Below are 119808 nucleotides of genomic sequence, written 5' to 3'. Positions count from 1 at the left end.
AAAAATTTCTTTTAAAATTAGTTTAACGTAATTTAATATTATCGATTTGGCATAGCCCCACATTACGGTACCTACAGATTCCGCCTATTTTCAATCAAGGTCGTGATACAAAATCAATATATTGTTACGGAATTAGATTTAGCTAATCTCCGTGTAGACGTTGTTTTATTTCCCAATACGATTTGTACCAAATAACACAGGGTTCGTTTTACTTTTCTTTTTTTTTACTTTTCTACAATTCTGTATTTACTTTATTACTCTTCTTCACAACCGACTTTAATTACTAACCACACAGCTTTCCTTCTCTATTAAGCACACAGCATTCCTTTACTTATTTAATGTACTGTTCAGTTTAACGTCTAAAACACAACTCACGCAATTTGAGAATTCCATTTGAAATTCGAATAATTTCGTTTGTAATTTGTAAATAGAAGTTTTTCATGTGGAATTTCAAAGGAAAAAAATCAAATTACAAATGGAAAAATTCGCATTGTGACATTGTAACCATTGATGTCCAAAATAAATGAGAGAGAATTGTTGGGAGAGTAATGTCCCTTTGTTAAACAACGGCTGACATGGCTCTCATTTGGATTTGTTATTCTCTGTTGTTACGACAACGTGCAGGCGTGTACATCAATGTTTGTAACCCCTTCTCCTCTCCCTTATTTACTCGCCGGTCTGTTTTTATATGCATACATGTGTGTATTTGCCAATTGGTTAGCATTTCGCCTGAACATTGTAGAACCTCCCAGATTAAGGGGACTAGAACAGTCTATATAGTAGCGGGTACGTATAAATACGAGAAACGAGCGGCTGGGAGTTTAGTTGTTTATTAAACCGCGAGCTTTAAACCATAAGTGGAAGAAAAGAAGTAAAGTGTAAACTAACTGAACTGAAGTCTTGTGTGAATAACTAAAGTAAAGTCAATAAAGCATTGTAGAATCGTGATCTAAAGCGATGGCTCGTTTTTTCGGTACAAATCGTATCGGGGAATAAAACAACGTCTACAAGGGATGTAGTTCATTTCAAAAAATTTGTCAATTTTGGAAAATTTATAGGTTTCAGCCGCATCCGGTCGAATTGCTTGTACGAGGGGAACTAGAAAACTTTCTGGCCTAGGCAACAAGCGCACTCAGGACAGTTTGACACACGACCCTGTGTTGGGTTGTTTACAGGGACCTGAAAAAATCACTTTAAATATATTGACGGACGTTGTGCTAGAAAAAATAAAGCCGTGCGTGAACGGATAATGCAAGACCGCCATGTTATATACCGTGAGATCGAGGCACCCTTGGGCATTCCTTCCACCAACTAACATTTGATATTCCATGAACACCTGGCCGCAAAATTGAATTTTCTCGCAGATCCAGCAAAATTGGTCAATCGCTCAAAAAAGGCTCTTGTGGATTGGTGCAAAGAAATTGTGAATAAATACAATCGCGGTGCTTCAAACAACATTTATAAGATCGTCACAGACGACGAATATTGGATTTATGCTTAGGAGTCCGAAACAAAACAAGAATCGACCGTTTGGGTCTTCGAAATCGAGCCAAATCCAACGAAAGTTGTTCATGGAAGAATACCTTCGAAACAAATGGTCGCGTGTTTCCTCGGCAAAACTGAGCGTGTGGCGACTATGTGGCTTGAGAAATGTAGGACGGTTAATTCTGAGTGTTACATTGCAATTTGTTTGCCTGAAATCTCCTGAGAAATTAAAAAAAAACGAACAAGAGAAGACGGATCATTTCGCATAATGACAATACGAGCTCTCACTCATCGATTCAAACCAGCGCCTAATTTAACGGACAAAAAGTGGAATTGATGGGTCATCTGCCTCACAACTCTGACTAGGAACCCACATCAAAAAAAGGCGTGGTCAACGATTTTCGTCGCCAGAAGATGTTGTAAAAGTGTTCAAAAACCATGTCTTAAAGGTGTCTCAATCAAGGCACTGTAAACAACCCAAAACATGGTCGTATGTCAAACTGTCCTGAGTACGCTTAGGCTAAAAATTGTCAAACTTCCCAAAAAATTTCTAATGACTGCGTGTTGCCTAGGCCAGAATGTTTCCTAATGCCCCTCATAATTAGGTATATCGATATCTGCAACACAGTAAATCATATTGAAAACTATATTTAATTTGACTCCCTCGCAACGGTTCTGGCTGACATCTATAACCATGAGAAAGGTATTTTCCTTTTTTGAATATTCTTAACAAATAGTGACTCCTCTCTTACTTGTTTTCGGTTGTAAGGGAAAGAATGGAATAAAATATTATCTTTTTCCAAATTGCATATAAAATAATACTGGACTTTTATTCCACTTTCTGTTGAGCCATAAAAAATTCACATGAATTGAAAGAGAAATTTATTAGGACAGTGTGGTGGTTTGCTTTCATTACGCTTTCGATCTCAAGATACAGTATTTAGTAAGGATATTATATCGCCATATCTAAAATTTGGTAATAAGAAATATTATTTTGTTTTTAGGACCACCGATATAGATAAAACAAATAAGAATGGTGATAAGTTCGGCCTGGCCAAACTTGTTATACCCTCCACCACGAGTTGTATTGAAGTAAAATGGAACAATTAGTTTCCTTTCGAAAGACAAAATATCAAATTTAAGCAATTTCGGTAAAACAATGTGACTAACCTTCAAACACACAAAAATTCGGGAGGTACTGTTCTATGGGGGCTATATAAAGGCGTGGACCTATACTGAGAAATTTTAGGGGGGAAAGTTGAATACACCCAAAGGAGACTCAGTCATTTCAAATTTTCAAAATCGCGAAAATTGTGAGGTACCGTTGTATAAAAGGCGTGAGCCTATACCGACAAAATTGAATACCCCTAACGAAGACAATAACCAAATTTCATCCATTTCATGGTTTTTAAAGCCACAACCTTCAATGGGGACTATAAGAAGACGTGGACATACAGCTGTGTTCAAAATAATAGGAGTGCTCTTTCACACCAAGGGAATGGTCGAATAAACATGGTTAAACTTACCCATTTTGGTTTATTTTGAATTTGTTTAACATTGTTGACATCCCAACAGTTAATTCATCAGCAGAAATGTGGTAATCTGTTTTAAATTATTTGCTGTTTACACAAACATTATAAATCGCCTTCAAATTTGTTGTTCAAAAAAATAGGAGTGCAGAAGAAAAAGGACAATAAAAATAATTTTAGTTGACTTTAAGATCAAAAGTGTCTATATTTTAGTTGACAGTAGTGAATCCAATAGATTTTATGAGATTTGATAGCTGTTGGAAAACAAAAGTTCTTTTGGAGGTAGCATAAAAACAGGTGATTTTCCTTGCAGCGATTTTTTCCATAAATTGAGAACTTATTGGGTAACTCAATGGATTTTGTAGACAGAACTTTAGTGATTAGAGTTTTTTGATGCTCTGACTGTTATCTCGAACAATATATAATGATCGGTATCCCAGAAATTTGTGTATTTTGATCCTTGAGCCAACTTAAAGCCGGTTTCCGTTACCTCTTTACGTAAGGATCGGTTAAAAAAAGCGCATCTATAAGGCATTAATTTCTCAGTCAAGTGATGTTTTGAGGCCCTTAGCATCTTAACTGCACGCAGAATTCATTATATGGTTCATGTTTGAATAATTGGATGACTGGCACATATGAGACATTTTTCAAAACGCTTTGTTGAGAAGGAAACTTTAAAGACACACTTTTGAAGTTGGTCTAAGATTATTTTTATTAGGTTTTGCATCGTATAATAAACAGTTTTCTAATGAAAATAACCTAAATGAAGTATTCTTGAGTGAAAAACGTAAGTTTATATTGAAAAATATATTACGGCGTATACCAACCTTAGTGCAGTCCCAGCCTGCCTATCACTATATGGTTCAAAATACATTTCAACCGTTCACGTTTTAAACATTTTTTGAATAGAAGCGAAACTGATTGCATATACAAGGTTAGCATCCTAAGGACTTTTAAATATTATTTGGTTAGGGGAATAAATTCCTTATAGATACGATTTTTTGGACGATCCTGGCCTTAAGGGCTAATGTAAACAGTCCTTAAACTTGGCTCAAGGATCAAAATACACAAATTTATGGGATATCAATCATTATATATTGTTAGAGATAACATAAATAGCATCAAACAAATCTAATCGTTAAAGCTTTTGTCTACAAAATCCATTGAGTTGCCCAATAAGTGCTCAATTTATGGAAACAATTTCTGCAAGGACAACCGCCTGTTTCTTGGCTACCTCCAAAGAACTTTTGTTTTCAAACAGCAGTCAAATCTCATAAAATCTATTGGATTTACTACTGTTAACTAAAATATTGACGATTTTGATCCTAAACTCAACTAAAGCTATTTTTATCGTCCTTTTTCTTCCACACTCCTATTTTTTGAACAAAAACTTTAAACACGATTTATAATGTTGGTGTAAACAGTAATTAATTTAAAACAGATTGCCGCATTTCTGCTGATGAATTAACTGTTGGGATGTCAACAATGTTAAACAAATTCAAAATAAATCAAAATGGGTAAGTTTAATCATATTTTTTGACAATTTTCTTTTTTTGTATGGGCGCTCCTATTATTTTGAACGCAACTGTATACTGGACAAGTTCCAGGTGGAAAGTTGTATACCCTAACGAAGACTAAATACCATATTTCAGCCATTTCGAGGGGGGGATATTGAGGGCACAACCTTCAAAAAAAGTTAAAAATTGTTGCCGGGGATGTACTTGAAGGTTGGGTCGACATAGTCCATTTTGGAAGTGGATCTTATTTTGGGAGTCATTCCTTTCGATAGATATTGTGGACACGAAATACATAATATCTCTTAAACAGAACCACACAGATCCTAAACTTCACTTAAACAAAAATGTTGAACTTTTGTGGGGGAGGAGAAGACCGATATCGACCATTTCTGAAGTTTGAACGGTACCGGTACCGGAAGGTGCGCTCCAATAGTGTCCATCTTCAAACTTAAACGTAGTTTGGACAAAATATTACGAAGGCCAAATTTTGGAGCGAATCGGCTGATCCGTTCGAGAGTTTTCGTACGCATTGTGCATTAGGGGTTTTTAGAGCTTCCGGGCTATTTTCACAGGAAGTATAGACTTACCCCTGAAAAAACTTGCACCGCCGTAATGGCGGCAGCGAATACAAGTTGTTACAAGAAAGATAAAATCGATTCGAAAGCAGGCCTTGAACTGCATTTTTCCGAAATTTGGTGGGGGAGGTACCTGAAAAATTTAACATATATAGTCCATATTCGAACCTGATCTATGTCTCCCAGAAATCTTACGATGTGCAAAGTATGGTCCAAATCCGTGCACAAATTTTCCAAACATTTTCGAACTTTTGTGGGGGAGGTACCTGCTCATCTTCGGGCTTAAATATTACGAAGGCCAAATTTTAGACCGAATCGGCAGATCCTCTCGAGAGTTATCGTGCGCTCCAACCACTACACATGCTGCCATAGGGGATTTTTACTACTTTCAGGCTATTTTCTCACGAAGTATGGACTTGCCCCTGATAAAACTTGTACCGTCGTAATGAGGACAGCAAATTCAAGTTGCTACAACAAAAATCACAGCAATTCGAGAGCAGGACCTACGCTGAACTTTTCCGAAATTTTTTTTGTGGGAGGTCCCCGAAGCAGTGGACTGATAGAGACCATATTGAAACATCATCTATGTCTGGTAGAAATTTCACGATGTGCAAAGTATGGAACAAATCGGTTACTCTGTTTAAGAGTTATCGTGTGCACAAATTTTCCGAACATTTTCGAACTTTTGTGAGGGAGGTACTTGAAGGAGTGGACCTACATCTTCGAACTTAAACTAAGCTTTGACAATATTACGAAGTGCAAAATTTGGTTCGAATCGGTTAATCCTTTCGAGAGTTATTGTGCGCCTCATCGAAATAACGGTTTTAGACCCCAAGTGTGTTTGAACGAAATTCGTTTCAGACAATATGGAGTTGATTTAGCAATGTCCGTCCGTCTGTCTGGCTGGTGCGCGCGAGACCTCTCGAACATATCACCCGATTCGTACCAAAGGGTATCGTAATATTTTGTCAAAACTTGGTTTAAGTTCGAAGAAGGGCCATATCAGTCCACTCCTTCCGGTACCTCCTACACAAAATTCGGATAAAGTGAATTTTAAGTGCACCCCTCGGATCGTTTTGAAATTTTTTTCAGTAGGTTGTCCTTGCGGCTCCCTTTACGACGTTAAAATTTTTTTCGGGGCAAGTCCATTCTTCCTGAGAAAACAGCCGGAAAGGTGTAAACACCCCCTATGGCATTTGCTCCAAAATTTGACCTTAGTAATATTTTGTTCAAACTTAGTTTCAGTTCGAAGATGGGCAATACCGGTTCACAACTTCCGGTACTTCACCCAATATTTAAAAATGTCACTGAAATGGTACATACCATTGAAGGGGCAACCAATTTGGTCCAAACTTTGGATCTCCTAATAGTTTGTCCAAATTTAATTTAACTTCTAAAATGGCCCATATAGGTCCTCTTCTTAGGGTACGTCTTCAACAAAAGTTGAACATTTTTGTCTAAGTGTAGTTTAGGGTCTGTTCGAAGATCCTTTAGAAATGTATACCGATGCTGTTCGTTATGGTCCTGCTTAAAGCGATAATATCTTTTCCGTGGACAAGTCCATGCTTCCTGGCATACTGGTCCGAATGTTATACGATGACCCACTGAAATGACTAGTGGGCGCGATATCTATCGAAAAGATATGACTCCCAAAATAAGATCCACTTCCATAATATACTATGTCGGTCCATTCTTTTAAGTACCTCTTCCGCAACTCTTTTGAACTTCAATCGTAATCCATATTTTTGTGGGCAAGTTCAAATGTCCAAAAAGAGCCACAAAATTCTGAAAAGACTCTAAATACATTCGATCTCTCCGTAGATGAAAGTTTCAATTCACATAGGCTAAGGGTATATCTCTGTCGGCAAAACCGACTGATTATTTTTTACTTGTTCCCTATACTCTCCAGATAACAAAATATCGCCCAAAAAATATTCCTCACCAATAAAATAACGGTCACTGTATACTTGCCCATACGTCGACGATATTTTACCGTGTGCATGTGGTGACGGCCAAATAGAAAAACAGAAAAAAATCAACAACAGAAGAGCGCCGTTTTACTTTTTGTTTGAAAAATATTATAAACAAAAATCTTATGTTTTATGAAAAGCCTTTTCAATTGAGAAAAACTAGTGAACGGAAAAACAACGTGTGTGCCTTACATTTTGGCCCATACAAGCGTGTATTTTAAATTGCCGTGCCGCTCGTGAGTGTGTCGCCGCACCGTACCTTACCCACCCAGCTCAGCAATAGTGTGGAAATACATTCTGTGTAGATTTGGCGTTCTTTGGCCATACCACTAAAACGAATAGAGAACAACCAAAAACAAAATAAAAAACGTCGAAAACAAAAACAAATTCGAATCGTGTCCGTGAAAACGAAAAAAGAAATGAGTCAAACGAATTCAATACCGCGACCATCTTTTTGGAAAGTACCCGCCGACAATAAGAATGACATGCATCGTTATAGAGTGTCGGGCCCACAACAGTATACAAGTCAATATCAGCAACAACAAAGTTATCCACTGGCAAATTCGGTCACGGCCACGGGTATGAGTTCTGCGCCGGGTACATATAGCGGTATAAGGGGTACAAGTGCATATGCCGGTGCATCAGCTGTTGTAACTACTCCCACAGCAACAACAACCACACGGGGTCTATTGAAAAAACATAGAAATCCTGAGAAATCTAAGAAACGTGTACGTTTCAGAGATACTGTGGACCAATACAATTATCTACCAATGCCACTCGATTACAAATCGTCAATCAACAGCAGCAGTAACAGCAGCATCAACGATTACCAATCGAGTGCAAATGGTTATCATTCAACAACAAATTTGAATTATTATCCAACGGATTCATTAAATGTAAGTTTGGAATGAAAACTCTTGTTTCTCTTTTAGCAGCCATTCAGTAGAGATATATGCCAGAGTATTTGGCGAGAGACAAATGCTCTGTATCATTTACCCGGCAAAAATGGATTTACAGTTTCCGTTGTAACAGTTTCGCAAACAGTTTACTTCTAAAGACCACCAACAACAACAACAACATGCTTATCGTGTAAACAAATCAAAATTTTGGTTTATATAGGCGCAATATAAACATGTCATAGGATTGGCGGTTTTATAAAATACAAACAAACGAACGAACAAAATTCAAATAATAATCAAAATAATTTTGACGACATTCAAGAAAAATGAATGAGACGTCAGATGTGAATAAAACAACAACAGCAGCAACAACAACAATATTAATATCATGTATTAAGTATAAAGAGAAAATAACGACGACACAACAACAACATCCCGAACATAGAATTCTTATTAGAATCAATGCTATATGTATGTTTTCTTCATACATATTTATACATACATATATGCATGTACATTAGACCGACCCAAAAAATATTATTTTTTTTTGATTCGATCTCCTACTCTCTAATTTTTTTCCATTTGATCCAGAAACCTTATATATAAAATTTTACGGCGATCGGCCAAAGTTAACCCGTGCCACCCGGGCGATCTTTGTTTCTATTATAATTTGTATGGGGAAAATGGTGCATTTTCCTGAAAATTCTCTAAAATCCACATTTATGGTCCAATCGATGAAAATTTTTACCAGTTCATTGTTGTGGCAAAAAAACAAATCCTGCAAAAAATTGTGAAATCCGATTTTAGGTATTTTGGACCCTTTCACAATTTTTTGTAGGATTCGTTTTTAGCCACAACAATGAAACAGTAAAAAATTTTTGGATTGGACCATAAATACGACATTTACAAAGATCGGCCGGGCCGGTGTGGCACGGGTTAACCTTAACCGATCGCCATAAAATTTCATATATATGGTTTTTGGGTCAAATGAAGGTAGGAGTACCAAAAAAAAATTTTTTTTTTGGGTCAGTCTAATGTACATATATGAATGTGTGTAGGAGTGTGTGCGAATATTGAACACATCCATATGTCTGTAGATATCAGAGGAAACGACATGTTGATGTTGTTTTCTTGATCCATATTAGTTGTTTATTCTAAATAGATACATATCTGTATATCAGGGTGGTGTGAAGATTTTAAACAAATATTAAAACCACTACATTTAAGTGTGTAAGTGTGATAAAATTATTTTTTCTAAGATGACAGATTATAAACAAGTAAGAACGTCGTTAAGTCCATATTTGCATTAGGCAATTTTCTTTGCGCCAATTGTCAGTTTGTTGGAGAGAGAGGGTGTTGAGAGGCAAAGGGTTACCATATGCCTCACCTGCAAACTGACGATTGCCGCAAGGAAAAATACCCAATGTAAATATGGACTGAGTTCGGCCAGGCTGGATTTGTTATACCCTCCACCACTAGTCGTATTGAAGTAAAATGGAACAATGGAACTACCAAATTTCAGCAAGTTCGGTAAAATAATGTGACTAACCTTCAAAATACCGAAATTCGGGAGGTACGGTTCCATGGGGGCTGTATCAAAACGTAGATCTATACCTAAAAATTTTTGGCGGAAAGTTTTTGACTCAAAGGAGACTAAATACCAAATTTCCGATATTTCGGTAAAACCTTCAAAATACCGAAAATCAAGACGACCGAGGACCTATACTGATAATTTTCTTCTGGAATATTTTATAACCCCAAGGAAGACTAAATAACGAATTACAGTCTTTCGGTGGGATATTGACGTCACAAGCTTCAGAATTACGAAAATCGGGAGGTACCGTTCTATGGGGGCTATATAGAGGCGTGGACCTACACCGACGAATTTTTGGGACAAAGTTTTATACCACCAACGAAGACGAGGTACCAAATTTCAGCCATTTCGGTGGGATAATGAGGCTAAACCCTTCAAAATAACCAAAATCGGGTCGTACCGTTCTATGGGGGCTATATGAAGGCGTCGACTTATACCGACAAGTTTCATTTGGAACGTTTAATACCCCAAATGATGACCAAATATCAAATTTAAGTCATTTCGGTGGAATATTGAGGTCACTACCTTCAACATACCGGAAATAGGGAGGTACAGTTCTATACTAAGGCGTGGACCTATGCCGACAAATTTCATATGGAACGTTTAATACCACAATTGAAGACCAAATACAAACTTTCTTCAAAATACCGGAAATAGGGAAGTACGGTTCTATGGGGGCTATACTAAGGCATGAACCTGTACGGACCCTTAACGAAGGTAAAATACCAAATTTCAGCCATTTCTGGGGAATATTTAGGCCACAACCCTCCTGTAGGAGCTATATGAAGGCGTGGGCCTATAGCGACAAATTTCCTATGGAACGTTTAATACCCCAAATGAAGACCAAATACCAAATTTCAGTCATTTCTGTGGAATATTGAGGCCACAACCTTCAAAATACCGAAAATCGGGAGGTACCGTTCTATGGGGGCAATATGAAGGCATGGACCTACATATACCGACAAATTTCTGGTGGAAAGTTTTATACTCCCAACGAAGGCTAATTTAAGCCATTTCGTTGTTATAATGAGGCTAAAACCTTAAAAATACCGGAAATCGGGTGGTACCGTTCTATGGGGGCTATATCAAAACGTATACCGATATAGTTCATTTGCCATAACAAACATCCTAGGAGTAGTAGAAACTTTTATACCAAATTACATAGCTCTATCTAAAAAATTGCGAGCTGTATCTTGATTTCAACAGACTTACGGACATGGTTATATCGAATTTTACCCTGATCAAGAATATATACATATATGCTTAATAAGATCTCCGATGAATATTTCTGTGTGTTACAAACGGAATGACAAATTTAACTCTTTGTGGCCGGAGGTTGTCTGTGGGCAATTTTGCATGTTTAAGTATGCGTATGTCCCACGTCCCTACTAACCCATTATTTTGCAACCACTAGAATAACTAGTAATTCTATGGCCACTAGAAGTTAAAAAATAAGTTAAAAACATATGTTCTATTTTTAGAATATTTTGAGGCGCAATTTATTTTCAATTTCAACACACTTCATATTTTTATTATACTTTATTCCGCTGTCTGCTGGATTTAATCATGCGAACTTCTGATTTGTAGTCGAACACACTATACACTAGTCCAGGTGTACGAACATAAAGAATTGTTTAAACACTTACATGTGCTTCATCTGCACCACCGACTGTTCTTTGCTTTGTTTAACAAAAAGTACCCGGCCGGCGGCGAGCGTTGAACACACAACCCTCTGATTTGTAGTCGGACACACACGCTCTGTGCCACCGTACTCATAACTTAGTAAGGATTAACATAAGTTCTTATATTTGTTTACATTACTTTGTAATGGGTTACATAATGATTAACTGATCCGAATTTTTGCTGGGTAGTGAGGCTTTGGTTTTGGAAATCCACCAACCAAAGCTGTGAATTGTGTCTTATTTTGGGAGTCATTCCTCTCGATAGGACCATTATATCAGGAAACATAGACTTGTCCACGAAAAACATTATAATGCTGTAAACAGGACTACTAGGAGTTCCTTCGGAAAAATGTCTAAAGGATTCTTGCACAGACCGCACTTTAATAAAAAATGATGATCATTTGTGTGAGTGGTACCCTAAGCAATGACCGATAGGGCTTACTTTTGAACATAAACTAAGTTTGGACAAAATATGTCGAGATCCAAAGGTTGGACCAAATCGATTGCTCTGTTTACGACATATTGCGCTTTCCATTTTAGCGAATATTTTCGAACTTTTTAGGGCGAGGTGCCGGAAGGAGTGGACCTATAAGTATCATCTTCGAATTTCATATAATTTTCGAAGAAATATTACGATATGCAAAGTGTGGACCAACGCTGTATTCGGTTCGGGAGTTGTCGTGCGAACCAGCTACTACACTTGCTGGCCGTAGGGGTTTTTTACTGTTTTCGGGTCATTTGCTCAAGAAGTATGGACTTGCTACTGAAAAAACTTGTACCATCATAACGGGGGCCTTGAGTGCAACATATTGCAAGAAAAATCAAAGTGATTCGAGAGGAAGTCCTGATCTGCACTTTTCCGAAATTTGGTGTGGGTGGTATCTGAAAGAGTTGACATATATAGTCCATATTCTAACCTGATCTATGTATCCTAGAAATAATACGATGTCTAAAGTGTGGACCAAATTGTTTAATGCCTTCGAGAGTAATCGTGCGCACCATTTTAGCGAAAAGTTTTGAACTTGTGTGGGGGAGGTACCCAAAGGTTTGTTTGGGTAAAATATTACGATTGTCAAATTTTGGATCGAATCGGTTTATCCGTTCTAGAGTTACCGCACGCTCCATCCACAACATATGGTGTCATAGCGGGTTTTTACAGCTTTCAGGCTGTTTTCTCAGGAAGTACGGACTTGCCCCTAATAAGTGAATACCAGTTGCTACAACAAAAATCAAGGCGGTTCTTTTCTTTGAGTTACCGACAAATGTCGGTAAAATTTAAATCCTTTTAATTTCGGTAATTCACGATATTATTCGGTAATTTAACGATCAATAAAAAGTAGTCAACAGTGTTGTCAACTTTTATTTGAACTTTTCGTTCATAATTTTGCGTTTTAATGTTACCGATTTTTGTCGGTAATTCAAAAAATGAGTTAGAGAATCGCACTACAGGTCTTAAACTGAACTTTTCCGAAATTTTGTGTGGGCGTACCCGAACAAAGGGACCGATTGAGTCAATATTGGATAAATAATAAATCGGTTACTCTTTTCAAGAAATTTTGAAATTTTGTAGGGAAGGTACCGGAAGGAGTTGGCCGTTATAACTTATATTCGAACATTAACTAAATTTGGATAAAATATTACGAAAGCCAAATTTTGGACCGAATCGGTTGATCCGTTCGAGAGTTATCGTGTGCTCCAACCAGCCAGACAGACAGACGGACATGGCGATGAGGCACATTTTGCCCGTATGAAAGTGTATATACCCTCGTTAGCCTAAAGGCTGAGGGTATAAAAGTGAAAACTTGTCTTGGACCATTGCGATATCTCCGTTGTTTGACCACCTATGCCAACCACATTTGCATTGTTGTAAAGGTGAAGTTTTCCAATTTCATTCCCAGAGTTTGCTTTTGGAAAACTGTTAATAGACTTGATTTTTTCTTCAAATAAGTTTTTTTTGCCCATTCCGATCCCTGAATATGATCCGACCATCAAAAAAAATCAATAGGCTTCTGTCCCTTCAGGATCTCCATCAACCCCCAAAATTTCTTTAGTGTCCGATCAAAATTGCGATCTGTTTTATATGGACATACGGACGGACACATAGATCGACTTAACTCGTCGAAATTTTCATTATATCCTACACCACTATGTGGGGAGGGTATTATAAGTTGGTTTTGACCAAAAAGTTTGTAACGCATCGAAATAATGGTCGTAGACCCATACATATATATGCCAAAATAACCCAGCAAACACAATGTCGGACGTCCGACAAGTCTGCTAAAAGTCGGAAGTTTTTTCCGACGCGTCTGACCGACTTCGGTCCGAACTCTGTCCGATTAGTCTGACGAATTTTTTTCCGTCTCTTTCTCTCTCTCTCTGAAGGGATTTTTTTATATTTGATTTTGTGGTGCTTTGGCCATATTCATTGTAAATAAGCAGAGAGAAAAGAATTGTACATGTTGCGCTCGCACATGTTGGGCAAATTGTGTGTAATTCTTGATGTGGCCACGTTGATTATTAGTGCTCGGGTTTTAATTTCTGTGACGGAGAACAAATTTGGTTTATTTTTGTTATGCGTGTTGATGCATGATAGTGTGATCATTAATAGTGAACTGTTGTATACACATTTGTTTATTTTTAAAGTTAATTCGGTCAAATTCGGTTCGAAAGTCATCCAAAACTTCCGACTTTCATAAGATTTTTCTTCCGAGTTCGGACCAATATCTGTCCGAACGTCGGTTAATAAACCATAAATTCATACGATAGTTCATCAGAATTTGGATTGAATTCGGTTTGAAAGTCTGCAGAAACTTTCGGTCAGAGAACTCGTCAACACTCCATATGACTTTTGGTCAGAGTTCGGACCGAACTCGGATGTTTCTTCCGACTTTGGTTTGCTGGGTGAATGTCTCGACGAGCTGGGTCGATCTGGCTATGTGTGTCCGACCACACGTCTGTCCATCTAAACCTTGTAATCACGCTACATGTCGCAATTTTATTCCGATCGAAGATATCGCAATAGTCGGTAATGCATCCCTTTTTCCATTTTTTGTGCAATCACACTACAGGTCGGTTGGCTCCCTTGTTTTGGTATATATAAGTATGGGTCTACCTATACCTCCCTACGCACTCTAGCTCTCGAATGTTGTAACCGATTTAATTATCTTTGTACAGTCTCATTAGCTGTTCAAAACATAATTTTAGTTCGAAGATGGACCATAATGGTGCACGTTTTGATCTAGCTCCCAAATAACGGTATGATCTGATTTGACCTATTTTGAATTTGACTAAATTTTCCATTCGTATTAGCTGTAATTCGAGAACCACAAAGCTTTTTATATATAAAATATATTGATTTTGTATCACGAGTTTGCTGCAAAACACGTAGAATTTGTAGGTACTGTAATGTGGGCTATACCAAACATTTTTAGTTAGCTAACTTCTGATTCATAGAGAGCTCCAAATATTAAATTACATAAAACTAAGTTTGGAAGAAATTTTGAAAAAGTTTGAGACGTATGAGACCTGTGAAAACTTGACAAAATGATCCGAGAGGAGCTATTAAACTTCCGCTATCGTGCGCACCAGCCAGACAGACGGAGGGCCAGGGTTAATTCGAATCCAAATTGTCTGAAACAAATTTCATCCAAACATACATGGGCTAATTTTTGGTCGTTTTAAAGTCGTTTCGTCCTAAAGGCTGAGGATATAAACACTTTTGATATATGATGTCAAACTTTTGGTATAGGCGCCTTGCCGATACCAACTTTTAAATATTGTTTGCTCTAAATTACATTTTAATCCTTAAGATATTGAAATAAAAGACCAAAAATTTCAAAATTTGTGGAGAATAATTTGGTTTCTCGTCCAATGCAATCACACAAAATTCTTGACTGACTTCATAAACGTAGCACACAACACCGAGGACTTTGGACGGTTATGAAGGTTCTATCTTCGATTGTGATATGATCAGGTTTCAACAAGAAGGCGGAGATGGTGTCCAGATATTGATTAAATTTAACACTTATTTCCTCTGCATTAAGGCTGGATACCATAATGGTGCAGTCAACGGCATAGCAAACCATATTACGTCTGGGTTGGAGCAGGAAGCTTCGATATGTATAAAGAAAATGCTTCCTCGCCAAACGCCTATTTTTAGTTTACGTCATTTTGGTTTGCGTCCTCTAAACTCCACATATGACGGCCTTTCATCGAGATAATTACCATGCCAGTGCTTGGTAATGTTGGGGAATGTCGGAATGGCTCTTACTACACCACTTACCACTGCACCACGGTGACTCCCGTGGTAGTATTCCTCAGAATACTCTCACCCCTTCTGGTACACGAGGGGCGGCTCTTAACTAAAAGTGTTGTCAATATTATTCGTAAAGCCATTCCGATTGGTCTGGTGAGCATATGCGAGTTACAAAACGATCTGTAGTGCAAATCTCTAACTCATTTTTTGAGTTACCCACAAAATGTTTTTATCTGTTGGCGGTCTTGTGGCCTTACGCAATACGAGATCCTCAAATATGGTGTTGTAAAGCAAGCTTCTGTCTTTCCAGTGAAACAAATGTTTCCTTTAGTCGGGGTTTTCAAGTGAAGACTGAATTTCCTGACTGTAGGAAAAAAGATATTTTCCTTTCCAATTTTGGCATCAAAATCCTAGAATAATTTCACTGTGCGACAACCAAAAAAATGACAAGGAAAACTGATTAGATTATTAAAGTAGAGCTAAAAATATGAGATACGTGTATCGGCATTTTTAAAGTTTACATCGGAAAGTAACCAAAGTAGGCGGGGCAATTTCCGCCCATTTCTAGTATTATCGAAATATTGGAGTTAAGATATCTTTGAATGCTGCATTTTAGGTATGAAATGTCTTTGGCAACTTAACTGAAGAAGATATGGGGAATATTTTTATTAAAAAATTTAACCCTAATGCGGTTCATCAAAAGGGTCTTTTTGGTCCTTTTTTAGAAAATCTTTCAAAATCTCCTTTAAAATGTAATCATATCAAATTCAAATATTCTACAAAATTATTCGCCAAAAAATTTTACAATAGGTCTTAGAACAAACCAAATCTGTTAATCTTATCAAATCGACAGGAATCTCTGAAAATGAAAAACACGTTTTATCTGAGTTTGTTCAAAACTGTCCCACAAAACAAAAATATCCGAGTTGATACATGAAAGTAATATGACATTTGGTTCTAGGTGAAAAGTGTCAAAAAAAAAAAAAAAATTTAATTATGAGTTTCCGAATAAATCATATATCTAGGTATACTATTTTCTTAAGAAAATTATATTACAAATTTGTATATTTTAAGATGAAATTATTTGTTTTAATTTTGGACTCTTACTTTTACATAATTCCATGCTGAACCAAATCTAACACTATCCTTTACTTTTTGGGGATATTGATAAAAAAAGAAATGTTCCAAATTAAATTTCACTATGAGTCTCTAAATAAAAAAAATCTGTAACCATAACATACATCATTTTTAGCAGCCCTTATTTTTGACATAGGGTTTAGGGCCATATTTTACAATTTTTTATCCAGATTGTCGTTGTGATTGGACACTACAAATATTTTTTTGGAGATTTTGGTTATGAATTCATATAGAAGATGTTGTGCCCTCTACTTAAACAATTTTTGTTTTTTCAGCAAAATCGATATTGATATTTTCATGATATGTAATGTAAGCAGACATTTCATTTTTTGGTGACCTATAGTGAAATTTGACGAAAAATATGTTCATCTTTGACGTCATCTCTCTAAATTTATGTTTTGTGGGACAGTTTTGAACAAACTCAGATAAAGTCCGAATTTAACTCAAAAACGTGTTTCTAATTTTTAGAGATTCATGTCGATTAGATAAGATTAACTGAATTGGTTTGTTCTATGACCTATAGTAAAATTTTATGACGAACAATTTTGTAGAACATTTGAATTTGATATTGGGTTGATAGATAGGGTTACATTTTTTAATAAAAATATTCCCCATATCCTCCTCAGTAAAGTTGCCAAAGACACTTCATACCTGAAATGCAAGCATTCCAAAATATCTTAACTCGAATATTTCGATAAAACTAGAAATGGGCGGAGCTTGCCCACCTACTTTGGGGCTACTATCATCATCTAATCGGGTTTTCCCATGATTTTGAAAAAAATTGAATTTTGTTGCACAGTGTTTTAATGTCATGGGTATATCATATGTTTTTTCTAAGCGCTCGTAAAATATATCTTTGGATACCAAATGTATTTCATATAAATAAACCACCCCAATATATATACACAACAAAACTAGCAAAACTGAAATATTTCTACCAACTTTGAATATTATTGACTTGGACATATTAGGTTAAATTTGCGCCGCCGATGATATGACATTAGTCATATAAACGCAAACATAAAAATTACAATCATAATCCAATGATAAACCGCACATTCAGAATTGAGTTAATTTTGAACTCAATTTAGCTACGATAATGTTTGAATATGATATAATTTGTTTGAGTTAAACAAATGTGAAAATAAACAATTTCCATTACTGTTGAGATAATTATTTTTTTTTTATAAACAACAAATTTAAATGTATTTTATTATTTTTATATGTATTTCTACACACATACACATCAACTCATACATATGTGCATTCAAAGACCCATATGTACGTTACATTTCATGTAGGAAGCCTATGTATGTCTGCAGTAGTAAGGAGGGATGGTTACACTTTGTGCATGTTTTTTTTTTTTGGCATTTTGGCATCAGGATCACAATGCCACATAACTAAATTATGGTTTAATTAATAATTAAAAAATAAGAATAATTTAAAAAATAATAATAATTTAATATGCCATGATACACTAATGGAATTTACATAAATACCGTTCGCTATAACCCGTATTTGAATGTTATTAACATTGATAAAACAATAGTTAAACAAACATTTTCTAAAAAAAATGTTTTTTAAATTTTTTTTAAATCAAACTGACAACTGGCCGTTAAATATGTTATTAGGTGTGTCTTTTTACGTGATAATTTGTAATAATTATTACTAATGTTGCAAATTTTGACAGTTGTATAAAGGAAAAGTTGCTGAAAAAAATGTTTCACCAACATTTAGTAAGTAAAAATACACCCCTATTAAAACATTTGCTCAAATATGTGTAACAATAAAAAAAAAACGCTTTGTATCTAATAAATGAAACGAAAAGTTTTGTTATTATTAATTTATTAGCTTGAGAGCTTTGTGCTAGCCATTGCAGCTGCTGCTGCCGCCGTCGCATGCAATATACAAATTTAATCATCATCATTACATCTTCAACCAATTATTATGGTGGGTGTTTAAATAAAACAACAATTATCTATCTATTAAAAAAAACAATATATGTATATTTAAAGAAATTTGGATATTTACTAATTATCTTATTTTTAATCACTTTAGCTAATCCGAAATATAAATATAACCAAAGATTCTAAATTTTTAAAGCAGCCACAAAATCTAAAAACCAAAAAAATCAAGTTAACCTCAACTAACTAAAATGTACAGGCAACCGAAACCACCAGAGTGACACCAGATCATCCATCATTGGGAATGACTGCAGACATCGAGGGAAATCTATTGTAAATGGTGAGTTTGAATGTTAGTAGTTGTGATTAATGTTGTTGTTGATGTAGAATATACGTTCTTATGCATATATAGTACTCACATATTTAAGGAATTTAAAATAGTAATGATAACAATTTACAGTGATGTTAGGGTTATTGATCTCGGATATTAGATGAAAATTTGGATAAGCCGTCACTAATAGACGTACAGAAATAATGCCCCATGAAATAATACCCTGAATTGAAAAAGGAAATTGGCTTCAAGCGGGTATATGGAAACAACAACAAAAATATTGGTGCCTATTTTCGTCTTTTTGGGACCATTTTTCCGTCAGCGATTGGGGTCGATTTGGCCTCACAAGAAAAATAAAACTAAAATTAGATAATTAAAATGGGGGGCAAATAACATTGGGTTGTATCGGATTTTTCCTTTAGGGCCTTTTTGACACGCTTTGGGCCCGAATGCCATTCTGTATAAAAAAAAGAAAAAAATTAGGTTGCATTTGCAGTAATTATTGTTAAGTCCTTATCTACATTAGGCAATTTTCCTTGCGGCAATTGTCAGTTTGTATGAGAGGGAGAGGTGAGGCATATGGTAACCCTTTGCCTCCCAACACCTACTCTTGCCACCAAACTGACAATTGCGGCAAGAAAAATTGACTAATGTAACTATGGACTAAGGAATAAATAAAAATAAAAAGAAAAATATTTCAAACAAGTAAAAAAGTATCAGTCGGCTTTGCCGACAGAGATATCCTCTCAGCCTATATGAATTGAAACGTTCATCTATGGATAGATCGAATGTATTTAGGGCATTTTCTGAATTTTGTGGCTCTTTGTGCACATTTGAACTTGCCTAAAAAATTTTGAATTAGGATTATAGTCCAAAACTGTTGCGCTGGAGGCACTTAAAGGAATGGACCAAAATAGTCCATTATGGAAGTGGATCTTATTTTGGGAATCATATATTTTCGATAGTGAGCCATCGTATTACTTTTGGACCAGTATACTTGTCCACGGAAACCATAATATCGCTGTAAACAGGACCACAACGAACAGCATTGGTATACATTTCCAAAGGATCTTTGAACATATCCTTATCTGCCTTTAGACGCAAACGTTGAACTGTTGTGGGGGAGGCACCCTAAGGAGAGAACCGATATAAGCCATTTTAGAAGTTAAACTAAATTTGTGCAAAATGCCCCGTTCAGATATCGGGCATATCATTTTATTATCATTTCTAAATATTGGGGGGGGGGGGGGGGGTGTGTACTAGAAGTTGTGCCCATCTTCGAACTGAAACTAAGTTTGGACATATATGACGAAAACCAAATTTTAGACCAAATCGGTTGATCAGTTCGAGAGTTATCGTGCTCTCCAGCCACTACGTATGGTGTCATGTCTTGTTTTCTCAAGAAGTATGGACTTGCCCCTGAAAAAACTTTTACCGTTGTAACTGAGGCAGCGAATGCATGTGGCTTCAACAAAAATTAAAGTGATTCGAGAGCAGGTCTTAAAGTGAACTTATTCGAAATTTTGTGTGGGAGGTACCCGAAGGAGTGGACAAATATAGTCAATATTCGAACCTGATCTATATCTGATAGATATATTAAGATGTGTACAGTATATACCAAATCAGTCACTCTCTTCAAGAGTTATGGTGCGCACATTTTTTCCGAACATTTTTGAACTTTTGTGGGGGAGGTACCTGAAGGAGTGAACCGATATGGCTTATCTTCGAACTTAAACTAAGTTTGGACAAAATATTATGAAGGCCAAATTTAGGATCGAATCGGCGGATCCGTTCGAGAATTATCTTGCGCTCAAACCACCTCACACGGTGTCATAGGGGGTTTTTTGCAACTTTCAGGCTATTTTCTCAGGAAGTATGGACTTGCCCCCGATGAAACTTGTACCGCCGTATGGGGGGCCGTGAATACAAGTTTTTACAACAAAACATCAAGCCGATTCGAGAGCAGGTCCTAAACTGAACTTTTCCGAAATTTTGTGTGGGAGATACCCGAAGGCGTGAACCGATTGAGTCCATATTGGAACCTCATCTAAGTTTTGTAGAAATTTCACTATGTGCAAGGTATGGACCAAATCGGTTACTCCCTTCAAGAGTTATTATGCGCACAAATTTTCCGAACATTTACGAACTTTTGTGGGGGAGGTACCGGAAGAAGTGGACCGATATAACCCATCTTCGAACTTAAACTAAGTTTGGACAAAATAAAGCCAAATTTTGGATCAAATATTTCGAGAGTTATCGTGCGCACCAGCCAGCCAGACAGACAGACGGACGGACGTTGCTAAATCGACTCCAAATTGTCTGAAACACATTTCGTCCAAACATACTTGTCTAAAACCATTATTTCGATGAGGCACATTTTGCCCGTATGAAAGTGTATATGTACGAGTATACCCTCGTTAGCATAAAAGGTGAGGGTATACAAAGTAAAAAGTATCAGTTGGCTTTGCCAACGGAGATATTCCCTCAGCCCGTGTGAATTAAAACTTTCATCTATTGACAATATTGAATGGATTACCGGCTACACAACCAAAATCCTTTTCTCCAATAATTATGTATTAGGGGTTTTCAGATATTGTGCCCCCTTTTGGGCGTATGAACTTTCCGACAAAAATATTAATTTGGATTAAAGCTCAAACGTGTTGCCATGTTCACCTGTCAGAATGTACCGACATAGTCCATATTGGAAGTAGATCTTATTTTGGGAGTATTTTCCTTTCGGAAGATATCGCGCACTCCAGTCATTTCAGTGGGTCACCTTATAACTTAGAGCATTTGAACCACCACCTCAGAAACATGAACTTGCCAACGAAAAACATAATATTGCTGTAAACATAGGGTCTCTGAACAGACCCTAAACTGCACTTAAATAAAATGTTTAACTTTTGTGGGGGAGGTACCCTAAGGAGAAGACCGATATGGACAATTTTTTTTCTATTACTCCTCTTGGAAGCATAAGGCTTCTACAAGATGTTTCCACTTCTTTCTATCATTACAATATGTTTTTAATTCATCAAAGGATATATTAAGTTTCTTTATGTCTGTGAGGATTGTTCGTCGCCATCTTGTAATCGGCCTGCCTCGCCTTCTACTGCCTTGGGGGTTCCATTCAAGCGCTTCTCTGCATATACTTTGTGGCGGTTTGCGTAGAGTGTGTCCGATCGAAGTTAAACTAAACTAAAATATCAGGAGATACAAACTTTTGGCCACATTTTTTACTTTTGGGGGGAGGAACCGGAAGGTGTGGACCGCTATTGCCCATCTTCGAACTTAAACTAATATTACGAAAGCCAAATCGGAGAAGTCTCCCTTGTCCCATCTGGGATGTTTGTGGAACAATTATAAATCGGATTATCCGTTCGACAGTTATCGTGCGCTCCAGTCACAACACATGCTTCCATAGGACCGATTTCTCAGGAAGAATGGACTTGCCTCTTAAAAAACTTGTACCTTCGGTAAGGGGACAGTGAATAGTTTTTGTTGCAAAAAGAATCAAAACGATTCGCGAGCAGGTCTTAAACTTCACTTTTTCGAAATTTGAGTACCCGAAGTAATCGACAGATAGAGTCCATATTGGAACCTCATCTATGTATGGTAGAAATATTACGATGGGCAAAGTAGCGATCAAATCGGTTAAGCGAAAAGTTTTGAACTTTTGTTTGAAGGTACCCAAAGGAGTGGACCGATATGACCCATCTTCGAACTTAAACTAAGTTCTGGCAAACTATTACGAAAGCCAAATTTTGAACCGAATCGGTTGATACGTTCGAGAGTTATCGTGCCCTCCAACCATTGCACTCAGTGCCGTATGGTTTTTTTTAACTTTTGGAATATTTTCTCAGGAAATATGGACTTGCCCCTCATAATACAAGTTGTTAAAACAAAAATCAAAGCGATTGCAGGGCAGATCCTAAATTGAATTTTTCCGAAATTTTGTGTGGGATGTACCCGAAGGAGTGGACCGATTGGGCCAATATTGAAACCTCATCTATGTCTGGTAGAAGTTTCACGCTATGCAGAGTATGGATCAAATCGGCCACTCTCTTCGAGAATTATCGTGGGGGAGGTACCCGAGGAAGTGAAGCGATGTGGCCTATCTTCGAAATTAAAGTAAGTTTGGACAAAATATTGCGCCAAATTTTCGACCAAATCGGGCAATCCGTTCGAGAGTTATCGTGCGCTCCAGCCAGACAGACAGACTGACGGACATTGCTAAATCGACTCCAAATTGTTTGAAACGGATTTCGTCCAAACGTATTTGGGGAATAAAACCATAATTTCGATAAAGCACATTTTGCCCGTGGGTGACGTAGGGGATGGAAGATACCAAGGAACGGTCCTGACCGGTTTTAACATGGCAAAGCCCAGGATTTATCTTGGTCCCTCTTTCATCCCAAGTGGACACTGACCTCCCCGTGGTGTCACCTGGGGAACTGCCTTTAACACCCGTTAAAGGTAGTGAGCTAACATGTGCCGCGCGTTCACCCATAAGAACGTTAAAAACTTGGGTTTGGGCGTCGGGTTAGTAACCCTCCCCTAGAAAAAACAGCCTACTATGAAAAAACGAAAGAAAAGAAAAACAAACCCCTCTAAAGTTGACGAACCCCGCAAACGTTTTAAGGACCATGATCTGCGAATCTGCACCTGGAATGTTCGCACTCTTTATAGAGAAGGTGCAGTCTTCGCATTGGCAGACGTACTTGAAAAGTACAAGACCGATATTACTGCCATACAGGAAATACGATGGATTGGGAAAGGCGTCACAACAACACCTAAAGGTGACGCACTGTATTATAGCTGCCATGACGTAAAGCATGAGTTTGGTTGTGGATTCGTAGTTAGTCGGAGACTAAAACATCTTGTATCCAGCTTCACTCCAGTGAATGAAAGACTTGCTGCAATTCGAATAAAAGCTAAATTCTTCAACATCAGCTTTATTTGCGCTCATGCTCCCACTGAAGAAAAGGATGAACAGACCAAAGATATATTTTACGAGCGCTTAGAAGAAACATATGACCGTTGCCCTGCCCATGACATTAAAATCATTCTAGGCGATTTTAATGCCAAAATTGGAAAGGAGAATATCTTTGGCCCAACAGTCGGGAAATTCAGTCTCCACAGTGAAACATCTGACAATGGTATGAGACTGATAGACTTTGCAGCTGCAAAAAACATGGTAGTTAGCAGTACCAGATTTAATCATCTCGATATTCATAAGGGCACCTGGCTGTCTCCAGATCAGAAAACAAGAAACCAAATTGATCATGTTGTGATAGATGGAAGACATTCATCGAGCGTGTTGGATGTACGATCGTTCCGAGGCGCAAACATTGATTCGGACCACTACCTTGTTGCAGCAAAGGTACGCACCCGCTTAAACGTAGCAAACAAAGTACGAACAGACACAACACGAAAGTTAGACATCGGTAAGCTGCAATCACAACAGATAGCCACAGCATATTCCACTCAACTAGCCCAATTGCTTAATCAAAGCCCTCCTCATCCCGATAACATATCAGCGCAATGGCAAAGCATTGCCCACTCCATGCAAACAGCCGCAAAATCCATACTTGGATACCAGAGACCTCCACCAAGGAATCCATGGTATGATGAGGAGTGTCGTGCTGCCACCGAAGAGAAAAATGCGGCATATAAGGCTACTTTACAATCCGTAGCAACGCGTAGCGCACGAGAGAGATACAGGGAGAAAAGGAGAGAGGAGAAACGCCTTTTCCGCAGGAAAAAGAGAGAGATGGAAAAGCGGGAGTGTGAAAAAATCGAGATGTACAGGAGCCAGAATGAAGTCCGAAAATTCTACCAAAGAGTCAAGCATCAAACTGACGGCTTTGGTACAGGCACATCCTCCTGTAGAGACCAGCAAGGTAATTTGGTAACTGATACAGATAGTGTACTCAGGATATGGAAAGAACATTTTTCAAATCTGTTGGTATCCAATAGCAGCGAAGACGACGAAGATACCACAGTCCCAATCCCAGAAGATGGTATTGAATGTATACCGCCCAGCCAAGATGAGGTAAAGACAGCAATAAATCGGCTGAAGAATAATAAGGCAGCAGGGGCCGATGGCTTACCAGCCGAGCTGTTCAAAACCGGAGGCGACACGCTGATAAGGTGTATTCATCAGCTAGTTAGCACCATCTGGCAGGAAGAACGAGTACCCGACGATTGGAACCTGAGTATCCTGTGCCCCGTCCACAAGAAGGGAGATAAGACTGTATGCTCTAACTATAGGGGCATAAGTCTACTCCCTATTGCCTACAAGATCGTGTCAGGGATATTGTGCGAACGACTAAAGCCAATGGTCAACGAGATTATTGGACCATACCAATGCGGCTTTAGACCTGGCAAGTCCACCATTGACCAGATATTTACCCTGCGGCAAATCCTGGAGAAGACCCAAGAGATGCAGATCGACACCTACCACCTTTTTGTCGATTATAAAGCAGCCTTCGACAGTCCGCTGCGCTCAAAGGTATTCCAAGCCATGTCTGAATTTGGTATTCCCGCAAAGCTCATCCGGCTTTGTAAAATGACTTTAACTGACACGAGGTCCTCAGTTAAAATAGGAAAGAACCTCTCCGAAGAGTTTGGTACCAAAAGAGGTTTCAGACAAGGAGACAGCCTTTCGTGTGACCTCTTCAACATCCTGCTAGAAAAGGTTATACGAGAGGCAAACGTCAAAAGAAGTGGCACAATCTACACCAATAGTCACATGTTACTTGCTTATGCTGATGATATAGACATCATGGGTCGATCAGTAAAAGAAGTAACTGATACCTTTATAAAAGTCGAAGGAGAATCTGCTAAAGTGGGTCTGGCGGTAAACGGTGAGAAGACCAAGTTGATGGTGTCGACGCGCAATGCGTCCATTGAGCTCGGACCGACTGTGGAAGTTGGTTCCTATAATATTGAGGTAGTAAAAGACTTCGTCTACCTCGGCACCTCCGTCAACACAACAAACGACATCAGTTGTGAAATAAAAAGAAGAATTGTATTGGCCAACAGATGCTACTTTGGATTAAGTAAGCAGTTTAAAAACAAAGCCACATCTCGTCAAACAAAAATAACGCTCTACAAAACACTGATACTACCCGTGCTGATGTATGGCTCCGAAGCCTGGGTACTTGCGCAAGCAGACATGGCAGTGCTTGGTGTGTTTGAGAGAAAAATTCTTCGAAAGATCTACGGACCAATCTGCGTTGACGGTGAATATCGACGTCGCATGAACCACGAGCTGTATCTGCTATACAACGACATCAATATTGTTAAACGTATCGAGATGCAGCGATTGCGTTGGCTAGGCCATGTCAAAAGAATGAGCGATGATGAACCCACTAAAAAGGCGTATGAATACATGCCACATGGCGGTGCACGCAGAATTGGCAGGCCAAGGAATAGATGGCGCAAACAAGTGGATGTTGAGATGAAAAGGCGCGGTATTCCAGAGAGCAAAGCAACAAATAGAGAGGAATGGAGATCTCTTCTTAGTTCGGCCTATAGAACAAATGTTCTGTAATGGGCCAGCTAAGTAAGTAAGTAAGTAAGTACATTTTGCCCGTATGCAAGTGTATACCCTCGTTAGCATAAATGCTGAGGGTATAAACAATAATAATGGGCTGGCTGCATACCGAACTGTTCAAGACCGGTGGTGAAATGCTGATAAGGAGTGTGCATTAGACTTGACTTCTTGACCTTTTTTCTTAAAAATGATTTATCGACACAATTTACTCGTGATCTTTTATTTCAACAATATTTATAACATATTTCTGGAAATAAGGAGCTTCAGGTCTTCTGAGTTATTTGAAAATGTTTATATTATAAACAACGTTTTTTGATAATTCCCACTATCCATCCCTGGAAATGTCAAAGACATATGAACTATCATTAAAAATTTCGAAAAAATCTTTCAAATCACATCAGTCAGTGTAAAACAAAAGGAGCAACAACGACCATAAAAATGAAACACTTGTGCCACATTATTAATTTATTAACTCATTTATCATAAATCAAAAAAATAATGGGCATTTCAATATACGTCAACGGATCAGCTGTTGTGTGAATGAGGGGCGAAAATGTGTGTGTGTGTGTGTGGCTGTGTTTTCTGGAGAATTTTCCTATGTAAAATTACCGATTATTGTCGGAATAAAATAAAACTCACAGCTCATTTCTTTTTATTTCTGCAGCCATCATTGATGTCTTTCACTTTGCACTTCAAATATTTCCCATTTGAGTTTTTTTCTTTCCTTTTGGTCAAGAAGAAAATTGCTTGGAATTTCGTATAGCTGCTGCTCATCTCAATTGCCAAAAATAGAGATTGAGATTTGGAAAGTGATTGGGATTTTAGATTTAGGGGAATGGGAATTTAAATATGTCAACATGATAATTAATAACAACATTGAGTCAGCGAGTGATGAATGAAATATTGGGAGTTTAAAATGATGTGCAGCACAATGGTTCAGAATCGTTTTTTTTTTCCTGGTCAAAACTCAGTAACTTTTGAACGGATAGAGATCTGATAGAGAGTGGAGCTATACATCCCATCTTCGAACTTAAACTCATTTTGGACAACATATGAAGAAAGCCAAATTTTGGACCTAGTAGGTTGATCCGTTCGAAAGTTATATAAATTGGAAAAAAAAATTCAACAAATTTTTGGAAATTTTTTAATTTTTTTTCAACAATTTATACGGGAAAATGTGCCTCATCGAAATAATGGTTTAAGACCAAAAGTTTGTTTGGAAGAAATCCGTTTCGGACAATTTGGAGTTGATTTATCAATGTCTGGCTGGGTGGACCGCGCGATAAAGGGCTGAGTACATAAGCTGCCTCGCCTGCTTACCTTGCTTGCGTCCGATAATAGAATAAAAGAGAAAAGGGCAACATAGTTCGAAATTGGCTCGGCCTTCTTTATTCGTTTATTATTGTTATGTCAGAAATGAAGCAAGAAATTAAGCAGGAAAGCAAGGCAATCAGGCGAGGCAGCTTATGTACCCAGGCATTTAGAGCTCCTCTCGAATCCTCTTGATATTTGTTGTCACAACTTGTATTCCCTGCCTCCATTACGACGGTGCAAGTTATTTCAGGGGCAAGTCCAGGCAAGTACTTCTTGAGAAAATGGCCTGAAAGCTGTAAAAGCCCGCTATAGCACCATGTGTTGTGGATTGAACACGCGGTAACTCTTGAACGGATAAACCGATTCAATCCAAAATTTGGCAATCGTTTCGTATTGTTGAATTTCAATCTCGTATGATAAATTATTATTATCGTTTTTAAAGTTTATAATTCATAGAATTTTCAAATACCAAAGTTCGCAATTTCTTCATCGACATCCCTACATCTTCTTTGTCCATGTTTTGCAAATAAATTTCCCTGCTGCTGTTTTTAATGGAACAATCGACAAATTGTCGTGTCCAGAAGAAGCAGCAAATGATGATGAAAATAAATTGCTACATCATGTTATCTTAAAATAAAAATAACTAAAACAACAACAACAGCAGAATAGTATACTTATTCAATAAAAAAAACGTTGTCGCCTATCTTTGATTTTAACATTCTAAAAATAAACAATTTAATTTTAAATTCAATAGAAATGTTGAAATTATTTTTTTATCACTCCCAAGCAATAACAATAAAAACAAGCCAAACATCAATCAGTATCTAAAAAAAGTCGGCAACAACAATCGCGATAATCATCACAATGATGTTGATGATGGTGAACAGATTCCCAATTCTTTTGCCAAAAAATAGTGAAAGTCCATTAATAACGTTGCAAAAAATTATTTGGTTAGTAACTTGGCTAATCGCTATCCCCTATCACAACAATTCTTTCCGCTACTAATTTGCATTACATTTCCTTCCCCTCACCTCACCCTTGTGTATCAAAGGCAGGCATTGTTAATTTTAAAATGCGGAAAGATTTGACAATGAACCAGATATAAACTGCCGTTATCTAGTGACTGCAACAGCAGCATACCTTTCGCATTCTATTTTTCGCAGCAGGTAAAGCTTGTAAATATAGAGGGTGGATGGTGGTTGTTGCTATGATTCTTCGCAATGTCTAACATCAGATGCCTTGAGATATTTTTGTAATTCGTCACATTTTTTGTGAAATAGTTCATCGGATCGGCTGATGGTTGTCGTTGGTGGTGATTGATACATTGTTTGGTTTGTAATGATTTTTTTTTTGCTTTGTTTTTTACAGTAATATCCACTCAACATGTTGTTGTTGTAAGTATTGGATTTACAAGGGATTTGGTGCGTATATATGACTCGCACTTTCACTACATCATAGGCAACAAAAACAAAAACCACACACGCACAAAAGAAGAAGAACATAAGCCAGATATTCGAAAATAATGAACATAAAAAATGAAATAATTACATATTGAATCGAAGACAATGAGAGACGAAAAATGCCAGAGGCGTATGCGAAGGTGTTTTTATTAGTACAGCTCGAAAGTCTCTCATTATATTATATTATGTCTTTGTGCATTATTTTGTAACATGCAAAAGGAAACGAAATAGACCCATAGTTCCTTTTAGGGATATACATAGAATCACTTTCTGAGTCGATTTACGCATGTACGCCTGTCCGTCTGTCCATGTATTTTTGTAAACAAAGTACAGGTCGCATTTATTGTCCGATTCGCATGAAAATTGGGGAAGATAGTTTTTTTGGTCAAAGGACGAACGCTATTTATTTTGGTAAAAATCGGTTCAGATATGTATATAGCCCCCATATATATTTTCGCCCGATTTAAAGCATTTGGTGCACGATTTCAATGAAATTTGGAATGTGCGACAGAATTTAGTCTAGAAATAAATGTGCCAAATTATATAGAAATCGGTTCAGATTTGGATATAGCTCCCATATACACATATTCTCGGAAGATTTTATGTATTTGATGCACGAAACGCGCTATATACATATGTCCGATTTCAATAAAATTTGGAATGTTTGCCGGTATTTGGTCTAGAAATCGGTTCAGATTTGGATATAGCTCTCATATATATTTTAGACAGATTTGAGGTATTTGATGCACGAAACACGCTATATATGCCCAATTTTGATGAAATTTGGACAATGGGTCGGAATTTTGTCTACAAATAAATGTAAAAAATTATATCGAAATCTGTTCTGATTTGAATTTAGCAACCATATATTCTACATATTCACAGTGGTGTAGGGTGTTATATAGTCGGCCCCGCCCGACTTTGATCCTTTCCTTACTGGTTTTTAAAATGTTAATGTGGTTCTCATAATAGTCCAAATTTACAAAGTTCAAAGATAGACGATATCGGTCCACTTCTTCCAGTACCTATCAAAAGTTAAAAATTTTTGCCCACTATGACTTGTTCCCCGTAATATTTCTTCCAGAATATGGGCCCCCTGGGTCCACTTTCAAACTTTTTGTAAAAGTGCAGATTATAGACATGGGTCGGATCGTTTTGATTTAATACCGTCCACCATGATATGGACTGTATTATTAAAAGTGTCATTCCATTTGTAACTCATCGAAATATATGTCGGAGACCCAATAAAGTATATATGGGGATTTCTGAGTGAAATCGGACACTTTTTCAAAATAAGGTTTTGATTTCCTTTATTTTTTGCTGTGCTGATGCTGCTCATCAGCAGCCGAGGAAAGTCGGAAGATATTATTCGGAAGAATATCATGGTCGCGGCAGAAGAATCGCACCAGAAATGGAGGTGGTGGACTAGCTTTCCTGTTGCACCAGTCTGTTCAATACAGACCTATCTCGCTTAAGCCATGCTCTAATGACCCGTACACGGTAACATGTATGGTATAATTGCTTAACGTATATATCCCGAAGATTATTAATAGCTGTACACCAGGTTATAGACCCAATATTAGTCCGTTTTTTAGACCCTCAGCATTTATGCTAACGAGGGTATATACACTTTAACACGGGCAAAATGTGCCTAATCGAAATAATGGTTTTAGACCCCAAGTATGTTTGGACGAAATGTGTTTCAGACAATTTGGAGCTGATTTAGCCATGTCCGTCCGTCTGTCTGTCTGGCTGGCTGGTGCGCACGATAACTCTCGAACGGATCAACCGATCATATTTTGTCCAAACTTAGTTTAACTTCAAAAATGTACCTCTCCTTAAGATACCTCCCCCACAAATTCTCAACATTTGTGTCCAAGTGCAGTTTAGGGTCTTTTCGGAGGTTCTTTGGAAATTTCTACCGATGATGTTCTTTGTGCTCCCGTGGACAAGTCCATGCTTCCTGGCATACTGGTCCAACAGGTGTACCATAACGCACTGAATGACTAGTGGGCGCGATATCTATCTAAAAGATATGTCGGTCCATTCCATCCTCCGCAAAACTTTTGAACTTTAATCCTAATCCACAAAATTCGGAAAAGACCCTAAATACATTCGATCTGTCCGTGGATGAAAGTTCCAATTCACATAGGATGAGGGTACATCTCTGTCGGCAAAGCCGACTGACACTTTTTTACTTGTTGGAATATCATACCTGACTGGTCTTGGTGACTTCAATGCACATCACGAATTGCGGCATTTGGTTCATGGGAATGATCTGAGCGGTATAGTGCTGGCTGAGCAGGTTGTTAGCTCTACATTTTGCACGGTCAATGAGGACGTATCTAACAGAAATAGCGGAGAATGATAAATTGCGTCAACTAGCTCCCTACAATCGTCCCCATCAGCAGATCGCCCGATTTCATCACCTCATACGCCACACATTCATCAATCATGGGAAATTTTCAGAGAACTGCCCAACCCTTCCTTCTGAGTAAGTACTGCTGAAACAGCTGAATGAGTAGGGAGTTGAGTATCTCACCAAAATTCATAACCTGTGTCTTGCCATCTACCAGGCAAGGCAAGGATGCTAGCAAAGGTGAATATTACATGCCGATTTCGCTTTTACCCTCACCGTATTAAAAGCTTGTGAGACTTGCCGTTCACCACCATGGGTTCTGTAAGCAATACATCTCTCCAACAGCGCTGCACACCATCATCACACTTACTTTTCGAGGACTCAACAAGAACAAGCCGTGCGACAGGACAGTGCTGGTGGCGCTCGACTCATAAATAGGCTTTGATAATGTCAAGTACTTTACGCTGTTTGAGAACATTGGGCAGACAACTCTCCGGCCATTTAGCGTCTGATAATTAACCATACGTGTGGACTCCAGTTGTATGTGAAATTCAGGAACAACAAGTCGATGTCCCTTCGTTTTTATACCCTCAGCATTTATGCTAATGCTAATTTATGCCTCATCGAAATAATGGTTTTAGACCGCAAGTATGTTTGGACCAAATCCGTTTTAGACAATGTGGATTCGATTTAGCAATGTGGAATCGCCTGTCTGTCTAGCTGGAGCGCACGACAACTCTCGAACGGTTTAACCGATTTAGTCCAAAATTTGACTTTCCCTCACAAAAGTTGATTTTTTTTCGTAAAAATTATGGTTATGGATTTGGTTCATACTAGGGTATCCAAAACCGAAACCGGTTAATCGGTTTTGAGTTACAAAACCGAAACCGGTTTTCGTCAAAAATGTCATTTTCGGTTAACCGATAAAACCGGTTATTTGTGTCGGTTAACCGGTTTTAGAAAAATAGTAATATTTTTAATATTTAATTAAAATTGTATTCTTGAACGTAAACTAAACTTAACAACACAAGGTGCGGGCAAAGTTGTGAATGTCAGATACCTTTAAATTTGAAAAATATTTTCTGTAAAATGTATAGTTGAGTTTAATTGAACAATCTATGAACAACTGCGTATACGTAATATCACACGGTAGTTTGAATTAGTACACTAAACTAAAGGCCTGGGTACATAAGCTACCTCGCCTGCTTGCCATGCTTGCTTCTTATAAAAGAATAAAAATGAAAAGGGCAACCCAATTCGAAATTTGCTCGGCCTTCTTTATTCTTTTATTTTTATTATGTCAGAAATGAAGCAGGAAAGCAAGGCAATCAGGAGAGGTAGCTTATGTACCCATGCCTTAAGAGAACTTGTCAAATTTAAGGTTGTAAAGGGTAAAGCTGAAAACACATCCAACGTTTGAGTAAAGTTTTGTGTCATTTCTGGTAGAAGAATAACGACAAATTGACACTTGGCAGAACTTTGTCTTTTATTCATCTACCAGAAATGACACAAAACTTTACTCAAACTTTGGATGTGTTTACAGCATAACCATAACAAAATGCATGTTTGATTCCGGCACGATAATTTGAGGTTCTCAACGCAAGAGGCAGAATCCGTAATAAAATGTAAACTTAATTCTTTTGGTACACAATTTTATATATGTAAGGTTTTTTTACTATTCTTTAAGCACAATTTCAGTTTTAATTTTCCTGCCCCCATTCGAGGTTGAATGTCATATAACAGGGATATGTTGAGATAATTATATAAGAACGAAGTCCGTATACTTTATTTACTCTTGCCGCACATTTTTAATCAAATATTTATCAATTATGAGGCATTTTGTACTTATGTTACAAAACCGGTTTAAACCGGTTAACCGGTTTTGAAAACTTTTGAAAACCGAAAACCGGTTTTTGAAAATATAGAAAATTTCGGTTAACCGAAAATCGTTTTGCTTCGAAACCCCGGTTTTTTGGACACCCTAGTTTATACTTTGCACATCGTAATATTTCTACCAGACATAGATCAAGTAAGAATATGGACTATATCGGTCCACTCTTTCGGGTACCTCCCATACAAAATTTCGGAAAACTTCAGTTTAAGACCACCTCTCGAATTCTTTTGATTTTTGTTAAAAAATTTGTATTCGCTGCCCCCATTACGACGGTGCAAGTTTTTTTTAGGGGTAGGGGGAAAATGACCCGAAAGCTGTAAAAACCCGCTATGTCACCATGTTTTGTGGATGGGGCCTTATGGGACCATGGGCCTTATCGGACCACTCCTTTGTGTACCTAACCCACAAAACTTCAAAACTTTTCACTAAAATGGTGCGCACGATAACTCTCGGGGGCAGTAACCGATATGGTCCACACTTTTCGTAATATTTCTACGAGACGTAGTTCACGTTAGAATATGAACTGTAAATATCAACTCCTTCGGATACCTCCCACACAAATTTTCGGAAAAGTGCAGAATCTTTTGAATTTTCTTGCAACATGTTGCACTCAAGACGATGATACATGTTTTTTTTTTAATGGCAAGTCTTTAATTCTTGAGAAAATGATCCGAAAGCTATAAAACCCCCTACGGCCAGCATAAATAGTGTCTGGTGTGTACGACAACTCCCGAACCGAATACTACGTTGTTCCACACTTTGAATATCGTAATATTTCTTTGAATATTATATGAAATTCGAAGATGGTGCTTATAGGTGCTTAAAACTTTTAAAAGGCCAGAAACTTTTCTTTTCTCCATGTACATATTTTTGACTTTATAATGACAATCCTGCGTATTTAACAAAACAGATCAAATTACGAACCTAGTTTGTATTTTTTCTGCTATTTTGAACATTTATCAAAGTTCCCCAAGACGACAATACGCCCCTGCGGTATACTATAGTGCTAGTTAGCTTCAGCTTTGGCATGATCGTACAATAACAATACACTGGGAGCAACCAGTCAGCAGCATAGCCAACAATACAACGGCACAGAAAAAAAGGAACAAATAAATTGATACATCTGTATGTAAAATAATAAAACAAAAAAACAGCAACAATAATAAAAGCTACAACCAGATCATTAAAAACGATGCCGCAAATTCGGCATCTGCGGCAACCGCAGCAGCAGCTGATGTTGAATGAAGAAGATGAGACACAATTTGCAAAAATGAAAGAAAAAAAAAATAGCAAAGCGAAGTAAAAAACGCAAAAAATACTTGTTTATTCGGATTTGTGTTTTTAAAATTAGTACTTGGGCAGCTTTCAATACGATCAAGACGTTTTTCTCTTAAAACACCAAAAATCAAATTGTAGCAAACGTTTAAATTACAACAATATTTGCAAAACTGCAAAACTCTAGTCGATACAACTGCTAGAAAAAATATCCTCAATAACATCGTTTACTGGGAACGAAGAAAATTAAAATCAAAAAAGAAGAAGAAAAAACAGACTTAAAACAAGAACAGAAAGTTTTTGTAACGGAAAATTTCGAATTTTCGAAGTCACAATTAAACTTTTGTTCGTGAAGTGTTTTGTGTGGAATACCTAACCGAGAAGAGTAAACCAAAGAGGAAGGAGGAAGAAGAATAATGAGCCCTAAGCTACATGAATTTGCAGTAGTACTCAAACGTGATGGTCAAAATACTCCCTGGGGTATACGTCTAGTCGGTGGCAATGATCTGGATACACCATTGATTATAACACGGGTAAATTCAAAACACAACAAATTAAGAAGCAACAAAAATAAAATAAATATTCTTCTCAAGTGACACAGTGACAATGACATTTATGAGTTGTTTAGTGTGTTTGTTAAAAAATTTACGATTTTTGTGAATTTGAAACTCTTATTATGCAATGTGATATATCGCTCATACGCCAAGTGGTACCCACAACCAAAATTATCGAGAGATGTAAAATAAAAGTGCCAAAAAAACAAAATCAGAATGAAAGAAAGATATTTGATTTATCGATTGCCATCGTTATCGTGTGTTCATCGTTTTCTTTTAAGGACGTTTATTGCATTGTGTTTTATGTCCCACACCATTATCACCACCACCGAAAGTCAGCCACACTTCGCCTGGGCATCAATCTATCAAAATTGTTGTAATGTCGTACAGTTCATTTATTTGCCAAGTTTATTTACACCACCACCACAAAAAATAAAATCAAAATAAAAAATAGAAAAAGAAAATATTTTACAATACACAGATGTTGAGACGCTAATCGCCCAAATGATGCCAATTTGTGAATGAAAACAAACACCAAGTAGCTGAGAGAAAAAAAACTAACCTAATCTTGCCACAAAGCATCACTGGCCGCCAAAAAGTAAATACGTTACAATTGCATCGATCCCCTACATAAGGACAAAGATTGATAAAAAATCAATTTTCTAAGCCAGTATCCGCTTATCTTGAAAATAAAAGACGAACTTTTGTGAATTACATATGTATAACTTGGACTATGACATCTTACCTCCCAATTTTTGAAAGTAGATTGTCGATAATTGTCTTTCAGCTATGTGCGCAATAGCAGCACGTGTGTCTCATAGTATTTATCTTCAATATGGAGCAGACTTTTAAACTGATCACGAAAATGGATGGTGTTTTAAGACATTTCTTGAAGGATGTAGAACAAGTTCGTAAGAAATATGCTGAAATTGCGCTAATGCAAATTAATTTTGCACATAATCGTGACTTGTTTGTTGTTACATGGACATTGCTAGGATTTTAAGAATAACAACACCTATTATATTGTCAAAATTTTAATGTAACACATGTTTACAAAATGCAAAAAATGGAAAAGTTTGGAGTTATCAAAATGTATATAACAAGGAAATAATGAATTTAGCTGGTTTAGAGTCTTAAAAAACGCTATACAAGACTTCTATAGAAGTAGTACTTCCCCGATTTAAGTAAAAACAGTTTAATTACATCCTAGCATTATTTTGCTGATAAAAGCCCCATATTGCGGGGTGCTTTTTCTGTGGAGATACGTGGACAATTGGTTTTGTATCAACAAAAATGTATTCGGAAAGTGTCCAAGCACATGTACATTTCCCATCATATTAATCGTATTATCGCGAAAAGTTTAAACTTTGATTAATTTCAGCATAAAGACTATGAAGCGACATTTCCTGTGTATTTCAGCCATGTAAAACTTCTCTACAAGTGGTGTCTTAAGACACGCCGTTCGGGCTCGGCAATAAGCAGTAGGTCCCTTATCATTGAGCTAATATGAATCGGGGTGCACTCATTGATATGAGAGAAGTCTTCCTTGTCCCGTATGGGATGTTTGTGGAACAATTATATGGATGCGAAGCATTGTCTCAGTTATTGTTTACACTTTTGAAATACACTATTTAACAATCAATGATCCAAAATAAGCGGCTGAGGAAGGTTTGTACAACTTTTACCTAAATGCTTGTCACAATTATATTTATAAATCGGGGTGCACTCATTGATATGAGAGAAGTTTCCTTTGTCCCGCCTGGGATGTTTGTGGAACAATTATATAATTATATAATATTTCGAGTCCTTTATGAAGAAGTTTGGTTACTAAAAATGTTTGGTATATGGTTGGTGTCATGCTTAAGGGTTCCATACGCCATTTTTGACATTTGGAGATAAAGGTACCTTACAAGGTTTTGAAACATGCTCTTTTAGATTTTTAGTCGGTTTTTCTCTATCTCTTATAGATTCTGAGATATTGAGATGCCAATATGTTCCATCCAACTTGCGACACCGACAAATTTGTCATTTTGTTTCATATCCTCCATATCCATAAAGCCTGGCGTATGGAACAAAACAACTTTGAACTTTTTAGTTCCATATCCATGTCGTTTGGCGTATGGAACAAAAAGAGACAAAAAACGAATTATTACGCACCAAAAATGGTGGCATTTGGAACAAAAATTGCCCATTTTTTTCAACTTGCGAATAACGTGGCGTGTGGAACAAATTGTTATAAAGGACTTGGTTTAAAAACTGAATAGTTTTTAAATCTAAACATTTTTAAATATTGTACTGTTATATGAACTACATTTATTTTCCCTTAATTTTAACGCCTCCTCCTAACACAAAATATATAAGATAAACTAAACAAAAAAATGTTTGCAAAACTTTTAGACTGTATAGACTCAAACATTAACTTGAGTTTTTCTCGAAACAGGCAAATGGCGTATGGAACATACAGATTTTAAAGCAAACTCGTGATACAAAATCAATATATTTTATATACGGCATACTTATTGTGTTTGGTTTGTTTTTTGTTCTTTTTTTTGGTATGTGGCTGAGGGTATATCTCTGTCAGCATAGCTGACTGATACTTGTTTTGATTAAAAAAAGTCTCATATCTCATCTTTAAAATAGGATTTTCACCTTAGTAACTCATCCAAACTCGTTAATAAGTAATTTTAGGATAAATTTGTACCCAGTATAGAGTGGTAATTGCAGTGTTTGGTTCGGAATGATGTCTGGGGTTACTAAAAATATCATTTTTGTTTAAAGAGCCAAATAAATCTGCATATTCGTGGTGCATTAATGGAAAATACGACCAAAAGCACATTATTATGGATTATAATAATAATTCGGTCCTTTAAAGGACTTGCGTTGGGGGTAAAACATGAAATCAACTGAATACACTATTAACTATATAAATACAAACTATTTTGGTATAAAAGTGTGTTGTAATTAACGTTAAGTTGATTTTACTACTAATGTCCCTAATTAGCTGATATGTCTAATATGGTCAATCGATAGTGCTTATAAAAAAAACAAGTAAGAACAGACTATAGTCGGACGGGGCCGACCATGTGATACCCTATACCACTATCCCTGTGCACTAGCTTTCCGGGCTAGCTGTTATAAGATGTGCATTAGAAATTTTACCAATTTTCACACAAAAGTTTTGATCAATTTAACCCGCTAAATATTATCCGATCATACCGTTGACTTGCACGCTACTTCTTCATCTCAAACCAAAACTACGTTTAAAATTTCGCGCCGATCGGACTATTATTGCGACCTACAGAGCGGCTACAAAATCGAGCAAAAATTTTGTTTTTGGTCCATTTCATCCCTTTAACATTTCACGATCATCGCCAAAAACTAATCAGTTCTATTCTGGTCCAAACCCGACCTCCATACTAAATTTCGTGACAATCGGTCCATAATTGCGGCCTCTAGCTTGATTACAATTTTTAATGGACGGACAGACGGACGGACGGACGGACGGACACACATCGCTAAATCGCTTTATCTCGTCGAGATATGAAGTTTGGTATACCACATGAGGGGTCTACGACGAATATTTCGCGGCGTTACATGAATTTTTGGGAAAACAAACTTATTATACCCTTTTCCACATTGTGGTATAGGGTATAAATACTATGAAATGAAAAAAGTCCGAAAAATTATTTCCTGTTGCACGAATGAATGACCTATTAATAAATAAAATATTTTTTATTCCATTTAAATAATGAAAAAGGTTACGCACAAACCTCTTTCAATTGATATGAAGAGCCCAGCGCTAAAACGGCCTAACCCACATGCCCAAAAAAATTAAACTGACTAAAAGATATTTTGAGAAATAATTAACTCGAAAAACTACATTTATTGACTCAAATTTTATAAAATATCGAAAATTTTCATAATGTGTATACATTTCGCACCATACCTCCAAAACCGCTAAGTCTTCAGAACATGCCATTGTTGTAAAAAGCCTCTATCACTTTGTTTTCAATATATTTTTCAACGACGATTTAATAAATATATCAATAATGTAGTGAAATCTTAAATGCGAAAATCAACTTTGTGTGAACTATGTTTGAAATAAGTGTTGTAAAAGATATGATGCAAAATAACGCTGAAACAAAATGAAGTAAGCATTTTAGAGTTTCAGAGTGTCCTAAAGAATTGCTGAGAACTTTATTTTGAAGATGTTTGCAAAAGGTTACATGGTTCAACTCCCAATTGTTTAGCTGATACTGACCAGAATTTCAGTAATTATGTAAAATTGTCTATATTTTATCGATTTTGATGCCTTGGATGGAGTTTTTCTTATGTAGTCTGTTCAAAAGATAAATTCTATTAGTTTAGGGCTACAATATTTCCAAAGACAGCAAGGCCAAATACCTAATCATTTTCGAGATAAAGGTCCGATAAATGCAAAAACTGTAGTTTTAGCCCGTTTTTAGCTTGCCAAGTACTTATTCAACCGAGTAGCTTTCTTGTAGGTAGCCTTGTAGATTCCTGACTGGTACGGGGTTGTGATTTCAATGACCCAGCTGAAATCTTGTTTATTGGGTTATGCTTCTTTTGTTCATTGTTATGACATTGTCAACATCTCAAGGCTCACCTGTACTCCTACTTTCCGAACAATCAGAAATCGTAAGCGTGGGCACTGTCGTTTCCATTGCACACTTACATGGGAAGGTGTGACAAAAATATTTCTAGATAATGTATCGAAGTGAAATTGTTATCAATGGGTCCTAGTGGCTCAAAAACACTCTAACAAAAATATTGTAATCCTAGGTCCAAGTTTTCGCGTGGTTCCCATGTAACGAATCATTCTGAATTTTAGTATTTTACTGTTACCAACACATTGTTCAATCCAATTTGCTGTAATCCGGTACCAGGACATCACTAAACCTCACCGCGAAAATTTGTCAGTATTGGTCTATGATTTGGTATACTCCAATATGATTTATATCTCGATTTATTTCGGCAGATGTTAACCAAATATTCAAAACCAATGGGTTTTAATAATGATTTCAGAGTTCAGAAAACCACCCTTTATAAGGTGTGGTATAGCTCCACTTTTGACCACATCCTCCATATGGGGTTACCATCCATTTTTCGGTACTTTATACGATTTAATCACCTTTTTCTGCAGAATTATCTGTAATAACGTATTTTTGGTTCTCAGTGTGGGGAACATTTCCACGTTTTGGCGTGTTGTAACATTAGGGTGTACATACCCCAAAACCTTTTACATTTCTTTCACAAGTTTTCAGTGCGGGTCCAAGTTACCATGATAATAGAAATCACTAATAGAACAAAAACATTATATTGAACATAAATGTAAGAAAGGATAATAAAATTATTTAAAAATATTCTAGCATAAATTCAGCACATAAAAACCGAGCTAAACTTTTGACCATTACTGCTTAAACGGCAAGTGTTCGCAAAAAGTCTAAACAGTTTTGAAATCTACAGACCCATGGTTTTATTTTGATACTAGTGGCGATTCTTGCAAATGACTAACTAAAACTTTAAGAAAATCCATACATATTTGACCAATATTATAACTAACATATTTAGTAACCCTTGCAAATTTGAGGAATTGTTATAAGTAGAAAACGAAGCTAAGGAGATTTAATAAATCATTCCATTTAAGTTAGGGCGTGAATAATAGTCCTTTGTTTCAAAAACTCGCTTATAATATAAAAAATTTTTCTCATTTTTAAATATTTTTTCTTCTTCAAAATTAGTCATGTTTGTAAGCCTTTTTCTCCTTAAGAACCGCGAAAATGGCAAAAATAAGTTGAGTTGAGTTTGATGATGTCAAATAGTTCCTTTAATGAATCAACGTTTCCCTTTTTCTGCACCGTTCAAACTTGGACCATTCCTCTCTATTTATTGCTTTATTTTTCCAATTCGGAATATCGTATTTTTCGATCTCGTCTCTCTTATACTTGTTTACTCCATCGAAGCCTTGGTCATCGGGTTTTGCGTATACCGCCATACAGGGCGTATTTATATCCCATTATAGCATTGCTCGTTCTCCTTGTATATCCGACAGATTGGCCTCAGATCACTCGAAGAATTTTTCTCTCAACCACTGCTTTATCTGCTTCCACAAGTACACGAGCTTCCGAATCGTACATAAGGACTGGTAGTATCAGTGTTTTGTACAGTGATATTTTTGTTTGATGAGATCTGCATTTGTTTTTAAACTACTTAGACGAAAGTGGAATCTGTTGGCCAATACTATTCTTCTTATTTCACAACTGATGTTGTTTGTTGTGTTTATGGTAGACAAAGTATTTTACAACATATGTACTACATTATTCTACAGTCGGTCCGAGTTCTGTGGACGCATTGCGCATCGATACAATCATACAATCATCGTATCGCCGTTTACTGCCAGACCCACTTTAGCACATTCTCTCACGACTCCTTTAAAGGAATCAGTTACTTCTTTCACTGATCGACACATAATGTCAATGTCTTTAGCCTAAAGCCGCATTGGTATGGCCCAATTACTTCATTGACCATAGGCTTTAGTCATTTATACAATATCCCAGACATCTTAGGAAACATGCGTACGCCCCTATAGTTAGACTATTCTTTTGGAAGGTGCAAAGGTTTCAATTGTTGGATACGGCTTCTTCCTGCTCGAATTTCTCACATTCTCGCCTTTTCATTCCTCTATTTCTCCTCTCTCCTCTGGTTTCTTGTTTTTTGGTCTGGTGTCAACTAGATGCCCTTATGAATGTCAATATGTTTAATGATTAGTCTATTACTAGGCGTTTACACACAGCCAGTATTGGCAAGACAATAGCAAAGTTACAAACCTTTTTTTTAAACAATTTATAAATGTATTTGTGAAAAAGGTTTGTATTTTTGCTATTGTCTTGCCAATACTGGCATTTGTAAACGCAGGGTTAGACTCATTCCATTGACAGAAGTTTCACTGTAAATACTCAATTTCCCGACTGTTGAGCCAATCATATTCTCCCTTCCAATTTTCGTAAAGTACAGTTTGTCAAGTAATTGTTTTCACACTAGGAAAACGAACACTAGTTGTGATAAAATTGCTGGGTTTTTTGCAAAATTTAGTTGGTAGCCTTATTTAAGACCGGATTTAATGTATAAATAACAAGTAAAAAAGTATCAGTCGGCTTTGCCGACAGAAATATACCCTCAGCCTATGTGAATTGAAACTTTCATCTACGGACAGATCGAATATCGGCTACAAAACCAAAATCCTTTTCCCCAACAATTAATATTAAGGAGGGTTTCAGAATGGTTTGACATTATTTTTGGACATTAGATCTTGCCGAAAGAAATGTGGATTAGGATTAAAACTCAAAAGTCTTGCGGGGAAGGTACTTGAACAGATCCTAAACTGCACTTAAACAAAAATGTTGAACTTTTGTAGGGAAGGTAACTTAAGGAGATTTAATATGGAGCATTTTTGGAAGTTAAACTAAATATGGACAAAATATTAGAAGATCCAAAGTTTGGTCCAAATTGGTAACCCCGTTCAAGAAAGTGTATCGTGCATACCGTTTTAGTGACATTTTTTAAATTTTGGCGGGAAGTACTGGAAGTTGTGGACCGGAATTGCCCATCTTCGAACTGAAACTGAGTTTGGATAAAATATGTCGAAGGCCAAATTTCCGACCAAATCGGTTGACCAGTTCGGGTGCTATAGTGCGCTCCAGCAACTACACCTGAGGTTTTTACAACTTTCGAGCTATTTTCTCAGGAAGTATTTACTTGTGATAAACATACAATATAATAGCGTGTTAATATTGGAGTTTTTTTCCTTGATAAATATTTGTTTGACGGAATTTTTGAATTAACAATTTGTTTAAAAATAATTCTCTTAAAGCGGTGTCTTTTAGAAACGCCGTTCGGAATCAGCTAAAAACCAGTGCATACGGCGATATTTGTGGGGAAAATACATACATAAACATTCTAAATTGTACATGATCCATATTATATAGAAATGTTGGATAAGCCAACAAAAGTTTGTCAAATTTGACCTTTACCATGATTACGAAAAATGCTATAAAGGGATGAACCACCTATTTTCATAAATCGTACGTCAAATTCATCATGATGGATATGTTTATCATGATAATAATCACTAGTTTACACTAACCGATTTACTGGGAGAGATATATTTATATGGTATCAAATAGTCGACACGGACGACTCTGAACTTTTTTACTTGTTGAATTTCTTTTCTTGGTTTGGCACATATTCGGCTATTTTTTGTTTTGTATATTTTTTTCTCATTTTCGTTTTCTTTTTTTGTAATTTGTAATTGTTGCAAATTGCGATTTTCACAATACAATAACAAAAAAATTGAAAAAAAGAAAAACAATAACAAACGCCAAAAACGAAAAACAAAGATGAAAAATAAATCAAACAAATGATGTATTGTTTCTTCTTGTTCTTTTTTTCGTTTTTTATATTCTTGCCTCGAATGCCGTGGCTCAAGTTGCCAGTCGACGTGGCACAAGTTGCCATGTAAACAATTTTTACAGGTACTCACTCGGATGCTACTTACAAACTTATACAAACAAATAGTAAATATTTTTTTATATTGCGGCCATTGTTTTCAGTGCAATAATATTTGCATTGCTTCCTAGTATAGATTTTCAGAGGGTCCAAGGTTTTTTTGTAAATGTTTGTTGCCTTTGTGTTTGGGCACTTTAAACAAAAAAAAAAAAACAATGTCAGATCAAATTTTTCAAATTCAATTTCGTTGTGAAGAAGAAGAAACAAAAACAAACCAAACATCCTTGAGAGAATGTCAAAGCTAATGCTAATTACGCCAATTCAATCAGGCATGAGGCAATGTAATTGAAAAAATATGCATAATTGAGTTGATGTGTTAAGTGATGCACATTGATGTTATGGAAATTTGTTATTTGTGGAATGATTGATATAATTTGAATGGCATAATCTTTTGATTTGATACTGAGTTCATAAAAAGATAAAATGTGTAGAAATATGAATATACGTATGAATTTTTATATGTACTACATTAGAAATTTAAAAAAGTCTAATAATAAACAATCACTGTTCCATTTAACTGGACTACAGGCTATTCAACACATCAGATTTACCCCAATTTCCCTCGTTTCACTGTTGATTTCCCCATGTCAGCAGTTACACCCACAAAAATATTTGCTGTCAGAAATGTTAGTGTCAATAATGTTCATTAATGTGTTCATTACTATATTGAAAAATCCATAGTTTTGAAGAATGTCTATCACTTTTCCACCTTACTGTATAAAACAACGAGGGCTCGCAAAATATACAATAAAATGAAAATTAATAATTTGTTTCACAATTTATTCCCATTAAATTTGCATTAGACGTGATTTGGTATTTTGTAGATGAAAACAAAAGCAAATGAAAACAGCCAAGGCCATGGCGGCGGCAAGACATCATGAATCAAAGTATAATTGCTCAAAAATTCCCATATACTTTGTCTCTTTGTCAAATAAATTTTAAATGCAACAAAAGTTATGTTATATTTAAGATGAATTATTGTTCTCGACCGCAATGTTGGAAAATTTTTCTATAATGGTTTTTAAATTGATTAGGTAGACGGACCACTTCTCAATGATGTACATTCATTATTTCAAACCTTCGTACTTAGGTAACAGGGACGTGGCACCGTGGTGCAATTCTCTCAACAGATTGCTTGACATTATGTCTAATACCCTAAACAGACGGCAGTGTTAATTTACATTAACTGCCTTAATTTAAATTAATTCGTGGATTATCCACATTCTTAATTCACAAAATCAAAGGGAATTTAAACTGAATTTGGATATTTCAATATGGCAATGCTGTAAAAGAGAGCCATAACATGTAAGAGAGAGAGCATATTTATGCTCTGAGAGACAATTTACATAGAAAACAACAACAAAACAGTTGTTTACCAGCAATCAGCTGTTTCGTAAATGCAGAAACTGTCGTCTGTAACGGTAAAATTAAATGCCGTTCTTAATGCAAATTAACGCTGCCGTCTGTCTAGGGTATAAGGCAAGACAAAATCGCAGTTTTATATCACCAGCCTTTAGGCTGATACGATCAAAAATATGCCCCATCGAAATAATGGATTTGGACCGTAAGTTTTTTGGACGAAATTAATTTCAGACCATTCGGAGTCGATTTGGCCCACCTTGTAATATTTTGTCCAAACATAGATCAAGTTCGATGATGCACCAAATCGTCAGTCCACTCCTTAGAGTACCTCCCATGGTGCAAGAAAGTAGGTGATACAATAATACCAGCTGATGTCTTCATTTGCTATCAAAGGATATTTTTAATCAAAAATATATAACAAATATTTCACTTCTATCAGGAATTTATTTGTACAAAATCTTTATCTAAGCTTAGCGAAGAATGTTTTACCGTTTTCTTCTACATTTTGTGGATATTTCGCGCAAAATTTTTTGACAGCCAATGAAGGCTACGGCCTGAATTCGCCTTTTGGATCACATTTTTAAATTCGCCTTGGTACCTCCGTTACAAAAGTTCAAATAACTCTCGGTGCCGATTTGTTCCAATATTTTTATTTTATCTATCTTCCATACATACTCGTAGATACATATATCACATTCAAATAGGGACTGTATTAGTCCACCGTTCGGACGACTCCCACACAAAATTAAAAAAATAACTTTCGCAAAAGTTCAGTTTAAGGACATATCTCTGACAGTTTTGCATTTTTTGCAACAGTTCCGATAAGGGACTACAATTTCGGGTACCACCCTCACAAAACATCGAGATTTTCGCTTAAGTTTAAAGGCTGTTTGTTCGTAATCTCTTTGAAAGTTTTACCGAAGGTATTCCTTGTGTGGGTGGCACCGTACTGCAAAGGTAAAGGTCCGTAGTTCGATTCCCAAGTCACACATAATCTCATTTTCCACGGTGGCAAAATACCCCTCAATGTAATGTTGACGACATTTCCAGAGTATTTCAGCCATGAAAAACTTATCTGCAAGTGGTGTCTTTAGACAAGCCGTTTGGACTCGGCAATAAAAAGTAGGTCCCATATCATTGAGCCAATATGAATCGGGGTGCACTCATTGATATGAGAGAAGTCATCCTCGCCTCTTCTAGGAACAATTATATTATTACTCCCTGTTGTCCTATGATATACTTTTTTCAGGCGCCAGTCCAAGCTTACTAGGGTGGTTTTAAAAAATCGATGTCGGAATTTTTATTGTTAAAGTTTGAGCACAATCGGAATATGTTAACATGTGCCACTGGGGCCTCAATGTTTTCATGGACCCTATGTATAGCTAAAATTAAAATCCGAGCCGATTTTTCACAATTTTTTGTGGGATTAGTTTTATAGCCACAACACAGAACTGGTAAATCTTCTTCATCGATTGGACAATAAATCCGTTCTGTAGACCGATTTCGTAAAAGTTCGCCTTTGGTCCCATACAATTTATTCTGGAAACTTCGAGGCTCCAGTGACATATCTTAGGAGGGTGCCGCCTAAAAAACATCGATTTTCCCCTTTGAGTTATAACTAGCCTAATGATTACTTGCGGTGGACAACTAAAATAATTGTCAGGCCAGTGACTGGAGCTGGCTGTGACTGACATTGGTGCAACTTTTGCACATCGCATACATATGGGACACTTCTTTCCGTTATGTGTCTCACCAAAATAAAAAAAATACTTTATGTACATTTTAAGGGCTGTTCGAGGATTGTTTTGAAAGTTTTATCGAAAATAATACTTGTGATTCTGATTACAACGATATAGAAGATCCTTCGAAAAGGGCGTCTATTTACAGACAACTGTTTGGAGAAGGATTCCAAGTATAGATAATACCTTGTAGAGGGAATTAACTAAAGAATACCTATCGAAGAGAACTTTTATCTATAAAAAACATTTGAAGGAGGCTTCTATCTATAGAAGACACCTTTAATAGATCTTCTGCCTATAGAAGACCCCTTCAAGAGGGTTTCTATTTACAGATAGATGGCCTTTACAAGAGGACCTCTATTCCTGAAAAGGTCCTTGAATAGTATTCATATGTATAAAATACCCCTTTAAGAGTCTTTCGATCTATAGAAGGCGCCTCGTCGAAGAGGTCTTCTATTTGTTGATGACCCTCTGAAGAGGTCTTCTATTTATGGAAGACCCCTATAAAACGGCTTCTTTCTATAGATTACCCCTTTAAAAGGATTTTATCTATAGAAGACCTTTTGAGGAGGGCTTCTATCTGTAGATGGCCCCTATAAGAGGTTTTCTCTCTATATATGACCCTTTGAAGAGGGCCTCTATTTATAGAAGGGGTCTCCAATTTTAGAAAGACCCCTTTAAAATTGCTTCTTTCTACAGGAGACCCTTTTAAGGGGATTTTATCTAAAGAAGACCTCTTGAAGTGGTTTCAATCTGTAGATGACCCACTGAAGAGGTCTTCTATCTACATATGACCCTTAAAGAGGACTTCCATCTAAAGCTGTCTCCTATTAGGGGTCTTCGATCTATAAATGACCCTTTAAAGGTGGTTTATATTTATAGATGACCTCATGAAGAAGGTACATATCTACAGATAACCCCTTGAAGAGTGCTTCTTTGTAAAGTATATCCCTTGAAGTGTGATTTTACCCCTTTAAAGATGACCCATTGAGACAGAATCCCGATCTATAGGAGACACTTTTAAGGGGGGCTTCATTCGATTGAAGGCTAATGAAATGGACTTCCATCTAATATATAGACCCCTTTCTGAGAGCCTATATCTACAGAAGACCTCTTTAAGGGGCCTTCCACCTATAGAAAACCCCTTGAAGTAGGTTTCTATCTACAGAAGAACACATTAAGGTATTTTATTTATAGCAAGCCCCTTGAGTAGTGCTCCTTCTATTAATAGAAAAGCCCTCAAAGAGGGTTTCTATCGTACATGACCTCTCGACGAAAGCTTTTATCTGTATATGACCCCTGAAGAGGTCTTCTATCTGTAGAATACTCATTCTATATATAGAAGACCCCATTAACATGGCTTCTCTCTATAGAAGACCCCTTTAAATGACCTTTATCTATAGAAGACCTCTTTAATCTGAGGAAGACCACTTTAAAATGGATTCTATCTATAGAAGACCCCTTTAAAGGGATTTTATCTTTAGAATACCCCTTTAAAAGGGCTTCTATCTGTATATGACCCACTGAAGACGTCATCTACCTACATACGATCCTTGAAGAGGACTTCCATCTAAAGCTGACTACTAGTAGAGATCTTCGATCTATAAATGACCCTTTAAAGGAGGCTTATATTTCTAGATAACCTCATGAAGAAAGTATATATCTGAAGATGACCCCTTGAAGAGGTCTTCTTTGTAAAGTATACCCCTTGAAGTGTGATTTTGTCCATAGATGACCCTTTGCGATAGAATCCCGACCTGAAGGAGATACTTTAAAGTGGGTTTCTTTCAATAGAAGGATATTGAAGTGGACTTCCATTTATGTAGACGCCTTTGAGAGGGCTTGTATCTACAGAAGACCGCTTTAAGAGGCCTTCTACCTATAGAAAACTCCTTGAAGTGGGCTTCTTCCTACAGAAGAACGCATTAAGGTGTTCTATTTATATGTATAGTGTTCCTTATATCTATAGAAGACCCCTCAAAGAGGGTTTCTATCTGTAGATGATCCCGTGAAGAGGTATTCTATCTATAGAATATCATTGAAAAAGATTTCTAAACATAGAAGGCCTCTTGGTGAGGCATTTTATCTTTAGAAGATCCTTTTAAAAGGGCTTCTACCTGTAGAAGATCCCTCTAAAAGAGATTCTATCTATAGATGACCCATTGAAGAGATCTTCTATCTATACAAAAGACCCTTGAAGAGGACTTCCATTTAAAGCTGTCCCCTAGAAATGGCTTCGATATATAAATAAACCTTTAAAGGGGGCTTCTATTTATAGATGGCCTCATGAAGTAGGTATATATTGGCCTGTTCCCGTACTTTATAAAGTGGTAAAAGTCGTAAAAGTTGTAAAAGTCGTAAGCGATTTTAATATAAATTTTGTCTACGGGAACGCAAAATGTGTAAAAGTTTTAAATATTGTAAAAACTTTTTAGTTCTGGAACAGAGCTTATGTCTACAAATGACCCCTTGAAGAGGGCTTCCATTAGAAGTATACCCCTTGAAGTGTGATTTTATCTATATTTGAACTATTGAGATAGAAACTCGATCTATAGGGTATTCTTTCTATAGGAAGCTATTAAAGTGAGCTTCCATGGTCAAGATGGTTTTTACCCCTTGATGTGGGTTTCTATCTACAGAAGAACACATTAAGGTCTTCTATTTATAAAAGGCCCCTTATATAGTGTTCCTTCTATCTATAGATGACTCCTCGAAGAAAGCTTCTATGTGTAGATGATCCCTTGAAGAGGCCTTCTATCTATAGAATATCCATTGAAGAAGACTTCTAAATAAAGAAGACCTCTCGAAAATGCCCATTTAAAAGGGCTTCCTTCTACCACTTTAAAAGGGCTTCTATCTATAGAAGGGCTGCTCTCTGTAGATGAACCATTGAAGAGGTCTTATATCTATATACGACCTTTGAAGAGGGCTTCCATTTAAAGCTGACCCCTAGAAGAGAACTTCGAACTATAAATAACCCTTTCGTGGAGGCTTCTATTTATAGATGACCCCATAAAGAAGATGTATATCTACAGGCAACCCCATAAAGAGGGCTTCTTTGTAAAGAATACCCTTTCGACTGTGCGTCTATCTACAGATTACCCTTTAAAGAGGGATTATATTTATAGAAGACATCTTTATAGGGATGTCTTCCTATAGAAGGCTCTTTTAAGAGGTGTTTTGCCTGCAGAAGACCCTTAAAGAGAACTTCTGTCAAAAGAACACCTGTTTAAGAAGGCGTTTATGTGTAAAGAGCTTTTATCGATAGAAATTGTCTTAAATGGTGAAAATGTTTATAGAATCCATTTAAGAGGGCTTCCATCTATGGAGAGTCCTTTCTATGTTTAAAGAAATCCCTTAAAGAGGGCTCCTTTCTACCTTCTACACATAGAAATAAGTCCTATAGAAAGTAATCCTCTTCAAGGGGTCATCTAAAGGAGAATTTTATAGAGAGAATTCATCTTCGAAGATGATCCGTTAAAGAGGGATTCTTTATAGATAATAAATACCCCTTTAAAGAGTGATCCATCTATAGAAGAGCCAATGAAAGATGGTGCTATATAAAGAACATTCTTTTAAGACGTCTAGTATATACAGAAGACCCATTAAAGAGGACTTCGGTTTTTATCTGTAGCAGGCCCTTAAAGAGAGCTTATATCGATTGAAGGTGCCTTGAATGGTGAATATTTTTATAGAGTCCACATAAAAGGGCTTCCATCTGTGCAGATTCTTTCCTAGAGGGATGGTTCTTTCAAAAGAATACCCCTTGAAACGTGGTTCTATCTATAGAGATCCCTTCTATAGATAAAAACAAGTCTTCTTCAAGAGGGTCAAATAAAAATGTAAGGTAGAATACACTTTAAAGGGGAATTTTATAGATTGAACAATTTTTTATAGATAATAAAGAAACATTTAAAAAGTGTTCCATCTATAGAAAATCCAATAAGGGATATGTTGAATATACATTTCAGAAGTCTATTATAAACAGAAGCTCCCTTCAAGGAATCTTTGGAAGGGACTAATATTCATAGAAGACCCTTTGAAAATATAATTTTCTATAAAAAATGTATTGAAGAGGACTTCAGTTTCTACATTTCGTTTTGGAATATTTCACTGTAGAGTATGAATTTTCATTCAATGTACCATACGATTTTCGATTACAATTCATCTTTTAAATTGCCTAGAACTACTCTAATAGCAATGTCAAAACAACGGTTATCATCTAAAGCGATCGTAAAATATCTTTGGTTGGCTCCTTTGAATGCTTGGTCAGGGAATTAACCCATATATGAATATATGAGCATATATCTTAAGGCTCTTATCCACAGAGCTAAGACCTTGGATCCGCACAAACTTTTACCCTAAAACTCATATCTAGTTTCATGATAATTTGAGTATTCTTCGTGCATTCGACATTTATCAATAATGGTGCTTAAAAATTGAGTGCTGTTGAGGTATTTTCCACAATTCAAATATTAGAAACATTTTAATGATAATGTTCCGCGGTTCATTTCGTTTTCAATATTATTAAAAATTGTGAAACATACATATGTGATTTCTCTATACCTCCTTTTGTCAACAAATGCTGAATGAAACACTCAAATATTAAATGTCTCAACACTGTACACACATAGTTGTTAGCTGTAAAAATAAATATTGATTGACCGAATTAATACAAGGTTAATGCGAAATATCGAATGTGAATTCGAAGATAAACTACACATGAATACGTCAATCTATGCGTAACCTTAGAAATAATAACAGCTGCATTGACAAATTGCAAACAAATAATTCATTTTTATGTTGTTGTTTTTTTTCTTCTGCTCTTAAAGGTTCAAGTGGGCAGCCCTGCTTTTGGTGAAGTACTGCGAGGGGATATCATTTCAAAAATTGGAGAATATGATGCCAGAGATGTTAGTCATGCCGATGCTCAGATGTTATTCCGTACAGCTGGTAATGAAATAAGTCTTGTTGTGCACAGGTGAGGAAAATGTCAAAATTTAGAAAAATACATTAATAAATTTTGTTTTGCTATACTTTAGGGACAGTAAAATTGCCTATACTCAAGGTTTAAGTGCTGAAAATTCTAGACCAAATTCCTCATTACTCTCAACTAGTCCAGATCCAAATCAACCTCATAGGTAAGTATACAAATATTTGATTATCATATCTCAATTTACGTTTTTGTTTGTTTATTTCCTAGAGCTCCATCACCCTTTCTACCCGGACCAGGCCAATATGATCACGCACTACAGGAACCCCTTAATACGCTGCCCCAAACAGTATTCCCCAAATTGAATCCATCTGGTGGCTATGTACCACCATCCAGCACTTTTCAACCAATGCCCACACGGGACCATCAACAGGAAGTGGCTGAAGAACAGGCAGCCATTGTGAATCAAGTGAGTTTGTAAATGCTTACTACCACCATCCACCACCACCATCCATTTACTCGCTATTTATCACCTGTTGCTAAATTTTTTGCGCTTGGCTTTGCTTTAACCTAGACACAAAATGCCTCAAATTATTTTTTATTTAATTAACAAAATGGCTGTTTGTTGTAGTTCCCTGTAGTAGTTTAGATACAATAAAAATAATGCAATTGGTATTAAAAAAAACTTATGGACAATTTAAATTTATATCTCAAAAGTTTGATGGATCATTAACGGAAAATCATTTTTCAACTCATAATTTAGTTTATTTTTCACTACATAATTCCAAGTAGCAAAACAAATATTTTTACGGCCTAAAAGTATGCTTTAAATTTTGAGCATATTATATGTAGGAAACTTTGATATTTTTGCAATTTGATTTATAACACAAAACACGTGAATAAAAAGTATGTACTTACAAAAATTCAAAGGAATTTTTCGCAAATCGGTGATAAATTGAACATTCTTATTTTCTTCAGAAGTCCGATTTAATGTGATTTGATTTATTTAGAGTTATCAATTTAACAAAAATGGAAGAATGTAATCGATGAGTTTGATGAGTGGTCAAAATTAGTGATTTAGTGGTCAAAATTAGTGTTGAAGAAGAATAGCGAACCTCCTTACGTTGACGTCCTTTATAAATGTTTTAAAGACTATGGGCCATTATTACATGTGTTCTTTTACTATCTGATGGATTTGGAAACGCAAAAATAACCAATTTGGAGGCATTAAAAATATAATTTTTACATTGAAAGTTAATTCCAAGAAGCTCCTCCTTGAAATTCAATCATCACTATTAACTTTAAGTTAACCGGAACGCTATAAATCTGTTCGGTAAATCCAAACTATTACAAAATAATACTTATAATAATGGGGGTATGATCATTACAGGAGAGGCCCAGTTTATACACTGGCGGATATAATTAGGAAATACTATATAATGCGTTTTCGGGAAATCCAATATAATGGGGAAGGGGAGGCATTACTGCAACACCTAAAGGTGGCGCCATGAAACTAGACATGCGTGAGACTATGGGTTTGTGGTTTGTCAAAGGATATAACGATCCCCCCCTCCCCCCTTGAATTGAAACTACACCATTTTCAACTGTAATTCAGAAAATAGCAGTTGTAATTCAGAAATTCCAGTTGAAATTCAGATATCTTATTTGTAATACAGAATTTCCATTTGAAATTCTGATATTTTATTTGTAATTCAGATATTCCATTTGAAGTTCAGATATTTTATTTGTAATTCAGATATTCCATTTCATATTCAGAAATTACATTTGTTATTCAGAATATTTCATTTGAAATTCAGAACCCTTCAATTATTTTTTCAGAAAATAATCAATTTATGAAATGTAATTTAAATATGATGTGGTTTATTTACATCAACAGAGAGACATGTTAGCGTTATAAAGTAATTTTGAATTTCAATTGAAATTTTCTGAATTTGAATTGAAATATTCTAAATTTCAATTGAAATATCTGAATTTCAAATGGAATTTCTTAATTTCAAATGGAAATTCTGAAATTCAAATTATATATTCTGAATTTCAAATAGAACTTCTGAATTACAAATGGAATTTCTGAATTACAAATAAAATATCTGTAGTGGGATTCTGTAACTCATTTTTGCTGTTACCGACAAAAATCGGTAAAATTAAATCGCAAAATTATCACTAAAAAACATAAAGAAAAGTTGGCATCACTGTTTGTGTCGGTAGAGGCTAGCGACTACTTTTTATTCATCGTTACTTACCGAAAATTTTCGTTAATTATCGAAATTATAAGCATTTTAATTTTACCGACAATTATCGATAACAGCAAAAATGTGTTACAGAATCCCACTACTGAATTTCAAATGGAATTTCTGAATTACAACTGTTATTTTCTGAATTACAGTTGAAAATGTTGTAGTAAAAAAAAAACAAAGCTGTATTGATCATTAGATTAAAATTTTCGATTTTAATATCAAAATTGGAATGTAGGCAGATTTGAATTTAAAACTCGACTACGGAATGAGGCTGCATGTCTGCAAAAAATGAGCTTCTATATATGGAATATTCATTGAACGGTCTTATATCCCCGTTAAAGGGGCTTTTATCCATACAACACCTAAGTACGAATAGAAGATCCCTTCTATCTATTAAATAGCCTTTGAAGGGAAGAAGAAAGAAGGCGTCAAATGACTCCTTAAACAGGGCTTCCACTAATAGAAGAATCCTTGAAGAAAAATTATATCTATAGAAACCTCTTTGAAGAGGTATTTTATCCATAAAAGACGAAGAATGCGTCGATGTATAGACTAACCCTTAAAGGGATATGGCCACTTATTGAGCACGAAAAAAAAACATTTTTTCATTAATTTTTGCAAGATATCTACAAAACTTTTGTAGAAGAGTTTTTTTTTGCACAACGTTCCGACAAATGGCCGCCTACGAAGCAATGTTTTTACTAAAGCAGTATGCGGTGACCACTGTAGCTCGAAAATGAATAAACCGATCAGCATATGTTTTTGTGGGATCATTAAGAACCCAATAATCTTGCCTTTAAGCGAAGCGGAATTAAAATGTATTGATTTAAAAAAATGTGAACTGTCAAAATAGAAATTTTGATTTAAACTAAACAGTGGATAGGGTTTTCGCCATAAATCCGTCAATAAAAATTTAGAAAAGTCTCTCGCTTAAGGACAAGCTTTCTACGTTAATAATAATTCCACAAAAGCATATGATTCGTTTTCGAGCTACAGTGGGCTCCGCTTTTGGAAAATGTCATTTCGAGAAAACCGCGTATAAAACTTCGATATTACATACAAATCACACTGTATTTTTCCTTTCTAACTAAATGTTCTTCTTCTTCTTCTTTATTTGCCAACCCGTATTCGGGTGTTGGCGATCATACAATTGTTTTACATTGTTAACAATTTAATTATATTTTTTATTCCATTATAGATAGGTTTCGATTCTTGGCAGCATTCAGGAGGTTTCTTTCGTCTTGCAGTCCCGTCCATTCTTGAATATTTCTTATCCATGATGTTTCTTTTCTGCCTCTTGGTCTTCTTCCATCTATTGTGGTTTGGATAATGGCTTGGAGGAGCTTATATTTTTCATTGCGCATTATATGGCCCAGATAAGATGTTTTTCGGCTTTTTACATCGCGTGTTATTTGTCGTTCCACATTCATCCGTCGTAGTACTTCTTCATTTGAAACGTGGTCAGTCCAGCGAATTTTTAGAATACGACGATAAATCCACATTTCAAAAGAATTTAGTCGTTTTTCGTCGGCTAATTTTATCGTCCAAGTTTCTGCAGAGTATAATAATACTGACCATATGTAGCATCTGACAAAACGTATTTTCGTTGAAAGGCTTATGTCATGGCTGGTTAGCGTTTTCTTATATTTGGAAAATGAATTTCTTGCCATTTCGATTCGGCACTTAATTTCATTTGACATATCCCATCGGTCATTTATCTGGACTCCTAGATATTTATATGTTCTTACACGTTCTATTTCTATGTTATTAATTATCATAGGTACATTATTTTCCACCTGTTTTCTGCTGACAATCATATATTTAGTTTTTCTTATGTTTATTGATAATCCATATTTTTCACTGGTCTCCATGAGTGCATCTATTAGTCTTTGTAGCCCTGCTAAGCTGCTTGCCAGTAATGTGGTGTCATCAGCGTAACGAATGTTATTGATGAGGATGTTATTTATGCTAATGCCAATGTTTTTGGAAGCTATTGATTCTTGAAAAATTTTTTCAGAATATATATTAAAGAGAAGAGGTGACAAAATACATCCTTGCCGTACACCTTTCGAAATTGGGATATTGTCAGATAATTCACCATCCACTTTAATATTTGATACTTGTTTCCAGTATAGATTTTGAATACATCTTTTATCACATTCTTCTAGTCCAATATCGGTTAAAATATCCATCAACTTATCGTGTTTTACGGTATCAAACGCCTTCTCGTAGTCCACAAAACAAAGAAAGACGTCCTTTTGAATTTCGCGGCATTTTTGTACTAGAACGTGAACTCCAAGCAATGCTTCTCGGGTACCCATGCCTTCTCGGAATCCAAATTGTGTGTTACCCATATGCATCTCGCATAATGGGTATATTCGTCTGTGTATTATTTTTAAAAAGATTTTTAGAGCATGGCTCATAAGGCTAATTAGTCTAAAATCACCGCACAAATTCGCATTGTTTTTTTTAGGTATGGTTACAAATGTCGATTCCAGCCAGTCTTGAGGGTAATGTCCTGTGGCGTAAATTTGATTGAATAATCTCAATATTAGTTGTATATTTCTTCCTTCTATTAGTTTCAGTACTTCGGTGGGTATTTCATCAGGACCCGATGCTTTTTTATCTTTCATGGTTGTTATTGTTGCCCTTAATTCTTCCTCTGTAATGGGTCTTATCGCTAAACCGCTTTGATATTCTGTATTTTGTAATTGTGTTCGACTTTCGTCGGTAAATAGAGTTTTTATATATTTTTCCCAAAGTTTTTTCTTTTCAGAAACTTCGTAATGTGCTATATTGTTTTCATCAAAGAGAAATGTGGAAGATCTTCTGGAATATATCCCGGATGCCTCTTTCAATTTTTTATGGAGATTGAAATCGTCGTGGAGAATTTGTAATCTTTCAATTTCCTGGCATTGTTTTCTTATTTGTGCATTTTTTGCAGCCCGTGTTGCGATTTTAATTTCCTGATTGATTTCCCAGTATTTTTCGTAGTTTATGTTTTTGTATTTGCTTCTTTCTTTGCGTAGAGCTCTTATTTCATCTGTCACCCATGATTTTTCTCTATTAGACGTTGTGGTGCCTAACATATTATTAGTTATGTTGTTGATAGATTCTTTAACATCATCCCATATATTTTCGCTATCTTCAGCGATGTTATTCAGTTCGGCATTTAATCGGGATTTTACCGAATGTCTCGTCAATTCATCATCAAGTCTATCAAAATTTAACTTCTTCTGCGTTTTTTTCTTGCGTGTTATTGCCAGTTTTATGCGTATTTTGCAAACTAGAAGAATGTGGTCCGAGGGAACGTCAGCGCCGGGATATGTGGAACATTTGTTCACACAGGAAGCATATCTTTTATTTATTAAAATGTAATCTATTTGGTTTCTGACAATATTCTCACTGTTATCTTGTGGCGACTTCCATGTATACAAACGCCTCGGATGGAGGCAAAACAACGTATTAGTAACTTTGTATTTATACTCTTGGCAGAATTGAATTAATCTCTCGCCTCTTTCATTTCGTTTACCTAAACCAAATTTTCCTGTTACATCAGTTGTTTCTTCCTTCCCAACTTTTGCATTAAAATCTCCCTGGATTATTGTAATTTCGTGTTGTTTCGTCATTGTCAGTAATTTTTCCACATCATTATAAAATTGTTCTATTTCCTCATTGCTACCATCACATGTAGGTGCATAAACTTGTATTACATTTATGTTAATCGGTTTTGCGGACAATTTAATCATCATTACTCTATCAGATACTGGGAAGAATCCTGTGACGCTGGGTGCAATATTGTTTTTGACTAGGATAGCAACACCTTTTCTGTGGATTCCGTCAACATTGCCTGAGTGATAAACCTTTGTGTTTTCAGCGAAGAACTCTGAGCTTTCAGTCCACCATGTCTCACTTATACCCAATATATCTATTTGTAGCCGTTTCATCTCGCTTATGGTATTATCAAGTTTTCCAAGCTCATAAATGTTAACGCTCTTTAAAATGAATAAAAAATCGAAAAAATTGTTTTTTTTTCGAATTTGTAAAATTTGCATGGCCACTTGCAAAAGGTGGTCATATGAATCTAGGGATTCAATCAATAAAGTACCCCTTTAAGAAGGCTTCTATCTACAACAAGCACTTAGAGCGGGTTTCTATATTGATATAGAAAATCTATCCCTTGAAGATGGTTTGTATATATTATATTGTAATATACGCATATATAATTATATACGTATTTAAAGTATTTTCTCTCTATAGAATATCTATTGCATAGTGCTTCAATTTATAGTAGAGACATTAAAGGAGGCAATGGTCAACTGACCTTTTCCCTCTTACATAGATAACCACATGAAGATGGCTTTTATATATATACAAGACACGCTTTTTTTCTAAAGAATACTTCCTAAAACGGACATTAACCCATAGAAGATGACCTTAAGAAGAGCTAACTGGAAGGTGTTAACAACCATAGCTGGCCCTTCGCAGGAGTCTTCCAACTAAAGAATACCACAACGGTGCGCCTGAACTAACTTACACCTGGGAATTTTTTGCGGATTCTTAAGCAGCAATGTTCATAGATGAGAAAAATAAAAAAATCGCTGGAGCGCTTACAATTTTTATTTAAAAAATCGCTGTCAAAATTCACATTTTTAGTTTTTTTTTTTTAGGTTTTCAGGATTTTGCCTGGAAACGACTAAATGGGACTAAAGAAAATGTGGTAGCAGTGAATTTGCGGTTTCCAAGAAAAATCGTGAAAACCTAAATAAAACATAAAAATGTGAACTTTTAAATTCATTTAAAAAGCCCACCGGCTTTTTTCTCATCTATGAACATTGTAGTTTCAGAATCCGCAAAAACTTCCCATGTGTAAGCAGCCTTCATATAAACTTAGAGGTCGATCATCGATAACAATTATCGTTGAGTGGCGTTTCCAGTTGTCAAAATTGATCCACGTATGGCAACTCTCAACTGAAGTTGCGAATCTCATTTGACGAAGCGGCTGTTTTTTAGCAACCACAAATTTTCAGTTGCAGTGAACATTTTTGAAGAAACAAGAAGTAAAATAGAAGGAAAAATAAACATTTTGTTAACAATTATTGATTCTTTGCATCATTACTTAATTTTGTGTATCAATAGGGTGAAAATAACGACAAAGCAACAGTTCGAAATATTAATTGATAAACTGAGTGAAAATCCAAACTTAGCCCGAGGAGTTCGGGAGTTTTGGTGAAACCAAAGCGACAGCGGATGAAGCGTGGAGGTCCATTTCGGACAGTTTAAACAGCCATGAACTTCCAACACGAACACCTGAAGAGTGGCAGAGCCTGGATTCACTTTAAAGCAAAGTTGAAAAAGAAATTGCCTCAAAATAAAATAAACTTCAATGACGCTGGTGGTGGTCCATCACAATAAGTGAATTTATCGCCTTTGGAGCGGACAGCAGCAAATCTTTTGCAAATGAATTTGGAGACAAATACAGTAGGTTCAGTTTAAGTACAAATGACGAACATCCTCCATCTATATAGCCAACTACACCAGGGAATTTCGTTTTTGAATAAATATGGTTTTTATTTTGCCTTTTTTCCTCCTCTGTCAACTTCGAAACACACAATTTGTCCTCTATCAAGTGGACAATTTCCTTCAATACTCTCGACAATGTAGATTGAGCCATGCAATTGTTGAAATCATTGCCATGGGACTTTTGGAAACTTCCGTCCTCAAAGAATCGCAACGCTGCGCACACTTTTAAAAGTGGGGGTATTGCTGTTGATCTGTAACTTACTTTGACGTCATCCTTTAACGTTTCCACAACGTAAACTACGGCATCCTTTTGCAATCGAAAAAAACGCCTTAATCCTGAAATAATTTACTGATTATACAGATCTTTCCACATGATCATCAGCTTACAGTGCAGATGGAAATTCCAATGGATTCGACTTGTCCCTCAAATTTCTTCTAATAGATGCAATGTCCTGTACATTTTCTTCATCATCAAAAAATAATTCTACCGAACTTATCATTGTTTGGGACAGCAAATAAAACTTGACGATCTGAAGATTCAATGGGCAGGTTATATTCCAATCTTAGGTTGTTTTCCAAATTTGCTCGAAAACTCAGCCAAAATATTGTCCAGAATATACAAAAGAGTTATCTAAAGCGCAATTATTTTTAAAATGTTTTTTTTTTTTGTGAATAGAGGTCAGAAGTTTGAAAAAACACTGATCGATAACATGTTTATCGACCACCCAGTTGAGTTGACATTAATGGTACAACATTTCGTCTCAGTCGCGCAGACAACTGACAACGCAACTCAAGTTTAGTGGCAATACAAGATAGACCCATTAGTTTAGGCGCACCGTGAAAAGATGTGTCTGACTATAAAAGACCCACTAAAAGGGTGTTCTACCTATAGAAGACCATTAGTAATGGGTTACTATCTATAAACAACGAACATTATCAAATTTTGTTGACTTGCTGCCAATAAATTGAATATCGATTTTCATCAATCCAGAACACTACCATATAACAAAATGTCACAAACAGCTTGGCGTATGTAAGATGCAATTAAAACAGGTACATTTCTCCGCTCATTTGAACAAATAATCCAAATGTTCGTGTAGATTACGTATCTATGCGAAAAGACTCAATATTTTTATTTAGGTATGTAGCAAAAAACCCACGCCAAATAAACCGCTGTAGGTACAACGACTAATACTTTAGGTAATACCCTAAGATATGTCCATAGAAATATGTCTCATTAAAATAACTACTCCCCGATATACGGTATTTTGAAGGTTTTAGCTACATTTTCAGACCGATTTAGCTATAATTTGACATTTAGGGTTCTTAAGTATCAATAAACTTATATAACAAAATTTGTGGACATAGGACCACGTTTTGGTATAGGCCCCATAAAACCCTCGATTTACGGTATTTGGACGTTTTTAGCTACATTTTCAGACCGATGTAGCTATAATTTGACATTTAAAGTTCTTAAATGTCAATAAACTTATATGACAAAACTTGTGGACATAGGTCCACGTTTTGGTATAGCCCCCATATAACGGTACCCCCCGATTTACGGTATTTTGACGTTTTTAGCTACATTTTCATTTTCAATAAACTTATAAAACAAAAGTTGTGGACATAGGTTCACGTTTTGGTATAGCCCCCATAGAACGGTACACCCCGATTTACGGTATTTCGACGTTTTTATCTACATTTTCAGACCGATTTAGCTATAAATTGACATTTAGGGTTCTTAAGTGTCAATAAACGTATATAACTAGTGGACATAGGTCCATGTTTTGGAATAGCCCCCATACAACGTTACCGCCCGATTTCAGGTATTTTGACGTTTTAAGTCACATTTCTAGACCGAATTAGTTATAATATTACCGATTTTCGGTATTTTGAGGATTCTAGCTAAAATTTTTAACCGAATTAGGAGTTATTTGACATTAAAGGCTCAAAAACTGTCAACATAGGCCCATGTTTTATTATAACACCTATATAACGGTACCTTCCAATTTCTAGCCCACCAAAAATTGTCAACATACATAGTTAGATATAGGCACCATAAAAAAGGGTCTCCCGAATGAAGAATTTTATGTACATTATCTGACATTTTAACGTACCCACTTAAAGTTGGGAACAGGAATGAAAACTAATTATTCCATTTTAGTTCAGAATATTTTATGGTGGAGGGTATGAAAAGTTCGGCCCGGCCGAACTTAATGCTTTTTTACTTGTTTCTATTTAAGTATTAACAAGTAAGAACGCCGTTTAGTTCGGCCGGCCCTTCACCACGGGTTGTATTGAAATAAAACGGAACAATTAGTTTCCTTTCGTTTATGAAGAAGACTAAATACCAAATTTCAGCAATTTCGGTAAACATTGTTTTAACATTCAAAATACCGAAATTCGGAAGGTATCGTATCTAAAACAAAACGTCAATCTATACCGACAAATTTCTGGTGAAAAGTTTCTAGATTCAAAGAAGACTAAGTACCAAATTTCCGATGTTTCGGTAAAATAATGTGACTAAAATCTAAAAAATCGTTGGGATATTGACGTCACAACCTTCAGAATTACGAAAATCGGGAGGTACCGTTCTATGGGGGCTATATGAAGGCATGGGCCTGAACCTACATATTTCAGGTGGAAAGTTTTGTACCCCTAACGAAGACAAAATACCAAATTTCAGCCATTTCGGTGGAGTATTAATACTCCAATCTTCAAAATACCGGAAATCGAGAGGTACCGTTCTATGGGGGCAATATGAAGGCGTGGACCTACAACAAATTTTAGGTAGAACGTTTTATATCCTCAACGAAGACTAATTACCAAATTTCAACCATTTAATGAATCTAAAACCTTCAAAATACCGAATATCGGGACGTACCGTTCTATGAAGGCTATATAAAGGCGTGAACCTATACCAACAAATTTCAGGTTCAGAAAGTTCTACACACCCAACAATAACTAATTACCAAATTTCAGTCATTTTGGTGGTATAATGAAGCTAAAACCTTAAAAATACAGGAAATCAGGAGGTACCGTTCTGTGGGGGCTATATCAAAACGTAGACCGATATATCCCATTTTCAATACCAACCACCCTGCAAGTAATAACAACTTCTGTACCAACTATTGACTCTCTATCTTTAAAATTGCGAGCTGTATCTTGATTAAATCGACATAGAATTTTATGCTGATCAATAATATAGGGTCTCCGACGAATATTTCGATGTGTTACAAACGGAATGGCAAATTTATTTATACCCTCCATATGGTGGAGGGTATAAAAATTGAAAAAATGTTCCTGTTGCATAGATGAATGATCTTTTGTCTATTATTGACTATAATAACTATTATTCCATTTAAATATTGAAAAAGGTCCCGCACAAACCACTTTTAATTTATATGGTATATGAAAAAATATTATATGTAATATAAAATGTCAAAGCTTATTTTCAGTTATATATCTGTTTTTAGTGGCTTCAAAAGTTTGTCCAAAAAGCTCATATAGAAACATTTTGAAATGGCTTTGTGCGTGAGCTTTTTTACCAAATCACCTTATAATTAAAATTTTATTTAAAATGTAATCTTAGGTAAAAACTCATCAAAATATGATACAGGGATATGAAATTATAAAAATGTCATAACCCTAGTGTGCATACCATTGCATTCGAATAATAAAGTTCAATATTTTACGGTTAATTTCAGTGTCCACTAATTGATTTTGTCGCGTTTTCGTGTTCGTTTTGTGCATTTACCCCGTTTCTGTTCAGAAAAAATATAATATTTTTCCTAACAAAAGCAGGGTAAATGCACAAAACGACCACGAAAACGCGACAAAATCGATTAGTTGCCAATGAGAGCCGTACATAAAATTTTCTGAGCGACATTTTTTGCATAACATTTCGAAGCAGAAAAACGTCATCTTGTGGTACTTTTATAGCGGCTCTTAAAATAATCCTACTATTTGACTGCGAAAATAATCCACATTCGATTTGACTGAAGACATGTCATCTCAAAAATAAGCTAAAGTAAACAAAGATATATCGCTAATTCCTGATGGCTTACAAGGTCTCTAGCAAAAACTTCATCACGCCATAACGCGGAAATTCGACTGACAGCGGATCTGTCCTTCGGGGTTCTTAATACACTCACCAAGGCCTTTCTTCCCCAAGAGAAATTTTCCGTGCCCCATACTTTCACCTCCATTTTGTTGCACAGTGCAATAAAAGGGGAAAGAAGAAAATTTGCAAAAAATCAAAAATTCTGTACTTTTGAAAAATGTTTCTATTTTAGATAACACTTCACTTCAATACATCAAATTCATGACACACAATCTCTACTTTTTTCTCTTAATAAACAAATAATATAATGTATGTTAGAGTATCCAAGATTCTACTAATTTTTACTACGATAACAATTTTCCTTTTTTTCCTCCGAAAAATAGTAAAAATTAGTAGATTCTTGCCGTTCTAGAACAGACCAATAATTTTTAAATTTCAAACTTTTTAACAGAAATATAACAATGACGTTTCTTCCATACACCACTATGAGAAAGAAATTGCTGCAGTTTTTATTAGCACCGCTTATTATGTGTCCTTTAATGTTAGTCGACCTAGGTACAGAGATGCCTACATAACTGTCTGTCCTTATAGGCAAATAATAATGGTTACATATTTCTAACAAACAATAAACGTTGTTGTATCTTTGGAGTGTTATGACAAAAAAAGTGCTTACAAATGCATATGACAAAGAAATGTTGTTGTAATTATAAGTTTCTAACAATCTCTTAATAATTTTAATAAATGTTGTATCCAAGTACTCTCAGTAAAAAAAATCTTTTTTTTTTTAATTTTCATTTTTTCCTGTGGCCATTTTGACACACAAATTTTAAGAAAATTATCTACTATGCAGTGCGAGATTGGTAGTTGAATTAATTCAATATAATACCGGAATAGATATCATAAACACACAGAGAAAAAGTATTGTTGAAGCAAGCATATCCTGAGGGAATATAAAAATATACACTGTTACAACCATCAGGGATCGCTACAGCCACATACGCTCCATAGGTCTGTAGCGATTTTTACCTTAAAACAGTTGACATTTCTGCTTAAACAGTGGTTTTTGTACATCAAAAATCACAATAACAAGCGGGAAAACCACTATCTTGGCAACCATATACTTTGTTTCAAATACCATAATTAAACAAAATATATAAGTGCACCAAAAATATAATTATTTACACATTTACAATACCCTATTTTGTTCTCAGAATATGCTTGCTTCAACAATATTCCTTCTCTGCATCAATGTTGCAATCTCTTCTATTCCTCTCACACAACGACTACATATAAATACACATAGATATTGTCGCAATGTTGAAGAATCTTAAAATAAACATTTGTTAAAAATACGTTGCCTTACATCGTTATGATACGCATTTATTTCGTTGTTCAACTGCATGACCTTGAACCACAATTTACAACGTGATTTATATAGAATTACAACAACAATTTATAAATGATAAGCATTTCTCATTTAGTAGTGGTCGTCTTAAACGTCCTATGAACAGATCTCTTATTTTAAAAAGAAAAATCACTTCGTATGTCACAAAAGAAGTTTTTGAAGTATGTGGATGTGTAGCGTAGGAAGATGTTAGATTTTACCAGACTATGAAATGAGACTGAGGCTTTGTGCCAGGAAAAAAATTGCTTCTGAATATTAACCGATTGAAATTTTATATATTGAAGGGGCATTTATATATGGAATACTCTTAGAACTGACTTATAATTATATAAGACCCGTTTAAAGGGCCTTTTACCTAGCAGAAACCTTAAAAGTGTCGGTAAAAGACCGCTTGAAAAGTCCCCTAAAGACCCCCTGAAAGTGCATTCTATCCATAGAGTACCTTCATCTCGCAAAGAGTTTCTATCTATAAAATATCCCTTGAAGGAACCTATCAAATCTCCGTCGATTTTGAAGTTTTGGAAGTTTTCAGCGTTTATTTTTTATCTGCACTTTAGCAGAAGGTCTATATCGGGAAACATCTTCGGGTTTCCTTTGAAATTTTCATCGAAGATAGGTACTCCTTGCGATTTTGATTACAACAACATAATTGTTGTTTCCATGTTGTTGGCCATAAAGGCCCTAATGCCAAAAAACAATCTTAGACTAACCAGCTAAAATGTTGAATCAAAGATTTTTTTAAACTTACAGCACTTTTTCACTTTAATCCATTTTAAACCCATTTATCGGATCGTGTGGCTGAGGGTATATCTCTGTTGAGTATACTTTGTAAACCCTCTGCCTTTATAAAGATACGATGAAACCCAATACGAACGATTAGAACCCAAGTATGTTTGGACGTAATCCGTTTCAGACAATTTGGAGTCGATTTAGCAATGTCCGTCCAGATCAACCGATTTGGCCCAAAATTTGGTTCTCGTAATATTTTGTCAATACTTAGATCGAATATGGACGAAAGTTCGAATATGGTCTTATGTACATACTCCACTCCTCTGAGTACCTCCCACACAAATTTTCAAAATGTTTGGCACAAGTCCAGTTTAGGGGCAATTGTCGGATCGACATTAATTTTTTTTGCAGAAGGTTGTGCTCGCGGTCCGTTTTACGATGGTCCATTTTTTTTCTGGCTGATGCGTACGGGCATCCGATTGATCCAATTTTTGTACAGCCACATATGTATACCCTCAGCCTTTAGGCTAAAAGCTTTATATGGGAGTTTCTGAATGAAAACGGACACTTTTTCAAGATGAGGTTTTTGATATCCCTTACTTTTTGCTGTGGTGATGCTGTTCATCCGCAGAACAATTTAGTATATTTTCAGAATTTTTTTTAATAACGGTTCCAGATATATCCCGCGTTGAAAATGTCAAACTCTGTAAAACCTATGTGCAAAGAAATTAAAAATAAAAAAATTTTGCAGAGTGGGCTTGGATGGAATTTTCGCGATTTAAAATTTAAAATCAATTTTTATCAATGATTGTACTCTTCAATTTTCTTGAAATTTTTTGTATTAAACAACGATTAATTACAAAAATTTTAAGACCTATTTGATAGTGGGATTCGAATGACTACTATTTTTTCTTAATTTTTTAAAATTTGTCAATACAATTTTTATATTTTTTATTAGATAGCTGATAAAACAACAAAAAATACAAAAAAAATTTTTCTATTTGGACCAATATTTCAGAAGTTATGAGTATTTCTTTGCACATAGTTTTTACAGAATTTTAAATTTTACATATTTGTGTTTATTTCAGCTTTAGTCCATATTTTGTTGTAATTCAATTGTTTGAATAACAACAAAATATTTTAAAGTGGATATGAAATTGATTAGTTGCGGGCGAAGGGTAGGGAATACTATAGTTTCAGTTGTCACCAAACAACTTCATCAGTTCCCTTTTTTCGCCGACTCTGTATCGATAAACAGGTCAATAAAGCCATCAAAGCAAATTTCTCATTTTATTTAATTTGCTAGATGGCTTTATTGACCTGTTTATCGATACAGAGTCGGTGAAAAAAGGGAACTGATGAAGTTGTTTGGTGACAACTGAAACTATAGTATTCCCTACCCTTCGCCCGCAACTAATCAATTTCATATCCACTTTAAAATATTTTGTTGTTATTCAAACAATTGAATTACAACAAAATATGGACTAAAGCTGAAATAAACACAAAGATGTAAAATTCTGCAGTCCAACAATAAAAAACGCCAACAACAGAATTTTAAATTTTTAAGTATATAAGGAATATGTATATACAAAAAATAAGGGAAATCAAAAACCTCATCTTGAAAAATTGTCCGATTTCACTCAGAAATGCCCATATTGATATGACCAAAAATGTGCCTCATCAAAAAAATTGTTTTACACTACAAGTATGTTTGCACTTCGTAATATCGGTCCACTCCTTCGGGTACCTCCCCCACAAAAGTTCAAAAATGTTCGGAAAAATTGTGCGCATGATAACTCTTGAAGGGAGTAACCGATTTGCTCCATAATTTGAACATCGTGGAATTTCTACCATACATAGATGGGGTTCCACTCTTTCGGGTACGTCCCACACACAATTTCGGAAAAGTTCAGTTTAAGACCTGGTTCTTTTAGCAACAACTTCTGTTCGCAGTCACCATTATAAAGGTACACTTTTTCATGGGTAAGTTCGTACTTCCTGAGAAAAAAAAGCCCGAAATCTGTAAAACCCCTATGGCTCATGTGTAGCGGTTGTTGTCGCGATAACTCTCAAACGGATCAGCCGATTGGATTCAAAATTTTAACTTCGTAATATTTTGTCCAAATTAGTTTTATTTCGAAGATGAGCGATATCGGTCCACTCCTTCAGGTACCTCCCATACAAAAGTTGAAAAATGTTCGCTAAAGTGGTGCGCATGATAACTCTTGAAGCTGGTAAGCAATTTCGTCCATACTGTGCTTATCGTAATATTTCTACAAGATAAAGATAAAAGATAAAGAAAATGGACTATATATGTCAAGTCCATCGTATACCTCCCACACAACATTTCGGAAATGTACAGTTTTTTCAGGGAAAATCCATACTTTCTGAGAAAATGACCCGAAATCTGAAAAAAAAGACCCCTAAGCATTATGTGTAGTAGCTGGAGTGCACGATAACAAATTTTTCAAAGATGGGCTATCGGCCCACACCTTCCGGTACCTTCCCCACAAAAGTTCAGTTTAGAATCGAATTTATAAATTATACCGATTCCACTCCTTGTTTTTCGTGAGTAAATCTATGCTTCCTGGCATAGTGATCCAGAACCTTTATCCGGAAACCAACTGAAATAACTGGTGGGCTAGATATCGCGCCCACCAGTTATTTCAATTATTTCAGTCAAAAAGAATGACTCCCAAAATAAGATCCACTTCTACAATGGACTATGTCGATCCATTCCTTCAAGTACCTCCTCTGCAACATTTTCGAGCTTCAATCCAAATATATTTTTGTCGGCAAATTAATATGTTAAAAATGGCTACAAAATCTGTAAACCTCCTAATATATATGACTCATTTACTCAAAGAGTGACACATCTCAAAAAGTCCGGTATTGAGAAAAACGCGTTTTAAGTTGACGATTGAAAATTGACTTTCCAACTTAAAAAGTTTATTACACAAAAAATATCATAACTACTTGGACCCTGACTTACAAGCAGCTAACCAAATATCAGTGCTAAATTTCTGTGCAAGATCAAGCATGATTTGAAGTGTTTTAGATTATGAAAAAAAAAAAACTTTTTTGTTGAATTATGCCAAACTCATAGTAAATGAAATTGCTAACTCAGAAAACGAATTTTTTAACTAATATTAAATTAAAAAACAAAAAAAGTCGCCGGAGGGATTTTCAAATAAATGTTTTCACGGTTTTACTTGAAACCGCAAGCCGTAGCGTAATGGGACTAAAGACAATTTTGTAACAGTGACAATTTGCTACAAGATTCACCTTAATGGACTTACCATTTTTATACCCTCAGCATTTATGCTAACGAGTGTATATACACTTTCATACGGGCAAAATGTTCCTCATCGAAATAATGGTTTTAGACCCAAAGTATGTTTGGACGAAATGTGTTTCAGACAATTTGGAGCTGATTTAGCCATGTCCGTCCGTCTGTTTATCTGTCTGGCTGGCTGGTGCGCACGATAACTCTCGAACGGAGCTACCGATTCGGTTCAAAATTTGGCTTTCGTAATATTTTGCCCAAACTTAGTTTAAGTTCGAAGATGGGTTATATCGGTCCACTCCTTCCGGTACCTCCCCCACAAAAGTTCGAAAATGTTCGGAAAATTTGTGCGCACGATAACTCTTGAAGGAAGTAACCGATTTGACCCATACTTTGCACATCGTGAAATTTCTACTAAACTTAGTTAAATTTGGCTTTCGTAATATTAATTAATTAAATTTTAAATATACAAATTTTTAAATTCCAGTTATTATAAAATTCTTCGAATTGTCTTAGAAAATAATGAAGTCATATTCAATAGAAACTTATTGCAATATGTAACAAATCAAATTTCAAACGTTCAATACCTTTTTGAATTTGTTCATAGAAAAATGTACAGAAATAGATTCAAATATATAATTGCATTGTTCTGAATTGTTGTGCAAATAAAAATAAATATTTATAATACACAAGGAGAAGAAAAAATATATACGAATAACAGGTAAATACCAATGGTCATCGAAAAATATAGAACGTTTTGTTTTGAAAAAATCAATGAACTTTTTGATTGAAAACGATGACAACGCTTGATGGCCCACACTGGGCAATTACAATAAAATTAATGGTCAAGGACACACGCGGCCATTTTTTCAAAGATTTTATATTTTCCCTCTTTAAATTTGAAGACAAATACAGTCGGATTCGGTTATAATGAACATTGTCGCAACAGACGGAAGCATTTCTATGAATATATAGTTGGTGTTTATTACCCAGTTTTACTGTGTTACTTTCTTTTCTTTCTAGTCATTCAAGTTAATTTCAAAATGAAAATAAACAATACATCTAAAGCTACATACATATACATACATATATACGCATCTGCAAAAAATAAATACAAATATTTTTTGTTCTTAGATATTAGAAAAAAATATAGATTTTGTTTGTGATAATTTAGACATATGACGCACAACACCAGACCCAGAACCCAGAATAGATTTTCTTTTTTTCGTAAATATGTGTACATACATACATATTTAAATATATAGTTTTGTGACGGCAAATTAAAGGCGTGTGGCCACGTTATGGCGACATGATGAAAGTCAAGTGACAATAGGTGTGTACGATAACTTCGCAAGTAAAAAGTACTTGCAAGTAGTCAGCAAGTTCTCAGTAACCTCTCTCCACCATTTTTACTCTCTCGAAGCAAAAAATTTGCAGATTGTTATCGAACAGCAATTTGTAAAAACTTGCAAGAAGTCAGCTGATTTGATAAACAAGAAGAACTTGGCGGAAAAAGATTAAATAAAATAAATAATAAAATAGTCACCACAAGCTACAAAATAAGTTATTTTACTTACATTATCGTTTTCCAAAATTTATTTAATATTTGTCCCCTTTTTTATATCTATTTATTTTAATAGCCAAACGTTTGTTTATGTTTTTGCCAAGACGTCCGCCACAAAACATTCGAATTTAAATCAGCTGACCAAACTTGCAAGTTCTTACAAAAAAAATTTCCCTTGCAAAAACTTGTAAACAAAAGTCTCCAAAACTCTCCAATATTCTCTCACAATTGTCTCCAAATTCTCTCTCTTTTACTTTGCAAGTTTGTTATCGAACAGCATTTTGTAAAAGTTTTTGCAAATTTGCACAAACTTTTGGGTTATCGTACAGACCTAATACCGCCCATACATTCAATGTAAGGCAAACAAACATTGGATATCGCATAGAGAAAAAAAACAAAAACTAATTCACACCAATTTCCTTCCCTTAAGGCACATTTCCTTTATTTTGTCATCAAAGTTCTTTGATCGTTGAAAGTATTTCAATGCTAATATTTTCCGCTTCTTGATTTTTATTGCCTTCTAAACACAAATGGTGATGAAAATCCGGTTAGAATTTTCAATGTAAAATTGGGGTATTCATCATTTTAAAAATTTCAAGGTTGTTTATTTTTTTTCGTTTTTGTTCATTTTTGTGATGAGTGTCATTTCACCTCAACTGTAAGTGGCGTAAATGAGTGAGAGTGGTCTTCTCAAATCAGATATGAATAATTTTACATAAATATATATGTATGTAAAAATGTACGACCGACCATGGTTTAATACAAAATAATTTTGAGTATTTTTAGAACGCTGAAAATATCTATAGTTTTTATATAAAATATATTGTGGATTGTTAATAAAATATTAGGCTGCCTCTTATTTCTTACAAAAAATTATCAGTACCTGAATATATTTTTGAAAGCAACATTTATAAAATGAACCTACCTATATATTTAAATTTTAAATTAAATTTTAAACTCAAAATTCTAAAGAATGACTCTGTCTATCGTCAACTAAACTTATTTTTAGAAAATTGCATGACTTGAGAAAAATGTTTCTTTAAACAATGTATCGAAGATACCATCCATTTACATACAACATATTTCATGGATGCGACATAATTGTGCGATATATCTTTTTTCTTAAAAACTACTTATTTCAACATACCATGTTTTGTTGCCAATATGAAAATTATTGGAGAATAATTAGAGCCATTTTTCAGACAAGTACCTATGGGTTATGAGTTTGGCCCTTTTCTCAAAAATGATTCCCTGTAGCAGGAATGAATTAACTTTTGCCTATTAATGACTAAAGTAACGTTTATTTTATTTAGGTATTAAAAAGGTCACGAAAAACCCACTTGGAAAAAAATGTTTAAAAAATGAAAAAAGAGAAAGAAAAATAACTATTACGATAGGATTTTAATATAAAACGGTTCAGATGTAGATATAGCTTCCATATATATGTTTTAAACAAACACAAAAAATATTGATTTTATCCTAATGATTTTTTTCCTGAGGCAACGTTCGTTCAAACCGTTTTAGTCAAGATATATTCCCATATACATACATATACAGTGGCGGCCAGCTAATTACCCTGTAGGGACTGACGCTGATTTAAAGTTAATTTAAAACTAGCTTTTTTGTAAACATACATATGTGACTTTTTATCGATTATTTTCTCTTATGCCAACTGCCTACTTTTACAAGGGGATGAGCGCCTAAGTAGTCAGTATTGTCCCACGCTAGATTCCTTTTCGGCTGATTATAAACTAAATATTTTTTGCCTATTTGTAGTCAGTTCAAGTAATAATGTGAAAAAAAAAACAATTTTTCTTTTGTGTGTGTTTTTTAACTTTGCCTTTTCATATTCTTTCTCTCCCTCTTTTTATCTCTCTCTGTTATGTTTTGTTAGAGAGAAGAAGAGGCAAATTTGTATATTACCTTTGTGTTCCTTTTTTATACCAGAACAATATGAATAATATGTAGGAATATGTTCAGTCCATCAACACTGTCTTCTATTATTGGATGCTGCATTTATACGAAAAATATTAAGAAAAAGCAAATTTGAATTATTAATACATTTTTTGTTTTCAGAGTGGTTGATCTCTAGATTACTTTTCAACCAATTTAAAGTTAGTTGAAAAGTAGTGCAGAAATGGTCAATTTCGAAAATTTTTTGTGTTCAAAGTGGTTGATCTCTAGATGACTTCTCAACCACTTTATAGTCAGTGTACGAATAATCGATTTATTATCAAACATTTTATCAACTGGTTGATAAAAGTCCGACAGGGTAGGGACAATAAATTCCGTTTAATAGATTACTCGATTTCATTCAAAAATGTGAAGATTTTTGTGGAATAAATGTTGTATATAAGGTATTGGTATCAGCACTAGCGAGTGACGTCAAAACATTCTGAGATTCCCCATAAGCGGGAAAAGGACATCCCACTTTTCTAAAAATGGTCCATATTGGCCTGGCCAGCTAATTAGGGACATTAGTATTAAAATCAACTTAACGTTAATTGGAATACACTTTTATATCAGAATTGTTTGTATTTAGTTATTTAATAGCGCATTAAGATGATTTCATGCTTTATCCCCACCGTATTATTATAATCTATAATAATTTGATTTTGGTCTTATTTTCCATTAATGCACCACAAATATGCAGATTTTTTTGGCTCTTTAGAAAAAAATGATATTTCTAATAACCCCAGACATCATTCCGAATCATGTACTGCAATTACCGCTCCATATTTGGTGTACATTTATCCTTAAATTACTTATTAACCAGTTTGGATGAGTTACTAGGGTGAAAATCTTATTTTAAGGATGAGATATGAGGCTTTTTAATAAAAAAAAATATGGTATTCTGATCATTAATTAGCACGCTGACATAATGTGTTAAAAATATTTTACATTTATTTCAACAACTGGAGTTTTTCGGCATAAAAGAAAATTTGTGTGTGCCATTTTAAAACTTCAGCAATATAAACTTCTTTTCCCGCAAAAATGAGTAGTATTGATTGGTTTCGATGAGAAAATGTACTTTGTTCCATACAACAGCTAACACCAGGATCCCTGGGGCTTCCATCAATGTTGGGTGTTTTTCAGCCTTTGTAAAAATTGTGTATGTAAATGATCAATCATCTAAATTTTGCTCAATTTTATAGGTAGAGGAAAACTATTTTTTTTACATTATGTCGGCATGTCGATGACCAGGTAACCATATTTTGTTGCCTTAAAAATGCCTCATAACTCATTCTTCAAATAGGAATTTCAGCCCAAAATGGCAAAACAATTTCGATTTTTATGCTCTTTTCGCGGCTTCTGCTCCATAGATACTAAAGCGTTCAAAATTCAAGAAAACAAACAACCACAATATTGCAGCAAAGGCATCAATAAACAACTATCTGGAACATACGAAATGTCCATGAACGGTTCTTAATGGTAAAAATAGCAAAAATAATTTTCAAAAGATTTTTCTAGGAACGATTCTTCAAGCTCAAAAATCGATTATTTTAGATCATTCTTTCCTGTTCAGGTCCGTAAATAACAAACCTTTCAAATTTCCTTGAGTTTTTAACAGTTTGTTATTTCCAAACCTGAGCAGGGGGAATGTTAAAAATAATTTAATTGTTCGTGATTTTCAGCCCTTACAATCATTCCTAGAATCTTCATATATTCTAAAATGTTTTTTTATTGAAATCTTAGGTACATTTTTGTGGCTGACTATATCCTTAATTTTTGGGCGGTTGCGTATCTTTGGACCAGAGTCAGAGAAAAAAGTATAAAAATTGGATATTTTTCAAAGATTTTTGCTATTTTTACCATTAAGAACCGTTCATAGACATTTCGTATGTTCCAGAAAGTTGTTATTGATGCCTGTGCTGCATATTGTGGTTGATTGTTTTCTTGAATTTTGAACAGTTTAGTACCTATGGAGCAGAAGCCGAGAAAAGAGCATAAAAATCGAAATTGTTTTGCTATTTTGACTATTTAGATCCGTTTCTACACAGTTTGTATATTCTAGAAAGATGTTTATTGAGATCTGAGGTATATTTTTGTAGTTGGTTGTTTGCTTCAAATTTGATCGGTTTGAACGCTGTATAACAAAACTTGAGAAAAAATTTTAAAAGAAATTTGACTATGGCGATTTTGACCTTGCAGATGAAGTTTGATGGATTATATGTGTTCACAATTTTTGTTCTTTAAGACAAGAGCTACAACTTTGCCTCTGAGATTCAAATTTCCTAACGGTATGGAAGATATAGCACTGACTAAATCACCCTTTTTACATCAAAGCTTTAAACCTTTGGAGGCCTATAACCGCGAAAGTTAATGAGATAGGGAAAAACGGCGAGACACGTGTCTTCTTGTTTTTTGTGTTCTATCACACTGTGGAATCAGAATATGGTTAAGAAAACATGACTCAAAAAATTACACACAGTGTAATTAACGATATTTTCGGTAAGTTAGTGACGAATAAAAAGGATGATTTTTGTCGTTAACTCAAAAAATGAGTTAGAGAATCGCACTACATGGGTACAAACAATTTTGAATAAAACAAAAACCAACAGTTGATTTTTAAAAACGCGATTTTTATACTTTTATGTATGTCGTGTGACTCCAAAGTATATTTCAGTTATATATATGCTTGAAGTGACTTAAAAAGATTGTCAAAAAAACTCATATAGAAATGTTCAAATGACTTTGTGTGTGAGCTTTTTTATCGAATCACCTTATAATTAAGATTTCATCTATCAGCCAGACCAACGGTTGCAGATTCTCCTTCGAACTTCAGTTACTTCTTTTACTGATCGACTCATCATGTCCATATTATCAGCATAAGCAAGTAGCATGTGGCTATTGGTGTAAATTGTGTAATTTCTTTTGGCGTTTGCATCTCGAATAACCTTTTCCAGAATGTTGAATAAGTCACACGAAAGGCTGTCTCCCTGTCTCGGAGAGGTTCTTTCTTTCCTTAAAGTCGTCTTACAAAGCTGAATGAGCTCTGCGGGGTACCAAATTCAGATACGGCTTGGAATACTTTTGAACGTAAGGGCTGTCCAAGGCTGCAAAAATGTGGCAGGTGTCGATCTGCATCTCTTGGGTCTTTTCTAGTCTTTGTCTTTTCTAGTCTGATCAATGATGGATTTGCCATGTCTAAAGCCGCCCAATTATTTCGTTGACCATGGGCTATAATCGTTCGCACAATATCCCTGACACTATCTTGTAGGCAATAGGGAAAAGACTCATGCACCTATAGTTACAGCATATAGTCTTATCATCTTTCTTGTGGACGGGAAACAGGAGCTCAGGTTCCAATCTAATGTGTAGATTAGGGTTATGACATTTTTACAACCTCGTATCCCTGTATCATATTTTAATGAGCTTTTACCTAAGATTAGATGAAAACTTAATTATAAGGTGATTCGATGAAAAAAGTTTAAGCACAAAAAGTTTTTAAACTTTTATTATTTAAGCTTTTTTGAAAATTTTCTGGAGTCACTTTAAGCACATATATAACTCAAAACAAGCTTTAAAGCTACACGACATAACCAAAATTACACAAGCTTTTATTTCTTAACAATTTTATCGCCATATCATTACATATATATTTTTTTTATATCATATATAATCTTATTTCATATATCATATTAATTGAAAGTGATTTGTGCGTGACCTTTTTTAATATTTAAATGAAATAAAAATAATTGGTATGTTCTAGTACTGCAAGAATTTACTAATTTGTACTATTTTTTCCGATAACATAGAGGAAAAAATGTTATCGTAGTAAAAAGTAGTAACTTGCAGGTTCTGGAACAGAGCATATATTAGTTATTAATAGGCCAATGGTCATTCATTCGTGCAACAGGAAATAATTTTTTAAGATATATTTTTAATTTCATTATATTTTTCGAAAAAAAATCAAAATGGTTTGTGGGTGACCTTTTTTATAATTAAATGAAATGAACGTTATTAAGGCCTGGATACAAAAGCAGCCTCGCCTGATTGCCTTGCTTTCCTGCTTCATTTCTGACATAACAAAAATAAATGAATAAAGAAGAAAAGGGCAACCTAGTTCGAAATTGGTTCGGCCTTCTTTATTCTTTTATTTTATATTATGTCAGAAATGAAGCTGGAAAGCAAGGCAACCATGCGAGAGAACTTATGTACCCTGGGGCCCATTTTTTGACATCTTATGTTACCAAAAACGACATTTGGTGAAGGTATATTGTATCATGGTTTCTATGAAAATGTGAAATGAAAACTTTTATAAAGGAGAAAACTGTCAAAAAAGTTATAAAGGAAATATTTTTCATTTCAAATTTTCATAGAACGAGAATCCAGCCCCAGGCCTTTAGGCTAGAAAATGTGTATTCACTTTGATACGACCAAAAATGTGGCTCATCGATATGACAGTTTTGGACCCCAAGTATGTTTGGACGAAATTCATTTCAGACAATTTGGAGTCTGTCCGTCTGTCTGTCCGCTGTCTGACTGGGGCGCACGATAACTCTCGAACGGATCATCCGATATCGTAATATTTTGTTCAAACATAGTTTAAGTTCGAAGATGGGTCATAACGGTCCATTCCTTCGGACACCTCCCCCACAAAAGTTCAGAAATATTCTGTAAAATAGTGTTAACAATAACTCTCGAAGGGAGCAATCGATTTGTATTATTTTTTCCAGATATAGATCGGGTTCGAATATGCACTATATCCGTCCATTCCTTAGGGTACCTCCCACACACAAAATACAGATAAAGTGAACTTTTGATATTTTTTCAGTAGGTTGTCCTGGCGGCTTCCTCTACGACGGTACAATTTTTTACCTTGCGCAAGTTCATACTTCCTGAGATATTAAAAGCTAAAAAAGCTATGAACTCCAATGGCATCATTTTGATTCTTTTTTCAGTATGTTGTTCTATCGATCTCATTTGCAACGCTACAATTTTTTCCGGAGTAAGTAAATACTTCCTGGCATAATACCCCAAAGCTCTAAAACCCTGCCGGCACATACTAAAATGGTATAATTATTGGGTTTGGTTTGGTTTTGTACTTGTTTGTTGTTCTTTTTTTTTTTTTTTTTTGTCTGGGGCTGAGGGTGTATCTCCGTCAGCACAGCTGCCGGATACTTTCTTACTTGTTTTTAATTTTAATAGGCAAAAAAAGTACGCATGGTCGGAGATACAACCACCATTTAATCGCAAATTAGTTTTGTAGATATAACATATTTAAAACGATGTGTTAAGCTGCATGTTCTACATACTTATATCGAAATTATTGGTTTGGATCAGTATTAAGTACCACAATCCAACTTGCCCTATTGTCCACATATCGACATTCCCCTTTGGTTCTTACTGTTACGTCTTTTTCATAAGAACAGTCAGAAGATTGGCCTTCATCACAATATTGGTTTCAATCTATCATCTCAAATCAGTTAAAGACCTTTCAACTCAATAACATAGTCGATAAGCGATCATGGGCCTTTTCAAATTCTGTTAAGTACAAAGAAACTATGTTCGAAGAACTTCTTAATTTCCCCCAGGCTATGATATGCTAATAATGGTTTCAAGTTCTGCATCATGCAGATTTAGGACATCCTCATATTCTTTTTCCCTGGGGTTTCCACTCCAGAGCTACATAAGTTACATCGCTAATATCCTTTCGTATCCTTTTTCCAATCCCCCGTATTTTCTGTGTTTTATTTCGCATTCTATTTCAGTTTTGTTCGTCACTTAACGTTAGTTGATTATAGTGCTTGGCCATCATATTCTTAGGATTATACATAGGCATCTCTTTACTGAACACTGCAGTTCGTGGACTACCAGTAGTGCGATTCTCTAACACAACACTCTTGCTATCGGTAGAACTTTACGACTGCTTTTTATTCGTCGCTAACTTAGCGAAAAACAACGTTAATTACCAAAATTATAAGCAATTTATTTTTACCGACAACCCAAAATGATTTAGAGAATCGTACTTCTGGTCTCGCTTCCAGAAGATCTGATTTCACACAAGCGTTCAAAATTGTGATTCCATTTGAAGGTTGGTTATGTTTTTGTTGTGTTGATTTTAGGCCAACTTCATTAGCTTCATTAGCAAGCAAGGTATACTCGTATAATAAAACAAAAGCTTTAGAACCACAAAGAAAGTTAAACATACACCCTGCCATTGCAGAGGAAGGATTTCAGTGAGAGTTTGGCCTTCTTGCAGCAGTAGGTCCCATATCATTGAGCTAATATGAATCGGGGTGCACTCATTGATATGAAAGAAGTCTCTCTTGTCCCATCTGGGATGTTTGTGTAACAATTATATAAAAAAAAACTCTAATGGTGAATTTGTAATCTGTTAGTGGAATAAATTGACCCTATTCTTTTTGATACCTCCCACCACAAATGCTTAATTTTGCGACTTGTAGGTGTAGAGTGCTAATAACTTTTAGGGCAATAAAAATTATATTTAAATTAAATTAAATTTGAGTTTTTTATCAAATTGTGGAATGTGGTGACGTATAACTAATAACAGAGCGTATACACCTTGGTGTTCAGCGTATGTTTGTTTTGAAATAATTAAAACGAAATTCCAACAACATTTTGTTTCCATTCCTTTAATATGTATGTTTGCAATTATTTTCACAAAAAAATATGGAAATGATAAGGAAAATAACCTCATTCTCAACATCATGACCATGTATTTTGTTTTAAACAAATATAACAAATTAAATGAAACGAAACATAACATAAAATATATCATTAAATGAAAAACATATCAATTAATAAAATCAATGTCATGAACTTTCGAGGTCATAGTAAAAATAACAACACATAAAACATTCCTATGTACATATATATGTATATCATCTACAACATTGTAAATGACCAAAATGATGCAAATCAAGAGCTTAACGTCTGAAATTGTGAACGACGTACACAAATCATTTTGGAATCAAGGAACTTTTTGAGAAAAAAAAAAACAAATAAATTTTGTTTATAAAATATCAAACCGAACAAAACATACATAATTAATTATTACCTCGGAGAGGCGCTATGTAAATGAATGTGTGAATACGTGATTCAAAGACATTACAAATCGGTGTTTGTGTGTGTGTGTGGGGGTATATGGGACACTGCTTCTTACCAACAACCACTGACATGGTGGTGGAAATGCCCCAAATATTTTAATGGCAAAAATTGTGTAGGCGCGCAAATTGTACACAAGTCCAAGTTTATGCTTAGCAGCTGAGACGACAAAGAAAATGAGCAGCACAAACAGAAAAAATACATCTAGAATATAAGAAAATTTATTTGTTCTCAAAGTGTGTGTTTTTCCTTGGGGCAAAGGGGAAATCTATTTCTCTTTTCTCTTCATAATACCACAACGAAATATGACTTGTTGCTTATGCTCACTACTGCTCCCATACTCGCCCGCCCACCCATCTGTTTGTGTGTATGTATATACAACAACATGGACATGTATATAACCAGAAAAAATTATAGAGCCATGGAGATATTGAAAAGAATTGATCTCAGAGGTTGGCGGAAAGGGGTAAGGCCATTGAGGGCATTTTGTGATATTGAAGATAAGCAGACAGGTTATACGTGTGTGTGTGTGGGCACCACATATACTTCCACAACATTTTGTGTATGTGTGCGTGTGTGAGATTTATATACTTTTGATCTTTGAATATATATATTTTTTCAAAAACAAATTTGTTTTCATCATCAATTTTTGAAAAATTTTGAAATCAGTTGCTTTCGGAATATTGTAATATTAAGTTCGCCAATTTTAGAATACTTAGGTAGTTGGAAAAAAACGACAACGAATCAAACGAGCAAGAAAAAAAATATCTGGAAAAAAGTACTTTAAAAAAAAAATATTTAAAAAATAAAACTCCAGTAAAATTAAAAAAATAAACTAAAAAACAATAAACAATAACAAGTGTTATACCAAAAGAATAGAACAAAAACTGAAATTTAAAAAAAATAATAATAAAACAATTTTGTGATTTAGAAGAAAAAAACAATTGACATTTGTTTAAAATTTTTATTTTTTGTAATTGATTTAGTGATATTAATTTAAATTTATTTTCATTTTATTTTAACAAAAGGAATTTTTAAACCGCATTAAACGAATTAATTTTAAAACACACACATACACACAAAAATGGAGTACGTACAATTCAAAAACGGTTCACCACACTACTACAGGGAACAACCCGACCTCAACGAATGTATTCAATATCAAGTAAGCATCGTTTCCTTTTTCTATTGTGTAATTTGATCATGTGTAAGAAAATTTAGTGAAAAAAAAGAAAAAAAAACTGTACCTGGAATTAAAATATGGCAAATATCCATGCAGAAAATTCCAAAGATGCCTAGGAATATGTTACATATACCCATTGGATACATATAAAAATTTAAAAGTTTTTTATCAACTAGTGGAATGGGTTGACGTATAACTAATAACACAGCGTATACGCCTTGGTGTTCAGTAGCATATGTTTGTTTTAATGATTTTAAAATGAAGTTACAATTCAATTTGTTTCCTTCAATGTGTATGTTTGCAATTATTTTCACGAAATAAGGACATTCCAAAATTTCAGTTAAAAATATACAAGAAAGAAGATATGATAAAAAATTATTTTTAAAAATCCAATAAAAGTGCCTTATAGTTATTCCTATGGAGAAAATACCAAACGTTGAAAATTTCTTTGCATATTCAATTAGAATTTTGGTAAGGATGTTAAGTGCATGGTCTCTGTTACCAAAATCGTAAGCGCGTAACATTCGTATAAAATCCCACCTGTAGAATTCATTCACACAGCTTTATGAGCTTGGAATATTTTTGGTTGAAATAACTGTTTACAACCATTAATCCTCTTGAGACTTCTGCTAGGTTTATATTATATAAACGAGTGGATTTCGTAAATGTAAACCTAGCATTCTTTTTGGTTAGGAGTATGACTAAGACCGCATTTATACCATTGGTCATATATATCTATCATGGTGGAATAAGAAGGGTTTACATCAGTTCTAATTATTATGATTATCAGTTGTTTTTGGGGTTACACCTTTCCGACTCTTGTGAAAAACATTGAAAATATCACATGAAAATTTTTAAGCTTTTAGGAGAGAGCAGAGGTGAAGGAAAACACAAAGAAAAATCGAATTCGTTCGAACTACTACTATAACACTGTGCAACACTGGAAATGCAAACAACTTCTAATGGGCATTTTCTGAAAGTACATATTGAGGCTACAAAAACCATAATTGGGTTTTGTGTTCTTAGATCGGGTTTAGATTTTATGGCCTCATCTAAACCGACCTAAAATGAGCCTTTTTTCCAGTGATCGGACCTTTATCTCCGAAACTAATAAGAATTTTGCTTTGCAGTCTTCAGCAATATGGTAGCCCTAAAGTAGTAGAACTTATGTGTCAAACAGATGAACTAGGAAAAGCTACATATAGCGCTTCAAACTCGTTAAAACATAGAAAAGTTTACATAAATTCTGAAATTCTGGTCAGTAACAACTGAACTGTTGGAAGTGGAAACAAGTGACCATTCTAAAAATTTTCCAAACAATGTGACCATCAATTCTTCAGAACATTCTGAAACTCTAAAATAGTTATTTCACGTTGTTTAAGGGGTATTTCATAACATACCTTTTAGATAACTTATTTCAAACAATGTTCACACAGGCTATTTATTCTCATGTTGGGGATTTCAATGAATTATTTAAATATTTACCAAATTGTTGTTGAAAAATTCGCTATAAACAAGGCGATAGAGGCATTTTGCAACAATATAATGTTCTGAAGAGTTGTGTATTACATTCCAGAGAATATTTTCCCAAAAGGTAACATTAATAAGAATTTAACATTTTTCGAGATACGCTGCGAAATATACACAAATTATAGAATTTGTACATATATTATAAAATTTGAGGCAATAAATGCAGTTTTTCGAGTTCACTATTCCTCCAAATATTTTCTTCTTGCTCTTATCTACAAGTTTGTTGCAGATATCAAAAGAAGATTCGTATTGGTTTCGGAGATACAGCCCCGATTTGTTTTAAAAATTCGATTTTTAATCATGTTTAGATGAGGCCATAAAAACCGAACCCGATCTAAGAAAACAAAACCCAAATATGGTTTTTGCCTATTGGTCCTCTACTTTCATAAAATTCTGGGAAGAAGTTATTTGCACGCGATTGGCTCAAAAATGTTGCACAGTGTAATATTGTTTTTTGAAAAATATTTTATTCATGTTTGTTTTCAATTAAACAAATATTTATTACAATAACAGGAGTTTGGTCGAAATTTGAACGAATTTGAATTCGAATCGTCTTAGAGAAACTGGTCATTAAGGTGCTCAATTTCATGTAAAATAATAAAAGGGAGATTCTACATAATTAAAATGCGATCTTGTATTTCTTTATTCTTTTACATAAATTGAGGCTTACAGCCTGTTTCACTATGTCGAACGAAAATGATTATGAAAGAAAAACTAGATTTTCAAATTTTGTAGTTTTTTCGAAGATAAAACAAAGTCAATGTTACCAAGAAAAGCAAAGATTAGGTGTTTTTTGTTCGAATTCATTTTCTTTTCGGCCCTTATGGTAGAAACACAATGGGGATTATCATGAATGAAATTTCCCCTTGAGTTTCGTCTTTCCGCCGTTGCAACTTAAGGGAAAAAGTGAAAAAATGCACGGGGAATTGCCGTTTTTGATAACCCCCCATGACTTTTGTTGCTTGCTTCACGCTCAATTTCATGTAAATGAACAAAGGCCAGGTATTACCTAATACAAATGCGATCCTAGATTCCTTTATTCTTTTACAGAAATTTAGGCTTTAGTAAGCATGAATTTCTCATTGTGTTCTCACCTTTAAGGCCTCGACACATAAGAAGCTGGCATTCTTGCTGAATTCATATCTGATAAAAGACTAAAGGCCTCGACACATAAGCCGCTCGGCTTTCTTACTTAATTCATTTCTGGTAAAGGAATAAAGAAATGTCAGAACCACATTTCAATTAGGTCGAACTTGGTCTTTGGTCTTTTACCAGAAATTAATTAAGCAAGAAAGTCGGGCGGGTTATGTACCCAGGCCTTAAAGACCAAGTTCGACCTAATAAAAAGATTTCAGAATCACATTTGAATTAGGTCGAACTTGGTCTTTAGTCATTTACCAGATATGACTTAAGCAAGAATGTCATGCTACTTATGTGTCGAGGCCTTCAGATAAGTATGTATTTCTCATTGTGTTTGCACCTTTATTGCGCCATGCGGCGCATAAATGCTTATTTGACAGATATTTAATAAAATTGACAGCTTAAATGACGCTTTACTCCGTCTGATGTAAATGGAGTGGTTCATAAATGAATTAAAATAGACAGTGTGGGCGTACATGCACATTTTTTCGCATGACATCTCTTTGTCTTGCATGATGGTAATGCAGTGTTGCATTTATCAAGTCCTCCTGTCTCCGTATGAACATACATATATCAAAATATCAGGTGTTTAAAGGTGTTTTCCAAGGACGCCACATGCAATACGTAAGGTCCCAGCAAAAAAAAAATGGAAGTGGTGCAAATTGGAGTGAGGATTTCATTACATGCATGGATGCGCTTCCAGTGGACTAATGAAAAAGGCAATCCTTTTCCTCACATTTGGATTACATCCAACAAGCACTTTTATGTATAAACGATAAAAAATTCAATTTTCATTCAACAAATGAAATTAAAGTAAGAATAAAATTAAAATGTCTTATTAATGGCCTGTTCCCGTACTTTACAAAGTGGTAAAAGTCGTAAACGATTTTCATACAAATTTTGTGTACGGGAACGCAAAACTCGTAAAAGTGGTAAAAATTGTAAAAATGGAGTGCTTCCTAGCTGCGTGCTGCGGAAGCAAAATGGAGTGCTTCCTAACTGCGTGCTGCGGAAGCAAAATGGAGTGCTTCCTTTCTGCGCGCTCCCTTGTAAAATTCACTGAGGAATTCATAGAAAAAGAAGCACTTCGTGACACTTGCACCAGTGATTTAACTGCTTCCGTGGATGCAAACTTTTTGCTTGGTTGAAATATGTACATGTATTTTGTTTTTGTATTTTTGAACGCACACGCAACACGCAGAGCTATAGGTTTGGCACTTAAACGTACATATAAGGTCTGTCTGGTTACCCTAAAACTTGTAACAATTTGTACCAATTGTTGCTGGAAGTCGTCTGTTAACACAAAAAGCCGGCAAAAGCGAGCGAATCGAGAGAGACATTTTGATAGTTCTTTTACTGAGAGTTTGCAAATTCTTCCTGGACAAATTTCTTTTAGCAAGCACATGTAACTCTTCTTCTTCCTGAAAACAATCAATAAGCTGGTGTTAATTATTCGGTGATTTATGTTTGTGAAAATTAATAACAATTTTATTGTTTCTTCGGAGAACAAAGTTGCATTGTGGAAAAATTCTTCTTGGGTAATTTTCTTTTCAATTTTAAATAAAATACAACATTTTTGCTTCCTTTATTGGCGGACAAATTGTCAGTTGATTGCTTCCTGGTTTTGTGCAAGTATTGTAAATAGTGAGATATAGTCCTGCCTTTGGGCACAATGTCATGTTTGACATCTCCCATCCCATGATGCAATTAATAGGTGAACCATAAACTACAACAACACTATTTTGATTGAAAGTAATATTTTTTGTTTACGTTTTCATACGATTAAGACACCATAACAATGACTTTGACAAACTGGGTGAAATCAGCTGGCCTCATCGCTTCACCCCAGCAAAAAGTTTGCATCCACGGAAGCAGTTAAATCACTGGTGCAAGTGTCACGGAAGTGCTTCTTTTTCTATGAATTCCTCAGTGAATTTTACAAGGGAGCGCGCAAAAAGGAAGCACTCCATTTTGCTTCCGCAGCACGCAGTTAGGAAGCACTCCATTTTGCTTCCGCAGCACGCAGCTAGGAAGCACTCCATTTTTACAATTTTTACCACTTTTACGAGTTTTGCGTTCCCGTACACAAAATTTGTATGAAAATCGTTTACGACTTTTACCACTTTTACGAGTTTTTCGTTCCCGTACACAAAATTTGTATGAAAATCGTTTACGACTTTTACCACTTTGTAAAGTACGGAAACAGGCCATTAATAAGACATTTTAATTTTATTCTTACTTTAATTTCATTTGTTGAATGAAAATTGAATTTTTTATCGTTTATACATAAAAGTGCTTGTTGGATGTAATTCAAATGTGAGGAAAAGGATTGCCTTTTTCATTAGTCCACTGGAAGCGCATCCATGCATGTAATGAAATCCTCACTCCAACTTGCACCACTTCCATTTTTTTTTGCTGGGAAATTGAAATACATGTATTTTGTTTTTGTATTTTTGAACGAACACGCAGAGCTATAGGTTTGGCCCTAATATTGATTTACTAACAGGAAATGTCAAACTTGTCAAACACTGTTGTTAAAATAACAAAACCAACAAATAAACGGAAATTTTTCTTACGCCTGAAATAAAAAAAAAAATACTAGGCTGACATCACATCTATGCCCTAAAGATGTTGGAACAAATAGCACGAATAATTTTAAAAAAATATTGGTTTATAAAAACAACATCACTTCCTCCTAACATCTTCTTTTTATGAAAGAAAGGGACGATCTACTTTCTAGGCATAGGAAAAGTTTTTGCAAGTACTTGCAGATAATTGTCATTTCTCTCTTATACTATGTTTACATTTACGAAATCTACTCGATTTCAACTGTCAATTCCATTGCTCAAACGTCAAATGAAATCCAATCGGTTTCAGATGAGTTTTCATTTGACGTATACACAAAGGAATTGACACATGAGATCGAGTGGATTTCGCAAATGTAAACCAAGCATTACTGAACAAGTTTGTTATCGAACAGCATTTTGTAAAAGTTTGTACAAACTTTTCGGTTATCGAACAGACCTATAGCACGGTTACACTACAGCTTTTTGCCGGGTTAACCCACGTCACACAGTGTTGCCGCTTCCTTGTAAACGTGGACAAAAGTAGAAGGAGTTGACCTAGGTCGATGAATTTTTATACAGGTACTTATGCGGGCATAGGAATGAAAAAATTTCCTTTTGGTCCATATCGGTTCAGATTTGGATATATCCCCCATATATATATTTCTCCGATTCTGCTATAACTCAGCCAATTTTAATTGAACCGCCTTCAAATTTAATATGCGATATTTGCTTGGGCCTCTGATCAGTTTTACCGATTTTGTTAAAAATCGGATCAGATTTCGACATAGCCCCCACATATATATATTTCCCCGATTTTGCTATAACTCAACCAATTTTAATTGAACCGCCTTCAAATTTAATATGCAATATTTGCTTGGACCTCTGATCAGTTTTACCGATTTTGTTAAAAATCGGATCAGATTTCGACATAGCCCCCACATATATATATTTCCCCGATTTTGCTATAACTCAACCAATTTTAATTGAACCGCCTTCAAATTTAATATGCAATATTTGCTTGGACCTCTGATCAGTTTTACCGATTTTGTTAAAAATCGGTTCATATTTGGATATATAAAACGAAGCAGTCAAATAAAGTGAATTTATACACTGAGGCAAAACAAGGATTCTTGCTCTTTTCGTACAAATTGTTTATGATGATATGGTTGTGGCTCCGAGAATCGGATTTTATAGGATGTAAACTTTGCATTTTTTAATTCGAAAGGGATGTCTGTTTCATGTACCAAATGGTCGAAACTGCAATTTGCTGCAATTTTTAGATACACTCCATTTAAGAAGCGAAATTCGTGAGTTGTGTATAACACGTTACTGTTTCAATGAACATAACGGTACTTTATGTATACACATTATATGTAAACTTTTTTTTCATAAATTGTAAGACTATCGACCACTCTTTAATTCCCTATTCAAAAGTTGTGGAATATGTCAATAACTTCTTTAAAAAATTTCATGAACATTTCTTTCTTAAATACATTTTAGTAAATGCCACATACGATAAATGTTCTTTGTTTAACGAGCTATAACTTTATAGTAACACCAAATATCGACAACATCTTTGAGGTTTGTCCTATTTGAAGTGTTCTCAATAAAATAAAACCATAAAATTATAAAAAAGCCAAGAACATATTTTACGATTTTTGTCCACTGAGGCAACACTGTGCGTCATGAGTTTTTTTTTGATTAATCTGCTCAAATCTGACCAGATTTGCCATACAAAAATTAAATCCTCTCATGGCTGGGTTTATTTTAAATCCGGCACAAATCCACCAAAAATACAGTGTTGTATTCGGTATTTGTACAAAAAAATCCAACTCTACTCAAAAAGTACCAAAAGTTGCAACTGTTTTTGCAACAGAGTTTGTCGTGTTTTACACGTTTACGATTGGTCGCATGAGATTTTGTGGAGTTAATAAATCTAAAGTTATTTGGAAATTATAAAATTATTTTTTTTCATTAGACACTTTTTTAACGAAAAGTACGATTGATACCATGATACAAAAATGTATCCCTGTGTGTAAAATATACCAATATGAGCAAAGAGGGGACGATATCTCATACGCGAATTGTAAAAGTGTAACACACGAGTTATTTTTGTATGTATACGTAAACAAACATCAGCTGACAGTTTATATCCTCGAAAAGCTAAGTGTAACCAGCAAAGATTAACCCACTCGATCTATTAAACCCAGTGGGTTAACCTTCAATAGTGTAACCGGGGTATAATCTTATTTGTATATCTGTTCAATACCCACATGTTCCTAATGCATTATCAATTCCGAATTATGACTCTGATGGCATCTTAAAGATATATAGTATAAATCCAATGTTTATAGTTCTTTGGCAGTTTCAGACTTATAGTACGTTTATATATAACCGGATTTAATAAACCCACTGGGTTTCAAATGTCAATTCCTTTGCGTATACGTCAAATAAATCCCCATTAAGAAGGTTAACCTTGCAAAAGGCTATAATATAGCCATACAAAAATTAAATCCTCTCATGGCTGGGTTTATTTTAAATCCGGCACAAATCCACCAAAAATACAGTGTTGTATTCGGTATTTGTACAAAAAAATCCAACTCTACTCAAAAAGTACCAAAAGTTGCAACTGTTTTTGCAACAGAGTTTGTCGTGTTTTACACGTTTACGATTGGTCGCATGAGATTTTGTGGAGTTAATAAATCTAAAGTTATTTGGAAATTATAAAATTATTTTTTTTCATTAGACACTTTTTTAACGAAAAGTACGATTGATACCATGATACAAAAATGTATCCCTGTGTGTAAAATATACCAATATGAGCAAAGAGGGGACGATATCTCATACGCGAATTGTAAAAGTGTAACACACGAGTTATTTTTGTATGTATACGTAAACAAACATCAGCTGACAGTTTATATCCTCGAAAAGCTAAGTGTAACCAGCAAAGATTAACCCACTCGATCTATTAAACCCAGTGGGTTAACCTTCAATAGTGTAACCGGGGTATAATCTTATTTGTATATCTGTTCAATACCCACATGTTCCTAATGCATTATCAATTCCGAATTATGACTCTGATGGCATCTTAAAGATATATAGTATAAATCCAATGTTTATAGTTCTTTGGCAGTTTCAGACTTATAGTACGTTTATATATAACCGGATTTAATAAACCCACTGGGTTTCAAATGTCAATTCCTTTGCGTATACGTCAAATAAATCCCCATTAAGAAGGTTAACCTTGCAAAAGGCTATAATATAAACATGGCCTTATAGCATATTTGCATTGCAGTCCTATTGAGCGGATTCAATTCGTCAATGAGGATTTATTTGAGGTATATGCAATGAAATCGACAATCAATAGGTATGTTCGATAACTTCGCAAGTAAAAAGTATTTGCAAGTACTTGCAACTACTTTTTATTTCTCTTTTATTGAGCAAGTTTGTTATCGAACATCATCTTGTTAAAGTTTGTACAAATTTGTTCAAACTTATGGGTTATCGAACAGACCTAATATACACTGGATTTACTAAATTCATTACAATGTAAACGTACTATTACACAACAAAGAGAAACTTCATTTGAAGTCCTTAATAAGTAGTAAACCTTACATTATTTTCCATAGAAGAAAATAATGGATTCTATAAACAGAAGGTCTTCTATAAAGATATTCTTACTCATAAAATTTCCTCATAAAATACTTATTTTATTAAATTACTTCGTACGCAGATTTATTATTTCTTGCAAAATATTCTTACAAATTCCCTATTTATAAGTCCGTTTAATAGCACTGAGAGTCTTTTAAAAACTATATACTATGCTCGTGTTTATATCCTTACTTGAAATCTTTATATTTTCTCAATATTTTTAAAACAAGCACGACTAAAGCTCCCGTAGTCTTTTAAAAAAATAAAAACATAATTTTAAAAATCCATAGTTACAAATCTGGCAAATGTGGCTCTGATAGTCCTTCATAATACTTTTCCAAAAATCCAAATGTTTAGTTTAATATCCTGCCTAAAAGTCAATCACATAATTCAATTCAAACACTTGTTGGAAATTCAAATGCACAAGAGAAAAATCCAATGCTATTGGCCAAATGAAAAAATAATTTATGCCACACTAAAATCTTATACGCAAATACATATGACATATGCCAGATCATATACACCATATCCACCATACAGTATACATGCATCCATACATGTATCAAGGAAATATGGTCATCGTCCATATAGAAAATAAGTAAACAAACCTAGAATCTTCTCTTCTGCTCTGGGGCTTATTCTTTTGCGGCCAGAGCAATGTGGTGTAATTTATACTTTATTTTTAGAATAAACAAATACAAAGACAGGACGGAAAATTATTATGATGCTACCGGGCAATGTTTTGTTGTTGTTGTTGTCGATAATAAATTGGAAAAACAATTTTCATTTTTGCGTTTTGCAAAAAGTTTTCATACATATTTTATGTTTTTTTCTTCTTATTTGTTCCCGAAATGTCTTTTTTCTGTGGCATTCAGCCATTGGAAAAAAGGCAGGCAAATTAATTATAACCAATAAAATGTTGTATATATTCAGTAGCGCATTTGTATATAGAATATGTGTTAAATCTATTGTTTCACGCTTCATGCCATAAAAATAATAAACAACCACCATACAATCCAACTGTCTTAAAGCACCAGCAACAAATTGACGCCATAACCATAAGAATTTAAGAATTTCTAAACAAATTACCAATCCCATCATCACCTACCGCTAATATCATTGTGATGTTGATTATAAGAAACATATTTTTTCGAATTGTTTTTTTTTCGTTGGTTGGCTAACTGACAAGGGATTTGAACCATTTTGTCTTTGTTGATTTTTCACTGGCATAGCCAATTTTTTAATTCAAAACCATCCATCAGTCATCCATCCAATGTATCCCGCCGCTTGCTCCTTTGGAATGTGAATGAAAAGTGAAATCATACATAAAAATTATGTTTGCCAAATAAAAAGGGAAAATATTTGCAAAATTTGGCAGTTAAAATTGTTTACGTAAATACAATAATATAAATAAATACGTGAGGCATATTTATATATTTTTTTTGTGCAATTAAAATTAATTAAAAATGTATCATAAGACGTAAAACAACGACCTTTTATTGCCAACAAGTTGCATAAATTTTGTTGTTTATACATTGGAAATGCTTGAGTTCGTTTTTAACGTAAATAAATTCAAAACATACAATGTAGAATACACGTCCTTTGGTTGGGCCCAAATTTCTTATACTGAAAGTATAAAAAAATATAATTAATATATTTTCCTATGAGAAGAGAAGAATAATATTTACCTTTAAGAAGTGGTGTACCCAAAGGATATGCAAAAAAATCCCATGAATTTCGAGGACTTGAATTCCATAAAACATGGAATTCAAAAGAAGTTCTTGCATAATTTCCAATTCACTTGAGGTTGTTGCTGCAACAGCATGAAACCTACGTAGAAGCATAGGTTTGATGCTGGGTTAACAGTCTTTGGTCGAAACACTATGATTTTGGGTAAATCCCGTACGTAAGAAGCCACTGCCGTGGGATCGACTTGATGTTGTAGTAGACATTGGTCGAAACATCCTGGGTTTCGGTAAATTCCATTACTAGAACCCGTTGCCACGGGATTGAATTGTCATTGGTCATCTAGTTTTCTGAAATGTTTATTGCCTCTTTCTGAAGAATTGAGATGGTATTTGGTACTTGCTATGCAAAAACAGAAATGCCTTGAGGTATTTATTCATATGATACAGAAATGAGCATTTTTAGATGTCAAGCTTTTTGTTTACATTCTGCAAACATAAACCTGCTGTCTACTAGGGATAGAGGATAGATCTAGGGAAAAAACCTACTATACAGGTCATATGCAGATAGAACCCTTTTGAACAGTTCTTATAATGATAGAAGATCCAGTATATATATATGTCTTCTATGAACATGGATAGATTATGTATAGCTTCTCTAGGGATAAAAATTATTATATCAGGTCTTCTAGGATTGGGAAACTTTCTGTGCGGTCATACACATATCTTGTGAGGACGCAAAACTCTTCTATACATGTACTCTCTCCAGGGAAAGAAAACCTTCCAGATGAGCATTCTAGAGATAGAAATGCTTTAGTTCAGGTCTTCTAGGGATAGAGGACCTTTGATACAGGTATACTCTATGAATGGAAGGTCTTATATAAAGGTCCTTTTGGGTTAGAATACCTTCTATATGGGAGTTTTAGAGATAGAAACCCTGCCTTATGCTTCTTCCAGGGATAGAAGACCCTCTATTGGCCCTTTTTGAACATTTGAACTTGCCGACAAAAATGTGGATTGGAATTAACTGCACTAAGACACAAATGTTGAACTTTTGGGGGGGAGGTACCCTTAGGGAGGACCGATATGGGCCATTTTAGAAGTTAAACTAAATTTTGACAAAATATTAGGAGATCCAAAGTTTGGACCAATTGGTTGCCCCATTCAAGTGATATCGCCGGAAGTTGTGGACCGGTATGGCCCCATGAAACTAAGTTTGGATATAATATGACGAAGACCAAATGTTGGACCAAACCGGTTGAACAGTTCGAGAATTATCGTGGCCTCCACATATGGTGCCATAGGGGCTTTTTACACCTTTCGGTCTGTTTTGCCTAGAAATATGGACTTGCCCCTGAAAAAACTTTTACCGTCGTAATGGAGGTAGTGAATGCAATCGCTTCAACAAAAATCAAAGTGATTCGAGAGCAGGTCTTGAAGTGAACTTATCCGAAATTTTGTGTGGGAGGTACCAGAAGTATTAGACAAATATAGTCCATATTCGAACCTGATCTATATCTGGTAGATATATTCACTCCCTTTAAGGGTTATCGTGCGCACAAATTTTCCGAACATTTTTGAACTTTTGTGAGGGTGGTACCTGAAGGAGTTGTTGTTGTTGTAGCAGCATATAATCCTGGGTTGGCAGCCGCTGGCCGAAAAACTTTTGGTTTCGGGTCAATCCGGTACGTAAGAACCCGCTGCCGTGGGATTGTACCTGAAGGAGTGGACCGATACGGTTTATCTTCGAGCTTAAACTATGTTTGACCGAATTGGCAGATCCGTTCGAGATTTATCTTGCGCTCCAACCACTACACACGGTGTCATAGGGGTTTTTTGCACCTTTCAGGCTATTTGCTAAGGAAGTATGGACTTGCCCCTGATGAAACTTGTACCGTCGTATGGGGAACAGTGAATAAAAGTTGTTTCAACAAAAAAAAGCGATTCGAGAGCAGGTCCTAAACTGAACTTTTCCAAAATTTTGTGTGGGAGGTACCAGAAGGATTGGGCCGATTGTGTCCATATTGGAACCTCATCTAAGTCTGGTAGAAATTTCACGATGTACAAAGTATGGGTTAAATTGGTTACTCCATTCAAAAGTTATCGTGCTCACAAATTTCCAACATTTCCTAACATTTGTGGGGGAGGTACCGGAAGGAGTGGACCAATATAACCCATCTTCGAACTTAAACTAAGTTTGGGCAAAATATTACGAAAGCCAAATTTTGGACCGAATCGGTTAATCCATTCAAGAGTTATAGTGCGCACTTGCCAGACAGACGGACGCACATTGCTAAATCAACTCGAAATTGTCTGAAAGACATTTCGTCCAAACATACTTGGGGTCTAAAACCATTATTTCGATGAGGCACATTTTGCCCGTATGAAAGTGTATATACATACCCTCGTTAGCATAAATGCTGAGGGTATAAAAAGGTGTCTAGTGAAGTGCAATGATTGACCACTGTTAGGCCGTGCGTTTGAGACATTTGGGTTCAGGAGGATGATGTATCGAATTAGGCACCTGGTGATTTCGGATCAAAGCTGGGATAGTATCGATCTTGTCTTTCTTGAGGAGGCCTTACTGGGATAGTATCGATCTCGTCTCTCTGGAGAAGTCGTTGGTTATGAGAAGGGTCTCCCTTGTTTGTTGCAGTCGATCACATGTAGCCTTGTTAGAAACTTATTTTCAACAGCATTTTGCTTCGTTGTGTATATATTCTACCGGGGCTTTGAATGAGACCCATTGGCAGCGCATTAATTTCGCTTCTCTGGAGGTTTCTGCATTGTGTGTCGTTGATGTCGCGGGACCATAAGTGATAGATAGATAGTTATGGCCTCTTAGCTTTTCCCATAGTGTTGTAGACTAGTGCTTTAGGATTCTATTTCTCTTCCCAGAATCTCCAAGCATATTTACAAAAACCGGTATATGTTATCAAAGGTGGCTCCTAATATTTCGGTTTTTTTTTTTAACGTCGATACATGCGATATTATGGTAAGATATGAGGTCGGTATTTACTTCTTTGTTTTATATTGGTTATAGGTGATGATGTCCTGGAGTGATCTGCAGTGGAGTGTATTTTGAAGTGGCCGACTAGGGCAATCATGAATAAAAATTCCGTGCGGAATTTGGGCATATATTTCCTTTACCGACCCACAGCAGAAAATTATGAAAAAATACCACAGATAGTGCTTTTCATGCCGATTCCAACGATGTATTTCTTTTGTTCGATAAATGTATACTTACCGAGATATAGGCCTCCGAAGTTCCGAAAATTTCCTTGTTTACGTGGGAAAAAATTTACGATTTAAAAAAAAGTTTGTTCGCGTAGCCGAAAGTCGCTCCTGTCCATAGGAGAAAGTCTGAAATCACGGGCCGAAGGCCGGCTACTTAAGAAAACTTGCGATTTAAAAGAAATTTTGTATTTTTTTCTGCGAAGGGTCGGTAAAGGAAATTTGTTCCAACACATTTTCCATAAAAATTCCAAAAGGAAAAAATTGGGGCACATTGATATCCAAATGTGCTGGGACTGCACTTCTGTCTTTAACTCCATGATATGAGACTTTTTTGATCACCCGGTCCGAGAGGTGTGTCGAATAAAAGACCCAATAAAATATAAAAACCCAATCTGTATATCCCCATTATAACTTCACTGTGCCCTGAATTTGGTTTTAAAATGGAAAACAGCGATCAATAACTTAATATCACTACTGAGCAGCTGGAATTTAACTTGTTAGTTGTTCGACATTCAAATGATTCTATAAGAAAAAAACAAATTTTATACAAATTTCATAGTAATTTTGTTCTACAAAAACATACCTTCTTTGTGTCCAGTGGATTTTCAAAAATATGCACTCCCTCACATTTTGGATTTTTAAATAGGTACAAACACATTTGCAGCAAAGTATTCTTTGATATTTGTTTATTTAAAAATTTCTGAAGATTTACAATTTAAACATTGGACCAGACTAGCTGTAAACATTACAATTTTAGCTGGGTAAACAAAGACAAATACAATTAAAAACCAAACTATTAACTAGAATGAAAAAAATACAACGCAAAATGGTCAATAGTTTAAATGGGGGAAAATGTAATGCAAAAGCTTGTCAAAATGAAGGTGAAAAAGTCCTATATATGTATATAAAAATGATTAACATATGATATGTACTCTGCTCTTACTTATTCATATTTAAAAGAACAATTTTATATAACGTTTCTTAGATTCGATTTTAAAACAATCAAAAAAATGAACTACACCAAGAAACAAATAAGATCTTGGAGCTCAAGGTTAAATAATAGATGGCAATTAAAAATAATTTGTTGTTTGTCATTTTCTTTGGGTTATAAATAAATTTTCATGTTGTAGTAATACGAAAAAAAAGTAAAAAAGCAATTAAAAGGTGGGTGGGTAATATAAAATGCAATAGTCTCTGTATGGAACAAAAGGTGTAACGACGAAAACAATCTAAAATTAAATGGCGTATTCTTTAATGTCATGTCATGATTGATGCCTTGCCAAAACGTTTTTTTGTTTTTTCATTTCGCCAAACAGGCTGTGTCATCTAAAATGGAGGCAATCAGTTGTTTATCGCACAGAGCACCATTTACTTCATCTTCATCCCATTGCAGCTGGACCTTATGGAGGCGGGGTTCTTTCTTTTTAATGATACGTAAAATTCCACGAGTTTGAACCAAATCCACAGTTCCGGCAAATTCTGCCTGATCTAAGGGATGTATGTGGCGTTTATTACATACACGTCTATAGACTTCGTGTAAACGTCCCATAGTGATGTCCTTATTCTTTTCATTACGTAACATCAACATGAGTGAACATAACATCAATTTTTGTTGCAGTGGAAAAGATTCTTCAATGTCCTCTTGGAGATTTTGTGAGGCACCATAAACTTTGTTCAGGACTGCAGCAACTTGGGTTACTTGTACGGGTTTAAGTACTTCTATAGGAAAGAAATGAATATTAATAAAGATTTTATATCGCATTTGTTTGCCAAAATACCTTACCTTCTTTGGGTTCTTGTGATGATTCCCCTGATTCACCCACAATATTATTGAGATTTTTCAATTGAACCTCTTTTTCGCCAGCCTTTTTCTGTTGCTCGGCAATTTCCACCACTCTTCTGCCAATATCCAAAGCCCTACGCACATCTCCACTTACAGCACTCACCTTAGCAGCCAGCAACTGTAACGTAACGGGTGGAAAAATATCCAAAACTTCTGCTTCCTCTAGGCGGGATTTGAAAATATCAACAATTTGTAGTTTAGAATAGGGTGGGAAGTGCATGTGTTTTGGTTTCAATTCACAACGGGCATTTAAACGCAGCAGAGTCCTTTCGGTTAAATCCAAACTATTGGCAATACCCACCAGGAGAATGCGTGCATCTGGCATGGCAGGCCATTCGAAGATGGTATACAATACAGATTGCTTGGAGCTACACAGTTGATCAATCTCATCGAGAACAATTAAGAGCATACGTGAAGAAGTTCTGATGTGTTCCTGTAAGGCCATTAAATGGTCTCGCTCAGTTCGTCCATGGGGTTTTAGATTCAATTCGGCACAAAGTTTCTTGTAAACACCACCAATGGAGGCAATGGAAGTACAATTGACATAGACTTTTTGTATGCGATGAGAAAACTCAGGAGATCTCAAGAGCAACGAAAGACAGGCAGTTTTACCAGTACCCGGTTGCCCTGAGACATATAAACTGCCGGATTTCTTGTTCTCCAAATGTTCCCTGAAGAATGCCGTCAATTCAGCCAATTGTTCCTCTCGGCCCGGCAGTTTTTGACACTCGGCACTATTCAAAACTCTGCGAGCATTTTGATATTTATTACGTGGAGCAGGTGATTTTTTGGGAGTTTCTTCTTTGATGATGGATTTCTTTTTGTGGGATCTCTGTGTATTATCATCTTCGGTAGAGGCATCTGACAAATGACCGGTCAAGTCTTCCACACTATTCAATGTTTTGCGGGCAGTTTGTTTCTTGTTTTGTGTTGCAGGTGATTTTTTGGGAGTTTCTTCTTTGGTGATGGGTTTCTTTTTGTGGGATTTCGGTGCATGACCATCTCCCATAGAGACATCTGACAAATGACCTGTGAGGTCTTCCTCCTCATTATTCAATGTTCTGCGGGCACTTTGCTTCTTATTATGTGTGGCAGGGGATTTCTTGGGAGTCTCTTCTTTAATGGTGGATTTCTTTTTGTGCGACTTCTGTCCATGACCATCTTCCACGGAGGCATCTGACAAATCACCAGGTTTGTCATCGATACTTAAACGATCCAACAGGCGTGAGGGACTAATTAAATGATTTGGTAAAACCTTCGAGGGCTGAGGATGTCTTGGTTGTTTAGGAGGTGAAGCCTCATTTTGAGCCTGATCAATTGGATTTTCCTCTTCAGCTTGTAGCCTCTTAAGTAATTCCCTTTTCTTTGATGCTGGCATTGGCTTGAGGGCATTTTTACTTTTTGGTGTCTTGGGGACATCCTCAGCTTCCACCGTATCCAGAGATTTACTGCTGCTTTTCGTTGTAGTTCGTTTCCGATGAGCAGCCATTTGATTAATGCGATCACAATTTTCTTCGTTGCTACAATTAGAGGAACGTTCTTCTTCCTCTTCGTCACTGTGTATGGAATGAGTACTTTGCCTATGACCCCATATGTTTGACCTGCGGGTATTTGGTGCCTTTGTTGTTGTTGAGGTCGTTGGCGTAGGCGTTGCAGGCTTAAGTCCAATGCTGCTTAAACGAGTTGATCTTCTAACTGCCATTTAGGATAACATTAACAAGAATTTAGCAAGTGTTTGTTGATTTAGTTACTTTTTGTTGTAAAGTTTTTATTAAAATGGAACTTAAATCTACCCAAGAACTGAGAATCAAAACTGTTAACGTAGCCACAAAGCAAAGCGATAAAAGACAAAGAAAAAGGTCAGCCAGCAAAGAAATGCAGGTAACACACAACACACAGCAAAAAGCGCGGTAAACAAATACAAATGTCATTTTGTTGCATTGCCAATTGAAAACAGAGTTGTAGGAAAAGAGTAGTAAATGAAGTAATACTATGGGAACAAAATGGAATGAAACGGGAAATGACAGTTGGGGAAATGGAATATGTAGATAAATGTGATTAATATATTCAGTTAAATAAAAAAGGAGAGTTATGGAAATGAAAAGCTATATACAAATAAGGACGATAATAAATAAATCAATTCATAATTGTGATTGTGTCACAAACAAATGATTAGATTGAGAAAAGAATGACAGTTAATGGTTATTCTTTAGAGCTGTCAGGCCACACATCAGTTTTTCATTTGACTTAAGCTACGTTTACATTTGCACCCGTAAAATGGCTCTAGCATGAATTTATATGCATATTTTAACGTTTAATATATGAGGATCATCATTGCAAACTCCAAACACGAGACAATTGGTCTGTTCCAGTACTGCACATTTTTACTATTTTTTTCGATAACATAAAGGAAAAATCGGTTATCGGAGTAATGATGTGTAGAAATGTGTAGTACGGTAACAGACCAAACGTGTCTTATTTTAATGCTACGTTTACATTGGCCCATTAACGTAATAATTGATTTCTTTATTTATTTTTATTATTTATTTGAATTATATTATATTAATATCAGCAAATCTAAATCTTGCCAACTGTACCAAAATTTCTTAAGACTTTTTCTTGATCACTGGACAAACCTGCTGAAAATGACTTACGTAATAATTTATAAATATTTTTTTCGTCTTGTGCACAATCCTGCTATGTGAAAGAAAATAATATAAACGTTTGTATGTATTTTAAACAAATGAAATGAAATAATGAGAAATGATCGGCTATCAAAGAAATGCTAAAACAAAACACAAGTAAACTCATGCAGTCCAATACGTTAACAAAGACACATAAGTTATATACATTGTATGGGAAAATATTTCCAATTGCCAAATAGCTAATTCTCGAGTTTTCTTCGGCACATCTCTTGTTAAATCTCAAAATGAGAACGAAAAAATATAATTTGAAAATTTTTGTGGGATGTTTTTAATATGTTTTACTTTTCTGACTCACAAATACAAACGTGAAAATTCTTTCAAGATCTAGAAAATGTTTATATAATCGAAAAAGTGTATATACAATATATATACACAACACACATGAACAAGATGATGTTTATTTGTCTACTGGAAATTAATTACTTTGCCAAATGTTTAGATCTATACATATAAGTTGCCATAAATATTTAGCCAAATATTTGCCATATTGTTAGCATTAATTATACGAAATAATATACAAACAACAATATTCAAGGTAGTTTCAAATTATAATATATTTGTTTATTCTTGCATTTTAATTACAGCCATACCGAACAACTCCACTTGTATTGCCTGGTGCTAAAGTGAAAAAAGATGCTCCCACCACAGAATCCTACCTGAGACACTACCCCAACCCTGCTGTACGTGCCCGTCCCCACCATGACTTCCATGACAGTGTAATGAAACAACGTGTGGCCGATACCATGTTGCACAAAGTCGTTGGCCAAGATGCTGATACCGGCAAAGTAAGTTTTACCACATTTTAAAGTAAATTATATCCCCATACTCCCTTTGGGCCCTTTCAAAAGCATTATGAGTAAATCAATTTGTCCCAATTTACATTAGGCGAGTTTACTTGCGGCAAGTCTCTGTTTGTAGGAGAGACACGTAAGGGGAATGGAAATGGAAAAAATTGCTCGTACCGGCAATTTTCAGGCAATTCCTTTTATATTTTTCGTTTTTGACATTGTTTTCATTGCTTTGAAAACAAAACTTGTCGGGACAGATTTGCTTTGTATAAATGCAAGAGGCAAGTTTAAAAGGGAACGAGAAAAATTGCAGCAACTAAACTCGCCTAATATAAATTGGGACTTTCAGATTTAATGTCCTTCTATCTAAATTGCAATATCCAAAAATTGCAATATTTAAATTTCATTTAGTAATCCCACAAAATATAAACCAGTAACATGGGTCTATCTAAAAGTCAAGAATATATATCGTCACTATAAATGCCCCAAGACGTAACCCACATGAAAATTGAAATTAGTTTTTTGAACATAAAGCTAAAATACATGCTCTGGATAATTTCAAGCTTCTACGTTCAAAAATAACGATCCTATTCAAGAAGTGGCCTTTCGGAAAATGGGATAACATTGCAGATTTTGTTGTAATGGAGGGTCCCAAAACCAAGTGCTTCAGCGGTTTTGGTTTCACTACTTATTCCCATTCGTATAGGATTGATAATACTCCAAATAATCGCCCTTATATGACTGATATTCTATAAAACAGGTTTTCATTTTATGTATAAGGTATTTTGCTTCTCCAGTAAAATTTTGGATTTAGGGGTTACGTCTTCGGGCATTTGTGGTGACGATATGCAGTACTTGTGAATAATTTTATATTATCTTTTCTTCTTACATAAGGTTTTCCACAAACAATTCAATTCCCCCATTGGTTTGTACTCGGAGAACAATATTGAAAACACCATCCGCCAGACAGTTCCGTAAGTATAATTCGCTTAATATTTCCCCCCAAAATTTTTAAGTTACTAACCTTAGTATGACCTTAGGGCTGACAAAAATAATAACAATTAAAAACAAAAATACCAAACAAATAAGAAGAAAAACAATAAACAACCGCTTCTGAATGAACTTTTAGGCTTAACTGCTTATATAAAATATATTATTTGTATATATAAAACACTAAACAACATTTTAAACCACACCAACAAAGTGCAAACAATCTACACGAAAATATATTTGCAAAATATAATTACAATAATGTACTACTCATTTAAACTAAACCAAAAAACAAAACAAGGCTACACTTATTAAAACACAATACTAAACAAAACAATGTTTCTTTTTTTAAATATTTTACTAATGTTTATATATTTTTATTTCTTTATTATTATAAAACCACTAAATATTGTGAGAATTGCTGTGTGCACGTTCTACCATACAACGTAGATACTTTGAAAACTGTTGTTGATATTAAACAAGAAAAAAAAACAAAAATATTGATGTTAATTTTTTAATATTTTTTCCTGTGTCGACTCTCAACTCTCTATATACCACAACTCTATTAAATGTTAATTGTAGTGTCAATACACTAAGGAAGAGTGCTTTGTATCGTCCTTTGCCATCAAAACTAGACGGGTAAAAGTTCACAAAACATCACAATTTTCAAATATATTTTTTATCATTAAAAAAAATTAATTAAATGGAAATTTTATTCCTTCACTTCCTCACGCTCAATTTGAAATTTATAACAAAGATACATTTTGATCCTGCTAAGACATTTTGTCATTCCAAAAAGCTCTATTTCGATCAAAACTTTTCCTGTAATATATCCTCAAAAAGTACTGAAAGAAAAACTTTTCAATTCCTGTTGTATATTATCCAACATAGCTATTTAAGCTTGCTTTTGAAACAAAATACACTGGTTCCCCCACACACACATGCACATGATTTGTGTTAAATGTATTGTCAATAACATTATTGCATTACATCTATTTTAAAATAACTTAAAAAAATACAATCGAGTTTGAGTAGCCTTTTTTGAAATTGTCTAAGTCTTATGCCGGACTATGAAATTTTTCATTGAAAACGTTTTGCCATTTTCTTCCAAATTTTCATTAACATCTACACACATATATGAAATCATATGAACATTTTGATATTTTCATTGCTTTGCATTGGTTTGGGAGTTACGAATTTAAACACAAAGAATAATTTCAGATTACAGAACCTTGTGTACAGAGTTTCACCCCCTTCACACCTATAAACTCATTTTTACGTACATGAAAATTTTCATAGTCTGGCATAAAACTAATAAATTTCGATTAAATAAATTAATTCGAAGGTATTTATTTCGACATGTCAATTTAATATGTAGTAAGGCCACTTAATTCGTCAATGTATGACAAACCGAGTTGCCAACACTTTATGCTGTCGTCCAATTATTCATAGTGCATACAGGCCACATACCAAGTTGACAACATGTACGCTAACATTATGTTTACATATAACTGGAATTATTTAATCCAGTGTATTTCAACTGTCAAATCTATTGTGTAAACGTTAAATAAATCTTCATAAAAGAGTTTAACATGGCATGGCATTACCGTTTATTTAAACATACACAATTAACACTGGTACCCAAAGCAAGTGTTTTATCAGATGTGTCATTTATATTTAACGGAATTTATAAATTAAAGAAGCGTTTCAATAAAACAAGCTTGCTGTAAATGATTTGATTTATTTAAGATATCTGTTCATGCCTCTAATAGTTCTTTTATATATAATCGGATTTAACAAACCCACTGGGTTTCCAATGTCAAATCCATTGGTTTTATGTCAAATAAATCCTCACAAAGAAGGTTTACCCGGCATAAAAGCTCTAACGTATACGGCGTTTTAGGGTAAATAAAACATGGCTAATGCGTTAAACTCAAAACAAATCTCTAAATTTTAATTAAACTTCAAACTCGACTGTACTTCATTAAATGCACTTATCCACATATCCGATAGTAGACAATATTCTTTTCCTAGTAAATATCCCATAATATTAATTTTTAATAAATAAATTCATGGTTTTACACAAAGAACATTAGTTATTGAATATGGCTTTAATATTCCTTGAACCTCTCCTCGATATCACTTTATTTGTCAATGCATGGTTTTTAGAATTCCTATTCAATTCCTAAGCGTGAAGTTTCTGCAATTTCCAAAGCGTACTTTCTGTACGGTCTGGAACCTAATAGGTTGATAATTCTTTCTTATAATGATAATCGCCTATAGATAATCCTAAATTATAGGGAAAGTTCAGTTAAATACCTTATGACAAGAAACTCATTCACTTCCTGTTTCTGTATGTCGAAAGAAAGAAAGAATACTTCTAAACTCATGTGTGTTTTTTAAATTTGTTTTTTGTTTTGAAGCAAAAGCAAAGGTAAACATATTTCGAAAACTAAAGTTTGGACGTGTTTCATTCGCACACTTTTTCGTTTCGACATACAGAAACAGGCTGTAAAAATAGGGATCCACAATGACAAATTTTTGTGTCCGTTTTTATTCTGAAAAAAGTTTTAGATTTTGTGTACATAATTAATGTAGCAATTTTTCTTTCTAAAATGAATATGAAAAAAATTAACAAACCTTTTTTTATTAACATTCAAATTAAATTTTTGTTTTGGTTTTTAATTTTCTAAAACAACGATTTTTTATGTAACAAAATTGGCTAAAACCTCGTTTACATTATCCCTGAACATATTTCTTAAGCACTTTCAGAGGACTATGTAAACTTGGTGTAATTTTTCAAAAGAAACACACAATGAAATTGGCTGGCAAGACTGTTTTTGTTTCAATTCCATTTCATTTCCGTAATGTTGTGTGTTATCAACACGTTGTAGTTAACACCAAGTACAACTCTGTTTCCGTTACTTTTGTCTTGTTGATAGTTTTTCTTTTTTTTTTGAATTAACACATGCCACTACCCAACAAACTTCTTTATAGACAGTTTATTGTTTTTTAAATTTTGTTTTGTTTACATTAGAACAATAACAGATGAATTAAACACTTAATATTTTTGATTTACAAACTAATGTAAACATTATCTGACCCATCCCACCCACAAAAAGAAACAAAACAAACAATAAAAAAATTGATTTAATACAATAGAAGTAGTATAAGGACAAAATATTGTTAAGAACGATAAGCTGCACGATTAATATTAGAATTTTCATCGATCTATCTTTCCTGGAACAAAAATACAAAATACTGGAGCAACAAAAGCAGAAAGAATTGAATGAGCTAAAACAACGGAATCAACGACAAAAGCAGCTAGAACAACTTTATCACCATTAAAATGAACAGTTTGTTTTATCAATAAAAACAAATGTGGAGGAAAATGAAGAATTTTAAACTACGAATGTTAGAAAAAGAAATGTGATAGAGAAATTCTAACTCAAGCTCCAATTCTAACCTCTTAGATAACTCCTCCAATGTACTTGTTTTCTCCTCCCTCTTTCAAACACCCTCCGAATATTAGGTCCCGTCCTTTAATGAACTAGTTTCCCAAAGGTTTAAACCATTACCCCCGAATTTCAAACATAAATACACAGCAAACACTCCCTTGCAATAAACGCAAAGCTTTTGTGGCTAACCTCAAAAATATTTCAATTCCCTCTGGACCCCTTATTCATTCATAAGCTTCGATTTTTTTTCTAATGTTACACCCATATCTCCAATGCTTCATTACTAATTCCCCATATTAATATTACCTAAGTGCATAATTAAACCAGTAGATTTTTAGTACTTATAATGCCATCTATAATTTGATGCTAGCCAAAAATAAATAGTCATTAAGTTTTAATTGGAATTTGTCATTTTGCAAACTGTCATTGTTTTTTTTTTTTTTGCCAAATTTACCTTTTAAAAAAGAAAACATCGATTTTTTGAAACTAATTCTAACTTATTTTGTGCACATCCTGTTTTTTCTCTCTCTTACTCTCTACGCTATCTTAAAAAAAAAAACAAACAAAAACTAAATTAAACCAAAAAAATCAATTAAAATATTCAAACAATACATCAAACGTTATCGTAAAAATATCCACCCACCATAATCAATTTCAACCACAAAAACCAAAAACCGGATCTCACATAAACCAAAAACAAAAATGCTGCAACGATCAACGAACAAATACGAAAAACAAAATCGTTAACAAAAATTTGCCAAACCAAACAAACAAAAAATCTATAGTTACAAGCCAACAGTACTCTATGATCCATCAAAGAGTGAAACCTTTAAGGCCGTCCAGGAAGCGGGTTACGATCATGCTGACTATAGCGAAGAAGTAACGGTGCCAGTTCAACCTAAGGTTTTCCAACCCCATAAAACCGTTCCAGGAAAGGTAAGATCACAGTGTCACATTGTGATTGAAGCTCTTGTCAAAAAAATAAAAAACAAAGTGCAACAACATAGAAATCATCTCTCGTGTGTTTTGCGAGTTCACTCTTTATCTCTCGCTATCTTTCAATCAATCAATATTCAATCAGCTCTTGTCATATTTATCAGCATTTTCGTTCGTCAGCTAGATTGTCCTGCGTCAACCAAATCAACAACAACAAAAAATTAAATCATTGTCACTGTTTTGTTTTTAAAAAAGAAACCCGTCCCGTACATCTTTTTGTTTTTTGCTCTGTGTGTTTAGAATTTTTTCTTTTGTTTTTCGTTTTTATTCACTCACTGATCGCTCAGCTAAGCTCGCCGCTCATAACAAAATTGTTTTCAATATCACATTAGAATTGAAATAAAAAAAATAACCTAAATTGTGTAATTGAAAAGCTGTAAATGTCGCCATTTCAGGATCAAATAAACTATGTAGTGGTTGTTGTCTTGCGCTTCGTGTGTAGCCGACATAAATAGGGTATTAACATCAACAAAGTATCGGCTTACTGTTGCTGGTAATTTGTATTACCAGCTGGGTATAGCCTTTATATTTTGTTATCACTGTGTAAAAAATTCCATTTGACATTCATACATAATTTGTAATTAAAAAGTACTAATATAATTTTACTAAAACTTTTAAACCATTTTATTACACTGACAATTTTCGAAAGATATGGTAACATGAATTTGTTAAAATCTACAATGAAGGTCATAGTTTTCCATCCCTGACAAGAACATTATAGCCATGGTACAATAAAGTAGAGGTAGGTCATGTATGAAAGTCGCTGAAAAATACAACCTTGCTGCCATGGCTTATAACGTAAAATGGCATGGTACAATAATGGGTACTTTACACGATATGTTTTTTACATATGGGTTGTCATTTTTTTATATAAAAAATGTATATGTGCAAAGTGACAGCACATATGTAAAATACATGTCGTGTAAAGTGCCCATAATAAAGATAGTTTTATCTGGATAGTTAGTCCGTTTTAAAAAAACATACAGAATTTAGAATTTCAGTGTTTATATGTCAAAAGCACCAAATAGGGTAAAAAATAAAAATTACTTTAGCTAGGCTCCAGAATATTGTTGCTTGAAAAGTTTTCCAAAAATAGCAAAAGTTTTACCCAAACTTATGACAGTGAAAAAAATGTCATTTTCTTATTTTCTACTTGACAAGTTTGGCTTTTGTCAGAATAGATCATAATAACAAAAATTGCAATCAGCTGTTAGCTGTGGCGGAACAACGCTAGGTTTACATATAAGAAATTCAATCGAATTCAACTGTCAATTCCATTACGTATACCCCGTTTGCACTTAATCGGATTTAATAAACCCACTGGGTTTGAAATGTCAATTCCATAGCGCAAACGTCAAATTAATCCTCATGAAGAAGGTTAACCCGAGAAAAAGCTCTATTGCAAACGCCGTGTTAAACGTCAAATGAAATCCAGTGGATTTCAGATGAGATTTCATTTGACGTTTGAGCAATGGAATTGACAGTTGAAATCGAGTGGATTTTGTTAATGTAAACCTAGCGTAAGAAGGTGTTACATCAGTTGTTCAAAATCAGTCTAAACTTCAAAATTTGTTCACAATAACACATTACTGCGAATTGCTTGTTTACGTTTTGTATGTAATTTTAATTCACAATAATGCAGTTTGACATCTAGAATGATAATCAGTTTTTCATTTGTGTAGTACCATGGCACAATAGTACAGGTACAGCGGCAAAAACAGCTTGTTATCACAATAGTTGTCAAAATTCATTATTGTGAATAAAAACACATACAAAATGTCAACAAGCAATTCACAATAATACATTATTGTGAGAAAATTTGACGTTTGACATGATTTGTTGTAACACCTTCTTATTCCACCATGGTAATACCTGTATTAGCTTCGTTCCCGTACTTTTTAATGGTAAAACTCGTAAAAGAGAGAACTGCAAAAAATTTGTTCTCACACACAAGTTTTTTGAAATAGTTCGGGAACGGAAAAATGGAAAATACGTCAAAAAAACTGGAATAAATGTCAAAGTCGGCGTATCAGCCAATCAGACGCCGGCAACCATGTTACTATTTTTTTAATCGCCCAAATTTGTCGTGTAAGAAGTTTTTAAAGAGAGCGTCATTCAGCGCCATTTTTGTTTAAAGAGAAGTGAACATTTTACAACTTTTTTGTGTACAGGAACGTTTTTTCGAGTAAAATGTGTAAAAGTCGTAAAAATTGTAAAAACTTTTTAGTTCTGGAACACAGCTATTATTGTGCCATGATTATAGTGTGTTTACATTAAAGTGGATTTTATAAAACAAGTGGTTTTAGGTTGCGAATCCCATTGCATATCCACCAAAAAATATAAATGATGTTAATACTACGTTTAGACTTGCGAAATCTAATTGTTTTCAAATGTAAATTTCATACGTAAAATAAATCATAGTAATAAATCAAGTGGATTTTGTTTGAGGTATAGGGATTCACATTTGAAATCGAGTGGATTCATAAATCTAAACGTAATAAAACCCGACAAATTAATATAAATATCCCATCTTAATATCAAAAGTGTCATTTATTTGACAGATATTCAACGACACACTAGAGTGGATTCATTAAATAAATTACCTTAATTTAGGAGTTCTTAGATCGAGCACTCTTATAAAGCAATTTCATTATTTTTAGTGTAGAAATCGTTCAAATAGTACGTTTAGACTATGCTTGATTTAGCAAATCCAGTGGACTTTAGTTTTTATTTTCATTCAATATATGTCAAATAAATAGAGACAATGCACTTAATAATCGTGTAAGTGTATAGTCTAAACCTGGCTTAAGAACGCTTAAGTCCCGGCCCTCACGGGTGTAATTGCATGATATAACATTAGCATGGAACTCGATCTAGGGACGCATAATTTCCTGAAATGTTGTCAATAAAACCTCTCTAGTGTGGACCGAGACTAATTAAACGCAATTTGTTTCACGAAACCAATCTAGTGTGACCTTCGACTAAAATGACACAATTTGTTAAAACCTGTTTGATGTAAATGTAACATTATAGATGGACCTTGATACTTCTGGCAAACAGTTAGAGTACGTTTAGATTACCGTTCATTATTGTCTAATACTCTGTTTGCACTTTACCGTATTTAAAAAACCCACTGGGTTTCAAATGTCAATTTCATAGCGCAAACGTCAAATATATCGTTATAAAGAAGGTTAACCCGGCAAAAAGCTCTAGTGCAAACGCCGTTTAATGGTTCTATATACTTCATATAAATCCAGAAAATATATTTTTCATTTAAGTGTGGCTTTACATTTTAAAACCTATTGAACAAATTTCAATTGTTTCCTGAGAAAATGTGTCAGTGTAATAAATTTATTTTATCTTGATTTTAACTGTCATATCACAATAATAGTTCATCGGATGGTTAAAATCAAGTTCAAATCAATTGATCTAAATAACTATAACTATGTATCTCAATGCCTTCAACTAACCTCATTTTAGAAACAATATCATACAGCAAATATGTAAATGTCAACATTGTCGCTGAAATGTAAATAATTATGGATCATAAAAAAACTCATTATAAAATTCTTTTTATTTTACAACAGAAACTCTTACAATCAGCGCCCGTTTCCCACACGTCGTACCATGTAAGTATTTTTTTTTTTAAATTTTCAAATCAAATGTGCCATGCTATTTTGGCTATGTTTAAATTGTTCACTAAATTTGAACATATATTACAATTGAATAAGTCAAAAAAACTGCCATATTATGGTAATTGACAATAAATTACTCGTTTTACTTACAAATTGTTACTGGATAAATTTTCTGCAACAAGTTCTAGAATTGGTTCACTCACGCAAATGTCAAAATTTACGTAAAAAGGAAACATTCAGTAACATGTTGTACAAAATTTCGACTAACTATATCATTGTCCCTGTAATTTTTAAAATGTTTAAAGAAGAAGGACTATGGGAACACTTTTCGATTAAATACAGCAAAACATAACATTTGTACTCGTAATGGGTACTTTACACGATATGTTTTTTACATATAAGTTGTCACTTTGCATTTACATTTTGTATGGGAGAAGTGACAACTCATATGCAAAAAACATATGGTGTAAAGTACCCATAACGAAATTGTTCACATGTAAACACAGTTTAAATCAAATGGCAACCCTGTTTGTGAAATATTTCCCATCAAACAAAACCGTTAACTTCCCAACACTAATTCGTTTTTTAACCTCTCTTCATCTTAACAGGTGGTAAATTCACATGATGAGACCATTCGTCAAAGTGGATCTTTCAATCGTTTGATGCACAGTGTTTTGGGACAATCAACATATTAATTATTTTTTTGAAAATATATTTTTTATTAAATGTAATTAACCAACAACAACAACAAAATACCATCAACAATTACTAAACAAATATGTATTTTCAAAAAACAAACAACAACAACACAACTAAATGTAATATGTATCATCAAACAACAACAACAAAAAAACAATAGTTTTCAAAACCAAAACAAACACTTTACGACTTGTAATTATTTTATTTAATTAAAAAACTCTCCCTTTATGGGCAATTTTAACATTTGTATTAATAAAACCAAAAAATATTACATCATTAAAACAAGAAAACAAACAACACTAACATTTGCGATAAGGATTTATTCATTTCTAAATTATCGATAATCGATCGAACAATTTGTGTGTTTTGTCCACAATGATGGACACACCATTTTGTTCAATTCCCTTATAAGAAAACAAGAATCTTATTATTTAATTTAAATTAATTTATTTCATTTTTAAATTTCATTAATGAGTAACGATTGAACAAACAAAACATCGACTATACAACAAAAACAATTACTCTTTATCTGTGTTGAATAAATTATTTTTCTATTTTTAATTTGAAAATAAAATTAACACACCTCTAAATAAAAAAAAAAACAAAAAACTATATAATGTTGTTTTATTTGTTTAAGAATGTGTAGACGGAAATGTGAAACGGTGTGTATACTTTTGGGCGCATGCAATATTAGCGAACACACATCTATGCTCCTGACATTGACACTAAATTTTCTTTTGCATACTTTAGGGAGCTGTTATTCTGTGAGTGCATAGGTTTCAATTGCATTCCAACTTCTCTACAACGAATTGTCTTATAAGATGTTTTCATTTTACAAGATTAAGTAAATCCAGGGATTTCAATTGTCAATTGCATTCCTTGTATGTCAAATAAATCCTAATTTTCTTACGCATACTTTAGGGAGCTGTTATTGTGTGCATTGTTTTTCAAATATCCCAGTGGGAAAATGGAAGCAATGTTAAACGAGAAGGTAATACAGAAACACTATGGGCCATTATTACATGTGTTATTTTACTATCTGATGGATTTGAAAACGCAAAATAAACCAATTTGGAGGCATTAAAAATATAATATTTACATTGAATATTATTGCCAAGAAGCTCCTCTTTGAAATTCAATCATCACTTATAACTTTAGGTTAACCGGGACGCTATAAATCTATTCGGTAAATCCAAAATATAACAAAAGATGACTTATAATAATGGGGGTATGGTTTATTGATTCCAGAATACATTATTGTTATCACGGAACTAGGAAATAATGCAATCTTTTCTTGTGTCCCGAAGATATTAATTTGTAATCTACGAATTGTCTCTGTGCTGATTCCATTACCATTGGATTTAGGAATATAGTGGGTAATCAATGTGCAATTTTTTGGTCATTTGCTTTCCTTTCTCGATTACAATTTTGTATGTGGAGAGAAAAACATTCTCTGATGGCACGTGTGTCCGTTTTTGTTTTTATACCCTCAGCCTTTAGGCTAGAAAGGGTATATACACTTTGATCCGACCAAAAATGATGTTTGGATGGCCATGTCCGCCCGTCTGTCTGTCCGTCTGGCTGGTGCGCACGAAAACTCTCGAACACATCAACCGATTCGAACCAAATTTGTGTATCATAAGTTTAAGTTCGAAGATGTGCCATATCGGTCCACTCCTTCGGGTACCCCTACAAAAGTTCAACATTTGTCTTAAAATGGTGTGAACGATAACTCTTGAAGCGAGCAATTGATTTGGTCCAAACTTTGCACATCGTATTATTTCTTCCAGATATATATCGGACTCGAATATGGACAATATCGGACCATCGTGGGAAACTTAATGATGACTATATATCACCAGTTTTACGATTTGATGATGTAGATGTCGTTAGAGATGACTGGAACCGAATTACCCCTCCTCTGGACGTTTGACCTTTTATATACAGATGTATGGTGACGTTGGGAATGAAAGAAGAAGATCCTGACCGGTTTTAACATGGCAAAGCCCTGGATTTATCTTGGTTCCTCTCTGTGGTGGACACTGACCTCCCCGTGTTGTCACCTGGGGTGCTGCCTTTAACATCCGTTAAAGGTAGTGTGCGCGTTCACCTATAAGAACGATGAAACCTTGGGTTTGGGCGTCGGGTTAGTAACCCTCCCCTAGAAATAAGCACCCTACTTTGAAATAATAAAGGGACAGAAAAACAAACCCCTCTAAGGACCATGATCGAAGAATCTGCACCTGTAATTTTCGCACTGTTTATAGAGAAGGTGGTGCGGTGCCGATGTAGGCACAGTCCTTAACTACCTCAAAATTATAGGAGCCAACTCCATGGACTCATTGCGCGTCGACACCATCAACTTGGTTTTCTGGTTGTTTACCGCCAGACCCACTTTAGTAGATCCTCCTTAGACTTTCTTAAAAGTATATGTTACTTCCTTTACTGATCGACCCATGATGTCTATATCATCAGCATAAGCAAGTAACATGTGGCTATTAGTGTAGATTGTGCCATTTCTTTTAACGTTTGCTTCTAGTATAACCTTTTCCAATAGGATATTGAAGAGATCACACGAAAGGCTGTCTCCTTGTCTTAAACCTCTTTTGGCACAGAATTGTTCGGAGAGGTTCTTTCCTCTTTTAATTGAGGATAGTAACAGTTAAAGTCATCTTACAAAGCCGGATGTGCTTTGTGGGGATACCAAATTAAGACATGGCTTGGAATACCTTTGAACGGGACAGTCGAAGGCTGTTTTATAATTGACAAAAAATGGTAGGTTTTGTCGCAGGGTAAATATCTGGTCAATGGTGGACTTGCCAGGTCTAAAGCCGCATTGGTATGGTCCAATTATTTCGTTGACCATAGGCTTTAGTCGTTCGCACAATATCCCTGACACTATCTTGTAGAGTTGTGCCAAAAGAACTATATGAAATATCTAGTTCACTTCGCAGTTTCAGTGGCCCAGATTTTTTCTATAAACAAACTGCGTATACTTAATATTACACGTTACGTTTTATAATGTACAAGGAACTAGGAAATAGATTACCCAACTCTACTATCTTGTAGGCAATATGGAGAAAATTTATGACCCTATAGTTAGATCTTACAGTCTTATCTCCTTTCCCGTGGAAGGGACACAATATGCTCAGGTTCCAATCGTCGAGTACGCTGATACATATACTTTACCAGCGTGTCGCCTCCGATTTTGAACAGCTCGGCTGGGAGGCCATCGGCTCCAGCTGCCTTATTATTCTTCAGCCGGTTTATTGTTGTCTTTACCTCGTTTCAATACCACCTTCTGGGATTGGATCTGTGGTCTCTTCCTCGTCTTCGCTACTATTGGATACCAACAGTTTGGAAAAGTGCTCTTTCCATATCCTTAGCACACTATATGGATCAGTTACCAATTTACATTGCTGGTCTCTAAAGGAGGTTGTGCCTGTACCAAAGCCATCAGTTTGATGTTTCACTCTTTGGTAAAATGTTCGGACTTTATTCTGGCTCCTGTACATCTGTGTTTTTTCACACTCCCGCTTTTCCATCTCTCTCTTTTTCGTGCGGAAAAGACGATTTTCTTATCAGCATTTTCCCGATAACTCTGGTGCGCTACGCGTTGCTACTGATTGTAATGTAGCCCCTTATGCCGCATTTTTCTCTTCGGTAGCAGCACGACACTCCTAGTTATACCATGGATTCCTCGGTGGAAGTCTTTGGTATGCAAGTACTGATTTTGCGGCTGTTTGCATGGAGTGGGCAATATTTTGCCAAGGTGCTGATATGTTATCGCGAGAGTGCTTTGATTAAGGAATTGGGCCAGTTGAGTGTTTGAATATGCTGTGGCTATCTGTTGTGATTGCAGCTTACGTACCTTTGCTACAAAAGTGGTGGTCCGAGTCCAAGTTTGCTCCTCGGAACGATCATACATCCATCACGCCCGATGTATGTCTTCCATCTATCACAACGTGATCAATTTGATTTCCTGATCTTTGATGTAGCGACAGCCAGGTGACCTTATGAATATCGAGATGTTTAAATCTGGAACTGGTAACTACCATGTTCAGCCTCATACCGTTGTCAGATGTTTCGCTGTAGAGACTGAATTTCCCGACTGTTGGGCCACAGATATTCTCCTTTCCAATTTTGGCATTAAAATCGCCTAGTATAATTTTAGTAGAATATATCTTTGGTCAGTTCGTCTTTGTATTCGGTTGGAGCATGAGCGCAGATTAACCTAATGTTGCTTTTATATGTATTGTAGCAAGTCTTTCTTCATTCACTGAGGTGATGCTGGAGACTAGATGTTCTAACCTCCGATCAACTACAAATCCGCAACCAAACTCATGCTTTGTGTCATGGCAGCCATGACAGTCAACTTTAGGTGTTGTTGTAAAGCATTTCCCAATCGTTCGTATTTCTTATATGGCAGCAATAACGGCCTTGTACTTTTCATGTACATCTGCCAATGCGTAAACTGAACCTTGTCTATAAAGAGTGCGAACATTCCAGGTGCGGATTCGCAGATCATGGTTCTTAAAACGTTTGCGGGGTTCGCCAACATTAGACGGGTTTGTTTTTCTTTTCTTTCGTTTTTTCATAGTAGGACGTTTTTTTTTTTCTAGGAGATGGTTACTAACCCGTCGCTTAAACCCAAGTTTTTAACGTTTTTATGGGTGAACGCGCGGCACGTGTAAGCTCACTACCTTTAACGGGTGTTAAAGGCAGCTCCCCAGGTGACACCATGGTGAGGTCAGTGTCCAGTTGAGATGGAAAAGAGACCAATCCTGGGCGTTGCCATGTTAAAGGACCATTCCTGGGTATCTTTGATCCCCTACGTCACCCATTAAATACCTGATAAAACAACAAAAAATACAAAAGCTGATTTTTTCAAATTGGATCAATATTAAAGATGTTATGAGTATTTATTTGCATATAGTTTTTACAGAATTCGACTTTTCAAGACGCAATACGTCTGGAACCGTTTGTCAAAAAAAAAAAAACTGAAAATATGCTGATGAACAGCATCACCAAGCAAAAAATAAAGGAAATAAAAAAACACATTTTGAAAAAGTGCCCGATTTCACACAGAAATCCCCATATACATACATACATATAGTAAAAACCAAATTTCCTTTACAATTCCATCTGAAAAAAATTAAACAATTTTTTTCCGAGCACGTGCTCGATTTTTGTTATAGAGGTTATGGAAAAAAATCTGTTCGCCTTCACAAAATTGCCGATGCGCGCAAACGTTATAGCGGTTTTTATTATCTTATAAAGAAAAAATATTTTAAAACTTATTATTTGTTGCATTGAGAAAAATGTATGCATATATCAGTAACAGCATTTGATATCCATCCGTTGATGCAACATAATTTCTAAAATTTGTTTTTATTTTCGCGGAAAATAAAAAATAAATAAAAAATCTGGGAGCAAATCTAAATTACTCTACCTAAGATTCCGTAGAAACCTATAAAAAATATGAAACAGAAATTATAAACATTGGCTTTATAAATTGCATATTATTATAGCAACAACGAAAGAGAAAAACTTATTGTTAAAACAAGTAAGAAAAGTCTATAGTCGGACGGAGCCGACCATGGGATACCCTATACCACTATCCCTGGACAAACGCTCTCCACGGAACTTCTTTTCAATGATTGTGAAAATTTAATTATCAAATACCAGAGATGTAATGTATAATTCTTATGACCAAAACCAAATAGTTATCTAGCATAACAAAGACATTTTTGTAGCAGGAAAGGAAAATTTAGTTCACACAAACTAAAATGTAATGAAACCCACTTATGTAGTACTACTACTTCCGTTGTTTAACCGCTACGTTATTGAAATTTTTACCAATTTCACAAAAAAAATTTCAGTCAATTAACCCGCTAAGTATTATCTGATCATAAACTCAAACTTTGTTTAAAATTTGTCGGGTTATTATTTTGACCTACAGAGCCGCTACAAAATTGGTTAAAATTTTGTTTTTGGTCCATTTCATTCCCTGAACATTTCACGATCATCACCAAAAACTAATCATTTCTATTCTGGCCTGAACCCAATCTCCTTAAAAAAATCGTTACTTGTTTACAATTTTTAATGGACGGACACACAACGCTAAATCGCTTTATCTCGTCGAGATATGAATTTTGGCATACCAAATAAGGGGTCTAGGACGACAATATGTAGCATGGGATAAAAATGTGGTTCTCTACACAGAACCCATTATATATTAGGCAGTAGGGCCGTTATCTAGCAAACACTTTATTATAATTTACATCAGAGGAAAGGTCAGTAGTTTTTTTTCCATATGTAGGCTACTTTGCGAAATATATATGTCCTCAAGGAATTAAAATATCGACAAAAATAATTTTTATACCCTATACCACAATGTGGAAAAGGGTATAATAAGTTTGTTTTCCCAAAAATTCATGTAACGCCGCGAAATATTCGTCGTAGACCCCTCATGTGGTATACCAAACTTCATATCTCGACGAGATAAAGCGATTTAGCGATGTGTGTCCGTCCGTCCGTCCGTCCGTCCGTCTGTCCGTCCATTAAAAATTGTAATCAAGCTAGAGGCCGCAATTATGGACAGATTGTCACGAAATTTAGTATGGAGGTCGGGTTTGGGCCAGAATAGAACTGATTAGTTTTTGGCGATGATCGTGAAATGTTAAAGGGATGAAATGGACCAAAAACAAAATTTTTGCTCGATTTTGTAGCCGCTCTGTAGGTCGCAATAATAGTCCGATCGGCGCGAAATTTTAAACGTAGTTTTGGTTTGAGATGAAGAAGTAGCGTGCAAGTCAACGGTATGATCGGATAATATTTAGCGGGTTAAATTGATCAAAACTTTTGTGTGAAAATTGGTAAAATTTCTAATGCACATCTTATAACTTTATCCCAAGAAGACGCGTTTAGTGGTATAGGGTATCACATGGTCGGCCCGTCCGACTATAGTCTGTTCTTACTTGTTTTTTTATATTTTCCATACAAAAGTAATGGTCCATTTCACCCGCTAAAGAATATCAGATCATCATTCAAAATTGTAGGCATCTTTTTCGACCTATACTCTTACCCGGTGCAAATTTTCGTGACTATTGATGTATAATTGCGACTTCTAGCGAGTTTATTATTACACTACAAAAAAATAACGGGATATATTAGGCTGTAACTCTGTTATCTAATCATGCACACCAACATAATTGGCATCAATTGAAAGGTCGAGCGTTCCACTTTCAAGTATATCTCACTTGTCCGGAATGTCACTTCCAGGAATTAAGATATAAGCTGTATATTAAAATTTTTCACAATTTTCACACAAAAGTTTTGGTCCATTTAACCCTCTAAATATTATCCGATCGCCATCTCAAATTGCAAGCTTCTGCTTTATGATATACTCTTACCTTATTTAAAATTACGCGTTGATCGGACTATTATTGAGACCTACAGAACCGCTACAAAATTAGATAAATATTATGTTTTTGGTCCATTTCACCCGCTAAATATTTCACGATCATCACCAATAAGAATAGGGATCTATTCTGATCTGAACCCGACCTCCATACAAAATTTCGTGACGATCGGTCCATAATTGCGGCCTGGAGCGTGTTTACAATTTATAATGGACAGACGGACGGACGGACTGACGGACGGACACACATCTCAAAATCGCTTTATCTCGTCGAGATATGAAGATTGGTATACCACATTGGGGGTCTCCGACGAATATTTCGCGGTGTTACATGAATTTTTACCAAAACAAACTTATAATACCCTTTTCCACATTGTGGTATAGGGTATAAAAAATATTATTCCAAATACATATGAGGAAAAGTCAAAATTTCCTAGTATTCCATTTGAAAAAAATTAAATTTTGTTTTTGAAGCTACATGAAAGATTTTTGGTATATGGATTGAGAAAAAATTCCCATTTTAAAATCTGTTCGAGATACTAATTTTTGTTATTGCGCGCAAAAGTTATGGCGGTTTCAATTCTGTTTATAAGAATAAATCTTATAAAAACGCTATTCATTATATTGAGAAACAGTGTTCATTTATTTCTTCCTACATACTATTTGTTTACTGAGGTCCCATAACTTTAGTGACAAAGTAGTAAATTTTCGCGGAAATTAAGAAAGAATTCAAAAAATTGGCTGGGTTGCAACTTGTTTTAAGAAAATTTAAGCTGTATATGCATCGAAAAAATATGTACGTAATCTAAACATCGCGAAGATTCAAATGAAACCAAAAATATACAAATCTGTTTAGCGGTTTGCATATTATAGCAAAAACAAAAAAATAAATATTGAGGGAATTATAAAATTTTTGTAAGAGAAAATATTTTTTCAAATTTATTTTGTGAGTTAATTGAAGAAAATCTAGTAAAATTAGATCGGAGTTATTCTCCTATTTTAGTTAAATTTCACGCAAAAAATCACATTTTTTCGTTCTAATTACTTCTCGAGTACACGCTAATATCTAGAGGAAGATATGGGCAACGTTCAAATAAATTTCGGGTTACTTTGAATGGGGTATAATCTTCAAATAAAACTGTATCGGGTAATGTTCATTTTGAAATGCGTCTAAATCGCGAAATCCTCAAAATCACTTGATGCGCATGCGGTTTATCAAGACGGCGAATTCTTCTCTTTTAATTTGTACACGCAGAAAAATTTATGTTAGAAATATGTTTGGATCCAAACAAATATATGTTTGGGACCGGTTGCAAACAAATATATATTTGGGTCCAAACATAATATGTTTGGGTCCTAACAAATATATGTTTGCAACATTTTGTAACATATCTCAATTTGATATGTTTGGGTAAAACATATTTTTTATGTTAGAACATCTTTTTCATGGGTGGAGAGAGTATTTTGTTTCTTCTTTCTTCAGTGTTTTAGTTGCCAGTGTATCGTCAAGACGGTAAAGTGAGTGAAAAAATCAGTGTTTTGTGTTTTCTTAAAGAAATTGTGTTTTTAGTAAATTAAATGCCCAATACATTTTGTAATTGAATCGAAAAGTTGAATGGAATTATTTTATTGGACAAGGAAGAAATCGCATTTATTACTGGTAATTACATACATATGTATATTTGAAATATGGTATATCCATATTTATTTATTACATAATCATTTGATTCCAGATGCCGATTCCCCACTGATGTCAACTTTGAGTTAAATTTGTTTTATTTCACAACTAGCACACATTTCAAAGTGTTTTACATTGAATTTTATGCTCCCTTGCTCTCAGTAAGCGCCCACTGGTGCATGTGTTTGTTTTTTTTTGTGCCTTTTGGGTTTGTATTTTTTGCACCCAAACATAAAATTGTTTCCACCCAAACATATCTTTTTTTGCACCCAAACATAAATATCTTTGCACCCAAACATATATATGTTTGCACCCAAACATATATTTGTTTGCAGACCCAAACATATATTATGTTTGGGACTGTTGCAAACATATATATGTTTGCTGCAAAATATGTTTGGGACATATGTTAGAGAGGCCGGTTTTTTTGCGTGTAGTTACAACTGCCAAAAAGTACTCTTAAAACCCGTTATTTGGTAATAATTTCTTGTTGGGTTATATCAATTCTTTCATCAATTTATTATCGCAGAAATAATTTGTATGAATTTATTATTTTCAAATATGTTTTGTCGTTGATATGACAAATACATTTTTATGTGTCTGTACATAATCCATTTTGTTGTTTACTTTCATATTTAATTACGAAATAAATGCCACTCTATTACGGATCCGAAACTAATTGACAGTGTTGTTGTCCATTCAGTGTTTTATATATAACAATTTGCTACTGACCCAATATTAAAAACTGTCATTGTCCTATTTAAAAGAGAACTGAAAAAAACTTGTTTTGT

General features: G+C 34.9%; 2 protein-coding genes across 16 annotated transcripts; one reads left to right on the top strand and one right to left on the bottom strand.

Moving 5' to 3' along the window:
• Window positions 1–7060: 7060 nt before the first annotated feature.
• Window positions 7061–110431, top strand: Zasp66 (PDZ_signaling and DUF4749 domain-containing protein Zasp66). 15 transcript variants are annotated; one of them, XM_073986149.1, is made up of 10 exons: window positions 34507–35271; window positions 51812–51960; window positions 52022–52120; window positions 52183–52381; window positions 99935–100135; window positions 101033–101112; window positions 101711–101767; window positions 105372–105522; window positions 109170–109211; window positions 109826–110431. In XM_073986149.1, the coding sequence occupies exons 1-10, from the start codon at window positions 35155–35157 to the stop codon at window positions 109910–109912; spliced, it is 1182 nt and encodes a 393-aa protein (XP_073842250.1). In that variant the 5' UTR covers window positions 34507–35154; the 3' UTR covers window positions 109913–110431. The 15 variants fall into 15 exon arrangements, 12 of the variants coding, with proteins under 12 accessions (XP_073842252.1, XP_073842253.1, XP_073842250.1 ...); XR_012412839.1 differs by lacking the exon at window positions 101711–101767 and having other exon boundaries at window positions 104347–105522; XM_073986150.1 differs by lacking the exon at window positions 101711–101767.
• Window positions 95474–98603, bottom strand: Cdc6 (Cell division cycle 6). The gene is made up of 2 exons (XM_073986147.1): window positions 96586–98603; window positions 95474–96521 (listed from the first exon to the last, which is right to left on the bottom strand). Exons 1-2 carry the CDS (start codon window positions 98345–98347, stop codon window positions 96103–96105), a joined length of 2181 nt encoding a protein of 726 aa, XP_073842248.1. The 5' UTR covers window positions 98348–98603; the 3' UTR covers window positions 95474–96102.
• Window positions 110432–119808: the final 9377 nt, after the last annotated feature.

The sequence above is a fragment of the Musca autumnalis genome, unplaced genomic scaffold, assembly GCF_047663935.1.
Source record: "Musca autumnalis isolate F117 unplaced genomic scaffold, ASM4766393v1 scaffold_4, whole genome shotgun sequence".
Classification (NCBI taxonomy): Eukaryota; Metazoa; Arthropoda; class Insecta; order Diptera; family Muscidae; genus Musca; species Musca autumnalis.
Note: the sequence above shows the minus strand (reverse complement) of the source record. Positions and strands in the feature narration are given on the sequence as shown.

Excerpts from the sequence above, each read along its gene's own strand:
- Zasp66 (XM_073986149.1), top strand. The coding sequence starts at position 35,155 with ATGAGCCCTAAGCTACATGAATTTGCAGTAGTACTCAAACGTGATGGT. Across the intron at positions 51,961-52,021 it reads ATAAGTCTTGTTGTGCACAG|GGACAGTAAAATTGCCTATA; the intron begins GTGAGGAAAATG and ends GCTATACTTTAG. Across the intron at positions 52,121-52,182 it reads GATCCAAATCAACCTCATAG|AGCTCCATCACCCTTTCTAC; the intron begins GTAAGTATACAA and ends TTTATTTCCTAG.
- Cdc6 (XM_073986147.1), bottom strand. The coding sequence starts at position 98,347 with ATGGCAGTTAGAAGATCAACTCGTTTAAGCAGCATTGGACTTAAGCCT. Across the intron at positions 96,522-96,585 it reads ATCACAAGAACCCAAAGAAG|AAGTACTTAAACCCGTACAA; the intron begins GTAAGGTATTTT and ends TCTTTCCTATAG.